The sequence below is a fragment of the Triticum aestivum genome, chromosome 5B (genome assembly GCF_018294505.1).
Source record: "Triticum aestivum cultivar Chinese Spring chromosome 5B, IWGSC CS RefSeq v2.1, whole genome shotgun sequence".
Classification (NCBI taxonomy): domain Eukaryota; kingdom Viridiplantae; phylum Streptophyta; class Magnoliopsida; order Poales; family Poaceae; genus Triticum; species Triticum aestivum.
The window spans coordinates 691,516,457-691,660,635 of NC_057807.1; the positions used below are offsets into that span (position 1 = coordinate 691,516,457).

Consider the following 144,179-nt stretch of genomic DNA (forward strand, 5'->3'; position numbering starts at 1 on the left):
TCAAGTCAACCTAAGTGTTTTGCGTGTGTAAATCTGGCTTACATCCGTTGTATGTGAACGTTAGAATCTATCACACCCGATCATCACGTGGTGCTTCGAAACAACGAACTTTCGCAACGGTGCACAGTTAGGGGAACACTTTCTTGAAATTATTATGAGGGATCATCTTATTTACTACCGTCGTTCTAAGCAAATAAGATGCATAAACATGATAAACATCACATGCAATCAAATAGTGACATGATATGGCCAATATCATTTTGCTCCTTTTGATCTCCATCTTCGGGGCTCCATGATCATCATCGTCACCGGCATGACACCATGATCTCCATCATCATGATCTCCATCATCGTGTCTCCATGAAGTTGTCTCGCCAACTTATTACTTCTACTACTATGGCTAACGGTTAGCAATAAAGTAAAGTAATTACATGGCATTGTTCAATGACACGCATGTCATACAATAAATTAAGACAACTCCTATGGCTCCTGCCGGTTGTCATACTCATCGACATGCAAGTCGTGATTCCTATTACAAGAATATGATGAATCTCATACATCACATATATTTCATTCATCACATCCTTCTTGGCCATATCACATCACTTAGCATACCCTGCAAAAACAAGTTAGACGTCCTCTAATTGTTGTTTGCATGTTTTACGTGGCTGCTATGGGTTTCTAGCAAGAACGTTTCTTACCTACACAAAAGCCACAACGTGATATGCCAATTGCTATTTACCCTTCATAAGGACCCTTTTCATCGAATCCGATCCGACTAAAGTGGGAGAGACTGGCACCCGCTAGCCACCTTATGCAACAAGTGCATGTTAGTCGGTGGAACCTGTCTCACGTAAGTGTACGTGTAAGGTCGGTCCGGGCCGCTTCATCCCACAATACCGTCGAAACAAGATAGGACTAGTAATAGTAAGCATATTGAACAAAATCAACGCCCACAACAACTTGTGTTCTACTCGTGCATAGAATCTACGCAATAGACCAAGCTCATGATGCCACTGTTGGGGAACGTAGCAGAAATTCAAAATTTTCTACGCATCACCAAGATCAATCTATGGAGATACTAGCAACGAGAGATAGGGGAGTGCATCTTCATACCCTTGAAGATCGCGATGCAGAAGCGTTACAAGAACGCGGTTGGTGGAGTCGTTCACGAAGCGATTCAGATCACGGTCGAATCCGATCTAAGCACCGAAGAACGGTGCCTCCGCGTTCAACACATGTGCAGCCCGGTGACGTCTCCCGTGCCTTGATCCAGCAAGGAGAGAGGGAGAGGTTGAGGAAGACTCCGTCCAGCAGCAGCACAACGGCGTGGTGGTTATGGAGGAGCATGGCACTCCAGCAGGGCTTCGCCAAGCACTGCGAGAGACGAGGAGGGAGAGGGGTAGGGCTGTGCCAGGAGAGATGAAAACTCATGTGTTGGGCAGCCCCAAAACCCCCACTATATATAGGGGAAGGGGAGAGGGCGCCGTCCCCCTCCAGATCCCATCTAGAGGGGAGGGGCGGCGCCCAGGAGGGGGAGACTTGCCCCCCAAGCAAGGTGGAGGCGCCCCCTCCCCTAGGGTTTGTAACCCTAGGCGCCTTGGGCCCTTGGGGAGGGGCGCACCAGCCCACTAGGGGCTTGTTCCCTCCCATATTCAGCCCATTAAGTCCCCCGGGGCAGGTGGCCGCACCCGGTGGACCCCCGGACACCTTTCGGTGGTCCCGGTACAATACCGATAACCCCCGAAACTATTCCGGTGACTGAAAACTGGACTTCCCATATATAAATCTTTACCTCCGGACCATTTCGGAACTCCTCATGACGTCCGAGATCTCATCCGGGACTCCGAACAACATTCGGTAACCACATACAAACTTCCTTTATGACCCTAGCGTCATCGAACCTTAAGTGTGTAGACCCTACGGGTTCGGGAATCATGCAGACATGACCGAGACACCTCTCCAACCAATAACCAACAGCGGGATCTGGATACCCATGTTGGCTCCCACATGTTCCACGATGATCTCATCGGATGAACCACGATGTCAAGGATTCAAGCAATCTCGTATGCAATTCCCTTTGTCAATCGGTACGTTACTTGCCCGAGATTCGATCGTCGGTATCCCAATACCTTGTTCAATCTCGTTACAGGCAAGTCACTTTACTCGTTCCGTAATGCATGATCCCGTGACCAACCACTTGGTCACATTGCGCTCATTATGATGACAAATCCCAGTCTCGATTCGTGCCAACCCAACATACACTTTCGAAGATACCTGTAGTGCACCTTTATAGTCACCCAGTTACGTTGTGACGTTTGGTACACCCAAAGCACTCCTACGGTATCAGGGAGTTACACAATCTCATGGTCTAAGGAAATGATACTTGACATTAGAAAAGCTTTAGCAAACGAACTACACGATCTTGTGCTATGCTTAGGATTAGGTCTTGTCCATCACATCATTCTCCTAATGATGTGATCTCGTTATCAATGACATCCAATGTCCATGGTCAGGAAACCATGATCATCTGTTGATCAACAAGCTAGTCAACTAGAGGCTCACTAGGGACATGTTGTGGTCTATGTATTCACACATGTATTGCGGTTTCCGGTCAATACAATTATAGCATGAATAATAGACAATTATCATGAACAAGGAAATACAATAATAACCATTTTATTATTGCCTCTAGGGCATATTTCCAACAAATCACACTTTGATGGCAAGTCTATAAACGAATTTCCGATGAAGTCTCCTGTGCTAAATTTAGAAGACATTGAATGGAAAAACCTTGTTATGCGCTGGTCTCGTTCCCAGGATGAGGTACTGTCTATGAAATCACATGACAATTTGAACTTCTACTTTTTCGCTTGTGCGTTACGGATCTTTTTTGCAGGAAATCTGCTCGAAGAAGAATTCCGGTTTGAAAAGAATGATAGGATATCACAAATATGTTGTCCGCTGCTTTGCTCTTGTTAGTACCTGTTGTCCTATATCACTGTACTTGCATATGTACCTGGTTCATTATGTGACAGCAGTATGCATGATAGCTTGCTTATCAATTGTTCGCTCCAAATTATCTGATCTGTATGAATGGTTACATTAGTGTAGAATATATCCAATGCCAATAAATTTTTTTAGCTCTGCATTGTTCTTGTAAGTACATGCTGTCCTTTATCAGTGTACTTATATTGATAGGTAGTTGTTCATGTACCATCACTCTACAGCTTATTTTCCTTTGCCCTTCATTTTCTACACATCAGATCTATATTTACTCTTACCATAAGGTTGGTACTGAAGAAGTTTAGCTGTGCATTGCTCTTGGCTGTGCCTTTTGCCTGTATCGCTGCACATACATTTATAGCTACTTGGTTATGTAGCATCACTCTTCATCTTATCTTAAATATTCTCCATTTTTTCGTATATTATCACATCTATATATACTCTTAGCAAAATGTAGAATAAAGGCAATGCTTATGAAGAGGATTCTGTGGTAAACTTCTTGAATTGCCCCCCCCCCCTCATCAGCATGGACAAGGGCTTTATAGAGCATGTCTTCACCAGTAATGTAAGTTTGTCCTTCTCAGGCCTTCAAACTTTGTTGTGTATATTTGGTTAGGCATGACTGCAACAGCTGTTCATTTTTGGTGTTTGCATCAAATTGCATGTTTAAAGTTTATTATGTAGTTCATAAACAAAAGTTTGTCCTTCTCAATTTAAGTTTTCAGTTGTACAACCAAGTTCCTTCTTCATACCATGTAAATTAAACTATACAGAGCAAGTGATCTTCTTTTGCACTGCATGTATGCTTCTATTCTTCATCCGTAATCCAGTGGTGTGGTGAACCTACCCACTACAGCACAATGTCATATTCTGCAATGTCTTAACTATGAACAATGTCATATCATTCTACTATTACTTAAACCGTCTCTTTATTTGCCAATCTGAAATGGGATAAATTGACAGCACACTAACCATTGATACTTATGAGTTTTTGATCTGTAATCCAGTGGTGGCGTGAAGCTGCCAACTCCTTCACAATAGCATTTCCTGTCATGTCTTAACCTGAACAATACCATATTGTGTTAATGCATTTTTAAACAGTGTCACTTTATTCGTCAGTAAGAAATGTGATGAATTGTCAGCACTGATACTTTTATGTGCAAAACATGTCATTTGTCTGCTTGTTTATCTTTCAGAGTGAGGAAGATATAAGTGTTGAACAAGCGCAGTCTCATCATCTTGCTCAAGTGCTTGCGCTGCAGCTCGCCAGCAGGGCTATCCTTTCTTGAACTCTATTGAAGTGCTATCGGTTTTGTATATTATTTTCTCGGTGTGTTTATTTGCACTGGTGGCGATCTTTGATGCCCAGTGTATGTAATCTGCTGTCTGCTTGTGCTTTATTATCATAGTGGCGAACTTTGATGCCCAGTGGATGTAATATGCCGTAATTTCTTTATTGTATAGTCTAGGTTTTTTCTTATTCACGATGCTGCAGTTATTTTACTGTATATATATATATATATCATGTCTTCATAGTAAAGCGGTCAAACCGTAAAATTATGGTACATAATCGGGCCGTCATGTAATCACAATGTATGATCCGCATCATGGGCCCCGTCAAACTGGCCCACTAGTAGATTCGGGCCTTTAATAGGCCGAGTAACCCCCGGCCCTCTTTTCGCAAGAAAACTCAATGGGCTTTTAGGAGGCTGAGAAGTAGGTTGGGCCTGAAACGTGCCGAACAGCTCACGGGCCGGCAGCAGCCCGAATTAGACCCCGGCCGAAGATTGTGTGAATCAAATCATGGGCTTTTAACAAGCCAAAATTGTCTCGGTCCTTGTTTGGTCCAATCAGATATCGGCTGCGAGCAGGCCGGATGCAAACCGGGCCGTAGTTAGGCCCAACTATATGACGGGCTTTTAACAGGCCGAAATTAATATAGGGCCGAAATATTAAACAGGTCCTTAACAGGCCGAAACTAATATCAGGCCGATTTACTAAATGGGCCTTTAGCAAGTGGACCCAAAAGCATAGCGTCCAGTTAACGGGTCGAATCTGATATGGGCCATAATTGAGGCCGAAGCCTCTTAAAGGGTCGGACCTGATCTGGACCGTGATTGGCTCAGAACATGGGAGGCTTTTAACGGGCCGGATCTCATATGGGCCATTATTAGGCCCGAAACGTGGCATGCCATTAGTGGACCGGATCAAATATGGGCCGACATTTGGCCCAAAACATGGCAGCCAGTTAATGGGCCGACCTACTAGGGTCCTCAAAATCTTGTGGGCCTACAGTTGGGCCGTCCCATTAGTGTCGGCGAAATCTCGTGGGCCTTTAGCAGGGCCGGCCCATTATGATCCGCAAAAATTTTGTGGGCCTTTACCTGGGCCGGCCCATTATAGCACACAAAAATCTTGTGGGCCTTTACCTGGGTCGGCCCATTATGGGCCGCGAAATCTTGTGTGCCTTTAGCTGGGCCAGCCCATTATGGTCCGCAAAATCTCGTGGGCGTTTAGCTGGGCCGGCCCATTATGGTCCGCAAAATTTTGTGTGCCTTTAGTTGGGCCGGTCCATTTAAACTTGATGGGTCGTGCCACGTGTCGACGTATCATAGGCGCCTTCTGTCCAATGAGTGGATGACATCTGTTCCAACGATGAGCCGACACGTGTTTCCTCCAGCCAACGATGATTTTACACCTGGAAAATCCCCATTGGTCGGGGCTGTTAACGGGTTATCGGATTCAAAACCCGACCCGATAGCTTAACGGCGTTCCGTTACGGTGGATGCTATGTGTCGGTCACCCTTGAAGAAAGAGCTTCTGTGACACGCGATTTATCGTCATGGAAGTGGACACTTCCGTGATGATAATTTTGGTAATGTCATGAAACACTTCTACGACAGCACAGGTATGACTATCTTGATTCTGTCATAAATTTGTCATGGATGTACATGCATGACAGAAAACGCGACCTACTGTGACAAACACGTATCATCACGGAAGTGTATTTTTTTGTAGTGCCAGCCGACACAGGACCTCTTTCATCTGTCCGCCGCCGCATGTGTTGACCGCCTCCGAGGCCGGGCTCGGTGATCATCGATGTGTTGTTCATAGCTAGGTGGAGAAGCCCAGCAACGACCAATGGCGAGGTACACCTCGTGGCAGAGCCCGTGCTCCAGTCCGGTGTTGTGGCTGCCACCACCGCTGTAGGAAATGACCCATGAGCTTGGTAGATGGCTTGACGGGAGATCTGGCCGGTAGCCATGGGAGGCATCTCTTCCGCGTGCTGATCATGGCCAGCGCCGCCACGCTGCACACACAGGCCATCACCACTGTGAGGGCATCTCCTCCAAGACAATACCTGCACATGATCATTCAAGAGATGGTGCCGCAACAAGAGGAGGTGGGTCGAGGTCTCGAGGAGAACAGGGAGGAAGGCGAGGTAGCGACCGTCACGAGAGGTGAGTACCTTTTATAGGCAAGTAAAGCAGCATAGCTTAGCGTCACGGGATTTGGCTAGTGATTTATCCACGACGGCGACGGCAGCGCGTCTACGTGCGAGGTGCTGTCCGCCGGGCAGAGAAAGAATGGTGCCGCTTCTAGGAGGGCTAGAAGCCACCTCTGGCCGGTGGAGCAGGGGATGGGCAAGACGAAAGATAAAGCGGGATAGGGAAGAAGGGTCGGGGTGGCTACTGCTGCTCCGCGGCAGACTGAATGGCGATGTTGCCGCGGACAGTTTTTATAGGCTCCTAACAGCGGCGAAGCGGTGGTTAAGCCGTGCACGCATTTGATAGGAACCTTCGGGAGAGATGGGGATAAATCGGCAGCCATGCAACACACCTCTTCATAAAGGCAAAAAACAAGGAAGCATGCTACCGCCGTTCATAGATGCATCTAAATAGGAAGCAAAAAAAAAAGATACGTAGTTAACCATGCAGCCCATGTGCTGGCGGGGGAAATGTCTAACATCCAATGTGAAATTGGTAGAGCCACCCCAAAGTGTACCTAGCTATATCCCCAATAAACAACGTGGCGTGACCCGATTGGCCGGTTTTTCACTGGTAGAAAAAAGTCAAAAAAACAGGGTAAAAGAAACCTTGTCAGGTTTAGTATATTAACAAATAATCATCTGAACCAAAATGCTAAAGACACCCCAAGTGCACACGGGAAAATGCAAATTAGATAACAGAATTTTGATCGAAGGGCCTACGGCCACACGTGGTTTCTATCCCGTAGCCTCCCAAACAAATGCATGTATCAACAATTGATAGGCCTCCCGTTCCCCATCGGCCATGTGGCGAGACGTGGGGGCAAAAACCTCCCCGGATATAGAGGTTTGGGTATTGCTCTCTTACAATATTTCTGGTGGATTCCTACGTTTCTGCCAAATAGTCGAAACTTGCAAATTGTGGGCTTAGCAGCTCTTTGACGAGCGATAAGGAAGCTCCAGAATAGAGCTTGTTTTGATTTCAAACCGATTTGATCTCCGGCTGAATTTGTGTGTTATGCATGCTTGTTTGTGCATTACTAGGCATGCTTGCAATTGGAGGAGGATCGTGTGATGCTGGAAGAATGAGCAAAATGCATTACAACGGGAGATGGCAAAATCGGGCATATGGAAGAGGGTGGACGAGCGGAAGCTCAAGAAGATGAAAATGGGAACACGGCTATGGAAGAAGACTAGCAGAAGAAAAACAGAGTGGATAAGCTGATGATTGCGGTGGATTGTGGATATATTGCCTTGTCTGTGTTTGGACATTGGACTACACATTTGACGTCGGATTTTTGACCATGACAAATCAAATATATTTTTTATGATAAATTATGTTTTTCAAGAATGACAAGGTTAGTTGACGAGCATGCGAAATCCGTCTCGGTTCATTTGTTTGTCAGAAAATTACCGTGCTTGCAAACAAAATTTGCTATCATCGAATCGATATAAATTGTCATGAAAAACATCAGATTCAACATGCCTAGAAATCTGATATTGGATTTTTAGTGTTTCCGATTATTACAGGACGTGGAATGGGTGCTGTGATTTCCAAGATATATTCACGCGGAAACAAGAAAGAATATGAAAAACTAAACAGGGACGGCGACCGAGGAGCGTGGGGCCCGCGCAGCCAGTGGCGCCTCCCGCCCATCCGCCACCGCTCGTCCGTCCGTCCGCCCGGTTCAAACCTCGTCCGCCCGAATTCTCCACCGCTCCGCTCCTCCCGTGGCACGCATATATATATACGCGCGCGCGCGCCTCGCCGTCCTCCCCGACACACGCACGCGCACGCCGACGACGCAGACTTGCGCCGCTCGCGCTCGATCGGAGAACCTCGACGTACGTACGTGCGTGTGCACCCGCAACATGGCCGCCGCCGCCGGGCACCGGACGCCGCCGCCGCCGCTGCTGCTGCTCCTCCTGCTCGCCGCCGTCGCGCTGCTCGCGGCGGTGGCCGCGGCGGACGACGCCAAGCCGACGATCCTGACCCCGGTGGCCAAGACCCCCGTGGGGTCCTTCGAGGGCGACAAGCCGGGGGACGACGCCATGGACGACGAGGACGCCGCGCCCGTCGGCTCCCCCATCGGCACCACCATGACCGAGCCCAAGCCGGAGGGGTCCACGCCCGGCGCCGCCGGGGGCGACGCGCCGGCGCCCAGCGCCGCCTCCTCCCTCACCACCCGCTTCGGCAGCGCCGTGGCCGTGGCCGCAGCAGCCGCCGGCGTCCTCGCCTTCTAATTAAGCTCCGTCCATGGAGATCAACTATTCCGGCGTGGCCAGCTGCATGCACGTGGGCGGGTCGCCGGCAATGGCGGATCCACGGCTCATCGCTCTTCCATCCTTTCTCTCTCTCCGTGTATATGTATCTAACCACGTACGCTGGCATGCACGACACTATTAAACTGCGATAGCATACAAGTAAATTAATGACCGTGGTGCGTGCAATATAGTATAGTTCTCCAATGAATTTTCCCATGCTAATCTCATTGTAAGTTCAGTGCAACTTTGTTTTTGTTTGCCTTCTCCAGTGGAGCAAATTAATTAAGTTTCGATTGTACAAGTATTGTATATATGATTAATCATCGTCGCTGATTTAGTACAAAGTTTCGGGGAGAGTATTACAGATTATTTCAAATTCAAGTGAATGCAGCCGCTAGATAGAGACTAGCAGAATGCCTGAATGTCTGATGTCCATATAAAGACTAGCAGAATGCTCATGTTATTTTTAACAATCGGGTCCAACACAAAAAACCCATCCCACGATGCATCTTGCCCTTTTCTGTTGGAACCTCCCCTTCCCGCTTGGTTCCCCGTTGTAGTGGGACATTTCTCACTGGAGTCAGTTCCTTTAAAACCAAATGACATCCACTTCATCTTCGTTGTGCATTGCAACAGGGATGGAATTTTTCATGTTTATAATATAATAGAGTGGGTTAACCTAACACATACTATTGACACAAAACAACAAAGTAACTATAGAAATTATTCTCAAAGGTCCATTCAACTTTGCAAATGCACAATGACGTCGGAGACGAGTGAAAATGCGAACATATTCCTAGTCATCAATATGCTCCAACTCCACCCCACGTACCATTCATTGCTAAAGGGATAATTGTCGTTCTTTTCTTTCTCGTCCTTCCCTGCATCTTCTAATTCTAGCCTCTTCGCCAACCAGCAGCACGTCAACATTAGTGTGTTCGTCATCAACGCCTCATCATCTTCTCTCTCATTCCTTACTAGCTTTAGTTCTCATTCCTAATTGTTTTCTAGAATATTCTTTCTTTCTTTTTTTGTTTTATTTCTTAGAACACTCTTTCTTTCTCCAACACCATAGACCACGTGGTGGCTTTAGTTCTTTTTCCTTCTTATGCTTGGAACACCCCTCTTTTCTACAATAGCATGAACCACCTAACCAATGTTGTGTCATGTTGTCCTCGCCCACGAACGTTTCGACAACAGTCGACGTCTGTACATCATGTAGAGCATAGTAGCCATCCTTCATGGTGAACGCTAGATCGCCCATGTCGCGGGCTCATCGTGGCGTTGTCCATGTTGGCAAGCGATGCTCGGCTATGTCGCTGAGAGCCTGTTGATCGTACACCCATAAGAAAAAAAAGATATGTTATTTTTATTGTATTAGGAAACTGATTATTGCCAATTAATAGTAGATATAATAATAAATGGCATAGCGCGCTGGAGTAGTGATTTCGTATGCGGGATTATCTGGTTGTGTTTTGGAAAATTATCAAGAAATATCTTATGTCTATCTTTTAGGAAGGTGATCTCACATATATAATGCAATTTCCGAATTCTTAATTACATGTTATTTATGTAATTGAATTGAGTCAGCAACTGCCAAGGCAAGCACGAAACAAGATCCCCTCAATGGGCTTTGGTTTTTTTAACGGGAGGGATGAAAGTGCAACTAATCCCCGGGTGGTTTTGGTAATTCATAAGAACATATAGCTCATTGAACCAATATCCATTCAAGTTAAATATTTCAGAAAGTACAATGATTGGCATGGCATGGACTAGAGATGTGGACCCCCTCAAAATGCTAAGGACAAAGATTGACAAAGGCTCAAGACTCTTCATTTTCTTTTAGTGATCCAAGATCACATTGAGTCCATATGAAAGCCAATACTATTAAAAGGGGATAAGGTGTTGCTTAATGGTCTACTTGCTCAAAGTGCTTAGTGATATTGCTCCAAAACCCTCAACCACTTTCTCATTTCCACCTATGTCCAAAACCTAAAGTCAAACTCGGCCCCACCGATTTGATCTATCCAGCGCCACTGAGTTCATTTGACATGGCCATAGCCAGAAACCCTAATTAGTTCGGTCTCAACAATACGGCTCTCGATCTCACCGAGATGACTTTGCAAACTCTTTGTTTCCCTTCGCAACAATTCGGTCTCACCGAAATGAGCGATCGGTTCCACCAGATTCGCATTGCAAACTCTTTGTTTCCTTTTGGTAACGTTTCAGTCTCATCGACAGGAGCGATCGGTCCCACTAAGTTGATCTCATCGGTCCCAGCGAGATTCCTAACGTTCACATTTTGAACTAAATTGGTCTCACCGAGTTCTTCTATTCGGTCTAACCGAGTTGGGTAAGAAGTGTGTAACGGTTGGATTTTGTGTGGAGGATATATATACCCCCTCTACCCCCTTCTCCATTTGTGAGAGTCATCAGAACGTACCTACACTTCCACTACTCATTTTCTGATAGAGAACCACCTACTCATGTGTTGAGACCAAGACATTCCAATCCAACCACAAGAATCTTGATCTCTAGCCTTCCCCAAGTTGCTTTCCACTCAAATCATCTTTCCACCATAGCCAAATCTGTGAGAGAGAGTTGAGTGTTGGGGAGACTATCATTTGAAGCACAAGAGCAAGGAGTTCATCGTCAACACACCATCTATTACCTTTTGGAGAGTGGTGTCTCCTAGATTGGTTAGGTGTCACTTGGGAGCCTCCGTCAAGATTGTGGGGTTGAACCAAGGAGTTTGTAAGGGCAAGGAGATCGCCTACTTCGTGAAGATCTACCCAAGTGAGGCAAGTTGTCGTGGAATAGTCACGACAGATGTCCTCGTGAAAGGACTTAGTCGTGGAGCCAGCGCCTCTAGGTTAGCTTAAAGGGGTTGAACGGGACAAAGGACACATGAGTTTATACTGGTTCGGCCCCTTGCGGTGAAGGTAAAGGCCTAATCCAGTTTGAGGTGGTATTGCTTATGTCTCGATTACCAGGGAGCGAATCTGCTTGACCTAGCTTTCGATCTGTTATCTCTTACCCTGAACCGCCGCCAGGTCGTCACTCTATATACTCAGGTTGACGCCCAGCGGCTCACGGAGTCCCGGCTGGCTCATAGACAACGTGTCCGGCTCGGTGACTTCCTGTACATGCCTTACAATACAAGTCTTTATACATATGTCGGTTTAATCTACGGGCCTTAAGTCGCCCTTGGGCCTTGGGCCCTTATCTTGAACCGCCATCTTCGATATCCTTGTGGGCTTCATATGATAAATCGCCATTGGTATAACCCGGCCCCTCCTGGGCGGGTCATACCTAATAGTTATATCCCCAACATTAGGCCCTAGGTTGATTTGAACTTGTTCATGTCAACCTTCAACACTTAGGAAATAATCTTCCCTTCTTCACTTGCGCGATTCATAACCCGCCATGACGTCATCTCCTGGAATTGTGGTAACCCGCCATGACGTCACCTGTCATTAATTTGCACAATATCTGATATATCTCAATGGATCTATTGTCTTTAATAACTGTCCGGAGAATCAAGGCGCCCAAGCAGCTGGATAACCATGTTTTTGCCTCCTCGTTTTTTGCGCCCACTTGTTATCCTTCCTTATAAATAGGGTTGAACAGCCCTTTCTCATGCTCCCCTCTTTCCTTCGTCTTCCTCCTCTCGCGGCTCTCCTATTACTTGAGCTCCACCACCACCACCGCGAAGCTCGCCGTCTGCCTCGTCCTTGGCCGCTGCATCAACCTGATTCGGACCAGAGAACAGCGGCGCTCCATCGCAGTCTGATATGCATCCGTAGTGCTCACCCTCGTACGCTCCAGATCTGCACTAGGGTTTCTATAGTTCCTTGTGTTCTTCATGGTTCATCGTAGTTCTTCAACCCTAACACCTTTTGATCTAAAGATAGCCTAAAACTTGCGCGGTAGTAATTTTGCCCAGGTCTTCAATGCTAGCGGATCCTTTTCTCTTGAAAGAAGATCTCATCAGAGCCTGTGAACTCCCCTGCACTGTTTTTAGGTTTTGATTTATTTTCCTTTTTCACACAGCGCTAGATCCAAATTTATAATTGTAGTCTGTGAAACTTGTCTGTCTAGCACTTAGCAGATTTTTTTCTTCTTGCTAGATCCACCTGGCGGCTTATATCATCAACTGTAGTTAAATTTAATGCTCAACAGATTTCTCCCTTGATAGTCTTCAAACTGCGCATGGCGGCTTACATAACCCGTTGTAACTAATCATATACCATTAGGCCCCTTTTTAAGCCGCCACTCTGAATATGTGCTGCAGTACTTTTTCCTCCGGCTTAATTTGAACCGGCGAATTTGTTCTTTTTATTTTTTAGGCTTCCTTTTTCACAATGCCGCCCAAGACAAACACTTCCCGTAATTGGGTACGCTCCATCATCACGGAGAACACACTTCGGGACTTTGAAAAAACCGGCTATTTGCCAAAGAAATCTGTCATGCAGTATCGCGCCCCTAAACCGGAAGAAGAGAAACCTCAACCAAAGGAAGGCGGAGTCATTATTTTTACTGATCATATGAACCGGGGCTTCTCACCGCCCGGCTCTAAGTTCTTACGGGATGTCCTGCACTCTTTCAATCTTCATCCTCAAGACATCAGACCCAATTTTGTGTCAAACATATGTAATTTCCAAGTCTTTTGTGAGGTATACCTTCAAGAGGAGCCCAGTGTAGAGCTATTCAGAGAATACTTCTATTTAAACCGCCAAAATGAGTATTCCAATGGACCTAGTCTGGAACTTGGTGGAATCTCAATTCAGCGAAGGAGAGATGCCATCTTTCCTTATGCTCATCTGCCGAGTCATCCCAAGGATTGGAATCAAACATGGTTCTATTGCAAAGACACTTCTTCGGCTGACGAGAACCCACTGCCCGGCTTTCGCGCCCTGCGCCTGGACTCAAAACATATCCTCCCTGACAAGTTAACAGCAGCTGAACGAAAGAAACTCGCCCCCACCATTGCCAAAGTCAAAGCTCTGCTGGGAAACGGCCTAACCGGTATTGACTTAGTCCAGTGCTGGGTTGCATGGCGGGTTATTCCCTTGAGCCGCCACTCTGGCTTAATGTGTACCTACACGGGTGAGAAAAAAGATCCACTATGCCACAACTCCGTGGATTTAACTGATGATGCCATCAACGAGATGACAAAATCTCCTCTGCATGAAAGCCCGGCAGACTGCAGCAAGGTGGGCTTGAGCCCTTTCTGCAAATCTAACCCCGCACCAAAAGTAAGGCTTTGAATTACTGACTTTGCCTTCATCGTTAAGTACCTTGCTTGATTCAACTTTGATGTCTTTCACAGGCTGATGATGACTTCTTGAAGGAGTATGATCATGAAGCTGCTAAACGGGCAGGAAAGCCAAGAAAGCTGTCAAGAAAACAACCAAAAAGAAGGGGAAGAAACCCAGTGCTTCTGAGCTGCTTGAGCTGGACGATAGTTTTGAGCCGGAGGTAGCCCTTGACTCCCTTGGATCATTTTTTAACCATCTTATTGACATTGACTATCATCAGGATGACACGGGGACCAGTCAAGCACTTGAAGAAGAGGTAACTATCATTTCCTCCGACTCCGAGCCCTTGCCAAGACAGAAAATTCGAAGAGTAACCCAGAAAGTAAGCTTTTCACACCCCTTAGCTCATCTGGATCCTCACTTTCTTTTGAAGCAACAACATCACGAGAGCCGGCGTCAGACTCAGACTAGCAGGGATGAAGAATTGTCCTCCGGCTTACCAAACACTCTGAGGAAGCATCGAAACGAGGTCACTTCTTATTTCAGCTCTTTTATCCTCTGGTGGGTCTCATCCGCCAACCACTTAACTCTTCCAACTCAAATTATTAGGAAACATCTCATTCCTCTTCTGGCGACTCATCTCAATCTCATTTGCCGGCTTTCAAGACTGCCCCCGGGTAATAACAATTACTTATTTGCTCATTTATACTCCTTGATACTTATACTGACCTCTCATGACTCATACAGTGGAAAAGCCAAACCCAGCAAGAAAGCAAGGGTGAATAAGCCGGTTGAAGACCCCGAAAGTTAGCGAGCTGGAGCCACAAACGGCGGCACCTGAAGACGATGTTCCTCCACCACCAGAAATCCCCGGCTCTTCTAATTTCCAAGCAAATGATGACACTTTAAACACTGAAGCATCGAGCCCAGCTAAGACGGCTGACACTCAAGATGATGACGTGGTGATCACCAACACCGGCTTTAGAGAGTCGGGAAGGCCTACTGTCTTGGCCAAACATACTGCCAAGGAAGAGCACATTGAGCGGCGTAAAGTAAGATTTGATGTTGCTGACTACTCCCAATTAAGCATTGGTGAAATATACTTTGGCTATCTCAGCCAAGTGCATAGCATCTTTGAGCTTGAAATTGACATGGTGAAGTAAATGCACCAAAAAATTGAGGTGTGAGCTCTTCCTTTACTAAGTTATGCACCTCTTATCAGCCCCCAAGTCTACTATTTATGATGAATATGCTGTAGACTTTAGATCAACCATGGGCATAAATAATACCTCTTGATAGAATCCCTCAAAAATCCGACTTAAAGCATCTGGTTTAAAATAGATCCGTAGCCCCCAAGGGCCGGTTTAATCAACATGAATGAGCCGGTCCTTGATACTCTTGTATAGAAAGTAGTACTTACTTTTGCAATTCTCATGAGTTGGCTGTGGCCATTTGTAGCACAAACGGGTCATCATAAAGTTGTAACAGAACAAACTCTATGCATTAGCCCCCAAGTGCCAAGTACTCTTGCTCGCAAAGTGCTTGGGACTTATTCACATAAGCCGTCGCATGAATAATTCTTTCGGTAGACATTAGCCCCCAAGTGCCAAGTGTTGTTACTTGCAAAAGGCTTGGGACTTCATGTTTTTAGCTAAATTTGAATTATGACTGTGACCCAGTGTATGTACAGACCACCACTACTCAACTTCAATCAGAGCTGTTTGTCTTGAAGACTCGTCTGGAGTTGCAAGAATCTGAAACCCAAAAGGCGAACTCAAAGTTTGAATTCAGTGTGGTTGATCAGAAAAACTGAAGACCAGTTTTGAAGCCGATAAAAACGCATGGGCTGAAGAGAAGATTGCCTTGACACAATGGGCTGAAAATGTGGAGGCGACTCTTGAGGAGGTGACCACGGAATTTTCCGGCTTAAAACGCCATGTATCGCAGATGGTTTCAGCTATCTTTGGTAAGTCGCCTTATGATTGTCAAATTTGAATATCTTCCATGATGAGATGAACCTTATGTAGGTCCCAGGAGCACCAATCTCAACCAGGATATGCTTGTGAAGCTGAAGGCGGTTTATACACTAGTGGAGCAGCTTTATACCAGGGCTCAACGTGAATTGGCCCCACTCTCTCCATCTAACCAAGCCCCCACTCTCCTGGTTAACGTGTTGAGGAAGCTTGCCATTCTGCTTAAGAGGTTTAGTGAGATGAAGCGATCATCTGCAAGAGCCGGAGCTGTGATGGCCTTAAGCCAGGCCAAAGCTTGGCTGCCAGAGCTAGACCCGGCCGATATATCGACTGGGTACTCGAGCTTGAAACAAAACGACACCCCGTTTGACAAGAAAGACTTTGTCGCCCGCGTGAAGGACATACATCCCCTGGCTAGCCTGATTGCTAATGAAACAGACCTGTCCAGATATCAACCGGCTTATGACTTGGAAAATCAGAAGATGCCGACGCCGTCTTACAAAGTGCATGATTCGATACCCCCAATTTGCAAGCACACTTTCGCTCCTGAAGTTGACCTGGCCGAGCTCATTGATGATGAGGCTGAATTCCGAGATTTAAGTGGAATTGACTGGTCATCACCAACCTTCCAGGAAGTAGAACAGGACGAAGAAGCGGAGAGGGATATCCAGAAGCTTCAGGCCAGCAAAGTCAAGAGGAGTGAGCCGCTGGACGGTTTATATTTGCGATCTGCTGAAAAGATAGTTAATCATTTTGACTCCTTGAGTCATGTAATAGGGTAGTCATAACTTTGCTCTTTCGTGCCATCGTGCACGTTTATGTTGTGCTCAACTCTGTTAAGTCACCAGTTGATAATATCATTTTATACTTGTCATGATGTTAATTGGTGCGGATGAAAAAATTGATGTATCCTACACACAAGTAGATCACAAGAGCCCTTGGCGGTTCACCGCAGAGTGGGTCATAATATCTCACATATAACCACTGATGTTTAAAGTCATAGATAGGGCTGGTGTTAAATAGAACGTAAACATAATTATAATAACAATATCATACCTGTGATATTAAATTATAGTGTCGGCTTATAATATCTGTGCAGTAAGGGTGATAGCCCAATTTGTAGAAGCCAATACTACCAAGTATGTAACGTTGTCACATACTGGCGACTTATCATCCAAAGCCAGGCTGGGTTAATAGAGACCACATGTATGCTTCAGATATGAGCAAGAGAGTATCAAGAGAATGAAGGAAATATGCCCTAGAGGCAATAATAAAGTTATTGTTTATTTCCTCATATCATGATAAATGTTTATTATTCATGCTAGAATTGTATTAACCGGAAACATGATACACGTGTGAATACATAGACAAACATAAAGTCACTAGTATGCCTCTACTTGACTAGCTCATTAATCAAAGATGGTTATGTTTCCTAACTATAGACATGTGTTGTCATTTGATTAATGGGATCACATCATTAGGAGAATGATGTGATTGACATGACCCATTACGTTAGCCTAGCACTTGATCATTTAGTATGTTGCTATTGCTTTCTTCATGACTTATACAAAGTTTCTGCAACTATGAGATTGTGCAACTCCCGTTTACCGGAAGAACACTTTGTGTGCTACCAAACGTCACAACGTAACTGGGTGATTATAAAGGTGCTCTACAAGTGTTTCCGAAGGTACATGTTGGGTTGGCATAATTCGAGATTAGGTTTTGTCACTCCGACTGTCGGAGAGGTATCTCTGGGCCCTCTCGGTAATACTCATCACCTAAGCCTTGCAAGCATTATAACTAATGAGTTAGTTATAAGATGATGTGTTACAAAACGAGTAAAGAGACTTGCCGGTAACGAGATTGAACTAGGTATTGGATACCTACGATCAAATCTCGGGCAAGTAACATACCGATGACAAAGGGAACAACGTATGTTGTTATGCGGTTTGACCGATAAAGATCTTCGTAGAATATGTAGGAACCAATATGGGCATCCAGGTTCCGCTATTGGTTATTGACCGAGAATAGTTCTAGGTCATGTCTACATAGTTCTCGAACCCGTAGGGTCCGCACGCTTAACGTTACGATGACAGTTTTATTATGAGTTTATGAGTTTTGATGTACCGAAGTTTGTTCGGAGTCTCGGATGTGATCACGGACATGACGAGGAGTCTCGAAATGGTCGAGACATAAAGATTGATATATTGGACGACTATATTCGGACACCGGAAGTGTTCCGGGTGATTTCGGAGAAAACCTGAGTGCCGGAGGGTTACCGGAACCCCTCCCGGAGAGTTAATGGGCCACATGGGCCTTGGTGGGAAGAGAGAGGGGCGGCCAGGAAGGGCCGCGCGCCCCCTCTCCCTCTGGTCCAAATTGGACTAGGAAGGGGGGCGGCGCCCCCCTCTTTCCTTCCCCTCCTCTCCCCCTTCCTTCCCCTCCTAGTAGGAGTAGGAAAGGAGGAGTCCTACTCCTACTAGGAGGAGGACTCCTCCTCCTGGCGCGCCCAACAAGGGCCGACCGGCCTCCCCCCTCCCTCCTTTATATACGGGGGCAGGGGGCACCCCATAGACACACAAGTTGATCTACGGATCATTCCTTAGCCGTGTGCGGTGCCCCCCTCCACCATATTCCACCTCGGTCATATCGTCGCGGAGTTTAGGCGAAGCCCTGCGCCGGTAGAACATCATCATCATCACCACGCTGTCGTGCTGACGGAACTCATCCCCGAAGCTTTGCTGGATCGGAGCCCGGGGATCGTCATCGAGCTGAACGTGTGCTGAACTCGGAGGTGCCGTACGTTCGGTACTTGGATCGGTCGGATCGTGAAGACGTATGACTACATCAACCGCGTTGTGCTAATGCTTCCGCTTACGGTCTACGAGGGTACGTGGACAACACTCTCCCCTCTCGTTGCTATGCCATCACCATGATCTTGCGTGTGCGTAGGAATTTTTTTGAAATTACTACGTTCCCCAACAGTGGCATCCGAGCCAGGTTTTATGCGTTGATGTTATATGCACGAGTAGAACACAAGTGAGTTGTGGGCGATACAAGTCATACTGCTTACCAGCATGTCATACTTTGGTTCGGCAGTATTGTGAGATGAAGCGGCCCGGACCGACATTACGTGTACGCTTACGCGAGACTGGTTTCACCGTTACGAGCACTCGTGCTCAAAGGTGGCTGGCGGGTGTCTGTCTCTCTCACTTTAGCTGAATCGAGTGTGGCTACGCCCGGTCCTTGCGAAGGTTAAAACAGCACCAACTTGACAAACTATTGTTGTGGTTTTTATGCGTAGGTAAGAACGGTTCTTGCTAAAAGCCCGTAGCAGCCACGTAAAATTTGCAACAACAAAGTAGAGGACGTCTAACTTGTTTTTCCAGGGCATGTTGTGATGTGATATGGTCAAGACGTGATGCCATATTTTATTGTATGAGATGATCATGTTTTGTAACCGAAGTTATCGGCAACTGGCAGGAGCCATATGGTTGTCGCTTTATTGTATGAAATGCAAACGCCCTGTAATTGCTTTACTTTATCACTAAGCGGTAGCGATAGTCGTAGAAGCAATAGTTGGCGAGACGACAACGATGCTACGATGGAGATCAAGGAGTCGCGCCGGTGACGATGGTGATCATGACGGTGCTTTGAAGATGGAGATCACAAGCACAAGATGATGATGGCCATATCATATCACTTATATTGATTGCATGTGATGTTTATCCTTTATGCATCTTATCTTGCTTTGATTGACGGTAGCATTTTAAGATGATCTCTCACTAAAATTATCAAGAAGTTTTCTCCCTGAGTATGCACCGTTGCCAAAGTTCGTCGTGCCCAGACACCACGTGATGATCGGGTGTGATAAGCTCTACGTCCATCTACAATGGGTGCAAGCCAGTTTTGCACATGCAGAATACTCAGGTTAAACTTGACGAGCCTAGCATATGCAGATATGGCCTCGGAACACGGAGACCGAAAGGTCGAGCGTGAATCATATAGTAGATATGATCAACATAGTGATGTTCACCATTGAAAACTACTCCATCTCACGTGATGATCGGTTATGGTTTAGTTGATTTGGATCACGTGATCACTTAGATGACTAGAGAGATGTCTGTCTAAGTGGGAGTTCTTAAGTAATATGATTAATTGAACTTAAATTTATCATGAACTTAGTACCTGATAGTATTTCGCTTGTCTATGTTTGTTTGTAGATAGATGGCTCGTGCTGTTGTTCCGTTGAATTTTAATGCGTTCCTTGAGAAAGCGAAGTTGAAAGATAATGGTAGCAATTACACCGGACTGGGTCCGTAACCTGAGGATTATCCTCATTGCTGCACAGAAAAGTTACGTCCTGGAAGCACCGCTGGGTGCCAGGCCTGCTGCTGATGCAACTGATGACGTTAAGAACGTCTGGCAGAGCAAAGCTGATGACTACTCTATAGTTCAGTGTGCCATGATTTACGGCTTAGAACCGGGTCTTAAATGACGTTTTGAATGTCATGGAGCATATGAGATGTTCCAAGAGTTGAAGTTAATATTTCAAGCAAATGCCCGGATCGAGAGATATGAAGTCTCCAATAAGTTCTACAGCTGCAAGATGGAGGAGAATAGTTCTGTCAGTGAACATATACTCAAAATGTCTGGGTGTAATAATCAGTTGATTCAAGTGGGAGTTAATCTTCCGGATGATAGCGTCATTGACAGAATTCTCCAATCACTGCCACCAAGCTACAAGAGCTTTGTGATGAACTATAATATGCAAGGGATGAACAAGACTATTCCCGAGCTCTTCGCAATGCTAAAAGCTGCGGAGGTAGAAATCAAGAAGGAGCATCAAGTGTTGATGGTCAACAAGACCACTAGTTTCAAGAAAAAGGGCAAAGGGAAGAAGAAGGGGAACTTCAAGAAGAACAGCAAGCAAGTTGCTGCTCAAGAGAAGAAACCCAAGTCTGGACCTAAGCCTGAAACTGAGTGTTTCCACTGCAAGCAGACTGGTCACTGGAAGCGGAACTGCCCCAAGTATTTGGCGGATAAGAAGGATGGCAAAGTGAACAAAGGTATATGTGATATACATGTTATTGATGTGTACCTAACTAGAGCTCGTAGTAGCACCTGGGTATTTGATACTGGTTCTGTTGCTAATATTTGCAACTTGAAACAGGGACTACGGAATAAGCGAGCACTGGCCAAGGACGAGGTGACGATGCGCGTGGGAAACGGTTCCAAAGTCGATGTGATCGCGGTCGGCACGCTACCTCTACATCTACCTTCGGGATTAGTTTTAGACCTGAATAATTGTTATTCGGTGCCAGCGTTGAGCATGAACATTATATCTGGATCTTGCTTGATGTGAGACGGTTATTCATTTAAATCAGAGAATAATGGTTGTTCTATTTATATGAGTAATATCTTTTATGGTCATGCACCCTTGAAGAGTGGTCTATTTTTATTAAATCTTGATAGTAGTGATACACATAGTCATAGTGTTGAAACCAAAAGATGCAGGGTTAATAATGATAGTGCAACTTATTTGTGGCACTGCAGTTTGGGTCATATCGGTGTAAAGCGCATGAAGAAACTCCATACTGATGGACTTTTGGAATCACTTGATTATGAATCACTTGGAACTTGCGAACCGTGCCTTATGGGCAAGATGACTAAAACGCCGTTCTCCGGAACTATGGAGCGAGCAACTGATTTGTTGAAAATCATACATACTGATGTTTGTGGCCCAATGAATGTTGAGGCTCGCGGCGGGTATCGTTATTTTCTCACCTTCACATATGATTTGAGCAGATATGGGTATATCTAGTTGATGAAACACAAGTCTGAAATATTTGAAAGGTTTAAAGAATTTCAGAGTGAAGTAGAAAATCATCGTAACAAGAAAATAAAGTTTCTACGATCTGATCATGGAGGAGAGTATTTGAGTAATGAGTTTGGCCTACACTTGAAACAATGTGGAATAGTTTCGCAACTCACGCCACCTGGAACACCACAACGAAATGGTGTGTCCGAACGTCGTAATCGTACTTTACTTGATATGGTGCGATCTATGATGTCTCTTACTGATTTACCGCTATCGTTTTGGGGTTATGCTTTAGAGACGGCCGCATTCACGTTAAATAGGGCACCATCAAAATCCGTTGAAACGACGCCTTATGAACTGTGGTTTGGCAAGAAACCAAAGTTGTCGTTTCTTAAAGTTTGGGGCTGCGATGCTTATGTGAAGAAACTTCAACCAGATAAGCTCGAACCTAAATCGGAGAAATGTGTCTTCATAGGATACCCAAAAGAGACTATTGGGTACACCTTCTATCACAGATCCGAAGGCAAGACATTCATTGCTAAGAATGGTCCTTTCTAGAGAAGGAGTTTCTCTCGAAAGAAGTGAGTGGGAGGAAATTAGAACTTGATGAGATAACTGTATCTACTCCCTTATTGGAAAGTAGTTCATCACGAGAACCAGTTCCTGTGACAACTACACCAATTAGTGAGGAAGCTAATGATAATGATCATGAAACTTCAGATCAAGTTTCTACTGAACCTCGTAGGTCTACCAGAGTAAGATCCGCACCAGAGTGGTACGGTAATCCTATTCTGGAAGTCATGTTACTTGACCATGATGAACCTACGAACTATAAGGAAGCGATGATGAGCCCGGATTCCGCAAAATGGCTAGAAGCCATGAAATCTGAGATGGGATCCATGTATGAAAACAAAGTATGGACTTTGGTTGACTTGCCCGATGATCGGCAAGCCATTGAGAATAAATGGATCTTTAAGAAGAAGACTGACGCTGATGGTAATATAACTGTCTATAAAGCTCGACTTGTTGCAAAAGGTTTTCGACAAGTTCAAGGGGTTGACTATGATGAGACTTTCTCACCCATAGCGATGCTTAAGACCGTCCGAATCATGTTAGCTATTGCTGCATTTCATGATTATGAAATTTGGCAAATGGATGTCAAGACTGCATTCTTGAATGGATTTCTAGAAGAAGAGTTGTATATGATGCAGCCGGAAGGTTTTGTCGATCCAAAAGGTGCTGACAAAGTGTGCAAGCTCCAGCATTCCATTTATGGACTGGTGCAAGCATCTCGGAGTTGGAATAAACGCTTTGATAGTGTGATCAAAGCATATGGTTTTATACAGACTTTTGGAGAAGCATGTATTTACAAGAAAGTGAGTGGGAGCTCTGTAGCATTTCTAATTTTATATGTAGATGACATATTATTAATTGGAAATGATATAGAATTTCTGGATAGCATAAAAGGATACTTGAATAAAAGTTTTTCAATGAAAGACCTCGGTGAAGTTGCTTACATATTGGGCATCAAGATCTATAGAGATAGATCAAGACGCTTAATAGGACTTTCACAAAGCACATACCTTGACAAAATTTTGAAAAAGTTCAAAATGGATCAGGCAAAGAAAGGATTCTTGCCTGTGCTACAAGGTGTGAAGTTGAGTCAAACTCAATGCCCGACCACAGCAGAAGATAGAGAGAAAATGAAAAATGTTCCCTATGCTTCAGCCATAGGCTCTATCATGTATGCAATGCTGTGTACCAGACCTGACGTATGCTTAGCAATAAGCTTGGCAGGAAGGTACCAAAGTAATCCAGGAGTGGATCACTGGACAACGGTCAAGAACATCCTGAAATACCTGAAAAGGACTAAGGATATGTTTCTCGTATATGGAGGTGACAAAGAGCTAGTCGTAAATGGTTACGTCGATGCAAGCTTTGACACTGATCCAAACAATTCTAAATCGCAAACCGGATACGTGTTTTTATTAAACGGTGGAGCTGTAAGTTGGTGCAGTTCTAAACAAAGCGTCGTAGCGGGATCTACATGTGAAGCGGAGTACATAGCTGCTTCGGAAGCAGCAAATGAAGGAGTCTGGATGAAGGAGTTCATTTCCGATCTAGGTGTCATACCTAGTGCATCGGGACCAATGAAGATCTTCTGTGACAATACTGGTGCAATTGCCTTGGCAAAGGAATCCAGATTTCACAAGAGGACCAAGCACATCAAGAGACGGTTCAATTCCATTCGGGACCAAGTCCAAGTGGGAGACATAGAGATTTGCAAGATACATACGGATCTGAATGTTGCATACCCGTTGACTAAGCCTCTCTCACGAGCAAAACATGATCAGCACCAAGACTCCATGGGTGTTAGAATCATTACTATGTAATCTAGATTATTGACTCTAGTGCAAGTGGGAGACTGAAGGAAATATGCCCTAGAGGCAATAATAAAGTTATTATTTATTTCCTCATATCATGATAAATGTTTATTATTCATGCTAGAATTGTATTAACCGGAAACATGATACACGTGTGAATACATAGACAAACATAAAGTCACTAGTATGCCTCTACTTGACTAGCTCATTAATCAAAGATGGTTATGTTTCCTAACTATAGACATGTGTTGTCATTTGATTAATGGGATCACATCATTAGGAGAATGATGTGATTGACATGACCCATTCCGTTAGCCTAGCACTTGATCGTTTAGTATGTTGCTATTGCTTTCTTCATGACTTACACAAAGTTCCTGCAACTATGAGATTGTGCAACTCCCGTTTACCGGAAGAACACTTTGTGTGCTACCAAACGTCACAACGTAACTGGGTGATTATAAAGGTGCTCTACAGGTGTTTCCGAAGGTACATGTTGGGTTGGCATAATTCGAGATTAGGTTTTGTCACTCCGATTGTCGGAGAGGTATCTCTGGGCCCTCTCGGTAATACTCATCACCTAAGCCTTGCAAGCATTATAACTAATGAGTTAGTTATAAGATGATGTGTTACAGAACGAGTAAAGAGACTTTCCGGTAACGAGATTGAACTAGGTATTGGATACCGACGATCAAATCTCGGGCAAGTAACATACCGATGACAAAGGGAACAACGTATGTTGTTATGCGGTTTGACCGATAAAGATCTTCGTAGAATATGTAGGAACCAATATGGGCATCCAGGTTCCTCTATTGGTTATTGACCGAGAATAGTTCTAGGTCATGTCTACATAGTTCTCGAACCCGTAGGGTCCGCACGCTTAACGTTACGATGACAGTTTTATTATGAGTTTACAAGTTTTGATGTATCGAAGTTTGTTCGGAGTCTTGGATGTGATCACGGACATGACGAGGAGTCTCGAAATGGTCGAGACATAAAGATTGATATATTGGACGACTATATTCGGAGACCGGAAGTGTTCCAGGTGATTTCGGAGAAAACCGGAGTGCCGGAGGGTTACCGGAACCCCTGCCGGAGAGTTAATGGGCCACATGGGCCTTGGTGGGAAGAGAGAGGGGCTGCCAAGAAGGGCCGCGCGCCCCTCTCCCTCTAGTCCAAATTTGACTAGGAAGGGGGGGCGGCGCCCCCCTCTTTCCTTCCCCTCCTCTCCCCCTTCCTTCCCCTCCTAGTAGGAGTAGGAAAGGAGGAGTCCTACTCCTACTAGGAGGAGGAGGACTCCTCCTGGTGTGCCCAACAAGGGCCGGCCGGCCTCCCCCCTCCCTCCTTTATATACGGGGGCAGGGGGCACCCCATAGACACACAAGTTGATCTACGGATCGTTCCTTAGCCATGTGCGGTGCCCCCCTCCACCATATTCCACCTCGGTCATATCGTCGCGGAGTTTAGGCGAAGCCCTGCGCCGGTAGAACATCATCATCGTCACCACGCCGTCATGCTGACGGAACTCATCCCCGAAGCTTTGCTGGATCAGAGCCCGGGGATCGTCATCAAGCTGAACGTGTGCTGAACTCGGAGGTGCCGTACGTTCGGTACTTGGATCGGTCGGATCGTGAAGACGTACGACTACATCAACCGCGTTGTGCTAACGCTTCCGCTTATGGTCTACGAGGGTACGTGGACAACACTCTCCCTTCTCGTTGCTATGCCATCATCATGATCGTGCGTGTGCGTAGGAATTTTTTTGAAATTACTACGTTCCCCAACAGAGAAACCCAAAAAACTGTTTCAAAAAACTCAAACCAAAAAGAGAGAAAACACGGGGCTATGCTTCGAATACGAGCAGGAAGCCGGACCAAAAGGGTTAATGGATATGATTCGAATACGACCAGGAAGACCCCAAGTGGTTTGTGGCATTGCGCCAATCAAAGAGGTACCGACAGCTATGATTCGAATACGATCAGGAAGCCCCCAAGTGACCAAAGTATTTAATGGTTCGGATTCGAATACGATCAGTAAGCCGGAGCAAAAGGGGTTAAGCTATGATTCGAATACGATCAAGCCCCCAAATGATCAAAATGTTTAACGGCTATGATTCAAATACGATCAGGAAGCCGGACCAAAGGGGTTAACTGCTATGATTCGAATACGATCTGTGGCACCCCGGCTCAGAGAAAACAAGAACGCCCCGTATTCCAGCCCAGAGATCGAGGAGAAGTCTTCTGGAATATGGCACTGCTTAGCATAGAACAAACCAGCTTTCTATTATTACACGAATATGAATACAAGGTCTCCGATATTACAATGAATAACATCGGTACGGCGACACTACGCCATCCTCAGTTGCTCTATGCAAGCAGCAGAACAACACGATGCAGCGGAAGAACTCTAGCAGCAGAATAGCGACGACGGTGGTGAACTCCACTCTGCAGGATCTCTGGCTGGAACGCTTATCCTAGATTGCACGAACGGAAACCACGACAAGCAAGCAATCAAATCTGGCATGACCTGCAAACTGGCATGACACGCCAGGTCAGTACATTGAATGTACTTGCAAGCTCACAATAACTAGAAGCATTCAGGACAGACAACAGCATGGCAATTACAGGTTAAACAGGAATTATCATGATATCATCAGAACAATATAACATGAACATGATACAGCTAACACAACATGAACATATTAATCCAACAATAGTAGCATGCAACATGATGCCACTACATGCACCACTTATACCGCTCGGGTTACCTCGTAACCAACACATGCATCACTTACCAACCTCGGACATCACACGATCATCTCAGGATCAAATCAAGCTTGGTATAAACAATACCATAGAAATCATTAAATGACCACAAGGAGCTTGATCTTTACCCACGACTCTCGCACAACATCACGAATATACAACAACTCGGTATCCTCGATACCACCGTGATCCTTACAGCGATCACAACCATGACCAACACTTGGTCCGTGACCCTTACGGCGATCACAACCCGACCAATACATGGCCCGTGATCCTTACGGCAATCACAACCAACTTATCTCATTGTTATGAAGCACATTATTCTTATTACTATTGACTCATGGTGTGACCTACTTTCGACCTGGGCCCTTATCCACGGGTGTGGCTATCGATAGATTTAATATAAACTCTGCAGAGGTTAGTACACTGTACCCACACTACGAAACCCATGGCCTCGCACTCCCATTCGGGTGGACCAACGGCATTCCGACAAAACCGATCTATTGCCATGACACTCTCCCGGCCACTCTGACTCACTCCCCACTGGGCTAAGTCATGGGTGGCCCCGTGTCTACCTCCAGACACATCGACCACCGTCGTGGCCCGTCCCACACGGGGACACGGATCCAAAAGTTGAACCAACGGGCACACAAGGTTATGTCTGCTTACCAGGCCGGGGTACAGCACGCCCATAACCTTCCCTCGTTGGAGGCACCGGCGGGAGGCACGACAATAGACCCAGTTAGGACCGTCCCATACCGGTAAGCGTGGTTGCATTGGTCAGCATCGATTCAGCGGCACCATGACTCAGCCAACAGTTGTTCAAGTTCAATTTAATCCGGTTAAACTTGAATCCAAATATGCTGAGCCATGATAAAATAACATGATACCAATTACAATGCATGAACATGATATCAACATCATCATGAGGGTATCACATAACTATCCACCATATCAACAATAAATCATATCAACTGAGCATGGCATACTGACTAGCATGACCATCTCCAACATCAACATGTACTACTAGCAAGCATAAACATAGGAAAATAAATACTAGCAGGTACAACATGATAACAGAGTACAATACAACATAGCACAAAAGTGAACATGCAAATCTAAACATCACCGGGACAGCGATAACCATCTTTTCAACAAGCAAACATTTAGTAAAGATTCAAGTTGAAAACCATGGCTACTGCATGACTATCATGCAAGTGGGTATTGTGGCTTGCCTGGTGTGGAAGAAATCACTGGCAGAAAGTGTCAGAAGGTCGCGGAAAGAATCGCCGGAAATTGTTCTCTCTCGGAGGGGGCTGATTAAGGGCAAGGGCATAATGGTCATTTTCACAGTGTTAAACCATAGTAAAAGCATGACCAACAGAACGGGCTTCACGAAACGAAGAAGTGAGTGTTGGTTTCACCTTATTTGGAGCTACCGTTAAAAAGAGACGGGCGTTTAAAACTCAAGGACTATTCTGTAAAAATACTTCTACAAACAGGTCCCTGGCAGTTTTAAAAGGACACTTCTTTTCTGAAATACGCCTTCAAATCAGGAAAACGGCTTCAGGGTGGGGCACCTCCACTTATCCACGTGGCAAAGACTAGTCAAAGAGGCAGCAGCGGGGCCGGGCGGCAGGGTCGCTGCCAGGTGGGGTCGCGAGGCCTGCCTGGCCAGGTCAACGCCCCACCTGGCCATCTCCTTCTTCCTCTCGCCAGAAACAGGGGAGAGGCGAGGCCGTGCGGCGCCGGCGATGGCCTAGTCCGCTCCGGCCGTCCCCGGTGGAGCTGGGACCACCGGCGGCCGCGGAACGGAGTGCTGCTCCCTCCTGGAGCAGCAGCAGGCGCTGGGGAGGCCTGGAGTGACGGCGGCTGGCGGGGCCCGAGGGCAGTGCCGGCGGTTGACCTTGGGACATGCGGCTAGGGGCACTCCGGCGACGAGGGGAAGGATAAGGGAGGGTCACCAGAGCATGGGGAGGACGTGGCTGATGTCAGTGGGTGGACAAGGGGACCGGGGAGCTCGAATTTGAGCCGAGCTTCGCGGCGGCCATGGCGATGGTGAGGGGCACAGAGAGCTCGGGAGGCTCGGGGGATGGCTATATATAGCCGGGGCTAGAGGGAGCCGCGCTGGCGTTGTCGTGGACGCGTGGCCGGCGCCACAGACGCGTGCTCGCGTGCATGAGCTCGGGGAAGACGACGGCAAGGCACATGGCAAAGCTTCACGGGGAGGAGGAGGCCAAAGGAGCACGGGGAAGAAGGCGACGACGACGAACAAATCCAAACCGCCATTGTGCTCTCGTGGGCGTGCGGCGGTTTGCGTCGGTGAGCAAGATGCCGGAGGGGGAGAGGGGTCCAGGGGAATGGCAACAACGCGGGATACCTACTGGCATCATCACGAGTGCGAAGGTGACGAGAGAGGGAGGGGGTCCAGCACAAACAGTGCTCTAGACACACCACAGCGCACAGAGCGCGTGCACAGGCATGCCAGCATCGTAGTCACCACGTGAACATGGGCATTCAATGCTCTACAGCGCCCAAAACATTGTCTAGTGGTAAGTTCCTCCAGGGTAGGTCTCAACTACGGTAGTAACTTGGTTAAACAGTCTTTGGGTAAATAGTTAGTGAGCTCTGAAGTTTACTGCAGTAAACTTTACCAGCTCAATGTGATCAACAGGGATATGATATGGGCCAAATACGTTGTCTGGGGTGTTTAGGTATGGAGGGACTATGATCCTGGAGGTTTTGAGGGTAAATGGATCAAGATTTACTGCAGTTGCTTCACAACTGACCAAAATGGTCCAGAAACTAGATCATGATGGTACACTCACATGGAGTGTAAACTTGAGCTCAAATTGGGCAAAGCTTAGTCATTTGGTCATATTAATATGCTCACCAAGTATCATACCATTTGGCAAAGCCAAAATGGTACTTCCTTCACAAGCATCTCCTTTGGACAGAAACTTGCAAAAATTCTAGAGGGATAATGGCTTAATTAAATGATGCCAAATTGGGTGGAGAGATGTTTTAGGGGTATAAGAATGATCTGGTAATTTGTCAGGATTTTTGATGCAATATAAAATATACTTGCTTCACAACCTGAAAATAATGCCAGAATCAAAGATTGGATCATGTGCTCATATAGATGATTGGATGGGGCTGCAAATGGGTGGAATGGTTTAATATGAGCACATTAAGGAGTGTGAAAAAGTTCAACTCATTTGGATACTCCTAGATAGTACTTCCTTCACAAAGCTTTCTGTTTGTCAAAAACTGTAAAAACTCACTGAGGAAGATTGGATAGGCAAATAAATTTGAACTTGTGCATGAGGCAATTATTGGGACATATAAACATGCCCAAGGAGTTGGGGATCAATCAAGAAAATATAGGTGGCACTTCCTTCACAGAAAACCACACTGGACAGAAATCAAGAATAATTATTGGGGAATTATTTTTGAACATGGCAATGAAAAGTTTTGCCATATTTGATCAAGATATGACCCAAACAATTTATGAGAATTATTTGGGAATTTTTGGAGTGATGGAAATATAGGTTGCTTCACAACCTAGGGCAATTTGAGTTATTCCTTTAATAGAAAAGGAATATTCTCAGTAAAAAGAATATTGGGATTTGGGTTAGGATGGAAATGACAGGGTTTAGGGAAAGATTTGGAAATGACAAGCCACTCTAGAAGCAAAGAAGAGGTCATCTTCTTCAGTTTCCAGACTACAAAGCCACGGAAAAACAAAACTCAGGCAAAAACCTCGAAAAAACAAAAGAAAAAGAAAGGGCCAAAAATCAGGCTGTCACAAACCTTACCCCCTTAAAGAAATCTCTTCCTCGAGATTTGGTTGCTCAGGGAACTAGTATGAATATTCTGACTTAAGGAAAACCGTTTCCAACTCGGGTATCCTTTTTCCTTTATTGTTGTTCCCATTAATTTTTTATCTGACTAGCCCTGGGTGGTTTGATTCACTGTATCCACATTCTGACACATCTTACCTGGCTTGCTCATGTTCATATAGGCTCCAATTTCTTTTTAGATCTGCTGACTAGCTGAGTGTGATTTGATTATCATGACTGAAATATATGTCCGTCTCACAGATCCAAAAGTGATTTCTGCTGGGTGTGCCACCCGACACTGAAAACCTTTCATGTAATGAGGATCAGAATTTCTGATGAAAACTCAACTCTGACTCATTGCATTGGGTTTCTCCACTAAATGCAAGTCCTTTGGGGTTCCAAACAGTGAGTTAAAATATAATCGTTTCCTGACAGATTCTGACTCATCGCAGAAGTTTCTGAATCATCTTAACCGGTTCCACTATCGTGAGTATCGGATCCGTACCAAATATTTGATAGTCTCCTATTGCGGCCATCATAAAGGGTTTGGCATGTATGACAATATCTGCAGACTTGAGTGACGGTGGTTCTGCGGAATTTTTTTGTTCACGATAGGCTATCCAGAATGATTCATATAAGTGAGGACTCAGACTTCCAGAATGTTATTCCTCATTTTTCTGATAGGGTAACCAATTAAATGGCAGGTTCAACACCTCTCAAGTTCTGATCGTTTGGAAATGATCATCTGAAACCCTTGCAAGAAATCGGCAAGTAAATCAGTAGCCACCAGAACGGTCTTTACAACTCAGATTTGGGACATTACTGAAATAACTCAACCACGGCTCAGGACGACCGAAAAACAGCCCAGAGCATGAGACCGGGTCGATAAGAAGAAGGTGGCAGCTCCCTAAAATAGCCAAAAAGCGGCTATAGGGCTACTGTCACAAAAAGAAACTCAACAGTTGTACGAGACGGCCGAAAAGCAGCTCAGACTCATGACAGTCGTTGAAGAGAGAAACAAAAATAGGCATCCACCCTAGATAGCTAGAAACAGCTCAGATCACAGGGGTGGTGCCGTCATTGGGGGAAAAGGGGACAAGGGCTCATCAGGATCATTTTCTAGGTTCACGGGTACTTGTATTGAGCTCCTTGATGTCGTCAATCCTCCTAATCTTTTGTCACACCGCGGTGTATACTGGCTTTCTTCTCGTAATCATCCTCACGTGGTTATCAGATCCTCATCCGAGTGGCTTGTAAGATCCAGGTGGTATGCTCACCGCATATATATGAGAATCTGATTCTGAGACAGACATGTATTCTGACTGATTCTTGATTCTGACCCAAAATGTTGCGGATCTGATTCTTGGGATTCACTGCCATATGCTGTCAATTCACAACGTACTACCTTGTACCAATGTCTTATTGAGGAAGATGGGCTGGCTTATGCTCGAAACTTTCATCGGGTATATAGCTTGCTGAAGAAGACTGGGTATCGTGCTTCAGAAGCTTACCCCCTTAAAGACTTTGTTGGGGAAAGACTCGGTATCGTATGCCGAAAGCTTTTGTGGTTGCTTACTGAAGAAGGTAGAGTACCTTGCGCGAGAAGTCATCCATGTATCGTACTGAGGAAGATAGATGAATCTTGCATTGGAAGATTCTCTCGTATCTTGCGAGGGAAAAGTGGGTTGCTTACACCAGAAACTTCTTATTGTGATATGCGGACCGATTTCCACATATACAACCACCTGAATATTTTTGCTATTGATTTTTTTGCATGAAACGGGGTTTTGTAGGACTATCCTGCTTTATGAGTATATGCCATATTTTTGCTTGCTTCCAGGTACATCGAGTTCCAAAATCATCCTCAACAAAAATTTAAACTTGTATCCGAGCCATACCTTTCATAATATTCTGTCAACCTTGCACACAATTTATTTTCTTGCTGATTTAATCATTTTGTTGTGATGAGTGCACGCTAATGCAAACTTGATGTCTGACGATCCATCCAGGATTTCTTTTGCATCCTGACAAGATATTCCCAATTTCACTACAGTCAGCTGATAACTCCATTCTGTTTAGCTGAGTTTCCAAATATATGCATTTCTTGCTGACTTTCGGGTCTAGTGTCGGCTGACGAGCAACTTCAATAGGGGAAAAATTTGTAACACTGAAGGCCCAAAGAAAGGAACAACAGAAACGACTAAAACAAAAGCACACAAGCATTCTACTAATATAATTATTCAAGCAATCATCACATATTACTGCTAGTCACACAATATGCATGCCTACTTAAGCACACCAATTTCACAGAATCGCCGGTACTACGATCTAGCATGTTGTGACGATGTGCACGAGGACGAATAAATGTGTGGAAGAATTGGTGTAAACAGCGCTACACCAAGTGCTAGCTTAGCCAGGTAGCAATCTGAACTAGCTTAGAGGCGAGAACGTACTTGGTAATCATGCAGTGGGACACGAAGGTCGCACCCGCATTATTATCAAGCGGACGAAAAAAGATCCGTACTCGTCCAAGAAATAGGATAGCGGGGAAAAACTGAGGCTGCGGACATTGCCCTTTCTTGATAACTAAGATCATTAAGGGTTGCCCACACGACAAAATAAAAAGGACGATCCAAGATAGAAGCATGTCCATCACCGAAATAATAGGCGGGACTGAAGGAAAGACATCGGTGCGATACCTGAGCACCATTTTTGCAAATAATGTCGGGATCACTTGGCATCACTCTCTGGGACAGAAATGACACCAAACACCAAAAGAAAAAGGGACTGGAGAAATGCAAAGGTTGAGCTGTAGTGGATCCGAACCGATGCCAGCTACACTCACCAGATAAACCATTAGCGATTAAATAATAATCTATATGAATGCTATGCGACAAACAAATGCAGCAATCAAGTGCAACAAACCAACTGGGGTCTATACTAGCGCTTTCTAACATTCGCGTGGTCTAGGGCATCCTACAGCCAGACCTGCTTCGATACCAAGACTGTGGCACCCTGGCTCAGAGAAAACCGGAACGCCCCATATTCCATCCCAGAGATCGAGGAGAAGTCTTCTGGAATACGACACTGCTTAGCATAGAACAAACCAGCTTTCTATTATTACACGAATATGAATACAAGGTCTCTGATATTACAATGAATAACATCGGTACGGCGACACTACGCCATCCTTAGTTGCTCTATGCAAGCAGCAGAACAACATGATGCAGTAGAAGAACTCTAGCAGCGGAACAACGACGAAGGTGGTGAACTCCACTCTGCAGGGACTCTGGCTGGAATGCTTATCCTAGCTCGCACGAACGGAAACCACGACAAGCAAGCAATCAAATCCGGCATTACCTGCAAACTGGCATGACACACCAGGTCAGTACATTGAATGTACTTGCAAGCTCACAATAACTAGAAGCATTCAAGACAGACACCAGCATGGCAATTACAGGTTAAACAGGAATTATCATGATATCATCAGAACAATATAACATGAACATGATACAGCTAACACAACATGAACATATTAATCCAACAATACTAGCATGCAACATGATGCCACTACATGCACCACTTATACCGCTCGGGTTACGTCGTAACCAACACATGCATCACTTACCAACCTCGGACATCACACGATCATCTCAGGATCAAATCAAGCTTGGTATAAACAATACCGTAGCAATCATTAAATGACCACAAGGAGCTTGATCTTTACCCACGACTCTCGCATAACATCACGAATATACAACAACTCGGTAACCTTGATACCACCGTGATCCTTACGGCGATCACATCCACGACCAACACTTGGTCCGTGACCCTTAAGGCGATCACAACCCGACCAATACATGGCCCGTGATCCTTACGGCGATCACAACCAACTTATCTCATTGTCATTAAGCACATTATACTTATTACTGTTGACTCATGGTGTGACCTACTTTCGACCTGGGCCCTTATCCGCGGGTGCGGTTATTGATAGATTTAATATACACTCTGCAGAGGTTAGTACACTATACCCACACTATGGAACCCATGGCCTCGCACTCCCATTCGTGTGGACCAACGGCGTTCTGACAAAACCAATCTACTGCCATGACACTCTCCCGGCCACTCCGACTCACTCCCCACTGGGCTAAGTCACGGGTTGCCCCGTGTCTACCTCTAGACACATCGACCACCATCGTGGCTCGTCCCACACGGGGACATGGATCCAAAAACTCAACCAACAAGCACACAAGGTTATGTCTCCTTACCGGCCCGGGGTATAGCACTCCCATAACTTTCCCTCGTTGGAGGCACCGGCGGGAGGCACGACAATAGACCCAGTTAGGACCATCCCATACCGGTAAGCGTGGTTGCACTGGTCAGCATCGATTCAGCGGCACCATGACTCAGCCAATAGTTGTTCAAGTTCAATTTAATCCGGTTAAACTTGAATGCAAATATGCTGAGCCATGATAAAATAACATGATACCGATTACAATGCATGAACATGATATCAACATCATCATGAGGGTATCACATAACTATCCACCATATCAACAATAAATCATATCAAATGAGCATGGCATACTGACTAGCATGACCATCTCCAACATCAACATGTACTACTAGCAAGCATAAACAGAGGAAAATAAATACTAGCAGGTACAACATGATAACAGAGTACAATACAACATAGCACAAAAGTGAACATGCAAATGTAAACATCACCGGGACAGCGATAACCATCTTTTCAACAAGCAAACATTTAGTAAAGATTCAAGTTGAAAACCATGGCTACTGCATGACTATCATGCAAGTGGGTATTGTGGCTTGCCTGGGGTGGAAGAAATCACCGGCAGAAAGTGTCAGAAGCTCGCGGAAAGAATCGCCGAGAATCGTTCTCTCTCGGATGGGGCTGATTAAGGGCAAGGGCATAATGGTCATTTTCATAGTGTCAAACCATAGTGAAAGCATGACCAATAGAACGGGCTCGACGAAACGAAGAAGTGAGTGTTGGTTTCACCTTATTTGGAGCTACCGTTAAAAAGATACGGGCGTTTAAAACTTTGGGACTAATCTGTAAAAATACTTCTACAAACAGGTCCCTGGCAGTTTTAAACAGACGCATATTTTCCGAAATACGCCTTTGAATCAGGAAAATGGCTTCGGGGCAGGGCGCCTCCACTTATCCACATGGCGAAGACTAGTCAAAGAGGCAACAGCGGGGCCGGGCGGTAGGGTCGCTCCCAGGTGGGGTTGCGGGGCCCGCCTGGCCAGGTCAACGCCCCACCTGGCCATCTCCTTCTTCCTCTCGCCAGAAATAAAGGAGAGGCGAGGCCATGCGGCGCCGGCGATGGCTTGGTCAGCTCCGGCTGTCCCCGGTGGAGCTGGGACCACCGGCGGCTGTGGAACGGAGTGCTGCTCCCTCCTGGAGCAGCAGCAGGCGCTGGGGAGGCCTGGAGTGACGCCGGCTGGCGGGGCCGAGGGCAGCGGAGGCCGTTTGACCTTGGGGCACGCGGCTAGGGGCACTCTAGCGACGAGGGGAAGGATAGGGGAGGGTCACCGGAGCATGGGGAGGACGTGGGTGAGGTCAGTGGGTGGAGAAGGAGACCGGGGAGCTCGAATTTGAGCCGAGCTTCGCAGCGGCCATGGCGATGGTGAGGGGCACAGAGAGCTCCTCGAGCTCGGGGAAGAAGCTAGGTGGGGCTAGAGGAGGTGCAGGAGGCCAATTGTGAGCTCGGGAGGCTCGGGGGATGGCTATATATAGCCGGGCAAGAGGGAGCCGCGCTGGCATCGCCATGGACGTGTGGCCGGCACCACGGACGCGTGCTCGCGTGCATGAGCTCGGGGAAGACGACGGCGAGGCACAGGGCAGAGCTTGACGGGGAGGAGGAGGCCAAAGGAGCACGGGGAAGAAGGCGACGACGACGAACAGATCCAAACCGCCACTGTGCTCTCGTGGGCGTGCGGCGTTTTGCGTCGGTGAGCAAGCTGCCGGAGGGGGAGAGGGGTCCAGGGGAACGGCAACAATGCGGGCTACCTACTGGACATCATCACGAGTGCGAAGCCGACGAGAGGGGGAGGGGGTCCAGCACAAACAGTGCTCTGGACATTCCACAACGCATAGAGCGCGCGCATAGGCATGCCAGCGTCGTAGTCACCACGTGAACATGGTCATTCAATGCTCTACAGCTCCCAAAACGTTGTCTAGTGGTAAGTTCCTCCAGGGTAGGTCTCAACTACGGTGGTAACTTGGTTAAACAGTCTTTGGGTAAATAGTTAGTGATCTCTGAAGTTTACTGCAGTAAACTTTACCAGCTCAATGTGATCAACAGGGATATGATATGGGCCAAATACATTGTCTTGGGTGTTTAGGTATGGAGGGACTATGATCCTGGAGGTTTTGAGGGTAAATGGATCAAGATTTACTGCAGTTGCTTCACAACTGACCAAAATGGTCCAGAAACTAGATCATGATGGTACACTCACATGGAGTGTGAACTTGAGCTCAAATTGGGCAAAGCTTAGTCAATTGGTCATATGAAGATGCTCACCAAGTATCATACCATTTGGCAAAGCCAAAATGGTACTTCCTTCACAAGCATCTCCTTTTGAACAGAAACTTCCAAAAATTCTAGAGGGATAATGGCTTAATTAAATGATGCCAAATTGGGTGGAGAGATGTTTTAAAGGTATAAGAATGATATGGTAATTTATCATGATTTTTGAAGCAATATAAAATATACTTGCTTCACAACCTAAAAATAATGCCAGAATTAAAGATTGGCTCCTGTGCTCACATAGATGATTTGATGGGGCTGCGAATGGGTGGAAGGATTTAATATGAGCACATTAAGCAGTGTGCAAAAGTTCAACTCATTTGGGTACTCCTAGCTAGTACTTCCTTCACAAAGCTTTCTGTTTGGCAGAAACTTTGAAAACTCATTGAGGAAGATTGGCTAGGCAAATAAATTTGAACTTGTGCATGAGGCAATTATTTGAACATATAAACATTCCCAAGGAGTTGGGGAGCAATCAAGAAAAGATAGGTGGCACTTCCTTCATAGAAAACCACACTGGACAGAAATGAAGAATAATTATTGGGGAATTATTTTTGAACATGGCAATGAATTTTTTTGCCATATTTGATCAAGATATGACCCAAATAATTTATGAGGATTCTTTGGGAATTTTTGGAGTGATGGAAATATAGGTTGCTTCACAACCTAGGGCAATTTGAGTTATTCCTTTAATAGAAAAAGGAATATTCTCAGTAAAAAGAATATTGGGATTTGGGTTAGGATGGAAATGACAGGGTCTAGGGAAAGATTTGGAAATGAAAAGCCATTATGGAAGCAAAGAAGGGGTCATATTCTTCAGTTTCCAAACCACAAAGCCACGGAAAAAGAAAACTCACGCAAAAACCTCGGAAAAACAAAAGAAAAAGAAAGGGCCAAAAATCAGGTTGTCACACGATCAAGCCCCCAAGTGATCAAAAGTTTGTAATGACTCTGATTCGAATACGATCAGTAAGCCGGACCAAAAGGGGTTAAGCTATGATTCGAATACGACCAAGCCTTGAAATGATCAAAATGTTTAACGGCTATGATTCGAATACGATCAGGAAGCCGGACCAAAGGGGCTAACTGTTGGGGAACGTAGTAATTTCAAAAAAATTCCTACGCACACGCAAGATCATGGTGATGCATAGCAATGAGAGGGGAGAGTGTTGTCTACGTACCCTCGTAGACCGAAGCGGAAGCGTTGACGCAACATATAGGAAGTAGTCGTACGTCTTCCCGGTCCAACCGATCCAAGCACCGTTACTCCGGCACCTCCGAGTTCTTGACACACGTACAGCTCGATGACGCACCCCGGGCTCCGATCCAGCAAAGCTTCGGGGAGGAGTTCCGTCAGCACGACGGCGTGGTGACGATCTTGATGTTCAACCGTCGCAGGGCTTCGCCTAAGCACCGCTACAATATGACCGAGGTGTAATATTGTGGAGGGGGGCACCGCACACGGCTAAGGAACGATCATGAAGATCAACTTGTGTGTCTATGGGGTGCCCCCTGCCCCCGTATATAAAGGAGTGGAGGAGGGGAGGGCCGGCCCTCTCTATGGCGCGCCCTAGGGGAGTCCTAGGATTCCCCCTTTCCTAGTCCAACTAGGAGTCCTTCCATGTAGTAGGAGTAGGAGACAAGGAAGGGGAAGAGAGAAGGGAAGGAAGGAGGGGGTGCGGCCCCTCCCCCTAGTCCAATTCGGACTAGGCCATGGGGGGGCGCGCGGCCTGCCCTAGGCAGCCCCTCTCTCTTTCCCGTATGGCCCAATAAGGCCCAATACTTCTCCCAGGCGAATTCCCGTAACTCTCCGGTACTCCGATAAATACCCGAATCACTCGGAACCTTTCCGAACTCCGAATATAGTCGTCCAATATATCGATCTTTACGTCTCGACCATTTCGAGACTCCTCGTCATGTCCCCGATCTCATCCGGGACTCCGAACTCCTTCGGTACATCAAAACTCATAAACTCATAATATAACTGTCATCGAAACCTTAAGCGTGCGGACCCTACGGTTCGAGAACAATGTAGACATGACCGAGACACGTCTCCGGTCAATAACCAATAGCGGGACCTGGATGCCCATATTGGTTCCTACATATTCTACGAAGATCTTTATCGGTCAGACCGCATAACAACATACGTTGTTCCCTTTGTCATCGGTATGTTACTTGCCCGAGATTCGATCGTCGGTATCCAATACCTAGTTCAATCTCGTTACCGGCAAGTCTCTTTACTCGTTCCGTAATACATCATCTCGCAACTAACTCATTAGTTGCAATGCTTGCAAGGCTTAAGTGATGTGCATTACCGAGAGGGCCCAGAGATACCTCTCCGACATTCGGAGTGACAAATCCTAATCTCGAAATACGCCAACCCAACAAGTACCTTTGGAGACACCTGTAGAGCACCTTTATAATCACCCAGTTACGTTGTGACGTTTGGTAGCACACAAAGTGTTCCTCCGGTAAAACGGGAGTTGCATAATCTCATAGTCATAGGAACATGTATAAGTCATGAAGAAAGCAATAGCAACATACTAAACGATCGGGTGCTAAGCTAACGGAATGGGTCATGTCAATCAGATCATTCAACTAATGATGTGATCCCGTTAATCAAATAACAACTCTTTGTCCATGGTTAGGAAACATAACCATCTTTGATTAACAAGCTAGTCAAGTAGAGGCATACTAGTGACACTCTGTTTGTCTATATATTCACACATGTATTATGTTTCCGGTTAATACAATTCTAGCATGAATAATAAACATTTATCATGAAATAAGGAAATAAATAATAACTTTATTATTGCCTCTAGGGCATATTTCCTTCAGTCTCCCACTTGCACTAGAGTCAATAATCTAGTTCACATCGCCATGTGATTTAACACAATAATCATATCTGTATATGATTAACACCCATAGTTCACATCGTCATGTGACCAACACCCAAAGGGTTTACTAGAGTCAATAATCTAGTTCACATCGCTATGTGATTAACACCCAAAGAGTACAAAGGTATGATCATGTTTTGCTCGTGAGAGAAGTTTAGTCAACGGGTCTGTCACATTCAGAGCCGTATGTATTTTGCAAATATTCTATGTCTACAATACTTTGCACGGAGCTACTCTAGCTAATTGCTCCTACTTTCAATATGTATCCAGATTGAGACTTAGAGTCATCTGGATTAGTGGCAAAACTTTCATCGACGTAACCCTTTACGACGAACCTTTTGTCACTTCCATAATCGAGAAACATATCCTTATACCACTAAGGATAATTTTGACCACTGTCCAGTGATCTACTCCTAGATCACTATTGTACTCCCTTGTCAAACTCAGTGGTGGGGTATACAATAGATCTGGTATTCAGCATGGCATACTTTATAGAACCTATGGCTGAGGCATAGGGAATGACTTTCATTCTCTTTCTATCTTCTGCCGTGGTCGGGCTTTGAGTCTTACTCAATTGCACACCTTGTAACACAGGAAAGAACTCTTTCTTTGACTGTTCCATTTTGAACTACTTCAAAATCTTGTCAAGGTATTTACTCATTGAAAAAGCTTATCAAGCGTCTTGATCTATCTCTATAGATCTTGATGCTCAATATGTAAGCAGCTTTACCGAGGTCCTTCTTGGAAAAACTCCTTTCAAATACTCCTTTATGCTTTACAGAATAATTCTACATTATTTTCGATCAACAATATGTCATTCACATATACTTATCAGAAATGTTGTATTGCTCCCACTCACTTTCTTGTAAATACAGGCTTCACCGCAAGTCTGTATAAAACTATATGCTTTGATCAACTTATCAAAGCGTATATTCCAACTCTGAGATGCTTGCACCAGTCCATAGATGGATAGCTGGAGTTTGCATATTTTGTTAGTACCTTTAGGATTGACAAAACCTTCTGGTTGCATCATATACAACTCTTCTTTTAAGAAAACCATTAAGGAATCCAGTTTTGACATCCATTTGCCAAATTTCATAAAATGTGGCAATTGCTAACTTGATTCGGACAGACTTTAAGCCTCGCTACAGTTGAGAAAATCTCATTGTAGTCAACACCTTGAACTTGTCAAAAACCTTTTGCGACAAGTCGAGCTTTGTAGATAGTAACACTACTATCAACGTCTGTCTTCCTCTTGAAGATCCATTTATATAATATGGCTTGCCGATCATTGAGCAACTCCACCAAAGTCCACACTTTGTTCTCATACATGGATCCCATCTCAGATTTCATGGCCTCAAGCCATTTCGCGGAATCTGGGCTCATCATCGCTTCCTCATAGTTCGTAGGTTCATCATGGTCTAGTAACATGACTTCCAGAATAGGATTACCGTACCACTCTGGTGCGGATCTTACTCTGGAAGACCTACAAGGTTCGGTAGTAACTTGATCTGAAGTTTCATGATCATCATCATTAGCTTCCTCACTAATTGGTGTAGGAATCACTGGAACTGATTTCTGTGATGAACTACTTTCCAATTAGGGAGAAGGTACAAATTACCTTATCAAGCTCTACTTTCCTCCCACTCACTTCTTTCGAGAGAAACTCCTTCTCTAGAAAGGATCCGTTTTTAGCAACGAATATCTTGCCTTCGGATCTGTGATAGAAGGTGTACCCAACAGTTTCCTTTGGGTATTCTATGAAGACGCACTTCTCCGATTTGGGTTTGAGCTTATCAGGATGAAACTTTTTTCACATAAGCATCACAGCCCCAAACTTTAAGAAACGACAACTTGGGTTTCTTGCTAAACCACAGTTCATATGGTGTCGTCTCAACGGATTTAGATGGTGCCCTTTTAACGTGAATGCAGCTGTCTCTAATGCATAACCCCAAAACGACAATGGTAAATCAATAAGTGACATCATAGATCGCACCATATCCAATAAAGTGCGGTTACGACGTTCGGACACACCATAACGTTGTGGTGTTCCAGGTGGCGTGAGCTGTGAAACTATTCCACATTGTTTTAATTGAAGACCAAACTCGTAACTCAAATATTCATCTCCACGATCAGATCGCAGAAACTTTATTTTCTTGTTACGATGATTTTCCACTTCACTCTGAAATTCTTTGAACCTTTCAACTATTTCAGACTTATGTTTCATCAAGTAGATATACCCATATCTGCTTAAATCATCTGTGAAGGTCAGAAAATAACGATACTCGCCACGAGCCTTAATACTCATTGGTCTGCATACATCAGTATGTATTATTTCCAACAAGTTTGTTGCTCGTTCCATTGTTCCGAAGAACGGAGTTTTAGTCATCTTGCCCAAAAGGCACGATTCGCAAGCATCAAATGATTCATAACCAAGTGATTCCGAAAATCCATCTTTATGGAGTTTCTTCATGCGCTTTACACCGATATGACCCAAACGGCAGTGCCACAAATAAGTTGCACTATCATTATTAACTTTGCATCTTTTGGCATCAATATTATGAATATGTGTATCACTACGATCGAGATCCAACAAACAATTTTCATTGGGTGTATGACCATTGAAGGTTTTATTCATGTAAACAGAACAACAATTATTCTCTGACTTTAAATGAATAACCGTATTGCAATAAACATGATCAAATCATATTCATGCTCAACGCAAACGCCAAATAACATTTATTTAGGTTTAACACTAATCCCGAAAGTATAGGGAGTGTGCGATGATGATCATATCAATCTTGGAACTACTTCCAACACTCATCGTCACTTCCCTTCAACTAGTCTCTGTTTATTCTGTAACTCCTGTTTCGAGTTACTAATCTTAGCAACCGAACAAGTATCAAATACTCAGGGGCTACTATAAACACTAGTAAGGCACACATCAAGAACCTGTATATCAAATATACCTTTTTTCACTTTGCCATCCTTCTTATCCACCAAATGTTCAGGGCATTTCCGCTTCCAGTGACCATTTCCTTTGCAGTGTAAGCACTCAGTTTCAGGCTATGGTCCAGCTTTGGGCTTCTTCGCAGGAGTGACAACTTGCTTGTCTTTCCACTTGAAGTTCCCTTTCTTTCCCTTTGCCCTTCTCTTGAAACTAGCGGTCTTGTCAATCATCAACACTTGATGCTCCTTTTTGATTTCTACCTTCGTCGATTTCAACATCACGAAGAGCTCAGGAATCATTTCTGTCATCCCTTGCATACTATAGTTCATCACGAAGTTCTAGTAACTTAGTGATGGTGACAAGAGAATTCTGTCAATCACTATCTTATCTGGAAGATTAACTCCCACTTGATTCAAGCGATTGAAGTATCCAGACAATCTGAGCACATGCTCACTAGTTGAGCGATTCTCCTCCATCTTTTAGCTATAGAACTTGTTGGAGACTTCATATCTCTCAACTCGGGTATTTGCTTGAAATATTAACTTCAATTCCTGGAACATCTCATATGGTCCATGATGTTCAAAACATCTTTGAAGTCCCGATTCTAAGCCATAAAGCATGCTGCACAAAACGATCAAGTAGTCATCATATTGAGCTAGCCAAACGTTCATAACGTCTGCATCTGCTCCTGCAATAGGTTTGTCACCTAGCGGTGCATTAAGGACATAATTCTTCTGTGCAGCAATGAGGATAAACCTCAGATCGCGGATCCAATCCGCATCATTGCTACTAACATTTTTCAACACAATTTTCTCTAGGAACATATCAAAATAAACATATGAAAGCAACAACACAAGCTATTGATCTTACAACATAATTTGCAAAATACTACCAGGACTAAGTTCGTGATAAATTTAAGTTCAATTAATCATATTACTTAAGAACTCCCACTTAGACAGACATCTCTCTAGTCATCTAAGTGATCACGTGATCCAAATCAACTAAACCATAACCGATCATCACGTGAGATGGAGTAGTTTTCAATGGTGAACATCACTATGTTGATCATATCTACTATATGATTCACGCTCGACCTTTCGGTCTCCGTGCTCCGAGGCCATATCTGCATATGCTAGGCTCGTCAAGTTTAACCTGAGTATTCCGCGTGTGCAAAACTGGCTTGCACCCGTTGTAGATGGACGTAGAGCTTATCACACCCGATCATCACGTGGTGTCTGGGCACGACGAACTTTGGCAACGGTGCATACTCAGGGAGAACACTTCTTGATAATTAGTGAGAGATCATCTTAAAATGCTACCGTCAATCAAAGCAAGAATAAGATGTATAATAGATAAACATCATATGCAATCAAAATATGTGACATGATATGGCCATGATCATCTTGCGCCTTTGATCTCCATCTCCAAAGTACTGTCATGATCTCTATCGTCACCGGCACGACACCATGATCTTCATCATCTTGATCTATATCAATGTGTCATCACATGGTTGTCTCACCAACTATTGCTCTTGCAACTATTGCTATCGTATAGCGATAAAGTAAAGCAATTATTTGGCACTTGCATCTTATGCAACAAAGAGACATCCATAGGGCTTCTGCCAGTTGCCGATAACTTCAACAAAACATGATCATCTCATACAACAACTTATATCTTATCACGTCTTGACCATATCACATCACAACATGCCCTGCAAAAACAAGTTAGATGTCCTCTACTTTGTTGTTGCAAATTTTACGTGGCTGCTACGGGCTGAGCAAGAACCTTTCTTACCTATGCATCAAAACCACAACGATAGTTCGTCAAGTTGGTTCTGTTTTAACCTTCGCAAGGACCGGGCGTAGCCACACTCGGTTCAACTAAAGTTGGAGAAACTGACACCCGCTAGCCACCTGTGTGCAAAGCACGGCGGTAGAACCAGTCTCGCGTAAGCGTACGCGTAATGTCGGTCCGGGCCGCTTCATCCAACAATACCGCCGAACCAAAGTATGACATGCTGGTAAGCAGTATGACTTATGTCGCCCACAACTCACTTGTGTTCTACTCGTGCATATAACATCAAACCATAAAACCTAGGCTCGGATGCCACTGTTGGGGAACGTAGTAATTTCAAAAAAATTCCTACGCACACGCAAGATCATGGTGATGCATAGCAACGAGAGGGGAGAGTGTTGTCTACGTACCCTCGTAGACCGAAGCGGAAGCGTTGACGCAACATAGAGGAAGTAGTCGTACGTCTTCCCGGTCCAACCGATCCAAGCACCGTTACTCCGGCACCTCTGAGTTCTTGACACACGTACAGCTCGATGACGCACCCGGAGCTCCGATGCAGCAAAGCTTCGGGGAGGAGTTCTGTCAGCACGACGACGTGGTGACGATCTTGATGTTCAACCGTCGCAGGGCTTCGTCTAAGCACCGCTACAATATGACCGAGGTGTAATATCGTGGAGGGGGCACCACACACGGCTAAGGAACGATCACGAAGATCAACTTGTGTGTATATGGGGTGCCCCCTGCCCCCGTATATAAAGGAGTGGAGGAGGGGAGGGCCGGCCCTCTCTATGGCGCGCCCTAGGGGAGTCCTACTCCCACCGGGTAGGATTCCCCCTTTCCTAGTCCAACTAGGAGTCCTTCCATGTAGTAGGAGTAGGAGACAAGGAAGGGGAAGAGAGAAGGGAAGGAAGGAGGGGGTGCGGCCCCTCCCCCTAGTCCAATTCGGACTAGGCCATGGGGGGCGCGCGGCCTGCCCTAGGCAGCCCCTCTCTCTTTCCCGTATGGCCCAATAAGGCCCAATACTTCTCCCAGGCGAATTCCCGTAACTCTCCGGTACTCCGATAAATACCCGAATCACTCGGAACCTTTCCGAACTCCGAATATAGTCGTCCAATATATCGATCTTTACGTCTCGACCATTTCGAGACTCCTCGTCATGTCCCCGATCTCATCCGGGACTCCGAACTCCTTCGGTACATCAAAACTCATAAACTCATAATATAACTGTCATCGAAACCTTAAGCGTGCGGACCCTACGGTTCGAGAACAATGTAGACATGACCGATACACGTCTCCGGTCAATAACCAATAGCGGGACCTGGATGCCCATATTGGTTCCTACATATTCTACGAAGATCTTTATCGGTCAGACCGCATAACAACATACGTTGTTCCCTTTGTCATCGGTATGTTACTTGCCTGAGATTCGATCGTCGGTATCCAATACCTAGTTCAATCTCGTTACCGGCAAGTCTCTTTACTCGTTTCGTAATACATCATCTCGCAACTAACTCATTAGTTGCAATGCTTGCAAGGCTTAAGTGATGTGCATTACCGAGAGGGCCCAGAGATACCTCTCCGACATTCGGAGTGACAAATCCTAATCTCGAAATACGCCAACCCAACAAGTACCTTTGGAGACACCTGTAGAGCACCTTTATAATCACCCAGTTACGTTGTGACGTTTGGTAGCACACAAAGTGTTCCTCCGGTAAACGGGAGTTGCATAATCTCATAGTCATAGGAACATGTATAAGTCATGAAGAAAGCAATAGCAACATACTAAGCGATCGGGTGCTAAGCTAACGGAATGGGTCATGTCAATCAGATCATTCAACTAATGATGTGATCCCGTTAATCAAATAACAACTCTTTGTCCATGGTTAGGAAACATAACCATCTTTGATTAACAAGCTAGTCAAGTAGAGGCATACTAGTGACACTCTGTTTGTCTATATATTCACACATGTATTATGTTTCCGGTTAATACAATTCTAGCATGAATAATAAACATTTATCATGAAATAAGGAAATAAATAATAACTTTATTATTGCCTCTAGGGCATATTTCCTTCACTAACTGCTATGATTTGAATACGATCAAGCCCCCAAGTGATCAAAAGTTTGTAACGCCTCTGATTCGAATAGGAATAGTAAGCCAGACCAAAAGGGGTTAAGCTATGATTCGAATACGATCAAGCCCCCAAATGATCAAAATGTTTAATGGCTATGATTCGAATACGATCAGGAAGCCGGACCAAAGGGGTTAATAGCCATGATTCGAATACTGTCAAGCCCCCAATGGTCATGGAATTATGATGAAGAAGACTCATTATTGAAGATGGAGACGATAGAGGCCCTGCTTCATTATAATCATCATAATATATACATCGTCAAAATATGTACATCATAAGAGCCAGCGGCTCAAGTGTAGTAAGGCCAAAGATGAGCAATATTCCACGGCCGGCGGGTCTCCTCCTCCGACTTACGTGACTCCTTGTGCTCCTGAACATCGATAAGGTAGTATGACCCATTGTTCAAGTTCTTGCTGACCACAAAGGGCCCTTCCCAAGGTGGGGATAACTTGTGCACATCAGTTTGATCCTGGATGAGCCGGAGCACCAAATCACCTTCTTGAAAGGTTCTAGACTTAACCTAGTGGTTGTGGTAACGGCGCAGATCTTGTTGATAAATCACCGAGCGGGCTGCCTCAAGGTCACACTTCTCATCTAACATGTCAAGTGCATCCTGACGTGCCTTCTCATTATCAGCTTCAACATAATCCGCCACGTGAGGCGAGTCATGACGGATGTCACTAGGGAGAACCGCCTCTGCTCTGTAAACCATGAAGAAAGGCGTGTAACCCGTAGATCTGTTGGGGGTAGTATTGATACTCCATAGCACCAAAGGTAATTCCTCCACCCAACAACCCGGCGTCCTCTGCAGAGGATCCATAAGCCGAGGCTTGATGCCTCTCAAAATTTCTTGATTGACTCATTCTGCTTGACCATTGGATTGGGGGTGAGCTACTGACGAGACGTCAAGTTGAATATGCTCACGCTAAAAGAACTCGTCCATGGCACCCTTGGATAGATTAGTGCCATTATCAGTTATAATGCTATGGGGAAAACCAAAGCAAAAAATCACCTTTTTGAGGAATTGAACCGCCGTGGCTGCGTCACACTTATTGACCGGCTCTGCCTCAACCCACTTTGTGAATTTTTCAACTGCCACCAAGAAGTGGGTCTTTTTATCCTTAGACCTTTTAAAAGGCCCAACCATATCAAGCCCCCAAACTGCAAACTGCCAAGTAATTGGAATCATCCTCAATTCTTGAGCCGGCACGTGAGCTCACTGTGAAAATTTCTGACAACCATCACATTTACTGACCAAATCCTCAGCATCAGCATGAGCCGTTAGCCAATAAAATCCATGGCGAAAAGCTTTGGCCACAAGGGAATTTGAACCGGCATGATGACCACAGTCTCCTTCATGAATCTCACGAAGAATTTCACGGCCCTCTTCAGGAGAGACACAACGCTGAAACGCCCCAGGGACACTGCGATGTTGTAACTCACCATTGGCAATTGTCATTGACTTAGACCGCCGGGTTATCTGTCTGGCCAAAGTTTCATCCTCAGGTAACTCTCACCGGGTCATATAAGCCAAATATGGTACTATCCAATCTGGGATAGCGTGAAGATCCGCCACCAATTGTGCCTCCGGGTCAGGAATAGCCAGATCTTCCTCTGTAGGCAATTTGACAGAAGGGTTATGAAGAACGTCCAAGAAGGTGTTAGGTGGGACCGGCTTATGCTGTGACCCCAAACGGCTTAAGGCGTCAGCTGCCTCATTTTTCGACGAGGTATTGGGATATTGGGATACCGACGATCTTGGGCGAGATTGAACAAGGTATTGGGATACCGACGATCGAATCTCGGGCAAGTAACATACCGATTGACAAAGGGAATTGCATACGGGATTGCTTGAATCCTTGACATAGTGGTTCATCCGATGAGATCATCGTGGAACATGTGGGAGCCAACATGGGTATCCAGATCCCGCTGTTGGTTATTGACCAGAGAACGTCTCAGTCATGTCTGCATGGTTCCCGAACCCGTAGGGTCTACACACTTAAGGTTCGGTGATGCTAGAGTTGTTATGGGAAATAGTATGTGGTTACCGAAGGTTGTTCAGAGTCCCGGATGAGATTCCGGACATGAGAGGAGCTCCGGAATGGTCCAGAGGTGAAGATCGGTATATTGGACGAAGGGTATTGGAGTCTGGAATTGTTCCGGGGGTACCAAGTGATGACGAGTGTGTCCGAAAGGGGTTTCGGAGGCCCCGACAAGCGTTGGGGGGCCTTATGGGCCAAGGGGAGGGGGCACATCAGCCCACTAAGGGGCTGAGCGCCCCTCCCACCCCATCTCACGTAACCAGGAGAGGTGGGGGCGCCACCCCTAGGGCAGCCGCCCCTCCCGGCTTGGGGGCAAGTTTCCTAGGGGGTGGGGGCGCCCAAACCCATCTAGGGTTTCCCTGTGGCCGCCGCCCCTCACCTAGGGAACCCTAGGGCACCCCCCTCCTCCCTTCCCCCTATATATAGTGAGAAAGAGAGAGGGAAGCCGCACCCTTCCCCTGGCGCAGCCCTCTCCCTCCTCCAACACCTCTTCCTCCTCCGTAGTGCTTGGTGAAGCCCTGCCGGAGAACCACGAGCTCCATCACCACCACACCGTCATGCTGTCGGAGTTCTCCCTCAACTTATCCTCTCCCCTTGCTGGATCAAGAAGGAGGAGACGTCCCCGGGCTGTACGTGTGTTCAACGCGGAGGCGCCGTCCGTTCGGTGCTAGATCGGATCTTCCGCGATTTGAATCGCCGTGAGTACGACTCCATCAACCGCGTTCTTGTGACACTTCCGTTTAGCGATCTTCAAGGGTATGAAGATGCACTCCATCTCTCTCTCTCTCTCTTGTTGCTAGAATCTCCATAGATTGATCTTGGTGATGCGTAGAAAATTTTGAATTTCTGCTATGTTCCCCAACGGTGGCATCATGAGCTAGGTCTCTATTGCGTAGATTCTATGCACGAGTAGAACACAAGTTGTTGTGGGCGTTGATTTTGTTCAATATGCTTACCGTTACTAGTCCTATCTTGTTTCGACGGTATTGTGGGATGAAGCGGCCCGGACCGACCATACACGTACACTTACATGAGACAGGTTCCACCGACTGACATGCACTTGTTGCATAAGGTGTCTAGCGGGTGCCAGTCTCTCCCACTTTAGTCAGATTGGATTCGATGAAAAGGGTCCTTATGAAGGGTAAATAGCAATTTGCATATCACGTTGTGGCTTTTGCACAGGTTAGAAACGTTCTTGCTAGAAACCCATAACAGACACGTAAAACATGCAAACAACAATTAGAGGACGTCTAACTTGTTTTTGCAGGGTATGCTATGTGATGTGATATGGCCAAGAAGGATGTGATGAATGAAATATATGTGATGTATGAGATTGATCATATTCTTGTAATAGGAATCGCGACTTGCATGTCGATGAGTATGACAACCGACAGGAGCCATAGGAGTTGTCTTTATTTATTGTATGACCTGCGTGTCACTGAATAACGCCATGTAATTACTTTACTTCATTGCTAAACTGTTAACCATAGTAGTAGAAGTAATAAGTTGGCGAGACAACTTCATGGAGACACGATGATGGAGATCATGATGTTGGAGATCATGGTGTCAAGCCGGTGATGATGATCATGGAGCCCCGAAGATGGAGATCAAAAGGAGCAAAATGATATTGGCCATATCATGTCACTATTTGATTGCATGTGATGTTTATCATGTTTATGCATCTTATTTGCTTAGAACGACGGTAGCATAAATAAGATGATCCCTCACTAAAGTTTCAAGAAAGTATTCCCCCTAACTGTGCACCGTTGCGAAGGTTCGTTGTTTCGAAGCACCACGTGATGATCGGGTGTGATAGATTCTAACGTTCACATACAACGGGTGTAAGCCAGATTTACACACGCGAAACACTTAGGTTGACTTGACGAGCCTAGCATGTACAGACATGTCCTCGGAACACAAGAGACCGAAAGGTCGAACATGAGTCGTATAGTAGACGCGATCAACATGAAGATGTTCACCGATGATGACTAGTCCGTCTCACGTGATGATCGGACATGGCCTAGTTGACTCGGATCATGTATCACTTAGATGACTAGAGGGATGTCTATCTGAGTGGGAGTTCATTAGATGAACTTAGTTATCATGAACATAGTCAGAAGGACTTTGCAAATTATGTCATAGCTTGCGCTTTTGTTCTACTGTTTTAGATATGTTCCTAGAGAAAATTTAGTTGAAAGTTGATAGTAGCAATTATGCGGACTGGATCCGTAAACTGAGGATTGTCCTCATTGCTGCGCAGAAGGCTTATGTCCTTAATGCACCGCTCGGTGTGCTGAACCTCGAACGTCGTCTGTGGATGTTGCGAACATCTGACATACACGTTTTGATGACTACATGATAGTTTAGTAATGTTAAACGGTTTAGAATTGAGGCGCTGAAGACGGTTTTTGAAACGTCGCGGAACATATGAGATGTTTCAAGGGCTGAAATTGGGATTTCAGGCTCGTGCCCACGTCAGAAGGTATGAGACCTCCGACGAGTTTCTTAGCCTGCAAACTAAGGGAGAAAAGCTCAATTGTTGAGCATGTGCTCAGATTGTCTGAGTACTACAATCACTTGAATTGAGTGGGAGTTAATCTTCCAGATGAGATAGTGATGGTTCTCCATGGTCACTGCCACCAAGCTATTAGAGCTTCGTGATAAACTATAACATATCAGGGATAGACATGATGATCCTTGAGCAATTCGTGATGTTTGACACCGCGAAAGTAGAAATCAACAAGGAGCATCAATTGTTGATGGTTAGTGAAACCAATAGTTTCAAGAAGGGCAAGGGCAAGAAGGGATACTTCATGAAATGGCAAATCAGTTGCTGCTCTAGTGAAGAAACCCAAGGTTGAACCCAAACCCGAGACTAAGTGCTTCTGTAATGAGGGGAACAGTCACTGAAGCAGAACTACCCTAGATACTTGGTAGATGAGAAGGCTGGCAAGGTCGACAGAAGTATATTGGATATACATTATATTAATGTGTATTCTACTAGTACTCCTAGTAGCACCATGGTAATAGATACCGGTTTGGTTGCTAAGTGTTAGTAACTCGAAATAAATGGCTACGGAATAAACGGAGACTAGCTAAAGGCGAGGTGACGATATGTGTTGAAAGTATTTCCAAGGTTGATGTGATCAAACATCGCACGCTCCCTCTACCATCGGGATCGGTGTTAAACCTAAATAATTGTTATTTGGTGTTTGCGTTGAGCATAGACATGATTGGATTATGTCTATCGCAATGCGGTTATTCATTTAAGGAGAATAATGGTTACTCTGTTTATTTGAATAATACCTTCAATGGTCTTGCACCTAAAATGAATGGTTTATTGAATCTCGATCGTAGTGATACACATGTTCATGCCAAAAGATATAAGATAGTAATGATAGTACCACATACTTGTGGCACTGCCTTTTGAGTCATACTGGTATAAAACGCATGAAGAAGCTCCATGTTGATGGATCTTTGGACTCACTCGTTTTTGAAAAGTTTGAGACATGCGAACCATGTCTATTGGTATGTACGCATGAAGAAACTCCATGCAGATGGATCGTTTGGACTCACTTGATTTTGAATCACTTGAGATATGCAAATCATACCACATGGGCAAGATGACTGAAAAGCCTCATTTTTCAGTAAGATGGAACAAGAGAGCAACTTGTTGGAAGTAATACATTTTGATGTGTGCAATCCAATCAATGTTGAGGCACGCAGTGAATATCGTTATGCTCTTACTTCACAGATGATTTGAGTAGATGTTGAGTATATTTACTTGATGAAACACAAGTCCGAATTATTGAAAGGTTCAAGTAATTTCAGAGTGAAGTTGAAGATCTTCGTGACAAGAGGATAAAATATCTATGATATGATCATAGAGATGAATATCTGAGTTACGAGTTTGGCACACAATTAAGACATTGTGGAAATTGTTTCACAACTAACACCGCCTGGAACACCATAGTCTGATGGTGTGACCGAACATCATAGATGCACCCTATTGGATATGGGGCATACCATGATGTCTCTTATCGAATTACTACTATTGTTCATGGGTTAGGCATTAGAGACAACTGCATTCACTTTAAATAGGGCACCACATAATTCCGTTGAGATGACACCGTATGAACTATGGTTTAGAGAAACCTAAGCTGTCGTTTCTTGAAAGTTTGGGGCTGCGACGCTTACGTGAAAAAGTTTCATCCTGATAAGCTCGAACCCAAAGCGGATAAATACATCTTCATAGGACACCCAAAACAGTTGGGTATACCTCCTATTTCAGATCCGGAAGAAAAAGTGATTGTTTCTAGAAACGGGTCCTTTCTCGAGGAAAAGTTTCTCTCGAAAGAATTGAGTGGGAGGATGGTGGAGACTTGATATGGTTAATGAACCGTCACTACAACTAGTGTGTAGCAGGGCATAGGAAGTTGTTCCTGTGGCCCCTACACCAATTGAAGTGGAAGCTGATGATAGTGATCATGGAACTTTGGATCAAGTCACTACCAAACCTCGTAGGACGACAAGGACGCGTACTGCTTCAGAGTGGTACGGTAATCCTGTCTTGGAGGTCATGTTGATAGACAACAATGAACCTACGAGCTATGGAGAAGCGATGGTGGGCCCGAATTCTGACAAATGGCTAGAGGCCATAAAATCCGAGAGAGGATCCATGTATGAAAACAAAGTGTAGACTTTAGAAGAACTACTTGATAGTCGTAAGGTTGTTGGGTACAGATGGATTTCAAAAGGAAGATGGACAATGATGGTAAGTGTCACCATTAAGAAAGCTCGACTTGTCGCTGAGAGATTCTCCGACAAGTTCAAGGAGTTGACTACGATGAGACTTTCTCACTCGTAGCGATGCTAAGAGTCTGTTGGAATTATATTAGCAATTACTGCATGATTTATGAAATCTTGCAGATAGAATGTCAAAACATCGTTTCCTCGACGTTATTCTTGAGGAAAGGTTGTATGTGATACAACCAAAAGGTTTTGTCAATCCTAAAAGATGCTAACAAGTATGCAAAGCTCCAGCAATCCTTCTAAGGACTGGAGTAAGCATCTCGGAGTTGGAATATACGCTTTGATGAGATAATCAAAGATTTTGGGTTTATACAAAGTTTATGAGAAACTTGTATTTCCAAAGAAGTGAGTGGGAGCACTATAGAATTTCTGATGAGTATATGTTATTAACATATTGTTGATCAGAAATGATGTAGAATTTCTGGACAGCATATAGGGTTATTTGAAAAGTTTTTTTCAATGGAAAACCTAGATTAAGCTACTTAAACATTGAGCATCAAGATCTATAAGGATAGATCAAAAACGCTTAATAGTACTTTCAAATAAATACATACCGTGACAAGATTTTGAAGGAGTTCAAAATAGATCGGCAAAGAAGGAGTTCTTGGTTGTGTTATAAGGTATGAGTATTGAGTAAGACTCAAGACCTGACCACGGCAGAAAAGAGAGAAAGGACGAAGGTCATCCCCTATGCTTTAGACGTAGGCTCTACAGTATGCTATGATGTGTAGCGCACCTGAAGTGTGCCTTGCCATGAGTCAGTCAAGGGGTACAAGAGTGATCCAGGAATGGATCACAGGACATCGGTCAAAGTTATCCTTAGTAACTAGTGGACTAAGGAATTTTCTCGATTATGGAGGTGGTAAAAGAGTTCGTCGTAAAGGGTTACGCCGATGCAAACTTTGACACTAATCCGGATTATTCTGAGTAGTAAAGCGGATTCGTATAGTAGAACAGTTATTAGGAATAGCTCCAAATAGAGCGTGGTAGCTGCATCTACAAGATGACATAGAGATTTGTAAAGCACACACGGATCTGAAGAGTTCAGACCCGTTGACTAATAACCTCTCTCACAAGCGAGGTATGATCAAACCCCATGGGTGTTGAATTCATTACAATCACATAGTGATGTGAACTAGATTATTGACTCTAGTGCAAGTGGGAGACTGTTGGAAATATGCCCTAGAGGCAATAATAAAATGGTTATTATTATATTTCCTTGTTCACGATAATTGTCTATTGTTCATGCTATAATTGTATTAACTGGAAACCGTAATACATGTGTGAATACATAGACCACAACATGTCCCTAGTGAGCCTCTAGTTGACTAGCTCGTTGATCAATAGATGGTTATGGTTTCCTGACCATGGACATTGGATGTCATTGATAACGGGATCACATCATTAGGAGAATGATGTGATGGACAAGACCCAATCCTAAGCATAGCACAAGATCGTGTAGTTCGTTTGCTAAAGTTTTTCTAATGTCAAGTATCAGTTTCTTAGACCATGAGTTTGTGTAACTCCCGGATACCGTAGGCGTGCTTTGGGTGTACCAAACGTCACAACGTAACTGGGTGGCTATAAAGGTGCATTACAGGTATCTCCGAAGGTGTCTGTTGGGTTGGCACGAATCGAGACTGGGATTTGTCACTCCGTATGACGGAGAGGTATCTCTGGGCCCACTTGATAATGCATCATCATAATGAGCTCAATGTGACTAAGTAGTTAGTCACGGGATCATGCATTACGGAACGAGTAAAGTGACTTGCCGGTAACGAGATTGAACGAGGTATTGGGATACCGACGATCGAATCTCGGGCAAGTAACATACCGATTGACAAAGGGAATTGCATACAGGATTGCTTGAATCCTTGACATCGTGGTTCATCCGATGAGATCATCGTGGAACATGTGGGAGCCAACATGGGTATCCAGATCCCGCTGTTGGTTATTGACCGGAGAACGTCTCGGTCATGTCTGCATGGTTCCCGAACCCGTAGGGTCTACACACTTAAGGTTCGGTGACGCTAGAGTTGTTATGGGAAATAGTATGTGGTTACCGAAGGTTGTTCGGAGTCCCGGATGAGATCCCGGACATGACGAGGAGCTCCGGAATGGTCCGGAGGTGAAGATCGGTATATTGGACGAAGGGTATTGCAGTCCGGAATTGTTCCGGGGGTACCAGGTGATGACCAGCATGTCCGAAAGGGGTTTCGGAGGCCCCGACAAGCGTTGGGGGGCCTTATGGGCCAAGGGGAGGGGGCACATCAGCCCACTAAGGGGCTGAGCGCCCCTCCCACCCCATCTCACGTAACCAGGAGAGGTGGGGGCTGGGGGCGCCACCCCTAGGGCAACTGCCCCTCCCGGCTTGGGGGGCAAGTTTCCTAGGGGGTGGGGGCGCCCAAACCCATCTAGGGTTTCCCCTGTGGCCGCCGCCCCTCCCCTAGGGAACCCTAGGGCGCCCCCCCCTCCTTCCTTCCCCCTATATATAGTGAGGGAGAGAGAGGGCAGCCGCACCCTTCCCCTGGCGCAGCCCTCTCCCTCCTCCAACACCTCTTCCTCCTCCGTAGTGCTTGGCGAAGCCCTGCCGGAGAACCACGAGCTCCATCACCACCACGCCATCGTGATGTCGGAGTTCTCCCTCAACTTCTCCTCTCCCCTTGATGGATCAAGAAGGAGGAGACGTCCCCGGGCTGTACGTGTGTTGAACGCGGAGGCGCCGTCCGTTCGGTGCTAGATCGGATCTTCCGCGATTTGAATCGCCGCGAGTATGACTCCATCAACCGCGTTCTTGTAACGCTTCCGCTTAGTGATCTTCAAGGGTATGAAGATGCACTCCCTCTCTCTCTCTCTCTCTCTCTCTCTCTCTCTTGTTGCTAGAATCTCCATAGATTGATCTTGGTGATGCGTAGAAAATTTTGAATTTCTGCTATGTTCCCCAACACTGTGATGGTCCCCTTGTAACCCGGCATCTTGAGATGTAAATAAACATAACACGGTTGTGCCATGAACTTGGCATAAGACGGCCGTCCAAACAGAGCGTGGTACGGGCTTCTGATCTTGACCACTTCAAAGGTTAACTTCTCAGCCTTGGAATCATGCTCATCTCTAAAGGCCACTTCCAATTCAATCTTGCCAACTGGGTACGCCGACTTACCAGGCACCACTCCATGGAAGACAGTATTGGATGTTTTAAGATTTTCATCAGTTAACCCCATGCGACGGAAAGTATCATAATAAAGGATATTAATGCTACTACCTCCATCCATGAGTACCTTGGTGAATTTATATCCACCAACTTGAGGCGCCACCACCAAAGCCAAGTGACCCAGGTTATCAACCCGGGGCGGGTGATCCTCTCGACTCCACATAATGGGTTGCTCAGACCATTGCAAGTATTGGGGAACTGCCGGCTCAACGGCGTTCATAGCCCTCTTGTGAACCTTCTGGTCCCACTTGCACAAACTTGTGGTGAAAACATGATACTACCCACTATTCAACTGCTTTGGATGACTTTGATATCCAGACTGCTGCTGCTGCTGACCCCCCTGGCCGGATTGTTGATTGTAACCACCCTGATTACCTTGATTATAACCGCCTTGATTACCTTGATTATAACTGCCTTGACTACTTTGGTGGCCCTGGAAGCCGGAATTAGAACCGCCACCTCCATACCCCAGTCCATGAGAGAACTGCCGCCACCGGAACCTGAGCCGCCGACCGGCCCCTGGTTGCTATGAAACGAGTTAGAATTTTTGAAAGCCCTCATAATTGAACAATCTTTCCAAAGATGAGTAGCTGGTTTCTCCTGCGAGCCATGCTTTGGACGGGGCTCATTCAGCAACTGTTCAAGAGTAGGACCTGATCCACCGGTTCGAGGAGGCGGCCTTCCCTTACGACGCTGATTATTGCTTTGTGCATTGGTGTTAGCCACAAACTCCAAGTTACCATCAAACTGTTCAAGAGTAAGTCCTTCATGGACGATGGCCATGATGGGATAGACAAGGTTGCTTCTTCGTGGATCCTTCATGGGTGGAGCCCTCCGTGGACTCGCGCAACCGTTACCCTTTGTGGGTTGAAGTCTCCATCAACGTGGATGTACGATAGCACCACCTATCAGAACCACGCCAAAAATCTCCGTGTCTACATTGCGTTTGCCTTCTCCAAACCCTTCCATTTACCTTCATATGCAATGTTTTACTTTTCGCTGCTACACTCTTAGAATAGCATGTGTAGGTTGATTGCTTGACTTGTGCTAAGTTGCTAAAATCTGTCAAGACTTAAAATTGGAAAAATGCTAAATTTTTATTTGGTTAAGTAGTCTAACCATCCCACCTCTAGACCTATTGTCGATCCTACAAGGGAGAAAAACCAGTGGAAGGGGTGGTGAGAGGTGGGACGAAATAAAACTGGATGAAAAACACCATACCAGGCTACCAACTACTCTACTAGAAGTAGAGATTCTATTAGGAAACTTGTGATTGTCAATTAATATTAGAGATAATAATAAATGGCATAACCCCGGAATAGTGATTTGTTATGCGGGAATATCTAATTTTGTTTTGGAAGGTTATCAAGAAAAATCTTATGTCTATCTTTTAGGACGGTGATCTCACATATATGATGCAATTTCTGGATTTTTAATTACCTGTTATTTATGTAATTGAATTGAATCAGTAGCTACCAAAGCACGCACAAAACAAGATCCCCCTTAATGCGATTTGATTTTTTAATGGGAGGGAGAAAAACCAGCGGGAGAGGTGGTGAGAGGTGGGACGAAATAAAACCGGATGAAAAAAGACCGGCTACCAACTCCTCCATTCAAAGTTTCGGAGGGAGTATTACAAACTATTTCAAATTCAAGTGAATGCAGCCGCTAGATAGAGATGTGGCGCCTGAATGCAAAGTTTCGGAGGTAGTATTACAAATTATTTCAAATTCAAGTGAATGCAGCCACTAGATAGAGACGTGGCGCCTGAATGCCTGATGTCCATATAAAGATTACAGCAAACCTTATACAGGACACATTTGTCCCAATTTCCCAACCGAAAATACATCAGAGGGAGGGATGATCAATAGTTCTGTACTCGAGAGCGAACTAGCCCTACAAGCTACGCGTACTCTACATCTCCAGTTCTGACAAGACAAGAATACAGTTTGTATCTTGAACAATCTTGCGGCACCGTATTATGGTACCCCCCCCCCCCCCCCCCCCCCCGCCGCCGTAAGAAATAACCCGCCCGCATGGCGATTTTGCACAGCGGATACGACGATGATGAATGCGTTAGATTCACCAGCCAGTCCGTGTTCACTACTCTGCGTCTTTACCATCCTCATCTTGGCCTCTCAATCTATCGTCGGAGGGGGAAGCAGCGTTGCTTACTGAAGAATGGCTGTCGGTGTTGGTCGCTTCCTGAATTGTTCCCTGCACAGCAGGACGGCTTTGTTAGAATCTTTCGACCTACGATTGATTGAGTGCAGAGACAGAGAGAGAGAGAGAGAGAGAGAGAGAGAGAGATTCCTGTTTGTGAAATTCTCCAGTTTTTACAGACTAAAATATGCTCCCATGCAAGAAGAATATACCTCTTCCATGTTTCTTTTTGGGGTTGCTTCGTGTGTATCATGGCTAAGTCCGCCATTGCTACTAGCTGAAATCGGTTCATTTTCATGGGATTCCTCCTGTTCAATATTGACAAAAAATAACATTTCAGTTTTCTGAAAGAAATGATATTATGTTGCCAATCAACAAAATAACCTGACCTGCTCATCTTTGGTGTCTGGAGCAGAGCTGTCAAAATTCTGTTTCCCATCAATGGCAAAAGAGTCTGTGCTTGCCTCATCTGTTTGCTTTGCTTGTTCCACAAGTTGTTTTCTCCTTGACTCTTCTTCCATTAATTTCTTAAACCTGCCAATCATAATGCAATGCACAAAAACATATCACAATATGAAACATTCGCACCCTGTGCGGGTTAGTTAGCTAGCACAACAACAAAACAAAATAAAAACATTCATCCTTCAAGCAACACATGTCATGCTGCGTTTTCTTCTTGGGTACTCTTCTACAGTTACAAAATTCGATGGTTTATCAGCTCTCGAAATTCTATATTTTATTTAGTCTGGTGGATGCATTGGACTTATTTAGTAATGGCATGAATGATTGTCCCTTTTAATTGAGCAATATCAGAGCTAAAGTGGAACGGAACAGATAAAATGCAGTACTCAAAGCTCCTAATAATTAAAAGCACAATTGACATGATGAAAACATGATGCTATTCGTTGGCACATTACACTAGCTGCAGCAAGCAAATCCAAGAGTGTAACTGAAAGTGATGCACTGTCCAAATACTTTGACTGGGCATGGGCAGACAGGACAATATCGACGCTAACACATGTACCTACAGCCCAAGGAGAAGAAGATGAAGTGTAGAGTGCTCATAGTTCATGTGAATGATTTACTGGACAGATATGCAGTCTCACATGATTTAATAGTACCGATTGCTATATCCCAAGCATGACACTGGAAATTTTCAAATATATTCTTGAGGTTGATCCTAAATTTCCTGTTATACAAAAGGCTTCAATATATCCAAAATTGAATTACATCTGTTTCCCCTTATTTCAGTTCCAGTTTGAAACAGAGAGTATTTCTTTTAAGTCCGATAATCACCAGCTAGACAAAATTGTAGGTAGAGTTTAGCCAGCTACATACATGGTCACTGAATTCTCATTTATCAAGATGCCAATTAAAATGCTTGCCAAACTTATTGCTGATGTGAGTTGTAAGGATCTTGCATCCAATGGTTGAGACCATGATGACATTAATGCTGAGATAGTACATGCATTGAGCAGCAATCTTAAGCAATATCGCATTACCTTCCACCGCGCTGCGGTTCGCTTGGTTTTGGCACTTGACCGGGCTGGGGTTTACCAGCTTTTGGGAGAACCTCACTCTTATCAGCAGGTTCATACTTTCCAACATTAGTTGATTCCTCTCTAGCAAGCTTGTCAATATATTCTTGGACAGGATTTTTGGCACCTCCAAGCTTTTGAAGCCACACTTGTTGTGCACTGCTAAGGACATTATTTGTAAGCCTGCAAGAAAGTACAACTAGTAAGAACCACTGAAGCCACAAAATGACACAGAAATCTGGATAGGTCTGATGGAATGTTCACGTATGTCAACCTGAAACTAAAAGGAATGAAACAATCGTGCTATAAGACAAAACGAAGATGTTTGAAGCAAATCAAAGCATGACAACTTGATCTCGATTATGTAGTATGCTGGGCTGCTGGCACAACCAGCATAGGTACATAAATAAATATAAATATGGAAATGCTCCGATGAACATATGAGCACCTGCTCTATTTATAGTAAGTTATGTTAAAGCCTTTATTTCAATGAACAATTGAACATGTTTTTTGTATAACAAACAGTTGGAATTTCTACAGTACTCACCAATATAGACTCAATCCAGAAGGAACGGAAAGAGCAAAATAACCAATTAGCAAAGGCAGGAACTTCACTGCAGCTTGTGCACCTTGCTGGCTAGGATCATTGCTCTGCAATGACATGGACAACAGTAAGCTCAAGTAAAGACAAACCTCATGGGTTACCAGTTACATTGGCATCATACAGCAAAGGAGGTGCATGTCCTTGATCTTTGTGTGTTTCTTTCTCAGTGCCCCAAACGTTTTCCTCTAAAGAGTAAACAATTAACAGAGTTCAGAAAAGCTGCAACTATACTGCTTTACATGTCTTTACAGGTTACTTAGAGGAAAGACAGTCTTCTGTGGATATTTGAATAATCATGATTCATGACTTATTCAACTAGAAACAATGAAGCCAATCAGCAGCATTGTATTGCATGTATTCATTTTGAGTTCCATAATCCATATAGAAACAATCCAGCTGATAAGAAAATTTCCATACTAGTACCGAGGACCAAAAATAATGCCCTAAAGAGTATAATACAATACAGTAGATAGGATCAGCACTTGGCAACACAAACCTGTGATGATTGCATTATCTGAGCAGATACATATTGCGAAATAACCAGAAGAATTGGTAGAACAAGGTATGCCATAGTGTCCGACCAACCAAGTGGTGGATGTCCGTCCTACAACATCATCAATTATATCAGTGTCAAAGAAATAAGGAGAAAACTCCATAAACTTCCAGGTAACCATAGAAATTTCTGGGAGCAGAATTGTACTAGATGTGCCTGCTTTTAAAACCATGATTTTGAAGTGCCTACAGATTGTCCACCACACAGGCAACCATAATCTTCTAATGTAAAAAAGTAAGAAGGGTGTGTTTGGTTGCATTCTCATCTCAGCATAGTTGTTCCCTTTCCGTGCATGCTCATCTCAGCACCCCTCTTCATGCATGCTCTTCTCATGCATGCTCCTAGTGTATTTGTGTTAAGCTAGTGTGGACTCAAGCACCCTTCATACACTCTACCAAACACCCAAAAGTGGGTCGAGAAGGGAACTTTTGCTCTCATGCACTCTTCGTACACCCTACCAAACACACCCGAAATGTCTACCAAAGGTGATGCAACTTATCATCACAGAGGACCTTCCATCAATGTTCATGGACAATGCAACTATGTTGACAACACAGTTGCTGTGGTGCTTACAAAGGAGCCAACAAGTGAACACAACATGCGTGTACACGTATCTGTCTTTTTTGGACAGCTAGGTACAGTGGGGAAAGTTATATCTAAGCAAGATCACCATTTTTTCTGACAAGAAAAATGTGAACAAGGAGAAGGCATTTTTTATGCAACACAACAATGTTGAAATGAAATAATTTAGCAACATGGAGAGGAATCAACATGGTCCTAAACACTAAAGTTGCATCTAACTCAACGGTGAAGGCTAAACTGCTTGCTATGTGATTAATAAGTGTGACCGTGCTGATGCACAAACATAATGGTACGAGTAGGACATTACTTGGCCTTATAATTAAGGCTCAAAGCCAGGATATAGCATGAAGTTATCGAGTTCGATATGATTACCGTAAACGGAAAAAGCCAGGATATTCCTTGGCCACTTTCTCGAGCAGCAATTGTTGTTGGACTGGCCAAAGAAGGTATCCAAAAAAAGCCTTCTGTAAGAAGTCCCTTTTTAATGTAGACGCATTAGGTAATATCGATGTTTAGTGTTCAGCAGAAAGAATGACAAAAAAGAACATTTAATCATATCAACCTCATTAGCTACATTGGAGAGAGCTTTGTATAGACCAATCCAGACTGGTATTGTTACAAGAGTAGGCAAGCACCCTGGTGCAAAAAAAATGCCAAAGGAAACTGCACATCATTAACTAAACAAGAAAATACCTCAATAGAAACGGTAGCAAACTAGCAACAGATCAAGAAAATGTGAGACCCAATTAAATTGAAGTCTTACTATGCATTGAGCTTTGAGGGGCTCACATTGAGCCCCTGGTAGGAAAAATACTAAGCATAGTGTGTATAACTACCTGCAAGTGGATCAACGCCAGACAACTTATATAAATGGGCAGTTTCGAGTTGTATCCTTTCCTGGAAAGATAAATAAATAACTTACAGACAATAGTGATTTCAGTAGCATTCCAAATACATTGCTAATGATCTATAGTGTACTATGTAAATCCATTCCACTTTATAACCCAAGTGCCAAGTGAGTTATTTTAGTTCATCATTTGTTTACATGCATTTTATCTGATATATGCACATGGAGGAATGAGCACCTTTTTTAAAGACATTTTGGATAATATTTCAATTAGCTGCATGTCTTAAAATTTAAAAATGTACTTTGAAATGAGCTAACCCTACATTAATTCAATCATGTGGCTTTCCCACAGAACATCTTAACAGCTCTGAGGAAATATAAAATAAACTATATGAAAAATATGTCTTTCACTTGATGTAGACCTTAATGCATATTGCATTTATTTTTGCCCCTACTGAATTGATGACAAAAGGTTGACAGGTTATCATATCATCGGTCCACTGTGTGCATTGAAGAATCTAATTTAAGAATATGAGCAACATTCCAATAAAGGAACACATGCGGAAGTTTATATATGTAAAACATAAATACCTGATCCCCAGCATGTCGTTCTTGAATAGCCTTCACTTGAGGTTGAAGTGACCTCATTGCAAGTGCAGATTCGACCTAGATGGAACAAAAAAAAACGAGTTTCACTATTGGATACAAGAATATCAGAAAACATTTAAGCACTTTAGCATCAAGCAACAATATTTGCCAAGCCTGGACCATGCAGGACTGTGACAGGGTGTGATACATCCTCATTTATCACTAGTAGTAGGTAATGCTTGAATGCAAAATTAAACTCAGAAGACTTTAATGTCATCAATTGTTTACGGCCAGAAGTTCCTCCCAGGGCCAGCTGAAACACACGTGATTCACATTGTTCTTGTAAAACAGACCCCACAATAAAGTTGTTGCCAGGTAGTACTGGACTACTGGTACAATCAATCAATTGATGTATTAATTACTGGTTCAGCTGGGAAGGACCTGCAAGGAACCACCATGTCACCATCTACTAGGATATGCTTGAAGGTACAACCAGTAGATAGATAAGATAAAACGCTCTCAAAATGCTGGATATGCATCGTGTATTCATGAATATCAAGATTTTCTTGTTAAGCTGTGGATCACAATGTTTCCAAAGTTCAGTCATGGTAAATGGTATCGTTTCTCAATAAATGCTGAGTGGAATTGCAGAGATATCACAAATTCATAATGCCTCTTAGAAAGAACTCCCACAATGCACAGTTTCACACTTCTATGCAGTAATCATTTTTAATCATTTCACGACGAAATAGTGAGCATACATCACCACCTTTATTTGAATAACATTTACTGCAATCTAAATTCGAAATATCCCATTACGTTCTGGCCGTAGCAACACGGGAGAGAGATTTACCTGCTTCTTTGTAAGAGGAAAAGTGGCCCCCTTAATCAGAACCGTCAGGAGGATGATCGCGAAACCATATGGATAAGGAACATGAAGAGTCGAAAGACCATCTTTCAGAACCTGCCAATGGGAAAAAGATACATATCACATAATATACTTGAGATTTCGGGCATGATATAAACACATAAAGAGGGGGGGGGGGGGGGGGGGGTTATACTGTACACAAATGTGAATGCATACACTTATACCAAGAGGTTTTTAACAGTAATGTTCATTCGTATGATCACATACTCAAAAATAGAGGAAAGCAGAGATAAACAGATAAACAGTGATTCTCTCTTCATCCCCTCTCCGAGCCTAGTGAAAAGCTAGGCCTCATTCGTTTCTAAACCTACCATCATCTGTGTGCATTGGAAATTACAATAGAAGAAATCAGGGCATGTTCGTGTACCCAAAATCGGAAACATGCAAAATTACACATTATTCTTGACAGCAAGTAGTCCATTTCCCCAAAGAACAAAACATAGGCCAAGCTGCAGAAACTATACTAGTATTAAGTATTTAACGAACAGCATCGCTCTTTAAATGAACACCATTCATCGCCGTTGTCTTCCTAAGCAGCAGTGCCCATGATAATTCCGTCTCAACAAACGTACTTTGGGCACAGATGCCAGGATAGCCATTTCTTCTTCTGAAAAGTCAATGAGGCTGTTGCAGCAGTTACCAGAAAATGGAAACCAGCCCTTGCAAGATCCTACCAGGCTTTAAGCATATTTCAACAATTTCCTTTCAGCAGTATGGTGTACTAATAAAGCATATACCGGCTGGGCATGCTGAATCTTATCCCCCCGTCTATACTTCGCGCTAGTTAATCAGCTACAATTGAGCATGCTGAGAAATTTCAGCGCTCCCTTGTAACAGCAACCCAACGGCCCCTGAATCGGAATTGTTCGGCGAATCGCTTTCGGGGGACTCAACAATCTAGGCAATTAGATTACCCTGTTTCCCGAAAAACAGTGGCGCGGATTTTTCAGCGCAGAAGGGCTGTACTTGTACACCACACCACAGTATCGCACGCTACATTTGAGCATGCTGAGAAATTTCAGCGCTCCCTGTACCAACACCAACCCTACGGCCCCTGGACTGGCTGAAATTGTCCAGCTCAGGAATCTAGCTAGGCGACTAGATTCCACTGTTTCCCGAAAAACAGGGGCGCGGAATTTCCAGCGCGGAAAGGAAGTACAGCAAGCAGGGCATGACACGCCACGGGCGCGGAAATGGCAGTGTCCTCGGAGCGGAAGGAATGGGCGTCACACACTCACACGGCACGCAACGGCGAGCGGGGGAGGGGAGGGGGCGGGGCGCACCTTGAGCACGGTCTCCATGGAGCCGGTGATCCCGGCGAACCAGTCCCCGGCGGCCGCGGCCTCCTTGGCCCCGCCCTCGGCCGCCGGGGCGGCCGCCACCGCGGCGTCGGCGACGGTGTAGAGGAACGCCTCGACGCGGCTGAATAGCTGGCCGACGTCCTCGATCCCTCCGCCCCCTCCCCACCCGAGCGCCGCGACGGCCCGGCCCCGGCGCCGCGCGGGGAGGGGGAAGCGGGGTAGGGCTAGCATGGACGGCGAGGCCCGCGGCGGCGGCGGCGGCAGGGCCTGCGGGTGGCGCGGGAGGAGGAGGTGGAGGCTCGGGGCCGCCATTCTGTTGGGGGGAGGAGGAGGCGGTGGCCGGCGGCTGGGCTCTGGTCGGAGCGGCGACTCAGTGAGTTGGACCTGTGTATAGACTAGTGTGAGAGCGATCGGGCTGGCAGGCGGAGCAGTTGGGTACGGAAGTCATACGCACGTGGGCCGCCCCGCGGACGGAATCCAGGGTGGACTGGGCCTACTTCCTCAGGTGTGGGCCTGCGCCACTTAACCACACGTTTTTGTTTTTTAACATTCAGCCCAGGTCTTCTCATCAGTCGTACGCCCGGTCCTGTTTGGCGCGTAGGTCGCGCGACCTAGCGCGTACCCCGTCACGTGCCCGGTCCTCTGTGGGCGTGTTTGGTTGCTTGGGTGGCTCTAGCCTGCATCGGATGCGGGATACTGGATGAGTGTGGCCTGACTGAGCAGATGCAAAGATGCGCTAAAATGTGTGTTTGGTTACCTGTGTGTTTTTGGACAGGCTAAGCAGAGATATTGTTTGGCATAATGCATCTCAGAGTGTACGGGGGATGCCTTTTGTATGTAATAGATCCTTTTTTTAGTAGCTAGCTAGGGTTCGTCGCCGACGGAAGACGCAGAGTTTAGGGAGAAGACATCGGTCCTATAAGAGATGTTGTTTGGTAGGTTGTATTTGAGCTGGATTTGATCACCTCTTGTTAAGCGTACGTAGTTGCAGATCAAGATGGGAATGGGCCGGGTCGGCCCGCCGGGTCACTGACCCGGCCCAAAAAATCGAGGCCAATTGGTCAGATGGGTTGGCCTTGAATCATATATGGGTCAGTGGAGCCGGCATCGTGCGACCCGATGGGTCAGACGGGTCGACCCATCTGAACCAATGACTCATGAACAGCGCACATGCATATACATACATATAGCGTGAATGGGTCAGTGAGGCCATTTCGTGTCCTCGTGCTACATCATCTAAACCAGTGAAGCACGAACAGCGTGCTGCGTACATGCATACGTATAGGCACATAGCCTGGCTGCCTGGGCGAGTGCGTTGTGCCTAATTATTTCCCGTAATAAGGCAGCTAATGACGTGTACATCAGCACATCTATTTCCTGTGGGGATGAGATGAGTAGTACACAAGGATACCAAACTTGTGTACCCAATGGGTCAGCGAGGCCACAAAATTTTGATAAAATGGGCCAGCCGATGGCCTGACATATTGACCCTGGGGCCACCGGGCCGGGTCCAAGGCCAGGTCCAGGTCGGCCCGTTCCCATCTTGAGTTGCAGATAGAATCAATCTTTACTAAGCTCGGCAATTGCTCAAATCCACACATGTTACGTGCGCTTGTGACCTGCTGCCTTCTAATATGCGTGGGAAACAAACAGGCTAGTTTTTGCATCTCGGGTGCGAGCCAGGTGCAACCGAGGATACCAAACACGCTCTGACCTGGTCTCAGGTTGTAGGTGAGGCTGCCCGTGGGCATCCCACCTCGATCCACCTGATCCCATTACAAATTGATGGAAAATATTGGGTAGCCCACATGGATTAAGCGGCTGAAAGTGGGATCCCACTGAAAAAAATGCAAACGCAAGACATTGTATTCAGAACAACGGATACAAGGCGTCCTGACCTCCTCCATGGCACGCGTGGACGACCTGTAGGAGGCGCTCCCCTTCATCCAGCGGTTCAATGGCAAGACAGTGGCGATGAAGTACAGTGGCGCGGCCATGAAGTCACCAGAGCTGCAGGCGTCGGTGATCCGTGACCTGGTCATCCCGTCCTCCGTCAGCCTGCGCCCCGTGCTCGTGCACAACGACAGTCCGATCCGGAGATCAACTCCTGGCTGCAGTGCGTCGGCGTCGAGCCGCAGTTCCGCAACGGCTTTCGCGTCACCAATGATCTCACCATGGAGGTCGTCGAGATGGTGCTGGTCGGCAAGGTCAACATCGACAAGCAGCTCGTCTCCCTCATCCGCTTTGCCGGCGCCACCGTCGTCGACCTCTGCGGCAAGGACACAGGCCTCCTCACCGCGCGCCCCTCCCCCGACGTCGCAACCCTCCGTGCTCCACCCGATCACCACGTCCGACCACATCCTGGTCATCGCCACCGTGGCCGCCGATGAGACCGGGCAGGCCTACACTATCATCGCCAACACTGCAGCGGGTGACATCGAGGCTGCCATTGGCGCTGAGAAGCTGTTGCTGATCACTGCCATTGGCAACCGGATTAAATGGGATTCCAATGCGTTAATAAGGCTAGCTCACCTAATTTTCTTCTTGTCCAGTGGGATTGCATTAGAATAGTTTAAGTGGGATGGGATGGCTAATCACTTAGTCCCACTCCCACCTGTAGCCTGCGACTGGTTCATTCTTGGTTTCTTCTCCATCAGTTTTGGAAGGTTCTAGGACCTTCCATGAATTGGCCTTTTGTTTTCCTTTCCTTATTCTATGTTTTTCCTATCTTATTTTTTGTATTTCTCTTTTATGCTTTCTATTTTTTCTAAAATTATATTTTTATTTTTAAAACATATTGCAAAATCATGAACTATTTCGAAATCAAGAATATTTTTGAAACCATGACAAATTTAAATTAGCGGATATTTTTCAAAATCATGAACATTTCTCAATTTGCAAACATTTAATCACAATTTCAAGAACTTTTTTTGAATTTTCAAATGATTTTTACAAATTTGCAAACATCTTTTAGCATTCTGAACTTTTTTTAAACTCGTGAACATTTTACAAAACTTTGGGAACAATTTTCTAAATTCATGAGCCTTTTTGGAAATGCATGAGCATTTCTCGAATTTAGGAACTTTTCTTGAATCAACAAACATTTTTAGGCAATGAACCTTTTTTTTTGAAATTTTGGAACAATTTTTAATTTTATGATTTTTTTTTAATATTTCATGAATATTTTTTCAAATTCACAAACATTTTTGAGTATGCAATTTTTTTCAAAATCATGATTTTTTTTCTTATCACAAACATCTTTTTCAAAATCATGAATATTTTTCAAATATGCGATTATTTTTTGAATCCGTGGACCTAGTATAATTTCCTGAATATTTTTGAAAATCATGATTTTTTTAATTAACAAACATTTTATGATTACTTTTTTTTTAAAATTCACATTTTTTTCAAATTTGGATATTGTTGAAATCATGAGTTATTTTGAAGAAAGAAATTTAGAAAGAAAAAAAAGCAAAAAAGAACGAAAGTTCCGCCCAAACATGGGCCAGCCCAAAAGGGTGTGCGGGGGAGGAGGAGGTGCATGTTCCGCATCTTTGCATCACGCACTGCATGGAATAGGAGGTCCCTTAGTCGCATGTGCATTTTCATTGTATGTTTTTTTTTGCGAAAGGATTTTCGTTGTATGTTGTATGTGCATTTTGGTCATACGGTGTGTTTTTTTCCTTTTTTTTTCTTAAAACATCTTCCAAATCCTATTATCTATGCGTCAGTTTATTGAGTCATAACCTTAGAAGCATTCTGGTTTCTTCTGATTGCTTAGTGGTGGTGAAAGATATTGAGCAGTGATTTTGCGGAACCTATGGTGTAATCATCAAGGAGATCAATGAGGGGAAGACTTGTAACGCCCCAGATTCGATGCGCCAGGTGTCCTTCAGTTATTCGCCGTCATTGTCATGTCATTTGCTTGCATGCTGCACTTTGTCATGTCATTATGTGCATTTCATTTTGCATACGTGTTCGTTTCATGCATCCGAGCATTTTCCCCGTTGTCCGTTTTGCAATCCGGCACTCCTATGTCACCCGGGGTCCCCTTCTTGTCTATTTTCGTGAGTGGGTGTTAAACATTCTCGGAATGGACCGAGGTTTGCCAAGTAGCCTTGGTAAATCACCAGTAGACCGTCTGTCAAGTTTCGTGCCATTTGGAGGTGTTTGATGCTCCAACGATTAACTAGGTAACCGTAAAAGCCTCTTTTGTGTGCAGCCCAACACCCCTCCAAAGTGTCCCAATAACCCATCCTAACCCCCTTCATGCTCTCGGTCGTTCGATCACGATCGTGTGGGCAAAAACCGCTCCTCATTTGGAGTCTCCTAGCTCCCTCTACCTGTATATATGTGTGTCCCTCCCCGTTCAAAACGCAGATGAAACCCTAGCCCCGCTCCCCTCGTGCCGCTGGACACGTCCAACTCTGGTCGGACACGTCCAGCCTCCACCTCACCCCGGCGAATCACGCGCTGACACGTCACCTCCTCCGCCGCCGCAGCCAACCGCATCCCGCCACCTCACCAGCGCCCTTCCCCACCGCCGCGCAGCCTGCCAGGCCCATCGCGAGCCCGCCGTGGGCCGAGCCTGGCTCGGTCGCTCGCCGCCGGTTCCCGCTCGCCCCGAGCCCCTGCCTGGATCGGTTAGGGCCCGATCTCCCTCGCCGCCGCCGTGTTCCATCCGGCGACCGGAGCCCCGCCGCCGGCGAGCTCTCCGCCCATGCCAGCGCCGCCCCGCCCCGCTCTCCCTTCCTCTCCTCTCGTTCCTCCCCTAACCTCCCTCTCCCTGCTGCAGCGTCGCCATGGCTGAGGTCGCTGTCGGCCTCAAGCTCCGCGACCCCGGGCGCTTCCCCGCGCCAGAAACCGGCCAGATCCGGTGGCCAGGGGCCGGATCCGCCGATCCCCTTCATCCTCCCATCCCCACATCGCTCCAGCGCCGGCGTCGTCAAGCCGGCCGCCGCCGCCACCATGAACGTGCTCAGGAGCGAGCAGAGGAGCTGCTCCTCCCGTGCGCCTCGTGGGCCCCAGCGCCCCCCACGGCCCAGCTCCCCGCGCCCTTTGGGCCTCTTCTTCGACCGGGCCGAGCCCAGGGTGAGCAAACCCCTCTTTTCCCCACCCGTGCGCGATATAGCTACCGGACGCCCACCTGTTTTTTTCTGCTAAAATCTGCTAAGTCCTCAGATCTGTGATATTTTCTTGCCCTGTTTGACATGCCATATCTCCATGCATACTGCTCCGTTTTATGCGTGCTATATATCAAAATGTTCGTCATGAGATGCTCTACATTTTGTTCCAGTGTGCCCTGCTTTTTTGAGTTTATCTTGATGCCTGAATCTTTGTTGCAAGAGTGCTATATGATGTTAATCTGCTGAAACTGTTATAACTTGATGATTTGTTATTTTTGTTGCATTTGATGTGTGCATCCTATGAGCTTGATGTCTACATGTGTTTTGAACTACATCATGCCATATTTATATAGGTGCAATCCATGTATTTTTGTGAGTTTTGTACTGAGTGCATAGAGCTTGTTAAGTAGGGTACTTCCTGTTACTGTTTTGCTAGGATGAATATGTTACATTATGATGCTATGTAAACCTGCTTCTACAAGTCATTCTATGCATAATATGGAGATGTTCACTAAGAATATTTTGTCATACATGTCATGCTCTATTTATCCATGCCCCTGGTTGCATTTATAGCCTGCTGTAGCTTGTTGTAATCTTGCTCTCAAGTTGCGAAATAATGTTGCTGTCAGCCTGTTAACATTAAGTTCAGTTTTGCCATGTGTTTTGCTAGTGATCCGTGCATCCTATGAACTTGTTCTTTCCATGCTTAGCTTCGTAAACATGTCATCTTACTGTTGGTTACCTTGCTATGCCATGTAATTCTCTGTGGTGAGTGGTACAAGCTCACCAACATGCCTACTTATCGTTGTTCCTGCCATGTTTGAATCTGTCATATCTTTTGCCATGTTTACATGGGTGCCATCATATCTTCTGATCCTTTTTGGCTCATGGTCAGTTCTATGCAATTAGTAGGTTCATGACTTTCCTTTGTTTGCCATGATAGGTTCCTTTAGCATGTCGTTTGATAGCTCTAAACATTGCAACGTGATGTTATTTCTGCAAAGTCTGAAACTGTTATTATTTGCAATCTTGCCATGTCTTTTTGAGCATGTTCTAGTGATTTCTGGAGATAACTCAGTGTTCATGTTTTATAATGAATTACCTGTACATCATGCCCATGTCTTTTATTTTCATGTTGAGATGCTGTAGCATATTGTTTTGATGCTTGCCAGATGCCTAGTTGCTGTTTTGGACAGCTTGTCCTTTAAACTTGTTTCATGTGTGTGTGTTGAACCGTTGCTCCGTTTTGAGTGTGCTCTATATGAAACTTGCTTAGAATTGCATGTAGTTTCATATTATCGTGTTGCATCCTTGTTTTGAATGTGTTTGCTAGATGTTTGTATGCATTTTGCATCAATGTCATGTTTATCTTGTTTTGCTCATATCTTCTAGGCCATAGCTCTGAACTAAATGAACTTTATATGTAACTTGTCTAGAATTTCGTGTAGATCATCATGGTGCATTTTAACTTGCTGTTTAACAACTTGAACGTAAGGTTTATTCAGATCTGGACCAATTTTGAAATTTGCATATGAGGACTTACCGGAATTGTTATATGTTGTTTCCGGCCTCATTTAAACTTGCTTTGATGTGTTGCTCTTGTGTGCATCATCTCTTGCCATGAGTAGGTTCATTTATTTTTTTCATGCATCATACTTGGTTGAGCATCATGTCATGTATATGTGTGGTGTGTTTACCATGTTGTGTGCTTCTTCTCGATAGTTCCCGTTTTGTTGCGATCGTGAGGATTCGTTCGTCTATGCTTGGTTCGTCTTTGTGTGGCTTCGTCTTCTTCATGGACTCGTTCTTCTTCCTAGCGGGATTTCAGGCAAGATGACCGCTATCTTGGATCTCACTACTATCATTGCTATGCTAGTTGCTACGTTCTATCGCTATGCTGCGCTACCTATCACTTGTTCTTCAAGCCTCCCCAATTTGCCATGTCAGCCTCTAACCTTTTCACCCTTCCTAGCAAATCGTTGCTTGGCTATGTTACCGCTTTGCTCAGCCCCTCTTATAGCGTTGCTAGTTGCAGGTGAAGTTGAAGACTGCTCCATGGTGGACAGGATTATGGTTGGGAGATCACAATATCTCTTATTTAATTAATGCATCTATATACTTGGTAAAGGGTGGAAGACTCAGCCTTATGCCTGGTGTTTTATTCCACTCTTGCCGCCCTAGTTTCCGTCATACCGGTGTTATGTTCCCGGATTTTGCGTTCCTTACACGGTTGGGTGATTTATGGGACCCCCTTGATAGTTTGCTTTGAATAAAACTCCTCCAGCAAGGCCCAACCTTGGTTTTACCATTTGCCTCACCTACCCGTTTTTCCCTTGGGTTTCCGAAGCCCGAGGGTCATCTTTATTTTAGCCCCCCCCCCCCCGAGCCAGTGCTCCTTCGAGTGTTGGTCCGAACTGAGCTGCCTGCGGGGCCACCTCGAGGAAACTCAAAGTCTGGTTTTACTCGTAGCTAGTCTCATCCGATGTTGCCCTAAGAACGAGATATGTGCAGCTCCTATCGGGATTTGTCGGCACATCGGGCGGCTTTGCTGGTCTTGTTTTACCATTGTCGAAATGTCTTGTAAACCGGGATTCCGAGACTGATCGGGTCTTCCTGGGAGAAGAAATATCCTTCGTTGACCATGAGAGCTTGTGATGGGCTAAGTTGGGACACCCCTGCAGGGTATAAACTTTCGAAAGCCGTGCCCGCGATTATCTGGCAGATGGGAATTTGTTAATGTCCGGTTGTAGATAACTTGACACCAGATACGAATTAAAATGCATCAACCGCGTGTGTAGCCGTGATGGTCTCTTCTCGGCGGAGTCCGGGAAGTGAACACGGTTTTTGGGTTATGTTTGACGTAAGTAGGTGTTCAGGATCACTTCTTGATCATTGCTAGCTTCACGACCGTTCTGTTGCTTCTCTTCTCGCTCTTATTTGCGTATGTTAGCCATCATATCATGCTTAGTCGCTGCTGCAACCTCACCACTTTACCCCTCCTTTCCCATTAAGCTTTGCTAGTCTTGATACCCATGGTAATGGGATTGCTGAGTCCTCGTGGCTCACAGATTACTACAACAGCAGTTGTAGGTACATGTTTTGCGATGATCATGACGCGAGAGCGATGTTTGCTTGTTTTGGAGTTCTTCTTCTGCTTCTTCTTCGATCAGGGGATAGGTTCCAGGTCGGCAGCCTGGGCTAGCAAGGTGGATGTCGTTTGAGTTTGTGTTTGTGTTTCATCCGTAGCCAGATGTTGCCCTTATGTATAGATGATGTTGTATTCGTGTGGCTTTGTATGCCTTTTGTATGTATCCCCATCTATTATGTAATGTTGATGTAATGATATCCACCTTGCATAAGTGTTTCAATATGCGGTTCTATCCTTGGTGGGACCTTCGAGTCTCTTTAGGATAGTATCGCATATTGGGCGTGACAAGACTTCTCTTGATAGTTGTCTTTTTGTTCACGAATGTAGGAATTTTAATTTCAAAGCTCAAAACCTTGCAACGCCGGTGATAATGGGAGGTCGAGACGCTTCACCGCGGGAGGAGGAAGCGTCTCCACGACCAAGGGCTCGAGACTATGCATGTCGGCGTGGATCCATGCTTCTGGTCGGCGGGAAGGGGGGTTGGGGGCGGCATCTGGCCATTTTGGGCAGTGGGGCGGCTCCGGAGTGGATGCGGTGAGAGCGCGCCGACAGGGCTTGAGCGGCGGCGGAGTGGAGCAGTGGGAGTGGGGGATTTTACTCCAGCAATGCGCGACCGCGTATATTTAAGGGTCACGGCGGCCATGAATTATTATTTTTCCTTCTATAACACTTTTAAAGGTGAAATTTTACTCCTCTAACCGATTATAAGAGATCGGGTAGAGATTCTCTTAGTTAGCTGGCGATCATCTGTGATGGGCCATTGCTTGCAACAAAACTCTATCTTCTACTTCCTCCGTTCTCAAATATTTGTCTTTCCGGAGATTTCAACAAGTGACTACATACGGAGCAAAATAAGAGAATCTACACTCTAAAATATGTCTACATACATCCATATGTTATGTCCATTTGAGATACCTAAAAAGACAAATATTTAAGAACGGAGGGAGTACTTATCTTAATACAAAAGACACGCAATTCTCTTGCATGTTCTTCTCCAAAAATGTCCATGTTCAATCGCCAGGAGTCGTATGCTCTGCTCACAGCGCTTTGTTGCTAGCGGAAAACGTGAAAAAAATAGAATAGTCTTACACGAACATACCAGCGACTCAGAGTCAGAGACTGGATTGGTGCACCAACCCCGCAGCCTTGCTAAATGAGAATCAATCGCTCTCATGTGATTCCCGGTAAACAGTGCATACATATATATAAACTCGATCGGCCGGCAATGGCTGCGCGCGGCCAGTCCAAGTCCAACCTCACTCTTCTCCCGACTCCACGGAGCACGTATCCTATCCTATCCCCACTCCTACTCCTGATCTGCTCCGGGAATGACTCCAGAGATCAAGAATCTCGGCGGCGACAAAGAGAATCTCCACGGCCACAAGGCCGACGACAGCGGTGGAGCAGCAGCAGCACCAGGAGCCGGCCATGGGCATGGGCATGGCAAGGGCGCCAAGAACAAGCTGTCCCTGGTCCCGCTCATCTTCCTCATCTTCTTCGAGGTCGCCGGCGGGCCGTACGGCGCCGAGCCGGCGGTGCAGTCGGCGGGGCCGCTCTACGCGCTGCTCGGCTTCCTCATCTTCCCCTTCATCTGGGCCATCCCGGAGGCCCTGGTCACGGCGGAGCTCTCCACGGCGATGCCGGGGAACGGCGGCTTCGTGGTGTGGGCCGACCGCGCGTTCGGTCCCGTGTCCGGCTCCCTCATGGGCACCTGGAAGTACGTGTCGGGGGCCATCAACGGCGCCGCCTTCCCGGCGCTCTGCGCCGACTACCTGGCCCGCGTCGTGCCCGCCGTGGCCGGCGGCGGCGCCCGGGTGGCCGCCATCGTCACCTTCAACGTCGCGCTCTCCCTGCTCAACTACACGGGGCTCAGCGTCGTCGGGTGGTCCGCCGTGGCGCTGGGGGTCGCCTCGCTGTCGCCGTTCGTGCTCATGACCGGCGTCGCGCTGCCCAAGATCCGGCCGCACAGGTGGGGGGCCACCGCCGGCGACAAGGACTGGAAGCTCTTCTTCAACACCCTCTTCTGGAACCTCAACTACTGGGACAGCGTGAGCACCATGGCCGGCGAGGTGGAGAACCCCGGCAAGACGTTCCCGACGGCGCTGATGGCGTCCGTGGGCATGACGTCCCTCGGGTACCTGCTGCCGCTCATGGCGGCCACCGGCGCCGTCGACGCGCCGCCGGAGCAGTGGGGGAACGGCTTCTTCGCCGACGCCGCAGGTAATTAATTTACTACTCGTTAAATCAACGCAAAAGCGTTACTTTACACCCTTGTTGCATGCAACTTGTCTGTCGATGCTATGGATTAGTATTCTACTGTCACTTGTTTAGTGTTTTTAGATTGCAAAATGATTCCTAACCACGTGTGGAGGAGACCCATTTGGCACAAAGAATCGTAGGATATTGTTGCGTGGTGTGCACACATATACTCCCGGTCCCGGGTCCCCAAAATTTTGAAATGACTTTAAAGATGAACATTAAATTTAAATCCAAGTATTGAAAATGATATTCAAATTGTAAAAATCATGAACATTGAAACTTTAACCTGCCAAAATCCGAATTTTGCCTCACGAGCTCACGGCCGGTAGAACTAGGCAACAGAAGTACTTTCTTTTTTGTGCAAAAATAGTAGTAAATCTTCGGCAATATAGGGCAGAAAATCTCGAAGATTCAGGATTTAGCAGGGTATAGTGAATATGAAAATTTTCATTTGGGTTACTTACCTTAGAATGACACTAGACTGGCTTATATTCCAGCTTCCCATTTGGCGTTGGACTTTCTTTCAATACTAGCACAAGAAAAATGTATAGATGCACAACAATAGGGTAATACTCATAGTGTGTTAGTAATGAAGATCCAAGACAAATTAACTTTTATTTTTCATCTATAAAGAAGGTTTTCGGTTCACACAAGCCAGGAGTGCCATTTGGCCACAAACAATTTGTGACATGACTAATTTCATTGCAATGCAGGCATGATCGCCGGCGACTGGCTCAAGTACTGGATCGAGGTGGGCGCTGTGCTCTCCTCTATTGGCCTCTACTCGGCGACGCTAAGCAGTGCGGCCTTCCAGCTGCTTGGAATGGCGGACCTGGGCCTTCTCCCTCGCGTCTTCGCCCTACGCGCCCCAATCTTCAGTACTCCATGGGTCAGCATCGTGGTCACCAGCCTAATCACCCTCGGCATGTCCTTCTTCAGCTTCAACAACATTGTGACCGCTGTCAATTTCCTCTACAGCCTTGGCATGCTCCTCGAGTTTGCCACATTCATCTGGCTGCGGATCAAGCGGCCCGAGATGTCGCGCCCCTACCGGGTGCCACTGCGACTCCCAGGTATTGTCGTTCTATGTCTCGTCCCCTCGGGGTTTCTTGTCTTTGTCATGGCCATCGCCGGCTGGAAGGCATATGCCATCAGCGCCATCTTCACTGCGGCAGGCCTCGGGGTCTATTACCTCATGAAGTTCTGTAAGGCAAGGGGGTTCCTCAAGTTTGGCACCGTCGATGGTGAGGATTTGATGTATGAGCGTCACCAGGAGAGTGCAAATGTTGGTGTCTGAGGGTTGTGATTCTCTTGATGTCACGTTGATAGGTTTGATTTGGCCAGTGCAATTATGGCATCTTGTAATGTGCATGCCATCTGTGTCTCTTCCTTTCTTTTGTGTGGAGAGTAACGAAACAAGGTTTTTCATGGCCTATGTGATGAGCGACTGAGATTTCATTTTGCTCTCCTTACAATCGGGTAGTTAGAACCGGACGATAGATAATATGGTACGACTTTGGCGTACTGTCAAAAAAAAAACAGACGATAAATAATCGACCAAGCTCATTTTGTCAACCAACAATGGTGACCAAGCTCACCCCCTTAATACACAGGCCTCAGCGTCGTGGGGTGGTCCGCCGTGGCGCTGTGTGCTTTCTCGCTGTCGCCGTTCGTGCTCATGTCCAGCATCGCGTTGCCTAAGATCCGGCCGCACTGGTTGGGGGGCCACCGCCGGCGAAAAGGACTGGAAGCTCTTCTTCAACACCCGGTTCTGGAACCTCAACTACTGGGACAGCGTGTGCACGATGGCCGACAAGGTGGAGAACCCCGGCAAGACGTTCCCGACGGCGCTGATGGCGTCCGTGGGCATGACGTCCCTCGGGTACCTGCTGCCGCTAGTGGCGGCCACCGGCGCCGTCGACGCGCCGCCGGAGCAGTGGGGGAACGGCTTCTTCGCCGACACCGCGGGTAATTAATTTACTACGTACTCAAACGCGTTGCTGCTTTACAACCTTGATGCTTGCAAGTTGTCGTTAGATTTTTGGATTCTTGTCGATGCACTACGAACGGCTATTGATTAGTATTCTTGTGGCACTTGTTTAGTGTTTTTAGATTGCAAATGATTCGTAGCCACGTGTGGAAGAGACCCTTTTGGCATAAAGAATCGTAGAATATTGTTGCGTAGTGTGCACACGTATACTCCCAGTCCTGGGTCCCCAAAATTTTGAAATAGAAAAAAGTCTAAAATAAATCTTGAACTTGTAGACGAAAGCTAAATCAACCCTAAACTTTGAATCCCGGAAATCAGCACACCCAACTATTTAATCTCGGTCTATTTTAAACCTTGTCGTGTTTCAAGGGGATTGTCCATGTGACGCGACTGGGCCGGCCCACCAGAAACGAAGCACGTTTTTCTTTATTATTATAGCGCGCATCTAAAAATACCTGAAAAAATAGGCTCACGTGGAATCGAACGTGAGACCTGATGGTTTTGATCTCACGTGGAAGCGAATCACGTTTTTCTTTATTATTATAGCGCGCATCTAAAAAAATACCCGAAAAAAATAGGCTCACGTGGAATCGAACGTGAGACCTGATGGTTTTGATCTCAGGCCGCTAGCCAGTCTAACCAGTGGCTCTTGGAGCAGATTTGAAATTTTTTTTATTTGTTTTGAAACATGACCCTGAAAATTGTCAACAATTTTCACATACACATATTCTTAAAAGCAAAAGGTAAAATAAAAGTCGAAACATTTTTTGCAAAAAATTGAACAATTCTTGTAATTACGACAATTTTTTGGCAAACATTTTTTGAATTACGAACACTCTTTGAAAAAGATGAACATTTTTTTTAAAAAATTACAATTTTTGAAGCCTGAACAAAATTTAAAAGTGCGAACACTTTCTAACTTTTTAAAAAACGGGAACATATTGGCCAAAAATTTGCAATTGATTTTTTTTTTGCAAATATGTTCCCACTTTTTGAAAAGTTAGAAAGTGTTTGCACTTTTAAATTTTGTTCAGGTTTAAAAAATTGTTTGGCTTTTTCAATAAGTGTTTCACATAAGAAATCTTTGGAGATATAAAAAAGATGGTTCACGTTTTCAAATTTTAGTTGTGTTTTTCAAAAATGTTCATAATTCCAAAATATCCATAGAATGTTCGGATGTTGCGTTATGTGGTTATTAACAATTCCGCGCTTTTAGCTTAACAACAGGAGCGATCTGTTAGAGTGGTTAGCAAGACTAATTAAGCAACGGCAGGTCACAGGTACGAATCCTAGCTGTCTCTGTTTTTTTCAGCTTATTTTTATTCAGCTGCGTGTCACATGCCTGGTGGGCCGGCCCAGTAGCGTCCAGCGCAACCAACTATCCCGGGTTTAATAAACAATCCTTGTTTGAAAGCGCGCTTAAGGTTTAAAATAGACCGGGATCAGAAAATTTGGTGTGCTAATTTCAGGGATTCGAAGTTCAGGGTTTGATTTAGCTTTCGTCTATAAGTTGAAGGTTTGTTTTAGACTTTTTCCTTTGAAATAATATTCAAGACGAACAATAAATTTAAATCCAAGTATTGAAAATGATATTCAAATTGTAAAAATCATGAACATTGAAACTTTAACCTGCAAAAATCCAATTTTTGCGTCACGGGCTCACGGCCGGTAGAACTAGGCAACATAAGTATGAAAATTTTCATTTGGGTTACTTACCTTAGAAGTAGTTATCCTATTTTTTTTTGGTCTCATCTGATCTGGCGAATGAGGGGGGCGACGCGGAGGGCGACGTGCGGCTCGGCCGCCGGGTTCCCTGCGGGGCCGCCGCCACTATCTTTCGGTGACCGCCGAAAGGTGTGTGTGGGGGGGGGCGGTTCTGGGCCCTCACCGATGACGACGATGGAGAGGGCGACGAGGAGGCAGATGCGTGGGGGGGGGGTTCTGGGCCCTCACCGATGACGACGATGGAGAGGGCGACGAGGAGGCAGATGCGGCGGCGCCTCAGTCCCCTCCGTCGGCGACTCCTTCGGACTTCATCTATGATTTTTTCAGTGTTGGATACAACGAGGACGAGGTGGCTACTACCGTGGATGAGATCCTTCCCGTTGATGATCCGGCGAGAATCGGACTACACGCGGGGGAGACGACCGAGATGGTGCGCCGAGTTGTTCACCGGCGAACGGTGGCGACGGCGGTCCGACCTTGGAAGGGTCCTTTGCCTAAGGTATGTCCTCCGAATTTAACGCTTTTTGATATGATTCGACCGGATTCTTGGACGTTGGTCAAGAGACGTAAGAATGCTCGCCAGAATTGTGCACGATCGGCGCCGGAGGTGGCCGCGGCTTTGTCGCCGGCGGCCACGGCGACCCAGATCCGTGCCGCTCGCCAGGAGCGTTTGAAACGGCTCCTGGGCCGAGCTGAGCCGAGCGCTGTTGCGCCGGCAGGTTCTTTTGGGTCTAAGACTGGTGGGTATGAGGCCCAGCCAGACATGGCTCCAATCAATACCGAGAGTCGAGACGCATGCACGATACGTTCGTCATCGTCTTCTCCACCGCCGCGTCCTAGGGTTGCGCGACATCGTCTGCCGCACCTTCGCTCCGCCGGACCTGGCCGAGCGCGCTGCATCCCTCCCCTTTGCGTGATGGCGGGGTCGGCTGGTGCTCCTGCTCCTGGGAAGAGGCCGCTCCCACCCAGTGGGGCTGGCCGGGCCTCCGGGGCGCCGCAGTCGGGCCAGGGCAATGGCCGGGGCGCGCCGCCGCCGGGCCAGGGCGTTGGTCGGGGCGCGCTGCCGCCGGGCCAAGGGAGTGGCAGGGGCGTGCTGCCGGCGCCGACTTCGGCCGTCGGCCGGGCTGGTGTGCAGCTTCCTAGGGCTGCGGCGGGGCGCGAGTCTGGGGGTCCGGCTGCGGCTACCTTGCCTGCCGGGGCAGCTGTGGGGCGGCCGCCGGCTCCGGCTGTGCGAGGAGGACAGGCCTCCGACCCTCGGCCGGTCGTTTCGGGCAGTACGGTGGTGGCAGCTGCAGGCCGGGGAATTGCACCACCAAGGGCGCCGGCCCCTCCTCCCCACGTCGTTACTCGATCGACCATGCCGTCGCAGACCATCGGTGATGTGACTGCACCCCGAGGTCAATGGGGGGATGACGGTTACGATGCCTATGGGGCTGTCCAACACCATAGCTCTTCGTCCACGGGTGGCGGTCGGGGTTATGCGTGGCAAAGTGATGGTTCGGCCGAGAGGCCATTTTTGGGTCCTTCTGGTGGCTTCGTTGAGGGAGCTTCCGGTCCGGGTAATCGGCAACGGGGAGGTTTCCGTGGCCATTGTGGTGGCCGGGGCGGTCGAGGAGGCCGCTACCGTCCACGTCAACCGCCACCACCTGTTGTTGTCGAGCAGACGACAGATAGCAGGGCGGCCGAGGAGCCACTTTTGTCCGGTCACGCTATGGAGGTGGTGACGGCTCTTGCTGCTGCTCAGGTTCCTGAGAACGAGGTTATGACAGATGTGTCTGTGGAGTTGTCGGACAGGGCTGAGTCTGATAAGGCGTCCAAGTGGGCGCGCAAGAATGGAAAAGATGCTTTGTTATAGATGTGGAGACAAGGGTCACTTCATTGCGGAGTGTGTGGCTCCTTTATGTGATACCTGCGGTAAGCCGGCACACAACTCTGGGGACTGCCCGATTCTGTGAGATCATGCACCGTCACTTATGATGTACGTAGTTTACTGTGCTGAGCTTACGTTTTTTGAGTCTCAATGAGAGAGAGGTTGCTGATGAAGCCCCGAGCATGACTTCGGGGATTGTCAAGGTCTCTAAAGGGGAGGTTTCTGAGGCACAGATTGTGCAGAGGCTTCAGGAGTTGGCTCCCGGGGACTTCCACTGGGACCTCGTCAACCTCGCTGACAAGATTCCAGAGTTGAGTTTCCTTCGATGGAGGATCTGCTGAGGTTGCTTAGTTTTGGGATGTGTAAGGTGCCTGGAACTAATTGCGTCCTTGAGTTTCATGAGTGGAAGCAGGTTGAGCCTCAGGGCAAGCCGCTTACTCAGGCGTGGTTGCGTTTCTCCGGGGCTCCCTCCAGGGCATTACAGGATGCTCGGGTTGTGGCCAGTTTGGGTATTTTGTTGGGGAAGCCCGAGCGGGTGGATATGGCGTTTACCAGGGCTCACGGGATTTCTCGGGTTCTGGTTAGTATTCTTAATACAGACTTTTTGTCGGAAACTATTAAATAGGCTTATCGAGGCAGGATTTATAGTCTGGTTATTGAGTTTGAGGATGAGAGCCTTTTGGCTGTGGAGGCTCCCGGATCTGACGTGGATATGCACGAGGGTGATGGTAGCGCGGGAGCAAAGGAACCGTCGGTCGATGACTCTGGACGACAATAGTCCAAGGGACCGGGGTCCGAGTCCGCGCCGTCTGAGGAGGGAGCCGGTACACCTTCCTCGGTGCCTATGACGGCTTTGAGATTTGGGTCCTTCGAACCCGCTTCTGCACCCCCGAGACTGTGGAGCGATCGGGTGGAGTCCTAGGAGGCTCTTGAGCTGGCGTTGCCTGCTTTGGTTTTTGAGTATTCTCTGAGTGCTACTCCGGGGGTTACAGTCTGGGGAGTGGAGGAGGGGAGTCGGCAGGTGGCCACTCCCTCTCGTGCTCACCACGGTGTCCCTCCCCAGGACGTGGCTGGTTTGTTGGCTGAGGGCCTGGGGCAGACGGCCTCGGGTTGCTCCTCTCCTGCCGATGTTGGACTGTTGGGACACGTGGCGCCCGAGTCCGTCTCTGCGCTGGGAGGGGGTCTGGGCAGGTGGCCTCGGACACCTCTTCTCCCGTCGCGATGTCTTTGCTGCCAGTGGCGTCCGTGCCATCGGGAGGGGGCTCGGGGCAGGTGACCTCGGCGCCCTCCTCCCCTGAGGCGCCTAGGGCGATGGCCTCTCCGGTGCGGGGTGGGGAGTTCGGGCAGGTGGCACATGCACTCCCTTCCACCCGCTCGCCTCCAGCTCCGCCTTGTGGGGTGAGCCCGACGCCGGTGGTCGGGGCTTGTGTCCAGCCTTGCCGAAGGAGTGAGGCAGGAGGTCCCACCTCATCCAGGTTCTCTCGTGAGGAGGTGATTGCGTTTGGAGGGATTCAGGATCAGATGTCTGAGGGGCGACGGGTGAGTGATCGCCTCCAGACTCTGCCAAATGTGGATGACATTCAGCAGCGGTGCGCCATGAGGGCGGCCAAGCTCCGTGACGTCGAGGCCACTACTGGTATGTCGATTAATACTTCTAATTCCATTATGCATTTTTCTAATGATGAGATTGTTGAAAATGCAAATCAATTAGGAGTCTCACTTGGTAGTAATGTCACTGAAATCTCTAATTCTGTTAATGACCTTCTTGATCTAGAGGCTGAGAGGGCCTTAGAGATGATTCCTAATATTGCGGCTGTTAGGCCCATGAGTGATTCTGAGGTTGAGGCTCTAGGGGTCAGGGTGCTAGATCCTTTCTGTGCAGACCTTATCCATCCTATTCCTGAGGCGGAGGAGGAGGATGATACTTCTCAGACGGTTTTGCCTGGACCTTCTGCGACGGGTTGCGAGGACCAGTTGCAGAGCCATGTTAACCCTAAGCGCAAGTGGAAACGGAAGGTGTACCCGGTGTTCGCGGTGCGTAGGAGTGCTAGGATTCGTACGGCCAAAAAATTCCATGATGAACTATGAAGGGAACCTTTTGGAATAGCAGAGGTCTAAAGTACTTGGCTAAAAGAAGATTTCTTGCTGAGGCGGCTATCGAGCATCGATTAGATTTTATCGCTCTATCGGAGACCGGTAGAGATAATTTTGCGCCTTAGTTTCTTAATACTTTGTCAGGAGGGATTGACTTTGATTGGCATTGCCTACCACCGAGAGGGAGATCGGGTGGGATCTTGCTCGGCGTTCGATGCGAAGCGCTCGAGGTTTGAAGTGTGGTTATGGGTGACTTTGCGGTCAAGTTTCGGGTACGATCGAAGGATGATGGATTTAATTGGGCTCTGGTTGCAGTGTATGGGGCTGCGCAACCCGAACTCAAGCCCGAGTTCTTGGCTGATCTAGTGACGATTTGCGGCTCAGAGCAGCTTCCTATCCTGGTGGGGGGTGATTTCAATATCATTAGACGGCGTGAGGATAAGAACAATGATAACTTTGATGGCAGATGGTCTTTCATGTTTAATACTATCATTGAAAGTCTTAACCTGAGAGAAATTGAGCTCTCGGGTAGGAAATTCACCCGGGCTAACGCGATGCCAAATCCGACGTATGAGAAGTTGGATCGAGTGTTGGCGAGCGTCGAGTGGGAACAGAAGTTTCCTCTAGTAACAGTCCAGGCTTTGTCCCGTGGGATTTCTGATCACACGCCGTTGTTTGTCAACTCCAGTGAGGCCACCCACCTGGGTAATAAAAACTCCTTCTCGTTCGAGTTGGCTTGGTTCGAACGAGAAGGTTTCTTTGATCTCGTAGCCAGAGAGTGGGCTAAGGATTCAGGAGGGAAGACTGCGCTTCAGCGCTGGCAGAATAAAATTAGGCATTTGAGAAGCTTCCTGCATGGTTGGGCTAAGCATCTTAGCAGGATTTATAAGGTCGAAAAGGAACGACTCCTTTCCCTTATTCAGGCCCTAGATGTGAAAGCTGAAACCACGGTACTGCCGGCCGCGGAGCTTCATGCCAAGCTTGATGCGGAGATGAGTCTGAAAGAACTTCTTCGAGAAGAGGAATTGAAGTGGGCGTTGCGGGCCAATGTCCGACGGGTTGTCCAGGGGGATGCGAACACTCAATTCTTTCACATGATCGCTAATGGTAAACATAGAAAGAAGAGGATCTTTTGTTGGGGAACGTAGTAATTTCAAAAAATTTCCTACGCACACGCAAGATCATGGTGATGACATAGCAACGAGAGGGGAGAGTGTTGTCCACGTACCCTCGTAGACCGTAAGCGGAAGCGTTAGCACAACGCGGTTGATGTAGTCGTACGTCTTCACGATCCGACCGATCCAAGCACCGAACGTACGGCACCTCCGAGTTCAGCACACGTTCAGCTCGATGACGATCCCCGGGCTCCGATCCAGCAAAGCTTTGGGGATGAGTTCCGTCAGCATGACGGCGTGGTGACGATGATGATGTTCTACCGGCGCAGGGCTTCGCCTAAGCTTCGCGACGATATGACCGAGGTGGAATATGGTGGAGGGGGGCACCGCACACGGCTAAGGAACGATCCGTAGATCAACTTGTGTGTTCTGGGGTGCCCCCTTGCCCCCGTATATAAAGGAGGGAGGGGGAGGTGCGGCCGGCCCCTTTGGGGTGCGCCTGGAGGAGTCCTACTCCCACCGGGAGTAGGACTCCCCCCTCTTGCCTTGGTGGAGAAGGAAAGGGGGGAGGGGAAAGAGGAAAGGGGGGCGCCGCCCCCCCTTCCTTGTCCTATTCGGACTAGGGGGGGGGAGGGGGCGCGCGGCCTGCCCTGGCCGGTCCTCCTCTTCTCCCTCATGGCCCACTAAGGCCCATTAACCCCCGGGAGGGTTCCGGTAACCCCCCGGTGTTCCGGTAAAATCCCGATTTCACCTGGAACCTTTCCGATGTCTAAATATAGGCTTCTAATATATCAATCTTTATGTCTCGACCATTTCGAGACTCCTCGTCATGTCTGTGATCACATCCGGGACTCCGAACAAACTTCGGTACATCAAAACTTATAAACTCATAATAAAACTGTCATCGTAACGTTAAGCGTGCGGACCCTACGGGTTCGAGAACTATGTAGACATGACCTAGAACCATTCTCGGTCAATAACCAATAGCGGAACCTGGATGCCCATATTGGTTCCTACATATTCTACGAAGATCTTTATCGGTCAAACCGCATAACAACATACGTTGTTCCCTTTGTCATCGGTATGTTACTTGCCCGAGATTTGATCGTCGGTATCCAATACCTAGTTCAATCTCGTTACTGACAAGTCTCTTTACTCGTTCTGTAACACATCATCTTATTACTAACTCATTAGTTATAATGCTTGCAAGGCTTAAGTGATGAGTATTACCGAGAGGGCCCAGAGATACCTCTCCGACAATCGGAGTGACAAAACCTAATCTCGAATTATGCCAACTCAACATGTACCTTCGGAAACACCTGTAGAGCACCTTTATAATCACCCAGTTACGTTGTGACGTTTGGTAGCACACAAAGTGTTCTTCCGGTAAACGTGAGTTGCACAATCTCATAGTTGCAGGAACTTTGTATAAGTCATGAAGAAAGCAATAGCAACATACTAAACGATCAAGTGCTAGGCTAACGGAATGGATCATGTCAATCACATCATTCTTCTAATGATGTGATCCCATTAATCAAATGACAACACATGTCTATGGTTAGGAAACATAACCATCTTTGATTAATGAGCTAGTCAAGTAGAGGCATACTAGTGACTATATGTTTGTCTATGTATTCACACATGTATCATGTTTCCGGTTAATACAATTCTAGCATGAATAATAAACATTTATCATGATATGAGGAAATAAATAATAACTTTATTATTGCCTCTAGGGCATATTTCCTTCAGTCTCCCACTTGCACTAGAGTCAATAATCTAGATTACATAGTAATGATTCTAACACCCATGGAGTCTTGGTGTTGATCATGTTTTGCTCGTGAGAGAGGCTTAGTCAACGGGTCTGCAACATTCAGATCCGTATGTATTTTGCAAATCTCTATGTCTCCCACTTGGACTTGGTCCCGAATGGAATTGAAGCGTCTCTTGATGTGCTTGGTCCTCTTGTGAAATCTGGATTCCTTTGCCAAGGCAATTGCACCAGTATTGTCACAGAAGATCTTCATTGGTCCCGATGCACTAGGTATGACACCTAGATCGGAAATGAACTCCTTCATTTGCTGCTTCCGAAGCAGCTATGTACTCCGCTTCACATGTAGATCCTGCTACGACGCTTTGTTTAGAACTGCACCAACTTACAGCTCCACCGTTTAATAAAAACACGTATCCGGTTTGCGATTTAGAATCGTCCGGATTAGTGTCAAAGCTTGCATCGACGTAACCGTTTATGACTAGCTCTTTGTCACCTCCATATACGAGAAACATTTCCTTAGTCCTTTTCAGGTATTTCAGGATGTTCTTGACCGCTGTCCAGTGATCCACTCCTGGATTACTTTGGTACCTTCCTGCCAAGCTTATTGCTAAGCATACGTCAGGTCTGGTACACAGCATTGCATACATGATAGAGCCTATGGCTGAAGCATAAGGAACATTTTTCATTTTCTCTCTATCTTCTGCTGTGGTCGGGCATTGAGTTTGACTCAACTTGACACCTTGTAGCACAGGCAAGAATCCTTTCTTTGCCTGATCCATTTTGAACTTTTTCAAAATTTTGTCAAGGTATGTGCTTTGTGAAAGTCCTATTAAGCGTCTTGATCTATCTCTATAGATCTTGAAGCCCAATATGTAAGCAGCTTCACCGAGGTCTTTCATTGAAAAACTTTTATTCAAGTATCCTTTTATGCTATCCAGAAATTCTATATCATTTCCAATTAATAATATGTCATCTACATATAAAATTAGAAATGCTACAGAGCTCACACTCACTTTCTTGTAAATACAGGCTTCTCCAAAAGTCTGTATAAAACCATATGCTTTGATCACACTATCAAAGCGTTTATTCCAACTCCGAGATGCTTGCACCAGTCCATAAATGGAACGCTGGAGCTTGCACACTTTGTTAACACCTTTTGGATCAATAAAACCTTCCGGCTGCATCATATACAACTCTTCTGCTAGAAATCCATTCAAGAATGCAGTCTTGACATCCATTTGCCAAATTTCATAATTATGAAATGCAGCAATAGCTAACATGATTCGGACGGACTTAAGCATCGCTACGGGTGAGAAAGTCTCATCGTAGTCAACCCCTTGAACTTGTCGAAAACCTTTTGCAACAAGTCGAGCTTTATAGACAGTTATATTACCATCAGCGTCAGTCTTCTTCTTAAAGATCCATTTATTCTCAATGGCTTGCCGATCATCGGGCAAGTCAACCAAAGTCCATACTTTGTTTTCATACATGGATCCTATCTCAGATTTCATGGCTTCTAGCCATTTTGCGGAATCCGGGCTCATCATCGCTTCCTCATAGTTCGTAGGTTCATCATGGTCAAGTAACATGACTTCCAGAATAGGATTACTGTACCACTCTGGCGCGGATCTACTCTGGTAGACCTACGAAGTTCAATAGAAACTTGATCTGAAGTTTCATGATCATTATCATTAGCTTCCTCACTAATTGGTGTAGTTGTCACAGGAACCGGTTCTCGTGATGAACTACTTTCCAATAATGGAGTAGATACAGTTATCTCATCAAGTTCTACTTTCCTCCCACTCACTTCTTTCGAAAGAAACTCCTTCTCTAGAAAGGATCCATTCTTAGCAACGAATGTCTTGCCTTCGGATCTGTGATAGAAGGTGTACCCAATAGTCTTCTTTTGGGTATCCTATGAAGACACATTTCTCCGATTTAGGTTCGAGCTTATCTGGTTGAAGTTTCTTCACATAAGCATCGCAGCCCCAAACTTTAAGAAACGACAACTTTGGTTTCTTGCCAAACCACAGTTCATAAGGCGTCATCTCAACGGATTTTGATGGTGCCCTATTTAACGTGAATGCGGCCGTCTCTAAAGCATAACCCCAAAATGATAACGGTAAATCAGTAAGAGACATCATAGATCGCACCATATCCAGTAAAGTACGATTACGACGTTCGGACACACCATTTCGTTGTGGTGTTCCAGGTGGCGTGAGTTGCGAAACTATTCCACATTGTTTCAAGTGTAGGCCAAACTCATAACTCAAATATTCTCCTCCACGATCAGATCGTAGAAACTTTATTTTCTTGTTACGATGATTTTCCACTTCACTCTGAAATTCTTTAAACTTTTCAAATGTTTCAGACTTGTGTTTCATCAAGTAGATATACCCATATCTGCTCAAATCATCTGTGAAGGTGAGAAAATAACAATACCCGCTGGGCCACAAACATCAGTATGTATGATTTCCAACAAATCAGTTGCTAGCTCCATAGTTCCGGAGAACGGCGTTTTAGTCATCTTACCCATAAGGCACGGTTCGCAAGTACCAAGTGATTCATAATCAAGTGATTCCAAAAGTCCATCAGTATAGAGTTTCTTCATGCGTTTTACACCGATATGACCCAAACGGCAGTGCCACAAATAAGTTGTACTATCATTATTAACTCTGCATCTTTTGGTTTCAACACTATGAATATGTGTATCACTACTATCGAGATTTAATAGAAATAGACCACTCTTCAAGGGTGCATGCCCATAAAAGATATTACTCATATAAATAGAACAACCATTATTCTCTGATTTAAATGAATAACCGTCTCGCATCAAACAAGATCCAGATATAATGTTCATGCTCAACGCTGGCACCAAATAACAATTATTCAGGTCTAAAACTAATCCCGAAGGTAGATGTAGAAGTAGCGTGCCGACTGCGATCACATCGACTTTGGAACCGTTTCCCACGCGCATCGTCACCTCGTCCTTGGCCAGTGCTCGCTTATTCTGTAGTCCCTGTTTCGAGTTGCAAATATTAGCAACAGAACCAGTATCAAATACCCAGGTGTTACTACGAGCTCTAGTTAGGTACACATCAATAACATGTATATCACATATACCTTTGTTCACTTTGCCATCCTTCTTATCCGCCAAATACTTGGGGCAGTTTCGCTTCCAGTGACCAGTCTGCTTGCAGTAGAAGCACTCAGTTTCAGGCTTAGGTCCAGACTTGGGTTTCTTCTCTTGAGCAGCAACTTGCTTGCTCTTTTTCTTGAAGTTCCCCTTCTTCTTCCCTTTGCCCTTTTTCTTGAAACTAGTGGTCTTGTTGACCATCAACACTTGATGCTCCTTCTTGATTTCTACCTCCGCAGCTTTTAGCATTGCGAAGAGCTCGGGAATAGTCTTGTTCATCCTTGCATATTATAGTTCATCACAAAGCTCTTGTAGCTTGGTGGCAGTGATTGGAGAATTCTGTCAATGACGCTATCATCCGGAAGATTAACTCCCAGTTGAATCAAGTGATTATTATACCCAGACATTTTGAGTATATGCTCACTAACAGAACTATTCTCCTCCATCTTGCAGCTGTAGAACTTATTGTAGACTTCATATCTCTCAATCCGGGCATTTGCTTGAAATATTAACTTCAACTCCTGGAACATCTCATATGCTCCATGACGTTCAAAACGTCGTTGAAGACCCGGTTCTAAGCTGTAAAGCATGGCACACTGAACTATAGAGTAGTCATCAGCTTTGCTCTGCCAGACGTTCTTAACGTCGCCAGTTGCATCAGCAGCAGGCCTGGCACCCAGCGGTGCTTCCATGACGTAACTTTTCTGTGCAGCAATGAGGATAATCCTCAGGTTACGGACCCAGTCCGTGTAATTGCTACCATCATCTTTCAACTTTGCTTTCTCAAGGAACGCATTAAAATTCAACGGAACAACAACACGAGCCATCTATCTACAAACAAACATAGACAAGCGAAATACTATCAGGTACTAAGTTCATGATAAATTTAAGTTCAATTAATCATATTACTTAAGAACTCCCACTTAGACAGACATCTCTCTAGTCATCTAAGTGATCACGTGATCCAAATCAACTAAACCATAACCGATCATCATGTGAGATGGAGTAGTTTTCAATGGTGAACATCACTATGTTGATCATATCTAGTATGTTACTTGCCCGAGATTTGATCGTCGGTATCCAATACCTAGTTCAATCTCGTTACTGGCAAGTCTTTTTACTCGTTCTGTAACACATCATCTTATTACTAACTCATTAGTTATAATGCTTGCAAGGCTTAAGTGATGAGTATTACCGAGAGGGCCCAGAGATACCTCTCCGACAATCAGAGTGACAAAACCTAATCTCGAATTATGCCAACTCAACATGTACCTTCGGAAACACCTGTAGAGCACCTTTATAATCACCCAGTTACGTTGTGACATTTGGTAGCACACAAAGTGTTCTTCCGGTAAACGTGAGTTGCACAATCTCATAGTTGCAGGAACTTTGTATAAGTCATGAAGAAAGCAATAGCAACATACTAAACGATCAAGTGCTAGGCTAACGGAATGGGTCATGTCAATCACATCATTCTTCTAATGATGTGATCCCATTAATCAAATGACAACACATGTCTATGGTTAGGAAACATAACCATCTTTGATTAATGAGCTAGTCAAGTAGAGGCATACTAGTGACTATATGTTTGTCTATGTATTCACACATGTATCATGTTTCCGATTAATACAATTCTAGCATGAATAATAAACATTTATCATGATATGAGGAAATAAATAATAACTTTATTAGTGCCTCTAGGGCATATTTCCTTCATCTTTCAGCTTGAGCAAGATGAAGAAACAATTGTAGGGCATGAAAACCTTAAGCAGTATATTACTGAGTATTACAAGCAGCTGTTTGGTCCTCCTAAGGATAACTACGTGTCCTTGGATGAGTCCGGGGTTGAGGATGTTCCTCAACTCACAGCGGTGGAGAATGATATTCTCGCGGCTCCTTTTTCTGAGAAAGAGGTGTTCGAGGCCATATCACAAATGAAAAATAACAATGCGCCGGGCCCTGATGGTTTTCCAGCGGAGTTCTATAAAAAGTGCTGGCATATTATTAAGGGGAATCTGTTGCCTCTGTTTAATAATCTCTTCTCTGGGCAGCTTCAGCTTTTTCAGCTGAATTTTGGTACGATAACCCTTCTCCCTAAGAAAACAGAGGCTGTGAGAATTGAGCAATTCAGGCCCATCTGTCTTCTGAATGTTAGTTTCAAAATCTTTACCAAGGTTGGGACTAATAGGCTCACATAGATTGCGCATGCTGTGGTACAACCTACCCAAACTGCTTTCATGCCGGACAGGAACATTCTTGAAGGGGTTGTGGTTCTTCATGAAACGCTCCATGAGATCCACACGAAAAAACTGGATGGGGTTATTTTCAAAGTGGATTTCGAGAAAGAGTATGACAAAGTCAAATGGCCATTCCTTCAACAGGCCTTACGTATGAAGGGATTTGATGAAGCTTGGCGACGCCAGGTAGAATCCTTCCTGCAAAAAGGTAGTGTTGGAATTAAAGTGAATGACGATATAGGTCATTATTTCCAGACACACAAAGGCCTGAGGCAAGGTGATCCGATGTCTCCTATTTTGTTCAACATGTGGCGGACATGTTGGCAATTCTTATAGGAAGGGCAAAGGAGGCCGGTCAGGTGGGTGGCTTGGTGCCTCATCTGGTTGATGGGGGTGTCTCCATTCTGCAGTACACTGATGATACAATCATCTTTATGGAGCATGACTTGGTAAAAGTGAGAAATATGAAGCTGGTGTTATGCTTATTTGAACAATTGTCCGGATTAAAGATTAACTTTCACAAAAGTGAGTTGTTCTACTTTGGTAGAGCCAAGGAGGAACAAGAGGCTTATAGGCAATTGTTTGGATGTGAATTAGGGGCTTTACGTTTTACGTACCTAGGTATACCAATTCACCATCGTAAGCTAACAAACGGAGAGTGGAAGTGCATCGAGGACCGGTTTGAGAAAAAACTCAGTTGCTGGAAGGGCAAACTCATGTCTTATGGAGGCCGGCTGATTCTTATCAATTCGGTGCTCACGAGTATGCCGATGTTCCTTCTATCGTTCTTCCTAGTTCCAGTCGGGGTTCGGAAAAGGCTGGACTTTTACCGATCAAGATTTTTTTGGCAGAGTGATGATCTTAAGAGAAAGTACCGACTAGCCAAATGGGATGTCATCTGTGGACCAAAGGACCAAGGGGGTCTGGGTGTTGAGAATCTTGAGGTCAAGAATAGATGCCTTCTTAGTAAGTGGCTGTATAAGTTATCTGTTGAGATAGACGCAACGTGGGCACAGATTCTTCGTAACAACTATCTGCAGTCCAAGACTTTGTCACAGGTGACCGTGAGACAAACAGACTCGCCGTTTTGGAAGGGGCTTATGAGAGTTAAGGCTGCCTTCTTTAATAGGACAAAGTTTATCGTCGGTAATGGTAACAATACCCGTTTCTGGGAGGATACTTGGCTTGGTGATACGCCATTGGTGTTCCAGTACCCGTCCTTGTATCGTATTGTTCAATGACGTGACGCGTTGGTTGCAATGATTATGCAGTCCGTACCCCTTAATATCCAGTTTCAGAGGGTGCTTATTGGTGATAGGTGGGAAGCTTGGCTTCATTTGGTGACTAGACTGATGGAGGTTCAGTTAGCTCATCAGCCCGATCAATTGTGTTGGAAACTTACTAGGTCTGGAGTGTTTACGGTTAAGTCGATGTATATCGATGTAATTAACTCTAGTGTCATTCCTAGTTCCAAACATGTTTGGAAAGTTAAAGTTCCTTTGAAGATTAAAGTGTTTATGTGGTTTATACATAAACAAGTCATTTTAACAAAGGACAACTTGGTTAAGCGCAATTGGACAAGCTCTACTAGGTGTAACTTCTGTGATCGGGACGAGACCATTAAGCACCTCTTCTTCGAGTGCCCGTTGGTGAGAGTCTTGTGGTGCACTGTGCAAATAGCCTTTAACATTACTCCTCCGGACTCGGTGGGTTCGTTGTTTGGAATGTGGCTTGCTGGGATAGAGTCCGATACAGCTGGACACATTCGTGTAGGAGTATGTGCGTTGTTATGGGCAATTTGGAACTGCAGGAATGATTTGGCTTTTAACAGAACAACAACTATTCATTTTTTGCAGGTTTTATTCTGTGCCACGACGCTGATCTGTTTGTGGTCCTTACTCACTCCGATGGCGGCCAGAGAGCGTTTGGTTACTGGATCTGCCCGGTGGGAGATGGTTGCGCGGGATATCTTCAACCGGTTTGGATGGCAGTCATGTAATAGGATAGGCGATTAGTTTTCCTGTCTTTATTCTACTAGCCGGTTGTGGCTATGTGGCCTTTTGTCTGTTTGCGTTGAGGCTCTGTGTGAGATTGCTTTTATTTACATCTCCAGACTTTGAGATATTGTCGAACCTATTTATTAAATAAATGTGGCCGTATGCATCGTTCTGATGCAGAGGCCGGGGAGCCCCCCCTTTTCTAAAAAATAATTAAAAAAAAACCTTAGAACGACACTAGACTGGCTTATATTACAGCTTCCCATTTTTCGGGCGTTGGACTTTCTTTCAATAGTAGCATTGTCACTAAGAAGAAAAATGTATAGATGCACAACAATAGGTAATACTCATAGTGTGTTAGTAATGAAGATCCAAGACAAATTAACTTTTATTTTTATCTATAAAGAAGGTTTTCCGTTCACACAAGCTAAGAGTGCCATTTGGTCAAAAACAATTTGTGACATGACTAATTTCATTGCAACGCAGGCATGATCGCTGGCGACTGGCTCAAGTACTAGATCGAGGTGGGCGCGGTGCTCTCCTCCATCGGCCTCTACTCGGCGACGCTAAGCAGTGCGGCATTCCAGCTGCTTGGAATGGCGGACCTGGGCCTTCTCCCTCGCGTCTTTGCCCTACGCGCCCCAATCTTCAATACTCCATGGGTCAGCATCGTGGTCACCAGCCTCATCACCCTCGGCATGTCCTTCTTGAGCTTCAACAACATTGTGACCGCTGCCAACTTCCTCTACAGCCTCGACATGCTCCTCGAGTTTGCCACATTCATCTGGTTTCGGATCAAGCGGCCCAAGATGCCGCGCCCCTACCGGGTGCCACTCCGACTCCCAGGCATTGTCGTCCTATGTCTCGTCCCCTCGGGGTTCCTTGTCTTCATCATGGCCATCGCCGGCTGGAAGGCGTATGCCATCAGCGCCATCTTCACTGTGGCAGGCCTCAGGATTTATTACCTCATGAAGTTCTGTAAGGCAAGGGGGTTCCTCAAGTTTGGCACCGTCGATGGCGAGGGTTTGATGTATGAGCGTCACCAGGAGAGTGCAAATGTTGGTGTCTAAGGGTTGTGATTCTCTTGGTGTCACGTTGAAAGGTTTGATTTGGCCAGTGCAATTATGCCATCTAGTAATGTGCATGCCATCTGTTTCTCTTCCTTTCTTTTGTGCACAGAGCAACGAATCAAGGTATCTCATAGCCTATATATGCGATGAACGAGTGAGATTCCATTTTTCTCTCCTTACAATTGGGTAGTTAGAAAACGGATAATAGATAATTGACCAAGCTCATATTGTCAACCAACAAAATGGTGACGAAGCTCACACCCTTACACTACAACCAATGTAATGGCAGTCAATTTTGAAGATAAGAGACGGGGACTTAAGCATTTTTACCAAATTTGCACTCATATTAAATAAAATACCGCACCAAACTTTTTTTTCCGTATGAATTTAATGCATTAATGTAAAAGAGTATCTATTTCTGACTTGCAGGCAATATAGGGCTTATCCCCTTCCTCAAGAGAGGCCGACCAATCAAAGGGTACCATGTCAGCCTGACCACGTAGCCCATGCGGAAGATATACGCGGACAAAATGGCCTTCTACTCGCCCGACCCCACCTCTTAGTCCCATCTTGAGCCCCTTCATTCGCCCTCATCCCACCGACGAGATCTGAGAGCTCAGGAGGTCGGATCCCGGCCGCTCAAAGGAAAGCGGAGATGAACCTGTTTCGGTTAGTGGGGGACATCACCCACCTCGTCAGCCGTGGTGGTGCTACTCCTCAGGATCCACGCCATCAAGTCTTGTACAGGTAACTCGGCCTTGGAACCATAAATTCATACAATTAGAGTTAAATCAGTCAGTGAGGATAAATTTGATTTCTGTTTTATCCGTTGGTTTCTTGTTTCCATGCATCAATACTGGTGGTGTGGCCTCAGAAAATCTAACTTCAGAATTAGACAGTTTGCACTTGGAAAATGTTGGTGCAAAAGTCGGTTTTTGAGGGTTGTGATTCTCTTGGTATCATGCCGACATGTTTTGATTTGGTCAGTGAAATCATGACATCTAGAAAGCCGCATGCCATCCATTTCTCTTCTTTTCTTCTGGGTGCGGAGCAACGAAACAATGTATTTCATAGCCTATGCGATGAACGAGTGAGATTCCATTCTTTTTCTCATTACAATCTAATAGTTAGAACCGGACAATAGATAATTAACCAACCTCATCTTGCCAACTAACAAAATGGTGATGAAGCTCATGCCCTTACTACAACTGACATAATAGCATTCAATTTTGAAGACAAGAGACGATGACTTAAGCACTTTTACCAAATTTGCACTTATTAGATGAATACGCATTTCACACCAAACTGATTTTGTGTGCGAATTTAATAATGGATAAATGTAGAGACTGAAGTCAAACTTTGTAAAGTTTGACCAAGTTTACAGAAAAAAAATTTTATAAACATTTAGCATAACAGATTTATATGGTGCGAAAGTACATCCAATAACAAATTAATGATTTTGATTTGTTATTGTATATGCTAATGTTATTATTTATAAACTTTGTCAAAGTTTATAAAGCTTGACTTTGACGAGCGGACTAAATAAAAATTATCTATTTCTGACTTGCAGGCAATATAGGGCTGAACCTGGCCAATCAATCTCAGGGCACCACGTCAGCCCGACCACGTAGCCCACGCCCACCGTCCACGCACAAGATACACGCGGCCGAAACGGCCTTCTCCTCGCCCGGCCCCACCTCTCAGTCCTCACCCCGCCCCCTCCATTCGCCCCCCTCCCGCCGACCAGAGAGGCAGCTCGCCGCCGACGAGATCTGAGAGCTCCGGAGGTCGGATCCCGGCCGCTCAAGGGCAGGCGGAGATGAATCTGTTTCGGCTCGCCGGGGACATGACCCACCTCGTCAGCGTGGTGGTGCTGCTCCTCAAGATCCACACAATCAAGTCCTGCGCAGGTAACTCCGCCTTGGAACCAGAAATTCACGCAATTAGAGTCAAATCAGTCAGTGAGGGTGAATTTAGTTTCATTTTTATCCGTTGGTTTCTCGTTTCCATGTATGGAAAATGGGGGGCGCGTGCTCAGAAAATCTAATTTCACCATTAGACAGTTTGCACTCTGAAAATGTTGGTGGCTTGTGCAAGCTATGCTAATTTTGATGCAACTATTTGGTAAGAAATTAAGAGTAAATCGATGTTACTAAAGTGACCAGTTACTCTGCTTCCTAGACTAGGCTGTAGGCCAGTTCTGTAACAGCATCGCCTCACCGCTAAAGAGTCAAATCCTGTATTACAAGCCAACTTGCTCCATAATAATTAAACTTGATTTTTTCCTTTGTATATTACTATATTATTGTTTTCTACTTCCTCCGTCCTGAATTAGTTGACGCTCAAACGGGTGTATCTAGTGGTAGGTGCACCCGTGTGAGCGTCAACTAATTCCGGACGGAGGAAGTAATTAATTGTGCTAATACTCAGTGGCGGCTCCAGGAATTTGCAACCGGGTATTCATATGTATTCATTTTGCCAAAATCATTGTTTTTTTTCGAAAATTGTAACTGTTTTGCCAAAGTTTTGTAAAAATCATGGGTATTCACATGAGGACCCAAGAATACCCCTAGCGCCGCCCCTGCTAATACTACTGGCAATGGAGTCTGTTAGCATTTAGTTTGATGGGCCTTTGTTTTTCACATTTGATAATTCCCTGCAGGCATATCTCTGAAGACGCAGGAGCTATACGCACTAGTTTTTGCGGCTCGCTACCTGGACCTGTTTGTGCATTTTGTATCTTTGTATAACACCGTCATGAAGCTGGTCTTCCTGGCGAGCTCCTTCTCAATAGTTTGGTACATGAGGAAGCATAAGATCGTGCGTAGGACCTATGACAAGGAGCACGACACCTTTCGCCATCATTTCATAGTGCTGCCATGTTTGGTTCTGGCTCTCCTCATCAATGAGAGGTTCACCTTCAGAGAGGTCAGTTTTGTTAGTTCCTACAGCTCACTATGTTATGATGCCAAATTTTGACCTTTCTGAATTGCCCCTTAGTTGTTGGAACCATTGTATGATGATGTGATGGGTGTTTCCTTATATTATCGCTGAATGTTTACTCTTTAGATAGATTGCCAGCGTTGTGATAATTTACACCTTTAATCTGGACAGGTGATGTGGGCATTCTCCATTTACTTGGAAGCTGTAGCAATTCTGCCTCAACTTGTGTTGCTACAGCGCACAAGGAATATTGACAACTTGACTGGCCAATATGTCTTCTTCTTGGGGTAACGTCTCCTCTTTTTATTTGAAGACGCATATCAAATAAAGATTAGGACTGTACTTTGTATGATAATAAAGCGGCCTGTACATAATCTAATTTTCGATCTACCCTTTTGTTTACAATTGGTGTTTTAGTTTTGGTTACTCATATGAATTTCCTAATGTCATATTCTGGTATTCAGTTATCATCTCGGAACCTTGTTTCCCCCATTATAGTTCTATAGGTACATTGCTACTACGTACGTAATTGTTTCCTAAGACATTTACCCTGATGGTGATACAGTGCCTACCGCGTACTTTATATCCTCAACTGGATTTACCGATACTTCACTGAGCCCCATTTTGTTCACTGGATAAGTATGAACTCTATTCACCATACCTTCTAGTTTCTCATGACTGCAGAGATGTAATCATTACTCATTTTGTAACTGAGATATTCTCAATGCAGGCTGGATTGCGGGTATCGTGCAGACTATGCTGTATGCTGACTTCTTCTACTATTACATAATGAGGTATTGCCTTTGATTTACCGTATCATTTTTATGCCAATATAAAAAGCATGACTTGGAATTTGTCCAGTCAATCCATATTCCAAACAGATTAATCCAATGGATAACCTTGTGTCCTTATAATCACTAACACACTAAGTACCCACCAATAATTGTTCGTTAGGTCTCGATTTTCCCCGCATTCTGTCTCGTTGTTACATTTCAGTACCGACTCAGCACACAGTGCTCCCCAGCTGTTGGAACCACTGTACACTACATATTATGTGTGATATAATCTAGCCCTCCGGCTGTTGGAACACTCTTCTCTTGGTTGTATATGTCACTACATATTCTGAGATATCATTTATGTAAAATGTGCATTGTACATACGCAGTTGCTAGTCAACATGAATTGTCCCTTTCCACTGACGGTATTACTCCGGACAATTTTGCAGCTGGAAGAACAACGTGAAGCTAGAGCTACCAGCCTGAGCTCGCTGTTTCCTTCCAAGATAGACTAGGTATTATGGCTTTCTTAACTTAATGGATAGACAGAACAGACATGAATCACATGATACAGATGTGCGTTTTGGGGCCCCTGTTTTTTCTTGTTTCCTTCCAACGTTTTCGGAGGTGAAAGCTAGTGAGGGTGGCCTTGTATCTTGTAAGGTAAGGTAAGGAGGTTGTGTACTTGTGATAATGTTTGGAACTCAATGACGGTGCTGCTGCTGTACTCCCTTTGATGAGTGTACGCTGCTTATATGGTTGTATTTCATAACTTGCAATGTCGTAGCGTCCACGTGTGTTCCTTCAAAGAAAGTGATTAACCAGCGAAGAAGTTAAATGAGAGAAGTCAATCCATGTTACAACCTCAAACTACCATCAAAGTCTAAAACATAACCGTGGACTAGATTCATGGATGTCCTGCTCTAGGACTGAAACTGTTTGAAGTTCAAGATCCTTGTACGTTGTCGTCGCAGCAACACGGGCTTTTCGAGAAAGATTAAAACCTACCAACCCACTCCATTTAATAGTCAATTGATGAAAAATAATTCAGAGGGTAAAAGAGAGGATTTCATTAATAAGTGAAATGAGGATCACATCCTTGGTCAATGAGCATTTTGATGGCAGAAGAAAGTAATTAACCGGTGAAGAAGTTAAATGAGAGAAGTCGATCCATATGACAACCTCAAACCGAAGTCTAAAACACAACACTGAACTAGATTCATGGATGTCCTGCTCTAGGACCCTCGGTTTAGGCTAGCTGGAACTGTTCGAAGTTCAAGATCCTTGGGAAAGATTGCAGAAAGATTGAGAAAGATTGATGTAAAAATAATTCAGAGGGTAAAAGAGATGATTTCATTAATAAGCGAAATGGGGATCACATCCTTGGTCAACGAGCATTCCGATTGCAGAAAGTCCATGAAGCCAGGCTTCATGCTGTCTTTATCTTGCCATTGCGCATCCACAATCCGAGCACAAATACTCTTCCATTTCTTGCACCATCAGGCTCTTTATCACCTATGTGTTGTATGACTCAATAATGGTTGGCATCTGAATCCCGTTTGCCGCAAGCCGGATGTCTTCTAGACATGTGAGTAAATTGCAAAAAACCACCACAATTACGTCTCTTGGTGCGAAGAACCACCGTTTTCATAAAAGTTTGCAGAAACCACCGTTTTTTAGTAATTTCGGTGCACGAAGCACTAACTGGTCGATTGACCACGTTTTGATAGAGAACCTGACGGGTCGGGCCCAGCCGTCAGACCACGTGGCAAGGGGCAGACGCCGCGGTGCCGACGGCCGTTAGCGGCGCTCCCTTGACCGGGTTCGACTGGACCAACTCGTCCCCACGCCACCATTCCCCCTCCTCTCCCTCGTGACCTAGTTCCTCTCTCGCGCCCTCCATGGCGGCACGCAGCGACGGCGGAGGCGGCGGCGAAGGAGAGGACGGAGGAGAGAAGGAGCACCTAAGGCCGGAGGGCGACAACGTGGTGAAGATGACGGGCGGCGGCGGTGAAGTTCCTGCCGCATCTAGCCAGTCGTCGGCACCGTACGACGTGGAAGCCAGGTCGACGGCGACATTGGCCAAGATCTGGAAGGCCAACCCTAGCTAGAGCCACCATTATACCTCTGGTCTTGGCGGTGTCGAGTAAGATTTCCTTCTCCTACTTCTATGCATCTGCCAGCTGTGTGAAATGTAGAATTAGGGTTATATTAGCTAGCTTGTTTAATTAGTAGTACTGTTGAATGTGTTAGATGTAATTATTGTTGTTAAATATGTAGCAATTGTTTGGTTTGTAGTCATTTAAATACTTCCGAATGTTGTAAATACTTCTGTTATATGCTCTATGTAGGTTTTAGTCATTTAAATACTTTTGAAATGTTGTAAATAATTCTTTGTGTTGTACATGTTTATTGTTTGATGTCAAATTCGTTGGTACTGGAAATAATGAGCTCTTTTTGTTTAGTTCTGTAAAGATTTGTGATGTAAGTAATATGTAGTGACTTTTAATTGTGTTGCTGTTAGAATTTTAAATATGGAGGAGGTTTGTTTAAATATGTGCTCTCTGTAGATTTTAAATTAGTGGAGGACAACTGAAGATATTGTACATGTGTGATGTAAATTATAACTGGAAAAGGTTGTAGTCCTAACCATTGTTATTTTCTTTTGCTTTTGTAGCTTGGATGATGAAATTTGAGATGTCAGGTTTAATTTCATTGGAGAAGACAATTATGAGAGGCAGATAGGGGAGTCTGACATAACATTCAGTCATTTGGTAGCTATTAAAGAGGAACAAGGTTATGATGGAAGTTATTCAATGTACCATCCAAAGGTGGTAGGTGCTGGGCATGCAGGGATGGACCTGATTATGTCAGATGACAATGTGGAGGAGATGCTTGATTTGTATGCATAGAAAAAAAGTAGTGAACATAACTGTGATTAGTGCCGACAAACCTGACTTGTTGTCATTAAAAGACCTTAACAAAGGGGTTGCATGTGAAGATCAAGTGCCCATTTCTGAGATTGGTAATCCAATTGTTTATGAGATAAATGATGATGGTGTGTTGTTTCAATCACAACGCAGTTATGACGATAATGCACATGAGTGTACCCCAATGTAGCCAGATGACTCTCAAGCAGAGTATCTGATAACTCAGCAGAGTTGCAATTTGCAGAATGAGAAAGAGAAGGAGATTGTCATTGTAAATGACAATGTAGATGACATTCTCAATGCATTTTTGGAGCAATATGCTAATCCTATTGATGATGGACAACCTATGGAAGAGGAATCAGACAATGCAGAACAAGAAAAAGGACAAGAGAATTATGAGTTTGCAGGAGAACAATTTGATGATAGTTCAAAAGGAAAACAACTTGATGATAGTTCAGAAGGAGAAGAACTTGATGATTCAGAACTGAAGCAAAAGATTTGTGAGCTAAAGAGGAAGAAAAAAAGATCCTAAGTACCACATGGAAGGTGATACAGATCCAGAAGATCTTTTCTGTGAGGAGGATAGTTCAGATGAGGATGAGGTTTTAGTACAGCAAGCTCCACCACAAAAACTACCAGTTAGAAGAGGGCCAACTGACAGATCTCACAGCAGTTCTGTAGCAACAATAGAACCAGATTATGTGCTCTCCTCTGATGAGAACATGGAAGATGGTAAGTGTGAATTATCAGATGATGAGGAGATAAGATATGTGCCAAATACTGGCAAGAGATCAAGAGCTAAGAAGAGAGCAGTGAGGAAGTGGTATAATGAGGAAATGCAACAACCTGAAGATCAAATTTGTTGGCAGAAGTGTTTTGAGGATGCATATCAGTTCAGAAGGGCTCTGGTGAACTTGCATGTAACTCAGAGGAGGAATTTCCACTATCATAGGAATTGCAAGGACATGATAATAGTTGACTGCAGTCAAGAGGGCTGCAACTTTCATATGACTTCCTCACAAGTGGGAAAAGAGAAAACCTTCTGCATAAAGAAACTCCAACTGCATCACACATGTCCTGTAATTGGTGAGAACTGCAAAGTGCCCATTAAGTATGTGGCAAAGTCAATTGAGAGCAGCTTAAGGATAGATCCTAGCACATGTGTTGATATTGTGATAGAGAACACCAAGGAAAAGTTTGGTGTGGAGGCAGGCAAGAACAAGGCATACATGGCAAGAAAACTAGCTTTGGCAGTGGTCCTGGGTGATCAGGAAAGGCAGTACACAAGAATTAGGGACTACCTTCAGACAGTGCCTGACACAAACCCTGGATCTAGATGTATAATTACTACTAGAGTTGTGAAAGAGCACCCAAGTACCAATCCCAGATTTCATAGGTTGTTCATGTGTCTTGGAGCATCAATTGAAGGTTTCTTGAAAGGATGCAGGCCATTCATTGGTATGTCCATTGTTTTCAAATTCTAAATTATTTACATTGCACATTTAATCATCTTTGTAGTCCTAAAATTGTGTATTATTTCAGGTTTGGATGGGTGCTTTGTAAAGCTGAGCATAGGACGAAAAATTCTAGCTGCCACTGCAAGGGATGGTAATAACAATATCTATCCTATTACTTTTGGAGTGGTTGAAGTAGAGGACACACCTAGCTGGAGTTGGTTCCTCACACATTTGAAAATAGCTATTGGTGGAGAAAAAGGGCAGTTTGGATACTATACAATCATCTCTAATAGGCAGAAGGTTAGTTCTAGAGCTCTAATTAATATTGGTGCTCTCCTTTATTGTTCATGCTTGCTGTCATATGTAAATGTTTGCATGTTTGCTACTCTCTGATGTACATGTTTGCTAAGTATTTACTATGCATTTGCATGTGAGCAGGGACTTCTAAATGCCATAGATGCAATCTTTCCAAATTGTCCTCAGAGATACTTTTTAAGATACATATATGCTAATTTTCAAAGTGCTGGGTTTAGAGGGGAGGAACTTAAAAAGTATATGGATGGTGCTTCATATTCTTATACAAGACATGGGTTTGATGTTAACATGGAGAACTTGAGACAAGAGAGCCAAGAGGCTTGGGAGTGGCTAAGTAAGATAGAGGTGAAAACATGGGCTAGATGGGCAATGGACACTAATTGTAAGACAGACCTGGTTGTCAACAATTTAAGTGAAATATACAATATGATGATCTTGGATGTAAGGGGGAAACCAATCCAGACCATGTGTGAAGGTATTAGGACCAAGTTGATGGTTAAGTACAATGAGAAAAGAACAGGGATCCAAAATGCTAGGTGGGAGATAACTCTAACATACTTAGAGAAGTTGGAGGAGTCAAAGAAGTGGGCTAGGAACTGCAAGGCACAAATGGCTAGTCCAGATCTTTATCAGGTTCAGAGTGGGAAAAATGCTTATGCTGTAAATTTGGCACAAAAGACTTGTGGGTGTAGAAGATGGGACATGACAATAATCCCCTGCCACCATGCTGTGTCTGCCATATATAAATCAAAGCAGCATCCAGAGGATTTTGTCTCTGCATTTTTCAAGAAAGAAATGTACATGGCAACATACAATCCTATTATATTCCCAGTTCCTGGCCCTGATCTTTGGACCAAGACACCTACCAGAGACATTGACCCCCCAGTTTTCAAGAAGAAGAAGGGAAGAAAGCAGACCAAGAGAAGAAAGGGTCGGTTTGAGGTGCCCAAGCCCAAAGATACCTCTAGAGTTGGCACAATATCATGCAACAATTGTGGTAGAGAGGGTCATAGGTACATCAACTGTGGAGATGCACTCAAGCCATCACTTCTGATGAGAAAGAACAAACATGGGGTACACAACTTCTTCCTTCATTTCATTTTGCATTGCAGATTTCTAATTTATACTAACATTCTTCTCTCTTTCCAGCCCAATAGGAAGAACCAAGCAACTGCTTTTGTTGCTACTTGTTCTACTGCTACTAAGCCTCCAGCTGCTCCAAAGCCCACAAGATCTACAACTACTTCTACTAGGGACACAAGGCAAGCAGCTCCCACACCCAAGAACAAAAGGCAATCATCAAGTGCTGCCAGGACAAGCAGAACAACACCCACTACAAGAGCTGCTGGTAGGGCACCTTATGCTCCTCCAAGAGCTGCTGCAAGTCATGCTGCTGCTGGTCCTTCACATGGACAGAAGAGGAAGAGGAAGCCTACCAGGTGGGATGATTATTTCACAACAAGTGGAAATCACTGAAATGGGTTTGCTGTGTTGGTGTTAGATCATTAGTGTTCTGTTGCACTTTGAACTACTTGAATTGTTAGATCATGAGTGCTGTGTTGCACTTTGAACTACTTGAACTGTTAGATCATGAGTGCTGTGTTGCACTTTGAACCAGTTGATTGTTTTGCTGTTAGATCATGTGTTATGTGTGGTGTGTGGCGCATTGAACTACTTGAACTGTTAGATCATGAGTGCTGTGTTGCACTTGGAACTATTTGAACTGGTTGATTATGAATTAGTGATTTGTTGCTTACTCTTTATGGTTTTCAGTTCAACTTGCTGGATATTGCTGGATCATCCTGGCAAAGTTTCAAATTGTTGGTATTTTTTGCTGGATCATCTTGCTGGATATGCCAGCAACCATCATTTGTGTAAATAGTTGGTAATTGAAGATTAGCATCTCCTATATTTGGGTGTCATTGACAACACGACACGACAAGGTAGGCTCAACCCTATATTTGGGTGCCATCGACAACACAACACGAAAAGATAGGGCTCAACCCTATATTTGGGTGCCGTTGACAACACGACACGACACAATAGGCATCAATCCTATGTTTCGGTGCCATCGACAACACGACACGACAAGGCAGGCATCAACCCTATATTTTTGTGCCATCGACAACACGACACGACAAGGTAGGCTCAACCTTATATTTGGGTGCCATCGACAACACAACACGACAAGATAGGGCTCAACCCTATATTTGGGTGCCGTCGACAACACGACACGACAAAATATGCATCAACCCTATGTTTGGGTGCCATCGACAACACAACATGACAAGGCAGGCATCAACCCTATATTTGTGTGCCATCGACAACACGACACGACAAGGTAGGCTCAATCCTATATTTGGGTGCCATCGACAACACTACACGACAAGGTGGCTCAACCCTATATTTGGGGGCCATCGACATCATGACACGACAAGATAGGGCTCAACCCTATATTTGGGTGTTGTCGATAACACGACATGACACGACAAAATAGGCATCAACCCTATGTTTGGGTGCCATCGACAACACGACACGAGAAGGTAGGCATCAACCTATATTTGGGTGCCGTCGGCAACACAACACGACAAGGCTCAACCCTATATTTGGGTTCGACAATATGACACGACAAGATAGGCTCCAACCAACTTAGTCTCAAACATACATCATAATTCAATATATAGCATCACAAACAACAATACAACATAGTTCAACATGTAGCATCACAAACAACAAGCCAAACTAGTTCAGCATAGCCTCAAACAACATGACACAATAGTCTGAAACATACATAATAATTTAAGCACTGCATCATCATCTTCACTCCTCCAAGATCGCCTTCATCATCTTCAGCTTCCTCTTGTTCTCCTCCCCAACCTTCCAAAGGTCATGCAAATTATATTCAAGTTTTTTCTTCTCCTTTTTGAGCTCAGCAGCAACCTCTTCAGCCACTTCAACCTTCTTCTTCAGATCAAAGTTCTCTTTCTCTAAGTTGATCATCTTGTCAACTACATCTAGAGGTATCTTCTCCTCATCCACATCCATCATTATTTTCCTATAATTATCCTTGTGCACAGACTTCTGAACAGATTCACAAAAGTCTTTGGTAAGCTGAATGTGTTGGTTATACTTTTCCTGTACCATCTTCATTTCTGCTTCTAACTTGAAGATCTTCTCCTCATTAGCTAAATTATCTCTAATTCTGCCTTCCTTGGCTTCCTCATACAAAGCCCAGAGTTTTGTCAATGAATTCTTTAGTGCATAAGGCCATTCATTGTCCACCCATTCCACAACACCACAATTGTTATCCTCCTGCAACCAATTTTTTTCTTTTAGTTAACAATGCAATAAACAGAGAAGTGAATTATAAAGAAGTGCATAATTGTTTTGGTTACTTTAATACAAAAAACACAACATTGAATTGCACGACCTATATTTAAATCATTTATACATATTTCAATATGATAAAACAGAGCACTCTCTGTTCTATAACGTTAATATCTACATCATTCCTAAAACAGAGCCATTACATTACCTATATCTGAATCAATTAATTCTAATCTAAAAGACAGAGCTATGTCTAAGAATTCCAACAAAATAACAGAGCTATATTTATATCTAAATCTTATTTTCTACTAACCTTCTTGCCACAACCATAAAACCTACGGCCAGTGTTCAGCCCATCGAACACAACAAGCCTCTCAGGAGCATTCCCATGCTTGCAAAAGGTGCTTTCCAGTGGCATCAATGCCTGACCAATCCCTGTCCTCTATTGTTGCTGGGCGCTAAGCAAAGCAAAGTGGAGAAAATCAAAACAAATGCAATCGCTCATCCAAAAATCAAAAATCACAAACCCTAACCCTAGCTAGAGAGGTAATGATACTCACATATGGTTCCTCATCGACCTCGTGTGGCAGCGGCGACACCGAATCCGAGCTCGTCTCGCCGTCATTCCACAACACCATGGCTGCGGTGGCCGCCGGCAACTGATTTCAGCTGGCAACAGCGGCGGTTGCGTCGGGGAAGATGAACTAGGTCACTGGGAAGAGAGGAAGAGGGGGGGGGGACGGGAAGAGAGGAAGAGGCGGGGACGAGCTGGTCCGGTCGAACCAGGTCAAGCGAGCGCCGCTAACGGCCGTCAGGCGTGCGCCATCTGCCCCATGCCACGTGGCCTGGCGGCTGGGCCCGGCCCGTCAGGTTTTCTGTCAAAACATGGTCAAGCGACCAGTTAGTGCTTCATGCAACAAAATTACTGAAAAATGGTGGTTTCTGCAAACTTTTATGAAAACGGTGGTTTTTCGCACCAAGAGGTGCAATTGTGGTGGTTTTTTCAATATACTCTATGCATGTTGCAGCCTCAACCTTCACTACACTCGTGTGTATGTATCCAGCTATGAGCCGAGTATGAGAGCAATAGCTCCATCAACATTTAGTTTGGTCCATTCCGGTTGGTATCGGCTCCCTCCGACCTGCTTTGATATATCTCCATCGCCCCCTGACTTTCTGCTCAAACACCTTCTTATTTGCCGGCAATAGAGAGTCTGTAGCATTTCAGAGAGTCTGTAGCACTGCACAACAGCGTCACCGCGCCGTAGGCCGCAACGCATCAGGCTGCCGCCTCCCCCCGTTGGTTGCCCACTAGTAGAAAAACGACTTTTAGTACCGGTTCATAAGGACCTTTAGTACCGGTTCTGGAACCGGCACTAAAGAGTGGGGACTAAAGGTCCCCCCTTTAGTCCCGGTTCAACATGAACCGGGACCAAAGGCCCACCACGTGGCACGAGGCGCGCCGTGGTCTGGGGGACCTTTAGTCCCGGTTGGTAAGGATTATTTTTATTTTTATTTTTGAAATAAAGCAAAAACAACCCACCTACTGGGCCGGCACGACCTGCATACGACTAGAAACCCAATCTCTAGTTGGGCCAGGATGCATGCCCGTACGGCCCAGTAGGCCCCACAGGGCAGGAGACTTGCAATAGGACCACAAAGGCCTGCTTAGAGAGGAGCTCGACACGGTAGCCGCGTCGGGGCTTATAAACCGGTGCGAGCTCCTCTCAACTAGCGAGGCAGGACAAAACATTGTGCACTGCGGGTGGCAGCGCACCACCTTTAGTACCGGTTGGTGGCTCCAACCGGTACTAAAGACCCCCCCTTTAGTACCGGTTGGAGCCACCAACCCGTACTAAAGGCCACCACCTCTTTAGTACCGGTTCGTGGCACGAACTGGTACTAAAGGTTCGCCACGAACCGGTACTAATGAGTGCCGCCTGCCTGGCCGTTGGAACCGGCACTAATGGTCACATTAGTGCCGGTTCAATTGCAAACCGGGACTAATGAGTTTCACATTAGACCCTTTTTCTACTAGTGGCCCTTCCACGTCTACCAAACCTCGCCGCACGTCGCGCCTCGCTGCCCACACTTCAAACCGCAGCTCGTTGTCCAACGAAAATCCCTAGCGTGGTCATAGCATCCCCAGTGGCCCTTGGCCATGGCGTCGTAGCATCCTGGCGGTGAGCAGAGCATGGCGTCTGGTGGCTTGCAGCTCCCCTGACTCACCGGTTCCAGCAGAAAATCATCTCGCAGGTCACTCATAGTTCCTTTGCTGCGTCAAACGGTTGTAGCGCCACCGCTGGTATTTTGCAGCTTCTGACGCTGATGGTTGCAGCTCTTCCGGCGACCAATTCCAACATATTGTTGCCAAGAACGTAGAACCACCGGAGGTTGGTTCCAGCATCGCCGGGCACCGGTTCTAGCATCACCAGCGGTTGTTTCCAATACGTGTAGCTCGTGGTTGCAACATCTGATAGCTTCTTCTCTAGCGCCGATAACTGTCAGTTTCAGCAAAACACGGTCGCCATTGTGGCAAAACACAACGCCGGTTACAGCTTTGCTCTATGCGGTTGCAGCAAAAAACACCGGCGTAGGCTTCTCTTCCAGCACCGGTGGTCACGGTTATAGCAAAACATGACACCGGATACAACCTTTTCTTTATGCGGTTGTAGCAAAAAGTGTCGACGTAGTCTTCCCTTCCTGCACCAGCGGCCACAGTTGTAGCAAAATGTGTCGCCGGTTGTAGCGTTTTGCCTGGTCGTTTGCAACTTCAACTTGGCTTGTGAAAAATGATGTAGCTCCGACACCCCTAGGGCTGGTACAGAGAGGTGGAGGGCGTCTGCGAGCACGACCATCAAGACAACGGCTACGAGTGGCGTCGGGGCTCGCGGCATTGCCTGTATATGGATGGTGGAAAAAAAACATGCCCACGGAGTGCAGCGTCAGCGAAGTTTCTCGTTGCTCTCCCAAGCAACACCTCCTAGTAGCAACTCCATTGGAATGGCGACGACGACACACACCACACCCCATCTCAAAAGGCTGGCGGAAAAAGCTACGATGGAGGAAGCACTAGTAGAAAAATGGCCTAATGTGAAGCACATTAATCCCGGTTTGTAACTGAACCGGCACTAATGTGACCATTAGTGCCGGTTCCAACGGCTAGGCGGGCGGAGCTCATTAGTACCGGTTCGTGGCGAACCTTTAGTATCACGAACCGGTACTAAAGAGGCTGTGGCAGGCTGGGGCCCCACCAGCACCTTTAGTACCGGTTCGTGGCATGAACCGGTACTAGAGTTTTTTAGTTGATTCTTTTTGCAACTGTTTTTAGTCCCACCTTGCCAAGCGAGAGGCACTCGTAGCGGTTTATAAGCCCTGAGTGCAGAGACGATGAAGGAGGGGCGCAATGCTCACCTGCACATTACTTAGCTTCAAGCCTCGAGGAAATGGTGAAGACTGCATGGAGCTATCAGGGTTTCGGACGAAAACTACACATAGCTCAGTGCAGTCTACACTATTTCCTCAAGGCCTGAAGATAAGCAACGTGCAGATGAGCATTGCGCCTCTCTTTCATTTTAATAACTTATTTTAACTCTGGACTTTTTGTGCCTTCATTTGCTATTTTTCATGCATTTACTGATTTGTTTTGAGCTGAATGACCCTGAAATTGAAAAACACTACAAATGAACTCCGAAAAGGTTAAAACTTGGCATGGTATCATCATTTCACCCACGTAGCATGTGCAAAAAAGTAGAGAGGATTACAGCAAAAACAGGATGCACTTCGTGTACAAACTGGACAATCTCTTTTGAAGTATTAGGGTTTCGGACGAAAACTTATCTGTTACAAAGGCACTTCATTTTTTAAAACTTAATTATTACAACTCCAGACTTTTTGTGTGTTCAGTATGCACCATTCAAAGCCACATCATCAACTTTCAACCTTTTCTGCCTTCATTTGCTATTTTTCATGTATTTACTGGTTTGTTTTGAGCTAAATGACCCTGAAATTGAAAAGCACTACAAAATGAACTCTAAAAAGGTTGAAACTTGGCAAGGTATCATCATATCGCCCGCATAGCATGTGCAAAAAAGTAGAGAGGGTTGCGGCAAAAACTGGATGCACTTCGTGTACAAACTGGACAATCTCTTAGGAAGTATCAGGGTTTCGGATGAAAACTCATCTGTTACACCGGCTATTCAATATTTTAATAACTTAGTACAACTCTGGAATTTTTTTGGGTTCAGATGCACAATTGAAATCCACGTCATCAACTTTCAACCCTTTCTGACATAATTTGCTATTTTCGATGCATTCACTGATTTGTTTTCAGAACTAAATCACCGTGAAAATGAAAAGCAGTACAAAATGAACTCTGAAAAGGTTGAAACTTGGCAAGGTATCATCATTTCACCCGCATAGCATGTGCAAAAAACTAGAGAGGGTTACGACAAAAACTGGATGCACTTCGTGTACAAACTGGACAATCTCTTAGGAAGTATCAGGGTTTCAGACGTAAACTCATCTGTTACACCGACTATTCAATATTTTAATAACTCAGTACAACTCCAGACTTTATTTGCGTTCAGATGCACAATTCAAATCCACGTCATCAACTTTCAACCTTTCTGCCTTCATTTGCTATTTTCGATGCATTTACTGATTTGTTTCAGAGCTAAATCAGCGTGAAAGTGAAAAATAGTACAAAATGAACTATGAAAAGGTTGAAACTTGGCAAGGTATCATCATTTCATCCGCATAGCATGTGCAAAAAAGTAGAGAGGGTTACGGCAAAAACTGGATGCACTTCGTGTACAAACTGGACAATCTCTTAGGAAGTATCAGGGTTTCGGACGAAAACTCATCTGTTACACCGGCTATTCAATATTTTAATAACTTAGTACAACTCCGTACTTTTTTTGCACTCAGATGCACAATTCAAATCCACGTCATCAACTTTCAACCTTTTCTGCCTTCATTTGCTATTTTCGATGCATTTACTGATTTGTTTTCAGAGCTAAATCACCCTGAAAGTGAAAAGCATTACAAAATGAACTCTGAAAAGGTTGAAACTTGGCAAGGTATCATCATTTCACCCGCATAGCATGTGCAAAAAAGTAGAGAGGGTTACGGCAAAAACTGGATGCAATTCGTGTACAAACTGGACAATCTCTTACGAAGTATCAGGGTTTCAGACGAAAACTCATCTGTTACACCGGCTATTCAATATTTTAATAACTTAGTACAACTATGGACTTTTTTTGCACTCAGATGCACAATTCAAATCCAAGTCATCAACTTTCAACCCTTTCTCACATAATTTGCTATTTTCGATGCATTTACTGATTTGATTTCCGAGCTAAATCACTGTGAAAGTGAAAAGCAGTACAAAATGAACTCTGAAAAGGTTGAAACTGGGCAAGGTATCATCATTTCACCCGCATAGCATGTGCAAAAAATTAGAGAGGGTTACGGCAAAAATTGGATGCATTTCGTGTACAAACTGGACAATCTCTTAGGAAGTATCCGAGTTTCGGACGGAAACTCATCTGTTACACCAGCTATTCAATATTTTAATAACTTAATACAACTCCGGATTTTTTTTGCATTCAGATGCACAATTCAAATCCATGTCATCAACTTTCAACCTTTTCTGCCTTCATTTGCTATTTTTGATGCATTTACTGATTTGTTTTCAGAGCTAAATCACCGTAAAAGTGAAAAGCAGTACAAAACGAACTCTGAAAAGGTTGAAACTTGGCAAGGTATCATCATTTCACCCGCATAGCATGTGCAAAAAATTAGAGAGGGTTACGGCAAAAACTGGATGCACTTCGTGTACAAACTGGACAATATCTTAGGAAGTATCAGGGTTTCGAACAAAAACTCATCTGTTACACCGGCTATTCAATATTTTAATAACTTAGTACAACTCCGGGCATTTTTTGCATTCAGATGCACAATTCAAATCCACGTCATCAACTTTCAACCCTTTCTGACATAATTTGCTATTTTCGATGCATTTACTGATTTGTTTTTAGAGCTAAATCACCGTGAAAGTGAAAATCAGTACAAAATGAACTCTGAAAAGATTAAAACTTGGCAAGGTATCATCATTTCACCCACATAGCATATGCAAAAAAGTAGAGAGGGTTACGGCAAAAACTGAATGCACTTCATGTACAAACTGGACAATCTCTTAGAAAGTATCAGGGTTTCGGATGAAAACTCATCTGTTACACTGACTATTCAATATTTTAATAACTTAGTACAACTCCAGACTTTTTTTGCGTTCAGATGCATAATTCAAATCCACGTCATCAACTCCGTACTCCATGAAAGTGTAAAGCACTACAAAATGAACTGAAAAATCACTACAAATATGAATATAATAATAAAACACACTAATATTAAATATAAGAAACTCTAAATACAGCAAAAAACTACTCACAAATAAATAGAAGAAAATATATAAACCACAAAAGAAAAAAACTATATGAAAAAAATTATTTCCGCGCTGCCAAGTGGGCCTGCTCGACCTTGGGCGTGCATATGCTGGCCCATAAGGCCCAGCAGGCTCACAGGGCAGCGCAGCAAAGTTAGGCCCAGAGGCCTGCATTATATAGGAGCTCGAAGGAGCAGCCACGGCTGGGTTTATAAACCAGTGCGGCTGCCCTTCGCTCGGCGAGGTGGGACTAAACAATGAGCACCGTGGAACGAGAGTGCACCCTCTTTAGTACCGGTTCGTGGTTCAAACCGGTACTAAAGGGGGTCGCTTCCCGCCGCTTCGCCTGGCCAAATTTAACCTTTAGTACCAGTTCCTGTCTCCAACCGGTATTAAGGGCCTCCCCTATATAACCAGCAATTACGAAAATTTCCAGTTATCTCATCTTCACCTTCGTCGCTCCCGTCCCCGCCCCGCCCCCGTCACCGTTGTCGCCGCCCCCATCACCGGCCCCGTCGCCGTACGTCATCGTCGCTCCCCATCGCGCCACCCCGTTGCCGTCGCCGCCGCCCCCTCCACCCCGCTGTAAGATCGATCGCGTGCCCCGGCCGGCCCCCTGCCGCTCGCCGGCGGCCTCCTATGCACACATATGCACACACGCACACACACAGACACACACAAACACACACTCACACACACACACAAATGTTTAATGTCAAAATGTTAGATTATATAAATGTTAGATTATATAAGAATTAGATAATGTTAGATGAGTTAGTTTTTTATACTTTTAGTTATAGATGAATTTATATTAATGTTAGATGAATTAATATATACTAAATTTAGGTATATGAGATTTGATCATCTAATTAAAATTTTAGTATATAGAACTAGCTACTTTATTTTTAGTAAGAAAATTAATAAAACTAGTTTAGTTGAATTAGTTGAACTAGTTAGTTGAATTAGTTGAATTAGGAGCTATACTTTATTTAGGTATATTTGTCGTAAGTGCTTAGTTGAATTAATTAGTTGAACTAGCTAGTTGAATTAATAGAACTAGTTTAATTAGTTGAATTAATATAACTAATAAGTGTTTAATGTTCTACATATGAACATAGGAAATATCGCCTGACGACGAAAAATATTTCATTATGTGCGAAGACTGCAAAGACCAACGCGGCCTGTGCGACAAAAAATTCCTAATTGATGATAGGCGCTTCAGCATCAAGCTGGATGAGATCTTCGAAGTGAATACAGTAAGTCACAACGACAAGTCTTTTTTCATAATTAAGCATGACTTATATATGCTTCATTTGCTTCAACTTATTATTTTAAATTTTCACTATTCTACTAGCGTATCCCCTGCCATGCAAGAATTTTTGTCTTGGATAAGATAGGTTTCAGTCCTAACAAAACTATGGAGGTAAAGAGAGTTTACTTGAAGACCAAACATGGTTATACCTTCAACGTCAAATTATACAATCAAGACACCTACACCCATTTTGAATGCAAAACTTGGCAAGCACTATGCAAGGCTTATGCATTTGAGCCTGATATGTTTATCACCTTTGATATTCGTCCCGAAGATGATATTGAAGGTAATAGAGACATTTGGGTCGATGTGCAGACGCCTCCAGTTCTACCATTATGTGAGTTTCTCAACCATATTTATGTTCGATATTGTTTTTTCAAAAATAGTTGACAACTAATTTATATTGACAACTTATTTCCATTCAAACAAACATGTCCAGTGCTTGGTAGACAGGACCGTCCACTGTCCCGGGGCTGAACTAAACTGCGAGGAGATAAGTCTATATGTTTCATGGCTTGAGGATCTTGATGCTGTCAAGAGAAATTATTTTCCTAGACTTGCAAATCTTAGTACTCAAAACATGCGACCAATAGTGTTCATATTGAACTACGATCACATGTATTTAGGAAAATGGTAAGATTTTTACTATTTGTCCTCAGTGCATCTTTTGCATACATTATTTTTCAAGCTAAACTTCATGTTGCTAAGTATGACACTATATGATGTTCTCTTCAACAGGGACTCCCGATGATAATTGTGCCTCAGTGGATCTCGACTAACGTCCCATGTCAATTGTTAGCTTACGACCAAGACATCCTACATTGCACACGAGTGCATTCAGGATTTCTAGAACCGAGAAATGCTTAATAGTGAAAGACTGGAGCAAAATTATGAATGATCACACACAAGTACTAGGAGTCAACAATCAGAAGTGCAACCAACGATTAGGAGACAGGTTCATCTGCATGCTCCAATATGATGAATCAGGAGAGCTACACATGTTCTATGCCATTTTACCTGAGAGAGAGAGCAGCAGGAGTGATTAGCATGCTCTTAGTACTTGTTCTCTCATGTCCGTGTTATTCATCCTGAACTTAATCTCAAAGAGTGATCATGTTGAACTTGATGATATCTTTCCTTCTGGTACAAAGTGAATGTTTCTTCTTTAAGCTGATATTGGTGGTGATTAGATAGCGGTAATGACTATAATGATTAAATAGTGGTAATGACGACTATAATGATTTTTAGCTAGCTAGTATATATACCGTTAACTTGTTGGTGATGATATATATGATGCAATAGTTTTTATATTAATATGATGATGATGAGTTATTATATCATTTATGAAAGAAACCACAGATTTGTTTCAACTGGATGGATCCTAGCTAGCTAAGTGATCAAGTATATGCCATACCATATCCATATTAATTACTTGCTCACCTAATATAAGTGATCAAGTAATATATATGGATATGGCATATATACTTTGATCACTTAGCTAGGATCCATGCATGCATCCAGTTGAAACTAATCTGCGGTACTTTCACCTAATGATTTAACAACTCATTATAATGTAAAACAATCTCTAAATTAAATTGAAAACACAAAACTAAAGAAAAAATAAAAAATAAAACCAAAACCCCCCGAACATTTAGTATAGGGTTGGTGTTACCAACCGGTACTATAGGTCTCCCCGCACCCGGCCCTGGCTCATGCCACGTGGTGGCACTTTAGTGGCGGTTCATGCCGAACCGGTACTAAAGGGGGGACCTTTAGTCCCCACCCTTTAGTGCCGGTTACAGAACTGACACTAAAAGCCCTTACGAACCGGTGCTATAGTTCGATTCTGCACTAGTGAAGGAGAGGTAGATGAGAACGTCCACACGAGGAATACGAAGAATGAATGGGCAGCAAAAAAACGAGATCAGGTGTAGGGTCCACCAGGCAGACGCATGGGACAGAGGCGACCGGCTGAAGCCTGGCCGATCAACCGATTCTAAACGTTTCCCCTCTAAGAACCATGCCGTTCCTCAGGTACCACGGACAGAAGGATCATCTAAAACACGGATGCAATACAATACCACATGAGTGTCAATAGATAGGGTCATGAATAAAGAATAAAAAGGGCAGGGGTGGAACAACGGAAACAACCAGAATAAGGTCGGGAAGATAGAGTGAGGAAAAGAGAAAGAGAAGACGGATGGAGAGGGTAGGAAAGAGAGGGCATGTGAAAAAATAGAATGTCCACAAAAATTAACTACATGTCCATCTAAAAAGATTTCCATCAAAATTTACACCACATCCAAAATAATTTAAATTAATTTGTTTGCCAAGTATAAAAAAGTAACTCCTTAAGAATAAATAGTTTTAACAGCGAATATTTTCAGTATTGATAGAAAAATGAGCACGTAACGTATATGTTTTCAAACAATAGGATTGGACCCAAAATTAAAATAATTTCATAGATAGTAAATAAAATAAAAGCACGATACAACCAATCAAATAATATTAACTGGACACAAAAACAAAAAACAAAAACACAACTCAAAGTCTAATATCTCGTCATCTCTATCTTTTTTTATCTTGTTGTCACTGGCTCTTTTGAGTTATTTGTTTTTCAAAGTAAAAGGCGTAGTGATGGTTCTACCAAGACCAGTTCAAGCAACACTTAAAACCAGGATAATAATTAAAAGAAATATCATTTATAACAATTTTTTATACTTTCTCTAATTTTATTTTTAGCATGCCATAATTTAACGAGTATAATTCTGCAGCACTTAATGATATAGTTAACCATATATCAAAGTTTTCAAATATTAGTTGTAATGTTCTATGTTATATAAAATTGTAATGTGTATGACAACAATATAAACGTGAGGTACGAAATTTAAACCATATGTTGTAATAAATTACTTTCTTGTATTGATTTCTTCAATATCTCTAACTACATAATGTAGATGTACTTATGGTAGGGATCTAAAACATAGTCTAACAAATATCTTATTGTAGATGTTAAAGTATATGATTCAATAAACCTAGTTGTAGAAAATTCTAGACTACAAATTGAATAGTTTGTATGATTATTTACACTATTTTTTGTGATCAAATGTGTCCAACATATTATAGTGGGTTTCGTAGTAGTAAGTTGATAACATGTGTATGCTTCATAATTGGTATTGAGATAACATTGCTGACAGTAATAATAATTAGAAGAAATGGCTTACACTAACTTTGCATACATACGGTTTCACTATTTCATATGCTGTGGGGACCCCGACTCATAAGTCATGATCACCGAATGCATGTGTACAGTGATCCCAGAGATCAATGCTCACTGAACACACAGAAGCTGAATAACAAGAGTCTTACACCCATACATACCGTTTTACACCAATTGTGACCATTATGGTCAAGTCTTGAATATATCATCGCAATGGAAATCTTCATTGACTTGAACCCATGCCATCTGCCTTAACCCTACAGGCATTCTGACTGGCAAAGCATCCTAGCTCGCACGATCATCACCAAAGAACTCTTCAATATATCTTGTCTTTCATGCCTGGCCAATAAAATAACTAGTGGCAAGCCAATGAGTACTTTGAATGTACTCGCAAGCAACCCAAGAGTGATAACAAAATAATTATGCAAAGCTCTACTGCTTAATTGGCATTGTTGCGGAAAACTAGCTTTTCTCATGCAAGTATGATCAACATTTACCAAGGACATGAATGCGTCTGCAACAAGTATCAGGAGGTTACAGACTTCAACATCGAGAAAGAGTTATGAACAACTCAAACTCAATTCATCGTGACTTCCTCGCGAATCATATGGGCATAGTCTAAGCAGCACCACCAACTGTCCTTGACCGTGGACACAGCTATTCAAATAGTTTGACACTCTGCAAAGGTTGCACACTTTACCCACAAGATACGGGGAACTTCCGTGTCATCCACGACCCGCGGTACCTCAAGTACCCGGGGTAAGCACCCGATCACTACCTTTCCCTAGACGGTACTAACATGGAGTCTGTTGGGGAACGTTGCAGAAAACAAAAATTTTCCTACTCGTTTCACCAAGATCATCTAGGAGTTCATCTAGCAACGAGTGATTAGATGCATCTACATACCTTTGTAGATCGCGAGCGGAAGCGTTCAAAAGAACGGTGATGATGTAGTCGTACTCGACGTGATCCAAATCACCGATGACCAGCGCCGAACGGACGGCACCTCCGCGTTCAACACACGTACGGAACAGCCACGTCTCCTCCTTCTTGATCCAGCAAGGGAGGAGGAGAGGTTGAGGGAGATGGCACCAGCAGCAGCACGACGGCGTGGTGTTGATGGAGCTGCAGTACTCCGGCAGAGCTTCGCTAAGCACTATGGAGGTGGAGGAGGTGTTGGGGAGGGAGAAGGAGGCAACCAAAGGCCAAGGCGTTCAGGTATGAAGTCCCTCCTCTCCCCCACTATATATACGAGGGCCAAGGGGGGGTGGCCGGCCCTAGGAGATCCAATCTCCTAGGGGGTGCGGCGGCCAAGGGGGGTTTCCCTCCCCCCCAAGGCACCTAGGAGGTGCCTTCCCCTCCTAGGACTCTTCCCCTTCAAACCCTAGGCGCATGGGCCTATGTGGGGCTGGTTCCCTTGGCCCATTAGGCCAAGGCGCACCCCCTACAGCCCATGTGGCCCCCCAGGACAGGTGGACCCACCCGGTGGACCCCCGGGACCCTTCCGGTGGTCCCGGTACAATACCGATAACCCCGAAACTTGTCCCGATGCCCGAAACAGGACTTCCCATATATAAATCTTTACCTCCGGACCATTCCGGAACTCCTCGTGACGTCCAGGATCTCATCCGGGACTCCGAACAACATTCGGGTTACTGCATATACATATCCCTACAACCCTAGCGTAACTGAACCTTAAGTGTGTAGACCCTACGGGTTCGGGAGACAAGCAGACATGACCGAGACGACTCTCCGGTCAATAACCAACAGCGGGATCTGGATACCCATGTTGGCTCCCACATGCTCCATGATGATCTCATCGGATGAACCACGATGTCGAGGATTCTATCAACCCCGTACGCTATTCCCTTTGTCTATCGATATGTTACTTGCCCGAGATTCGATCGTCGGTATCCCAATACCTCGTTCAATCTCGTTACCGGCAAGTCACTTTACTCGTACCGTAATGCATGATCCCATGACCAGACACTTGGTCACTCTGAGCTCATTATGATGATGCATTACCGAGTGGGCCCAGTGATACCTCTCCGTCATACGAAGTGACAAATCCCAGTCTTGATCCATGTCACCCAACAGACACTTTCGGAGATACCCGTAGTCAACTTTTGTAGTCACCCAGTTACGTTGTGACGTTTGGCATACCCAAAGCACTCCTACGGTATCCGGGAGTTACACGATCTCATGGTCTAAGGAAAAGATACTTGACATTGGAAAACTCTAGCAAACGAACTATACGATCTTGTGCTATGTTTAGGATTGGGTCTTGTCCATCACATCATTCTCCTAATGATGTGATCTCGTTATCAATGACATCCAGTGTCCATAGTCAGGAAACCATGACTATCTGTTGATCAACGAGCTAGTCAAGTAGAGGCTCACTAGGGACATGTTGATGTCTGTTATTCACACATGTATTACGATTTCCGGATAACAAAATTATAGCATGAATAAAGACAATTATCATGAACAAGGAAATATAATAATAATGCTTTTATTATTGCCTCTAGGGCATATTTCCAACAGTCTCCCACTTGCACTAGAGTCAATAATCTAGTTACATTGTGATGAATCGAACACCCATGGAATTCTGGTGTTGATCATGTTTTGCTCTAGGGAGAGGTTTAGTCAACGGATCTGCTACATTCAGGTCCGTATGTACTTTACAAATCTCTATGTCTCCATCTTGAACATTTTCACGAATGGAGTTGAAGCGACGCTTGATGTGCCTTGTCTTCTTGTGAAACCTGGGCTCCTTGGCAAGTGCAATAGCTCCAGTGTTGTCACAGAAGAGCTTGATCGGCCCCGACGCATTGGGTATGACTCCTAGGTCGGTGATGAACTCCTTCACCCATATTGCTTCATGCGCTGCCTCCGAGGCTGCCATGTACTCCGCTTCACATGTAGATCCCGCCACGACGCTTTGCTTGCAACTGCACCAGCTTATTGCCCCACCATTCAAAATATACACGTATCCGGTTTGTGACTTAGAGTCATCCAGATCTGTGTCGAAGCTAGCGTCGACGTAACCCTTTACGACGAGCTCTTCGTCACCTCCATAAACGAGAAACATTTCCTTAGTCCTTTTCAGGTACTTCAGGATATTCTTGACCGCTGTCCAGTGTTCCTTGCCGGGATTACTTTGGTACCTTCCTACCAAACTTACGGCAAGGTTTACATCAGGTCTGGTACACAACATGGCATACATAATAGAACCTATGGCTGAGGCATAGGGGATGACGCTCATCTCTTCTATATCTTCTGCCGTGGTCGGACATTGAGCTGAGCTCAATTTCATACCTTGCAACACAGGCAAGAACCCCTTCTTGGATTGATCCATATTGAACTTCTTCAATATCTTATCAAGGTATGTGCTTTGTGAAAGACCTATGAGGCGTCTCGATCTATCTCTATAGATTTTGATGCCTAATATATAAGCAGCTTCTCCAAGGTCCTTCATTGAAAAACTTTTATTCAAGTAGGCCTTGATGCTGTCCAAGAGTTCTATATCATTTCCCATCAAAAGTATGTCATCTACATATAATATGAGAAATGCTACAGAGCTCCCACTCACTTTCTTGTAAACGCAGGCTTCTCCATAAGTCTGTGTAAACCCAAACGCTTTGATCATCTCATCAAAGCGAATGTTCCAACTCCGAGATGCTTGCACCAGCCCATAAATCGAGCGTTGGAGCTTGCACACTTTGTCAGCATTCTTAGGATCGACAAAACCTTCCGGGTGCATCATATACAATTCTTCCTTAAGGAAACCATTAAGGAATGCCGTTTTGACGTCCATTTGCCATATTTCGTAATCATAGAATGCGGCAATTGCTAACATGATTCGGACGGACTTCAGCTTCGCTACCGGTGAGAAAGTCTCATCGTAGTCAACCCCTTGAACTTGTCGATAACCCTTAGCGACAAGCCGAGCCTTATAGATGGTCACATTACCATCCGCGTCTGTCTTCCTCTTAAAGATCCATTTATTTTCGATGGCTCGCCGCTCTACGGGCAAGTCAGTCAAAGTCCATACTTTGTTTTCATACATGGATCCTATCTCGGATTTCATGGCTTCCAGCCATTTGTCGGAATCCGGGCCCGCCATCGCTTCTTCATAGTTCGAAGGTTCACCGTTGTCTAACAGCATGATTTCCAAGACAGGGTTGCCGTACCACTCTGGTGCGGAACGTGTCCTTGTGGACCTTCGAATTTCAGTAGGGGCTTGATCAGAAGTATCTTGATCATTTTCATTAACTTCCTCTCTAGTTGGTGCAGGCACCTCAGGAACATTTTCTTGAGTTGCGCCATTTTCCGGTTCAAGAGGTAATACTTCATCAAGCTCTACTTTCCTCCCACTTACTTCTTTCGAGAGAAACTCTTTCTCCAGAAAGGACCCATTCTTGGCAACAAAGATCTTGCCTTCGGATCTGAGGTAGAAGGTGTACCCAATAGTTTCTTTTGGGTATCCTATGAAGACGCATTTTTCCAACTTGGGTTCGAGCTTTTCAGGTTGAAGTTTCTTGACATAAGCATCGCATCCCCAAACTTTTAGAAACGTCAGCTTAGGTTTCTTCCCAAACCATAATTCATACGGTGTCGTCTCAACGGATTTCGACGGAGCCCTATTTAAAGTGAATGCGGCAGTCTCTAAAGCATAGCCCCAAAAAGAAAGTGGTAAATTGGTAAGAGACATCATAGATCGCACCATATCTAACAGAGTGCGATTACGACGTTCGGACACACCATTACGCTGAGGTGTTCCAGGCGGCGTGAGTTGTGAAACTATTCCACATTTTCTTAAGTGTGCCCCAAACTCGTGACTCAAGTATTCTCCTCCACGATCTGATCGTAGAAACTTGATTTTCCTATCACGTTGATTTTCAACCTCACTCTGAAATTCCTTGAATTTTTCAAAGGTTTCAAACTTGTGTTTCATTAAGTAGATATACCCATACCTACTTAAATCATCAGTGAGAGTGAGAACATAACGATAGCCACTGCGAGCCTCAACACTCATCGGACCGCACACATCAGTATGTATGATTTCCAATAAGTCGGTTGCTCGCTCCATTGTTCCTGAGAACGGAGTCTTGGTCATTTTACCCATAAGGCATGGTTCGCACGTGTCAAATGATTCATAATCAAGAGACTCTAAAAGTCCATCAGCATGGAGCTTCTTCATGCGTTTGACACCTATGTGACTAAGGCGGCAGTGCCACAAGTATGTGGGACTATCATTATCAACCTTACTTCTTTTGGTACTCACATTATGAACATGTGTAGCATCACGTTCGAGATTCATAAAGAATAAACCATTCACCATAGGAGCGTGACCATAAAACATATCTCTCATAAAAATGGAACAACCATTATTCTCAGATTTAAAAGAGTAGCCATCTCGAATTAAACGAGATCCCGATACAATGTTCATGCTCAAAGCTGGCACTAAATAACAATTATTAAGGTTTAAAACTAATCCCGAAGGGAGATGCAGAGGTAGCGTGCCGACGGCGATCACATTGACCTTGGAACCATTCCCGACGCGCATCGTCACCTCGTCCTTTGCCAGTTTCCGCTTATTCCGCAGCCCCTGCTTTGAGTTACAAATGTGAGCAACTGCACCGGTATCAAATACCCAGGAGCTACTACGGGCACTAGTAAGGTACACATCAATTACATGTATATCACATATACCTTTTGTTTTGCCGGCCTTCTTATCCGCTAAGTACTTAGGGCAGTTCCGCTTCCAGTGACCGCTTCCCTTGCAATAAAAGCACTCAGTCTCGGGCTTGGGTCCATTCTTTGGCTTCTTCCCGGCAGCTTGCTTGCCGGGCGCGGCAACCTCCTTGCCGTCCTTCTTGAAGTTCTTTTTACCCTTGCCTTTCTTGAACTTAGTGGTTTTATTGACCATCAACACTTGATGTTCCTTCCTGACTTCTACCTCTGCTGATTTCAGCATAGCAAATACTTCAGGAATGGTCTTTTCCATCCCCTGCATATTGAAGTTCATCACAAAGCTCTTGTAGCTTGGTGGAAGCGACTGGAGGATTCTGTCAATGACCGCATCATCCGGGAGATTAACTCCCAGCTGAGTCAAGCGGTTATGCAACCCAGACATAGTGAGTATGTGCTCACTGACAGAACTGTTTTCCTCCATCTTACAGCTGAAGAATTTGTCGGAGACTTCATATCTCTCGACCCGGGCATGAGCTTGGAAAACCATTTTCATCTCTTCGAACATCTCATATGCTCCATGTCTCTCAAAACGCTTTTGGAGCCCCGGCTCTAGGCTGTAAAGCATGCCGCACTGAACGAGGGAGTAGTCATCGAAACGTGCCTGCCAAGCGTTCATAACATCTTGTTCTGCAGGGAGAACGGGTGCGTCACCAAGCGGTGCTTGTAGGACATAATCTTTCTTGGCAGCTATGAGGATGATCCTCAGGTTCCGGACCCAGTCCGTATAGTTGCTGCCATCGTCTTTCAGCTTAGTTTTCTCTAGGAACGCGTTGAAGTTGAGGACTACGTTGGCCATTTGATCTACAAGACATATTGCAAAGATTTTTAGACTAAGTTCATGATAATTAAGTTCAACTAATCAAATTATTAGTGAACTCCCACTTAGATTAGACATCCCTCTAGTCATCTAAGTATTACATGATCCGAGTTAAACTAGACCGTGTCCGATCATCACGTGAGACGGACTAGTCAACATCGGTGAACATCTTCATGTTGATCGTATCTTCTATACGACTCATGCTCGACCTTTCGGTCTTCTGTGTTCCGAGGCCATGTCTGTACATGCTAGGCTCGTCAAGTCAACCTAAGTGTTTGCATGTGTAAATCTGTCTTACACCCGTCGTATGTGAACGTCTGAATAAAACACCCGATCATCACGTGGTGTTTTGAAACAGCGAACTGTCGCAACGGTGCACAGTTAGGGGGAACACTTCTTGAATTTATTGTGAGGGATCATCTTATTTACTACCGTCGTTCTAAGTAAACAAGATGCAAAACATGATAAACATCACATGCAATCAAATAATAAACGTGACATGATATGGCCAATATCACATAGCTCCTTTGATCTCCATCTTGGGGCTCCATGATCATCTTGTCACCGGCTTGACACCATGATCTCCATCATCATGATCTCCATCATCGTGTCTCCATGAAGTTGCTCGCCAACTATTACTTCTACTACTATGGCTAACACATTTAGCAATAAAGTAAAGTAATTTACATGGCGTTTCTCGATGACATGCAGGTCATTAAAAGAATAAAGACAACTCCTATGGCTCCTGCCGGTTGTCATACTCATCGACATGCAAGTTGTGAATCCTATTACAATAGCATGAACATCTCATACATCACATATAGATCATTCATCATTCATCACAACTTTGGCCATATCATATCACAAACCACTTGCTGCAAAAACAAGTTAGACGTCCTCTAATTGTTGTTGCAAGTTTTACGTGGCTGAATTAGGGTTCTAGCAAGAACGTCTTCTTACCTACGTTAAAGCCACAACGTGATTTGTCAACTTCTATTTACCCTTCATAAGGACCCTGTTCATCGATTTCGCTCCAACTAAAGTAGGACAGACAGACACCCGCCAGCCACCTTATGCAACTAGTGCATGTTAGTCGGTGGAACCGGTCTCACGTAAGCGTACGTGTAAGGTTGGTCCGGGCCGCTTCATCCCACAATACCGCTGAAGCAAGAAAGGACTAGTAACGGCAAGAAAGTTGACAAATCTACGCCCACAACAAATTGTGTTCTACTCGCGCAAGAAGAACTACACATAGACCTAGCTCATGATGCCACTGTTGGGGAACGTTGCAGAAAACAAAAATTTTCCTACTCGTTTCACCAAGATCATCTAGGAGTTCATCTAGCAACGAGTGATTAGATGCATCTACATACCTTTGTAGATCGCGAGCGGAAGCGTTCAAAAGAACGGTGATGATGTAGTCGTACTCGACGTGATCCAAATCACCGATGACCAGCACCGAACGGACGGCACCTCCGCGTTCAACACACGTACGGAACAGCCACGTCTCCTCCTTCTTGATCCAGCAAGGGAGGGAGGAGAGGTTGAGGGAGATGGCACCAGCAGCAGCACGACGGCGTGGTGTTGATGGAGCTGCAGTACTCCGGCAGAGCTTCGCTAAGCACTATGGAGGTGGAGGAGGTGTTGGGGAGGGAGAAGGAGGCAACCAAAGGCCAAGGCGTTCAGGTATGAAGTCCCTCCTCTCCCCCACTATATATAGGAGGGCCAAGGGGGGGTGGCCGGCCCTAGGAGATCCAATCTCCTAGGGGGTGCGGCGGCCAAGGGGGGTTTCCCTCCCCCCCCAAGGCACCTAGGAGGTGCCTTCCCCTCCTAGGACTCTTCCCCTTCAAACCCTAGGCGCATGGGCCTATGTGGGGCTGGTTCCCTTGGCCCATTAGGCCAAGGCGCACCCCCTACAGCCCATGTGGCCCCCCCGGGACAGGTGGACCCACCCGGTGGACCCCCGGGACCCTTCCGGTGGTCCCGGTACAATACCGATAACCCCGAAACTTGTCCCGATGCCCGAAACAGGACTTCCCATATATAAATCTTTACCTCCGGACCATTCCGGAACTCCTCGTGACGTCCGGGATCTCATCTGGGACTCCGAACAACATTCGGGTTACTGCATATACACATCCCTACAACCCTAGCGTAACTGAACCTTAAGTGTGTAGACCCTACGGGTTCGGGAGACAAGCAGACATGACCGAGACGACTCTCCGGTCAATAACCAACAGCGGGATCTGGATACCCATGTTGGCTCACACATGCTCCACGACGATCTCATCGGATGAACCACGATGTCGAGGATTCTATCAACCCCGTACGCTATTCCCTTTGTCTATCGATATGTTACTTGCCCGAGATTCGATCGTCGGTATCCCAATACCTCGTTCAATCTCGTTACCGGCAAGTCACTTTACTCGTACCGTAATGCATGATCCCGTGACCAGACACTTGGTCACTCTGAGCTCATTATGATGATGCATTACCGAGTGGGCCCAGTGATACCTCTCCGTCATACGGAGTGACAAATCCCAGTCTTGATCCATGTCACCCAACAGACACTTTCGGAGATACCCGTAGTCTACCTTTATAGTCACCCAGTTACGTTGTGACGTTTGGCATACCCAAAGCACTCCTACGGTATCCGGGAGTTACACGATCTCATGGTCTAAGGAAAAGATACTTGACATTGGAAAACTCTAGCAAACGAACTATACGATCTTGTGCTATGTTTAGGATTGGGTCTTGTCCATCACATCATTCTCCTAATGATGTGATCTCGTTATCAATGACATCCAGTGTCCATAGTCAGGAAACCATGACTATCTGTTGATCAACGAGCTAGTCAACTAGAGGCTCACTAGGGACATGTTGATGTCTGTTAATCACACATGTATTACGATTTCCGGATAACACAATTATAGCATGAATAAAGACAATTATCATGAACAAGGAAATATAATAATAATGCTTTTATTATTGCCTCTAGGGCATATTTCCAACAGAGTCCACTCGATTTGTAGTAACCCCCGTGCCCAACATTATCACATAACAATTTTCGTGGATCCACGCTCCATAATCATCTCACATCACAAGCACGGGGTACCAATGGTGTGTCCGGTGCCCCATAAAAATGTTCTTGGCCGCCCTACCTGGCATGAACCCGTCCCGAGAGAGAGCACCAACTCTCCCCCGTCACTAGTAATGCGGGCTCCAAGCTAGTATCGGCCTAGGTAATCAATAATTCCCTTTGCCATATAAGGGTAGAGTGGTTGCGCATGTAAGGTTGGGACAGTCGACAAATCTTAAATCTAATCTGTCTCTGTAAACCACACTTTCATCAAGCCTCGGTACACTACCTCTCCATCAAGTAGTGTCCTTGATCATCATCATCTCCCAAGGGCATTAGTGGCACCCACTGGGGCTATTTGCAAGTATGTCAAACCACACTTGTTCCTTACCATGCATAACTCCGACCCATTTTGCTCAGCCAACAACTATAGCATATTTCTACAATCCACCAACACAACTCTAAACAAGGATAGAGTCATGAACAATGCAAGTATCAACGAGGTGTGCAATGAAGGCAAACCTAGTAAGGTTGCCATTCAAGATATCATGCATTCAACAATCACGGAAAGAAACATTACTATGATAAAAAGGGTACATCATGGTCAAAGGGCTGCTTGCCCGGTTCATCAGAGTCTTCAAGTCTTCTGGTCCATCTCCACATACTCCGTCTACTTTGTCAACTAACGTCGGAAACAATCACGATAAGCAACACAACAAGGAAAAAATAAAAGTGCTCTAAAAATGTGAGTTGGACTTTTCTAGGATGCCTTTGGTCATATGAAAAATTACCAAAGTGGTTTTATTGGAATTGGATCAGTGGATATTTCTGAACATTTCAATATGATGGAATCAATGGATTTGATGGATCTACAAGTTGTCCATAGAATGCGTTTTTATAAAAATGAGTAAAAGTACCCATTAATTCAGGCATGATTTTAGAAACATTTAGAAATTGGTTTCACTAGATTTGGAGTTGAAATGAATATAATATGGATTTTTGAAATGGACTTATGTGGATAAATGATCTTTTTAAAAGGTCCAATGAAAACCAAGAACAACAAAAATGTCCACTATGGCCCATTAAATAGAAATTGATTTATGGAGTCTCTGGAAAGTTGAATCATCAAATATGGGCAAGAAAAGAATTAACTATGGATTTTAGAAGCTCACTAAAAAAGAAAAAGAAAAAGATTTGGGCTATACCTAAACTGTGCCCACGACGCAGCTTAGCACCGCAGCGCACTGGGCCGGCCCAGTGGCTCGGCTGCGCGGGCAGAGGAGGTGACGTCGAAGGCGGATTTGGCCGAAGCCGTCTCCACTTAAACGGGCGGGGCCCGCCCACAGGGTCACTGACACGCGGGGCCTAGCGGCAGGTCGCCTTCAACCTTCGGCGCGTGCTCCGGCCGCGGGGAGGAGTGGCTCCCGCCGGCGGTTGCCGGGGCTACAGTGCGTCTCCGGCAATGCCCCGCCCACCGGTGTGCTCAGGAGGCCACGCCTCACCCATCCATGTGCTGCACGCATGCCGTGGAGGGCTGCAGCGCTGATGGCTTGGGTGGCCATGGAGGAGGCCGTCGGCAAGATTTGGCACCGCACGACAGGCGCGGGGAGGAGGTAATGGAGTGCGGGGCGGGTCGGTGGTGGTGGTGAGGGGGCACTGGAGTGGCTAGGGAGAGAGGAGAGGCTCGGGATACCCGGAATTTAGGCGGAGCCCGACGGCGGCACTCCGGCCATGGAGGGAGCAGGAGGGCATGGGAGGAGGTGCAGGTTGGTCCAGGGGGTGCACGGGAGAGAGGGGGAGAAAATGAAGCAGAGAGGAGGGCCAGGGATGGCCTTAAGTAGGAGGGGGCGAGGTGCACCGTGGACAGGGTGCTCGGCCTCCGCTGCAACAGCGCTGGCTACCGTTTGAGGGGGGGGGGGGTTGAGCGTGTCTGAGGCGTACGTGGGAGTCGTCTAGGTCATGGGGGAGAGAGAGGAGAGGAAGGGCAGGGCTCTGGCGCTCGCGCGTGCGAGGCCATGCATTGGCCGAGCCGGGCAGCGTCGGGCACGCGCCGCAGGAGGTGAGAGAGAGGGAAAGAGGAGGGGGCCTGCACGGCTACCGTGTTGCGGACATCTAGGACCTCGACTGGTGCGAGGGGGAGGTTCGAGGTGGTCGGGCGACGATGCGTCAATGGTCGGAAGCATGCTGACGTGCTCCAGAGCATGTCTTTGGCCGGCATGGCATGCCTTTTTGCGGAATGGGCGCGGTCACTTGTGTCTGGAAGCTGCAGGGGGAGTAAACAATGTGGCAATGACATAGGATGCCCTGGGGAGCCAATAGAGGAGAGGAGGAGTGGAGAGGGAGTGAAAATGCTGCTGCCCAGAGAAGAAAAATGGATCCCTGCCCCCCTTCATCATTGCCTCTCGGGCAGGGAAGCACACCAGAAGTAGAGGGGGACTAGGAGGGGTTGTGGTAAAAAGGAGAACTCATGGAGATTAGTGGAAGTTGTCAAAGTGGTGTTTTTAGAAAAATGGCAGAAGGTGTTTATTGTTGATTTGGGCAAGAAGATGAACTCGTCTTGTCATGAGGCTTGACAGGGTCAAATGGTATGAGAAAATAGGAGTTTCCACCAATATTGAGTCCATTTGGGCAAAGTTGCCAATGCAACTTTTGTAAACCCTAGAAATTAACAGAAATGGACTTCCCAAGATTTAGTCATGCAAATCTATTCTCCTTGATGCACCACTTGGTGTAGTGTCATCATTTGAGGTTCTGAACATGTCTACAAAAGTTGAGATCAAAAGGAGAAAGTTGTCAATTTAGAGTTGCCCAAATTTGGTTCTGGACAGGAAGGGTTTTGGGGCACTTTAATCAAGTTAACCTGTTCTCCAACTTGTGCTAATTGGTCTAGATGATTTATTAGATAATTTTAGCATGTGGGCCAAGCTTGAGAGTAATTGGACAAGTTTGCTAATGCAAAGTTGTTCAAACTTGAAAAAGGGCAGAAATGGTTTTGAGAGGGTTTCATGGGGCTATACTATTCTCCATGACATGAGACTTGGCAACATCATCAAATATGTCATATATGACATGCTAGATATTTCTTGGAGTTTTTAGAGAATATTCCCTTTGTAAATATTTCAAAAGCTTGAAATATTCAGGAAGGGTTTTTGAGGTATTTGACCAATATTTTGAACATTACCATGTGTTTAAACCCTTATATATGGACAATATATGTCCACTGGGTTTCCCTAAATTTTATAAAATATTTTTGAAAGAGTTAAATAATTTTAACCTATTAAACACCATTTCTGGCCTTAAGAAAAAGCCTTTAAATAAAATAGGAAAATAACTTTTAAAATTATATTTTTGTTGTTTTGGGGAGTCCTATATCTAATAGGATTAAAATATAATTTTTCAAAGATTTTTCACACCCCAATCAAGTACTTGCAGTGCAAACCTCAATTCAGGGGTTTTTGGAAAACTAAATTTAGAAAATACTTTTTTTGGCCAAATTATTTTTGTAAGAAAATTCTATACTGTACTATACACATGGCATGATCATTGGGCAGAAGTTTTGGATCAAGGAGAAAGAGTATAAGAGTTGGAGGATTTATTTGATTTTAGAGCACTTGCAAACAATAGACAAAATCCAATCAAGGCAAAGTCCAAAACACACAAAAGTTTTGTCAAACCACATTTTATCATGATTTATCATCTTAAGTGTTGTGCCATGAAAATCAGGGTGTGACAGACCTACCCCCCTTACAAGAATCTCATCCCCAAGATTCCCAAACTAGGCGCGGAAAGGAGTATGGAAACTTGGATCTGGTGTAGTCTTCACGTCCTCATACTGCTTCTCCTTCCAAGTGCTGCTCCACTGAACTTGAACTACTTGATGGTGTGGCTTTGTATATAACGTTCCACTTGATCCAAGTTGCTAATGGGTTTCTTGTGGTAGGTCAGCCTAGGCTGGAGGTCGGTGGCTTGACGATCGATGTCCTTGTAGAGATCGGGCTAGCTAGGAAGTTGGAAACACTTCCGGAGTGTGACACATGGAAGACGTTGTGCACAGTGGGTGACTCTGGTGGTAACTCTAGCTGGTAGCCGTCTATTCCTTGTCTTGCAGTGATCTCGGAGGGGCCGATAAATCTTGGTGTGAGCTTCCCTTGACATGTAAATGCTCGGTTCCTTCGAGAGGAGTGGTTTGCAGATACGCACGGTCTTTGACGAGGAAGTTCACTTCTTGGCGATGGTGGTTGGTATAGTTCTTTCTCCTTAACATGGCGGTCTTCAGATGTTCCCTAACCAGCTGAACGGTCCTCCTTCCGTCTTCGGGTAGTCAAGTGGGCCACCAAATATAGATGACAATCAACCTGTCCAAGTACTCCATGAAGACTTGTTCATGGGGTACATAAAGTAGGTTGGGGTATTGGTGGTGGTCCCGGTTGAGTATGGGTCAGGGTGTTCTCGACCTAGAGCCAAAGCATGTGGTCATGATCTGACCATGTTGTGGCTTGGCAGGGCTTAAGGGTTTCAAGGATTCTAGGGTGCGAGTGAACGTCTGTCATCTTATCCTTGAGCATAGTTTCTGAGATGCCAATTGTTCTATCTAGTCTTCCAAGCAAATCACTTTATACCACTGAAAGCATCATCTTGTATAGATAAAATCCAATCATCACTCATGTTATTCATATTCTCATGGCTCCCGAGAGGAGGTCTTAACAAAATCATACATGTATACTATCTCCAAACTCATGTGTATGGCTATCCTCATGTAAAAATCGATGGCTAGAACATACAACCGCCAAACTTAAAAATGACGATCCAACTGCTTAACCTATTCTTCCAAGGTCAAAGATAGTGCATCTCCATCCTAAGGAAACACATCGTATGCCATTCCAAGATCTTGTTTCCTTCCTATGAATCAACTCCAACAACCCATTAAATTCCATCAATCACCACATAATCCATTAATTCTACAAATCCAGTGTCTACGGTGTTCCACATGATCTACTAATGTCCTATAATCCCCAAGTGCTTGAATGGGCTACCCTTACTATAGTCAATCCACCAATTCCCATTACCGTGATCCGATAACTCCAATCTCAAGCTCCTATAGTTCCCTAAATCAACTCTGACAATCAATCCAATCTCCTAGTTTATTGTCCATCGAAAAACATGGCATCATGATCGAGATCATCAACCTAAATCTAATTTACTCCGAACCATATAGACTCACTCATCATCTATACTCCACTAGGATCACCTATTTAAATCCAATTTACTCAGGGGCAATGAGAGTTATGTTACTCTATTAACTGATCCCACCAAGTTCATCTACCAACATGAAAGCCTCATAATCCCCCAAAGTGTCCCAGATAATCCCTCAAGGTTACTCGTATAGCTCCATCAAGTTATTTGTCTGCTATTCCTATATCCTCAAATTGGTATTCCCTATGGCATCGTCAGTCCTGGTGCTATCTCATGATGATAGCGTGCTAGTTGACTATGTCCACTAGTTCCATAATGAACCCAGTGTTGAGCATGGTTACAGAGGCTTAACTGGTTATCTTGCAATTCTTGTAAGTTATGCACATGGTTAAGGATTCGAGCTGGGGTATCTTGCGAAGTCTCGAAGGGTCTAGGATGGGCTTCTAATCTTGAGGAGTAAATGTATCTCTACAGGGTTGCACTTGGTCGAGGGGGCTGTAGCAAAAGTCTTCAGCGCTAGTTGGTTGTCGAAGTAGAATCCTTGGTGTACCTTGTCTTGTCGGTCTTCAGCTGAGGAGAGAGAGATGAGAGGGAAAAGTACCATAGAGGAGGGGGATGCCGAGGGAGTCCTGGATTAGGGGGTATCCGGACAGCCGGACTATATACTTTGGCCGAACTGTTGGACCGTGAAGATACAAGACTCAAGACTTCGTCCCGTGTCCGGATGGGACTCTCCTTTGCGTGGAATACAAGCTTGGCGATTCGGATATTATATTTCCTTCTTTGTAACCGACTCCATGTAAACCCTAGCCCTCTCCATTGTCTATATAAACCGGAGAGTTTAGTCCTTAGAGACATAATCATAATCATCATAGGCTAGCTTCTAGGGTTTAGCCTCTACGATCTCGTGGTAGATCAACTCTTGTAACACCCATATCATCAGTATCAATCAAGCAGGAAGTAAGGTTTTACCTCCACCGAGAGGGCCCGAACCTGGGTAAACATTGTGTCCCTTGCCTCCTGTTACCATTAGCCTTAGATGCACAGATCGGGACCCCCTACCCGAGATCCGCCGGTTTTGACACCGACATTGGTGCTTTCATTGAGAGTTCCTCTGTGCCGTCGCTGCAAGGCTCGATGGTCCGTCTCGTTGTCAAGGACAACATCACCTCTGGGGGAGCTTTGTCTGTAGGCCAAACTCTCTGACTAGGTGGCTTCATCATGGCCGCCCAATCGGCTGTCGCGCCGACGATGACCTCTCGAGTCATCACGAACAACCTCCACGTGAATTCGGAACTCACCGAACAGATGGATCCAATAGAGCTCTCTTCCCTTAATGAGCTCTTGGATCACATCACCGCTTTGGGAGTCGCTACGGACTATGACCGGATTGGGCTTAAACCCGACCAGAGGGATATTAAATCCCCACAGGTCACCCACGAGATAGCAGTGGTGGAGGAACCACATATGGACCGTGCCTCTATTTTGAGGACGAATTATGTCCGGATTACCGAGCTTTCTGAGCCGGATACTCGCTCACGGGAGGACACGACCCAGATCCCGGACTTAGAATCGGGTATTGGGCCGAAAAAATCGGGCAGCGCTCCAGATCCCGAGCTATCAAGCCCGGAAGCTCCCCTGCCCCAGGGCGTTAGATCGGATCAGAATCCAGATTCAGCTACACCCACCCACCCGGACTTAAACCGTCTCTCCCATATCAGACAAGAGCCACAAGAGACAGTACATCGCTACTGGGCCAGATTCCTCCTTGTGATAAACAAGGTCAAGGACTGTCGCGAAGAGGACGCAATTTCAATTTTTTGCAAAAATTGCACGAACAAAGGGATCCTTAATGCTATAAGTCGCCGTGACATAGTACACTTTGCTGACTTAGCAGCCATATTACAGAAGTACTGTGCGATGGAAAGTACCTAGAAAACCCAAGCAGACTTTTGGGATAATCCGGCTCTTACTAAGCCTTCCCTCCGAGTTAAAAGGGAAAACTCTCCTAAGTTGCCCGATCCAACTCCGAAAAAGCCAAAGCCCACTCCAGGGCGTGGAACCGTATTGGAATAATGGCTCAATGGGCCATGCAAAATTCATAGCTCGTCGGACACTACACCAACACATAGCCTTAGAGCATGTTGGATACTCCGGCAGGTAGCAAACAGTGGCAAGGATCTTCTGGTAAGCCATAAAGCAGAACAACATCCCGCCAAAGAAAACAATACGATACTGACAGTCTTCGAGACTTTCGCCTCAAATAATAGGCGCAAGTGAGCCCATCGAAATCTCGCCGAAATTTACCACGTGGCAAAAAAACCATGGAATGACACTGCTATAACTCTCAGTGCCAGCGACGAACCCCAATTCCAGACAGTCCGGGCACCTGCCGCATTAGTCCTTAGCCTAATCATGGACGGCTTTCGGCTCACTAAAGTACTCATGGACGGCGGAAGTGGACTAAACTTGATCTATGAAGAAACACTCAGCAAGATGGAAATGGACAAAAGTCGCATTGAGCAGAGCAGCACAACCTTCAGGGGAATCATCCCTAGTCGGGAGGCACGGTGTGCGGGAAAAATCACACTCGATGTAGTATTCGGCACCCCGGAGAATTACAGGTCCGAAGAAATCACATTCCAAGTGGCTCCTTTCAGCAGCGGATACCACACCCTCTTAGGGCGGGATGCATTTGCAAGCTTTCAAGCTATACCCCATTACGGATACATGAAGCTTAAAATGCCCGGACCCAATGGAATCATCACTCTAGCCAGTGACCCGGATGTCACACTCCGCGCCGAAAACAAACTGCAGCACTTGCCCTGGAGGCATTATCTGAAGCCCTAGCGGCCGAAGAACTAGCAACGCCGCGCACCACAGTGGACAGGGACGACGTGATACTCGGCAAACGACCCAAGTCCACATCATTTAAACCTGCAGATGAGATAGTTAAATTCTAGGTCCACCCAATGGACCCCCGAATACAACTTCCATTGGGACACAGTTGAGCCCCACAATGGACGCCGCACTACGCGAATTCCTACGCGAGAATTGGGACATTTTCGCCTGGCATCCTTCGGACATGCCGGGCATCCCACGTGAGCTGGCCGAACACAACCTCAACATACTAAAAGGATACAAGCCAGTCACACAGGCTCTTAGGCGCTTCTCAGAGCCTAAACGGCAAGCCATGGGAGAAGAGCTAGCCAACCTACTTGAGGCAGGATTCATCAGAGATATCAAGCATCCGTATTGCCTGGCAAACCTGGTAATGGTACCAAAGAAGGACAAATCCTGGCGCCTATGCGTCGACTTCAAAGACCTCAACAAGGCTTGCCCCAAGGATCACTTCCCTCTCCCTCACATCGACCAAATCATCGATGCCACCGCAGGACACGACTCACTGTGTTTCCTCAACGCATACTCTGGATGCCATCAAATAAAGATGGCAGAGTCCGACCAAGCTGCAACGGCCTTCATCACGCCATATGGTCCTTTCTGCTTCAACACTATGCCTTTCGGGCTTAAAAATGCCGGCACAACCTATCAACACATGATTCAAACATGCCTGGAGAAGCAAATCGGCAAAACAGTGGAGGCATACGTGGACGGCGTGGTCATAAAAACAAGACACGTCAAAACCCTAATAGACGACTTGAGGCTTATGTTCGATAACCTCCGGACATACGACATCAAGCTAAACCCGGAAAAATGTGTTTTCGGCGTGCCCTCTGGGAAGCTGCTCGGCTTCATTGTTTCCAATAGAGGAATTGAAGCGAATCTGGAAAAACTCCGAGCTCTGTCGTAGTTGGCTATCCCAACATACCTCAAGCATATCCAGAAACTAGCTGGATGCGTGGCTGCCCTAAGCCGCTTTATCTCCCGATTAGGAGAAAAAGCATTACCTCTTTACCGCCTTCTTCGGCGCACCAAACACTTCGTGTGGACGGATGCAACCGCGGCTGGACTGGACGAAATAAAGACCTTATTGGCCAGTAATCCAGTCCTAACAGCGCCAAATACTGACGAACCTATGCTATTGTACATAGTTGCAACACATCAAGTTGTAAGCGCACTGCTCGTCGTCGAACGAGAGGCTGACGTATACAAATTCCCGCTCCAAAAGCCGGTATATTACGTATCCACGGTCCTCACCCCATGCAAATCCCGATACCCACACTATCAAAAGATAGCATACGTGGTCTTCATGGCATCCCGAAAGCTACGACATAATAAATAACCGCGACGCTACAGGTCGGATTGCTAAATGGGCCATCGAGCTCCTTCCGTTTGACATAACATACAAACCACGACGGGCCATCAAATCACAAGTACTGGTTGACTTTGTCGCCGAATGGACAGAAGCCGAACTCCCTAAAGAGTACAACGCGTACTCTAACTGGATCAGGCACTTCGACGACTCTAAAATGCTGGCCCGGTTGGGAGCAGGTGTAGTCCTGACGTCTTCCACCGGAGACACGGTCCAATACGTACTCCAAATATTATACACGGACTCCAACAACGTAGCCGAATATGAGGCTTTGTTGCATGGTCTTCGGATGGCAGTCTCTATGGGCATTCAACGCCTGGAGGTGCGCGGGGATTCAAACCTAGCAATATCACAAATAAACGGAGACTTTGATGCCAAGGATCCGAAAATGGCGGCCTATCGTAATGCCGTCCTCAAAATGTCAGCTCGGTTTGAGGGGCTCGAATTCCACCATGTGGCTCGAGAAGACAATCAAGCGGTAGATATCCTCGCCCGCATCAGCGCTAAACGCGACCCTGTCCCACCTAACATATTCCTGGAAAGGCTGTCAAGCCATCCGTGGTATGGGAAGGGGAGTCCGGCAACACTAGCACTGACCCAAATACACCCCCAGACTCCGAACCATCAGACGTAATCAAAGGCTCCGCCACCGAAATAACACATTCGGCCCACGAAATCATGACTGTAATTGCCTCGTGGACCGAGCCTTTCTTGGCCTATCTAAATAGGCAGGAGCTCCCCAAGGACCAAAATGAAGCATGTTGCATCGTGCGGCGTTCCAAAGCCTACAAGGTCCATGAGGGGGAACTCTATAAGAAAAGCGCGACCAGAGTGCTCCAAAGATGCATCTCCGAAGAGGAAGGGCGGCAGCTCTTGGCTGAAATCCATGCCGGACTCGGCGGACACCACGCCGCGGCTCGGGCACTTGTCAGCAAGGCCTTCCGCACAGGCTTTTATTGGCCTGCAGCCCGAGCAGACGCACAAGACCTTGTTCAATATTGCGTCGGTTGGTAGCTCTTTGCCAATCAGAGCCACACGCCCCCAACCGCTCTCCAAACAATCCCCATCACTTGGCCCTTCGCGGTCTGGGGGCTGGATATGGTCGAACCCCTTAAAAGGGGAAGCCATAAGAAAAAATACTTGTTGGTCATGGTGGACAAGTTCACCAAATGGATAGAAGCCAAACCATTCAAAACGGCCAAATCCGGACCAGTGATAGACTTCATATCCGGGGTTGTACACCGATACGGCGTCCCCAACAGCATCATCACTGACAATGGCTCAAACTTCACAGCCGATGAAGTGAAAACCTGGTGCGGCAACATGGGCATTAAGCTCGATTATGCCTCCGTCTACCATCCCCAAACAAACGGCCAGGTCGAACGTGCAAACGGTCTCATCATGAGCGGCATCAAACCTAGACTAGTGCGTTCCTTGACAGAATCAGACACCCACTGGGTCGAGGAGCTCGACTCCGTACTCTGGGAGCTGCGGACCACGCCAAATCGCACCACCGGATACACACCATTTTTTATGGTATATGGTGCAGAAGCAGTACTACCCTACGATATAATACATGATTCACCTCGCGTACGCATGTACGAAGAGAAGGAAGCCGAGCTAGACCGGCAGGACAACTTAGATGCCCTGGAGGAGGAGCGCGACGTCGCAAAGGCCCGTTCCGCATTCTATCAGCAGTAGGCTCGACGGTACCAAAGCAGAGAAGTGCGGGCCAAAACTTATAATATTGGCGAACTCGTTCTACGCCTACCGGAGAAGAAGAAGGACAAGCTCAAACCTAAGTGGGAGGGTCCCTTTGTTATTGACAAAGTTCTCACCAGAGGAGCGTACCGCCTACGTAATGCATCTGATAACAGACTCGAGCCAAACCCATGGAACACGGCCAGACTCCGGAGATTCTACGCCTAACGCCGAACTCAGTGTTCGTCCCCTTACCATTCCTTTTTCATTATGTTCCTCCCCTTTTTTCCTTACTCATTCTTTTTCATTCTTCACACAAATTACTCAAAACAGTGCGGATGCTCGGATCGCTCCGACCGCACTATGTGCGTAAGTCATACCTGGGGGCTTCTTATATGGAAGCTAAATATAATTGCTTTCATGGCTTCTTGCTTATCACATATGCGTTCTTTTTTCCATATGTGCCTTTTCTTCACCATTATATGCATCGATATGACTTAAGATGTGGCCATGATGGGTTGCCTAGCTCTTGTATTTATGCCCTACGTTCCCGTTAATTCGGCTAGGGCATAAGGGGAGCACCTCTGCGATTGTTATTGCCGGTTGAGCCGGATGTGTACCTCAGACTGGGTGAAGCCGAAAGCTAGCATTCTTAAGGGAATATTCGGTTGGTGAACAAAAGATGTTCTTTTTCGTTTATCACAACGTGAACCCCCAGAAGCTTTTTATCCTGCGTCTCTGTTCGCAGCCCGGACATGTACATTGATGCATGCACACCCAGGGAAAGGAACCCCTAACGGAACTATTCTCCCTGGAAGATGTTTCTTACTATCCATGTAATATAACATAACTAGTTGGGTACTTGTTTCTTCAAGCACTTATGACCCCTACGCCTGGTTTCCACGCATACCCCGGTTCTGCATAACTGAGCGGGTATTTGGATACACCCCGGACTGTCGGATTCGGGGGCTGAAGCGAAAAGGTCCACCATGACAAATGATTTTAATCCGGCTAGGGACTACATATGTCCATTGGATTACATAGTCACTTGGACTGACTATATTCTTCCTCTATACCATCCAACAGGCTATCTAGCTTACAATCCTGTTGGGAATACTTTGCGGCTAACGCTACCTGGTCATACACCAGACTCACGGGAATTTCTTGCCCATCTGGCCCCGCCGGTCCGACTTCGGCCATATGGTTCGGGTCAAGCTTGGTGTAGCGCGTCTTCACCATAGCCCAGGCTTCTCTTGCACCTTGTCGGCAGGCTGACATCTTCCAAAATCAGAAGCGACGCCGTGCTCCTTGGAGCATATCCACGAGCTCCTCCATGCCTTGTGGCAGGGAAGTGGATGGCCACAAGGCCTGGGCAATACCCTGCATCACCTGCCGAGCTCGCTCGTGCAGTTGTGAGAGGTCCTGCAGTAGATCACCTGCGGACGCGGGCATCACCTCTTCAGGACGGCCCATCAGCATACCTACAGATATAAACTCTTTCAATATGCTTCCTCACCGAGCCGTCCTACAGTTCGTCTAGGCACTTACCATAAATGCCGCGACGGAGCCTTCTGTTCTCCTTCACGGAGTCCGCCAGCTGAGCGCGAACATCTCCTAATTCGACGCCCAGACGGACATTGGCATCTTGAAGATTGTTCTTCTCCTGCCTAACTTGCGTAAGAATACGCTTGCCAGGTTTCAGCTGCCTTTGGAGATGTGACTCGTCACCTCTTACGACCTCCGGATTCACCCCGGGATTGTCTGCAGAATTTTCTGTTAGACTTATCATACAAGCCACTTACTAACTGGTACACTTCCATACAATTGAGACAAATGTTACTAAATGAGGCCTTCTGGGATTCCTCTAGCTTGGCAACCATGGACCTCAGCTGGGTCTTGCACTCCTCCAGCTCTCGAGACAATTGTTCATTCTTATCTACAAGGACTTGTGCATAAATTGATCCTTAAAACAGTTGTTCCAACCATTTCAAGTCTCAGGGGCTACTGCTATACATGCTTATCAATTTTTTTTACCCATATGTCTTTGGCATACTGGTCCGTCGCACGGGCAAGCCCGCCTTGAGCAGCTCGGAGGTATGTGTCTCCCGAATTGAAGGCATTAAATGCCTCTTCGGAAAAGATGTTGTTGCGAAGTATGGCCTGTCGGCGCCGGTGATTCATAGCACTCTCTACCTTGGAATTCGTGGCGGAGAGCATATCCGCATCCTCTATCGGAGGACAATTCGGCATCGGCCCCGTGTTCGCTTCCTCCCTCGAAGCCGTTCCTAGAATCCAGCTGGTGGAGGCGTGATTGGCAGGATCTCCGGATATAGTCCGGCTACTCCTCTTTCTGCCAGGACACAAAGGATGCTGTCACATTTCAAACACAATAATCACAGAGCAGGTTTTTACCATACCTCTGTAGAGGCGTTTCGGCCCTAACCGCCTTCCTCTTAAACCTGCCCGATTAGGCCACCCTTTGCCGACGAGCCCCTAGGGGCTCGGCGTCGCGTTCCGACTGTCGTCTCTACAAAAATACGATATTCCAGGCATTAGGCATGACATCAGAAATGATTCCTCTTCAGAGGATAGGTTTTTTTGGCTTTGCTTACACGTGATGCAGGTAGCAGTCCGGGATAGTCGGCAATAATAGCCACTAAGGCGCCATCGCAGCTCGATTGATAAAATGTCTCGTTGACAAGCTCCACAGTAATATCTGGGTCTTCCTCGAGTCCTGGATCGAAGGCCCTTCCGGGGTCCTCTGGCTGCGGGGAGCGGCTGAAGAATCCTTCTACGGCCCTCCTCACATCCTGCTCAGAAATATCAAGGTAAATAATCTTGACAAAGGACGCCAGAATGAATGAAGCGGGAGGAAGAGTGACGACTTACCCAACTTGGGGGGTTGTACATGGAAAACCCATCCCGTGGTTTAATATTAAGGAATTCTTCTTCTTCTCCTTTATACAAATCGGACAATATTCTCGCCAGAGCAATGGTGGAGTCCGGACCCTTACGACCGCAGCGGGTGGCATCATCTTCCCCGTTGTAGTGCCACATGGGCCTCCCCCGATACTAAAGCGGCTGCACTCCCCGCATTATGCATATTGCCATAACCTCGACTATTGTCAGCCCTGATTTGGCCAGTAACTTTATCCTGTTCATCAGGAAGTGTACTTCTCTGGTATCCTCCTCCTGGGGGCCCCGAGGGCGCCAACTTCGGCGTGCCTTCGGCGGAGCATTGCTGAACTCAGGGAGACCTGTCCGGACTGGATCCGGAAGGGGAACATCATCGACATAAAACTACTCCGAGGGTCAGTTCTCCGGTGCCTTCTTGGGAGTACCGGATAGGTATCTGGTCTCGGCGACGCGCCATACTTCGGCTCCGCCCACTTGATATATGGATTCCCCCTGGGTGCGAGGGACGAGGCAGAAAAACTTCTTCCATAACCCGAAATGAGCCTCGCAGCCCAAAAATAGTTCACAAAGGGTAACGTATCCTGCTATGTGCAGCATGGAGGCAGGGGTGAAGTTGTGCAACTGGAGGCCGTAGAACTCCAGGAGCCCGCGAAGGAATGGGTGGATTGGAAACCCGACGCCTCTTAAAAGATGCGAGATGAGGCATATTTGCTCCCCCGGGGATGGGTTAGGAGATCTCTCCACTTGCTCCCCGCCATTATAGGTGGCTAGTCCGGCTCGGACGGGGACCATGAACGCCGGTGGAAGAAACCCCTGGGTCTGTAGCTCTATTAAGCGGTTTTGAGGAACAAAAACATTCTTCCCAGTCACCTGGCCTAGAGCTACGGGAGCGAGAGGAGGAGCTGCGACGACCGGCCATGCCAGAATGATTCTTTCTAGGCGCGCTCTGTCGGGTGCTCGCTGAAGGGAAGAAGATGGAGTTTGGATATGAGAATCCTCGTCCCTTCAAATAGATGGTTTTTGCTTACAGGATCGGGGAGGCAAATGCAAAAATGCCCCGGCTCCTCGTACTCGCTCGACACGTGGAGATGGTCATTATTAAAGCACAGAAGCTGAGGAGTACAACATTGATGGGAAGCCGGACACCGTTTGTTACAACAAGTACTTTGGAGTATTCAGAGATGGAACCCGCCTTGCAATGCCGAAGACAAACTACGCGTCGGACTCATCATCATTGAAGCCTGGTTTAGGGGCTACTGAGAGAGTCCTGGATTAGGGGTTATCCGGACAGCCGGACTATATACTTTGGCCGGACTTTTGGACCGTGAAGATACAAGACTCAAGACTTCGTCCCGTGTCCGGATGGGACTCTCCTTTGCGTGGAAGACAAGCTTGGAGATTCGGATATTATATCTCCTTCTTTGTAACCGACTCCATGTAAACCCTAGCCCTCTCCGGTGTCTATATAAACCGGAGAGTTTAGTCCTTAGAGACAGAATCATAATCATCATAGGCTAGCTTCTAGGGTTTAGCCTCTACGATCTCGTGGTAGATCAACTCTTGGAACACCCATATCATCAATATCAATCAAGCAGGAAGTAGGGTTTTACCTCCATCAAGAGGGCCCGAACCTGGGTAAACATTGTGTCCCTTGCCTCCTGTTACCATTAGCCTTAGACGCACAGATCAGGACCCCCTACCCGAGATCCGCCGGTTTTGACACCGACAGATGCCTAAAGGGTGTTCTATAGTGCAAATGCAAACAACAAGTGCTGAAAGGGCCAAACACAAGCATTAAGATAAGGAAGGTGATATAGTCACGTACTTGTTGCCTAGGGCAAAAAGGGCGACTGATATCAAAACACAAATAAAT

The 144,179-nt window shown here is 45.5% G+C and overlaps 4 protein-coding genes and 2 pseudogenes across 6 annotated transcripts; 5 read left to right on the plus strand and 1 right to left on the minus strand.

The window, feature by feature from the left end:
• Positions 1-8,273: 8,273 nt before the first annotated feature.
• LOC123117717 (uncharacterized) lies at positions 8,274-9,101 on the plus strand. Its single transcript, XM_044538413.1, has one exon. It carries the CDS (start codon positions 8,365-8,367, stop codon positions 8,734-8,736), a length of 372 nt encoding a protein of 123 aa, XP_044394348.1. The 5' UTR covers positions 8,274-8,364; the 3' UTR covers positions 8,737-9,101.
• A 49,788-nt stretch (positions 9,102-58,889) lies between these two features.
• Positions 58,890-66,709, minus strand: LOC123114284 (inner membrane protein PPF-1, chloroplastic). 2 transcript variants are annotated; one of them, XM_044535707.1, is made up of 13 exons: positions 66,288-66,709; positions 64,930-65,040; positions 64,080-64,154; positions 63,478-63,538; positions 63,204-63,277; positions 63,014-63,118; positions 62,003-62,110; positions 61,450-61,553; positions 60,867-61,085; positions 59,754-59,898; positions 59,577-59,672; positions 59,352-59,418; positions 58,890-59,179 (listed from the first exon to the last, which is right to left on the minus strand). In XM_044535707.1, exons 1-13 carry the CDS (start codon positions 66,615-66,617, stop codon positions 59,007-59,009), a joined length of 1,668 nt encoding a protein of 555 aa, XP_044391642.1. In that variant the 5' UTR covers positions 66,618-66,709; the 3' UTR covers positions 58,890-59,006. The 2 variants fall into 2 exon arrangements, with proteins under 2 accessions (XP_044391642.1, XP_044391643.1); XM_044535708.1 differs by lacking the exon at positions 58,890-59,179 and having other exon boundaries at positions 59,217-59,418.
• Positions 66,710-68,210: 1,501 nt separating this feature from the next.
• On the plus strand, positions 68,211-68,876 carry LOC123115299 (acetylglutamate kinase-like; annotated as a pseudogene).
• A 6,951-nt stretch (positions 68,877-75,827) lies between these two features.
• Positions 75,828-78,290, plus strand: LOC123117718 (probable polyamine transporter At3g13620). 2 transcript variants are annotated; one of them, XM_044538416.1, is made up of 3 exons: positions 75,828-76,799; positions 77,552-77,727; positions 77,817-78,290. In XM_044538416.1, the coding sequence occupies exons 1-3, from the start codon at positions 75,908-75,910 to the stop codon at positions 78,045-78,047; spliced, it is 1,299 nt and encodes a 432-aa protein (XP_044394351.1). In that variant the 5' UTR covers positions 75,828-75,907; the 3' UTR covers positions 78,048-78,290. The 2 variants fall into 2 exon arrangements, with proteins under 2 accessions (XP_044394351.1, XP_044394350.1); XM_044538415.1 differs by having other exon boundaries at positions 77,552-78,290.
• A 157-nt stretch (positions 78,291-78,447) lies between these two features.
• LOC123115300 (probable polyamine transporter At3g13620) lies at positions 78,448-95,846 on the plus strand (annotated as a pseudogene).
• Positions 95,847-97,510: 1,664 nt separating this feature from the next.
• On the plus strand, positions 97,511-100,343 carry LOC123117719 (ER lumen protein-retaining receptor). Its single transcript, XM_044538417.1, has 6 exons — positions 97,511-97,756; positions 98,509-98,774; positions 98,961-99,076; positions 99,355-99,428; positions 99,520-99,583; positions 100,014-100,343. Exons 1-6 carry the CDS (start codon positions 97,666-97,668, stop codon positions 100,048-100,050), a joined length of 648 nt encoding a protein of 215 aa, XP_044394352.1. The 5' UTR covers positions 97,511-97,665; the 3' UTR covers positions 100,051-100,343.
• Positions 100,344-144,179: the final 43,836 nt, after the last annotated feature.

Excerpts from the sequence above, each read along its gene's own strand:
- LOC123117717 (XM_044538413.1), top strand. The coding sequence starts at position 8,365 with ATGGCCGCCGCCGCCGGGCACCGGACGCCGCCGCCGCCGCTGCTGCTG.
- LOC123114284 (XM_044535707.1), bottom strand. The coding sequence starts at position 66,617 with ATGGCGGCCCCGAGCCTCCACCTCCTCCTCCCGCGCCACCCGCAGGCC. Across the intron at positions 61,554-62,002 it reads AGATAATGCAATCATCACAG|AGCAATGATCCTAGCCAGCA; the intron begins GTTTGTGTTGCC and ends ATGTCATTGCAG. Across the intron at positions 61,086-61,449 it reads TCTGGATTGAGTCTATATTG|GCTTACAAATAATGTCCTTA; the intron begins GTGAGTACTGTA and ends ACTTTCTTGCAG.
- LOC123117718 (XM_044538415.1), top strand. The coding sequence starts at position 75,908 with ATGACTCCAGAGATCAAGAATCTCGGCGGCGACAAAGAGAATCTCCAC. Across the intron at positions 76,800-77,551 it reads CTTCTTCGCCGACGCCGCAG|GCATGATCGCCGGCGACTGG; the intron begins GTAATTAATTTA and ends ATTGCAATGCAG.
- LOC123117719 (XM_044538417.1), top strand. The coding sequence starts at position 97,666 with ATGAATCTGTTTCGGCTCGCCGGGGACATGACCCACCTCGTCAGCGTG. Across the intron at positions 98,775-98,960 it reads AGAGGTTCACCTTCAGAGAG|GTGATGTGGGCATTCTCCAT; the intron begins GTCAGTTTTGTT and ends TAATCTGGACAG. Across the intron at positions 99,077-99,354 it reads CAATATGTCTTCTTCTTGGG|TGCCTACCGCGTACTTTATA; the intron begins GTAACGTCTCCT and ends ATGGTGATACAG.